At 50.0% G+C, this 141,581-nt stretch overlaps 3 protein-coding genes across 9 annotated transcripts; 1 reads left to right on the top strand and 2 right to left on the bottom strand.

The window, feature by feature from the left end:
* Positions 1-24,361: 24,361 nt before the first annotated feature.
* Positions 24,362-41,380, bottom strand: ZC3HC1 (zinc finger C3HC-type containing 1). The gene is made up of 10 exons (XM_073328925.1): positions 41,203-41,380; positions 39,054-39,165; positions 38,657-38,807; positions 37,186-37,269; positions 35,634-35,761; positions 33,892-34,049; positions 32,962-33,205; positions 29,227-29,433; positions 28,198-28,407; positions 24,362-26,922 (listed from the first exon to the last, which is right to left on the bottom strand). The coding sequence occupies exons 1-10, from the start codon at positions 41,337-41,339 to the stop codon at positions 26,854-26,856; spliced, it is 1,500 nt and encodes a 499-aa protein (XP_073185026.1). The 5' UTR covers positions 41,340-41,380; the 3' UTR covers positions 24,362-26,853.
* Positions 41,381-51,751: 10,371 nt separating this feature from the next.
* On the top strand, positions 51,752-86,794 carry KLHDC10 (kelch domain containing 10). 5 transcript variants are annotated; one of them, XR_012156866.1, is made up of 11 exons: positions 51,752-51,947; positions 65,236-65,325; positions 68,107-68,328; positions 68,903-69,057; positions 71,987-72,135; positions 72,823-72,907; positions 75,067-75,133; positions 75,815-75,862; positions 77,525-77,664; positions 80,794-81,137; positions 82,074-82,150. XR_012156866.1 is itself a non-coding variant. In XM_073328922.1 (10 exons), exons 1-10 carry the CDS (start codon positions 51,788-51,790, stop codon positions 82,236-82,238), a joined length of 1,281 nt encoding a protein of 426 aa, XP_073185023.1. In that variant the 5' UTR covers positions 51,752-51,787; the 3' UTR covers positions 82,239-86,794. The 5 variants fall into 5 exon arrangements, 4 of the variants coding, with proteins under 4 accessions (XP_073185023.1, XP_073185022.1, XP_073185024.1 ...); XM_073328922.1 differs by lacking the exon at positions 80,794-81,137 and having other exon boundaries at positions 82,074-86,794; XM_073328921.1 differs by having other exon boundaries at positions 80,794-82,166.
* A 4,087-nt stretch (positions 86,795-90,881) lies between these two features.
* On the bottom strand, positions 90,882-136,050 carry LOC140905487 (uncharacterized). 3 transcript variants are annotated; one of them, XM_073328917.1, is made up of 20 exons: positions 135,943-136,050; positions 132,976-133,131; positions 127,424-127,551; positions 121,116-121,224; positions 116,208-116,324; positions 114,510-114,571; positions 113,795-113,953; positions 112,991-113,176; positions 112,170-112,272; positions 111,248-111,389; positions 110,022-110,205; positions 109,643-109,742; positions 108,412-108,530; positions 101,463-101,500; positions 100,254-100,366; positions 99,594-99,742; positions 98,316-98,410; positions 93,106-93,184; positions 92,252-92,360; positions 90,882-91,600 (listed from the first exon to the last, which is right to left on the bottom strand). In XM_073328917.1, the coding sequence occupies exons 1-20, from the start codon at positions 135,992-135,994 to the stop codon at positions 91,527-91,529; spliced, it is 2,274 nt and encodes a 757-aa protein (XP_073185018.1). In that variant the 5' UTR covers positions 135,995-136,050; the 3' UTR covers positions 90,882-91,526. The 3 variants fall into 3 exon arrangements, with proteins under 3 accessions (XP_073185018.1, XP_073185021.1, XP_073185019.1); XM_073328920.1 differs by lacking the exon at positions 93,106-93,184 and having other exon boundaries at positions 91,512-91,600; XM_073328918.1 differs by lacking the exon at positions 90,882-91,600 and having other exon boundaries at positions 92,270-92,417.
* Positions 136,051-141,581: the final 5,531 nt, after the last annotated feature.

The following is a 141,581-nucleotide window of genomic DNA, read 5'->3' as shown; positions in this document are numbered from 1 at the left end:
GCACGAGAGCTTTTCAAAGAAAAGGTCACCAGAATTTTTTAACATAGGCCATAAACTGTGTTTTTTCCCTAGCCCCGTTCTCAGAAATGGCTGAACCATTGTGGCTGAAACTTTCCACAAAATTCAGCCTGAGGCAGACACCTGGGGTGGCAAATTTCAGTCCAGTGGGTTAAAGTTTGATGAAGTTATACATACATGAAAACAGAGTCTGATAATGAGACGTGTTAGGCATCTTAATGATAGGTGGTGCTACCAGACTGGCCTGTAATTAGGTCCCTGGTGGACCCGCTGAAGTCTCAACTCTTCTCCTTCCCTGCTGAGAAGCAGCTCTGCTTGGAGTGTGTATAAATATCAGGGTAATTATAAATTATTCCTGCAAGGGGGGAAAAGACTTTGGCAAAGAGGAAGGTCTTGGCCGTGGGATTCTAAAGGGATTCTGACCCTGGACTAACCTCCTCTGGAAACTTATTGCTCAGCTGAATTCCCCAACCCGGCAGCAGTTGTGGCCACCAGCTTGGCTGATGCTGGGGATAGAACCAGGGAGTTCCAGAGCTAAAAGCACCAGGCTTTGCAGAACCAGCACCCGAGCTTGAGCTAAAGAGACAGCCTCTGCAGCTGGGGCAGTACCAGACTCATATCCTTGATGGCTCAGGCTCAGAGGAGGACTCCTAACATACCCTGACCTGTGGGCTGCACTTCATTTCCAGCTCCTGTATGCTTCACTCTGGTGGAAATGCTGCGGTACCTTGGTTCTGCCGTACCGAAGGCTTCACAGAGTAGAACCTGGGACTGACTAGAGAAGCAGGCTGGGAACTAATGGAAGGAACTGAGCACTGGAGTGATGGGTTCTGAGGCCACGTATCACCCCACGCCCTTGTAAGGGGGAAGGGCTGAAGGGCTCCTGGTTTCGGAGTGGTTCTAGTCCATCAGTTGTCTAGTCTCTCAGTTGTCAGCAGAGAGTAAGGGATGTCCCTGATGGCGGTGCTCTAGAAATTGCACTGCGTTTGGTATGGATAGCCCCTTTGTTGCAATACCCCCTCCCGCAGACATTGTGGAGGGCAGATGAGAGCAGGAAAAGCCATGGGGAAAGGCAGCTGAGATCCAAGGGCAGTGCATAGACACTGTGCTGATGGGCCCTAGAGACAGACGATTCCCACCTCCAGGGAGTCATCTCTGTCCCCTGGGCAGGAAAAGAGTGGGAGGGGAGGGACCGCTTTTGAAAAAGCGTGTCCTCTCCCTGCCCTGCAGAGTGAATGGGAATGGTTGGGAGCAGCACACCTGACCCCCGCGTGCTCTGTGGTGCCCCTCGGAGAAGCCGTGTAGCTGACAGAGGAACAGGCAGCTTCCACTCCCCCTTGGGTCTCTGAACAAGGGCCAATCACCCTGCTCTTGGAGCACCAGGTCTGCTCCAGTTTGAAGCTGGCAATGGTGCTAGGGAGGGAAGAGGGGAAGGCCTCCAGCCCCCCACAAGTGAGGAGACATCGGCCAGCAGTGATGGGAAATGCAGACTCTACTCTTAATAGAGTGTAGCAGGGGCCTCTGGACCTGGGGCCTGTCTGAGACACAACGCCCATAGGAATCTCTGCTGGGAGAAGGCGTCCTCCAGCCATCAGCAAACCCAGCCACCTGCCCCTCCAGAGCCTGGCACTGTGTCCTGAGCCAGTGCAGTGCCCTCACATGGAGAAGCCTTGCTGCACCACGAACATCAGGACTCGCTACCTGGCAGGTCATCCCCGTGGCAAGATGCGCTGTCCCAGGCAGGGACACCCCCATCCCGAGAGAGGCAAGAATGGGATGAGTCATGGACACAGCTCCAGCATTTGCTCATCTTCTCCTTCCCCTTCCTGGGGGAGGGGTGGGGAGAAGGGGAAATGAGTCACCCCTGGGCAGCGATCTGCTGCAGAGCCTGGAAACTTTCCAGAGAAAGCTGCAACCCACAGACATGCCAACTGTCCCTTGGCTACCCATGGGGAAGCTCAGAGCTAGGGTCCAGAGCTAGGGTCCTGAGCTCTGGGGAAACATCTGGCCCTGGATGCAGGAGCTGAGTTATTTGGAATATTCTGCCCAGCTTTGAGATCCCAGGCAGCGGGCACGGGGAAGGGGCCAGGCACTGGCCGTACAGGGTGCTCCTCCAAGCACAGTTCAGCGAGGGGTGCTCACACATGAGGTCCCAAGGTGGGAAACTAGGCAAATCTCTAAGGAGCTTTGAGAGACCCAGTCTGTGGGAAAGGGACACCTTAGCCTCCATGCGGAGCACAATAAAAGAAGGCAGATCACATGGAGTGGGGTCTCGGCCTGGACAGATTGGGCGGATGGGCTAGATCAGTGTTTTGCTCTTCTCGAGGTCCCTTCTCAAAGGATCTCAAAGCACTCTGGCAATTTGGGAGATGTAAAACCATCCCCTTGTTTCGGGTAACCAGATAGCAAGTGTGAAAAATCAGGACAGGGGGTGGGGGGTAATAGGAGCCCATATAAACAAAAGCCCCAAATATCGGGACTGTCCCTATAAAATCGGGACATCTGGTCACCCTACCCCTATTTTACAGGTGGGGAAACTGAGGTGCAGAGCAGGGAAGCAACTTGCTCCAGGTCCCCCAACAGGCCGGTGGCAGAGTCTGAAACAGAACTCAGGAGCCCAGGCTCCCAGCCCCCTGCTCCAACTACTGGATACACATTCCTACCCCCGCGCCAGCGCGAAAACCCTGCTATGTTGGCGCCCAGTTCCCCACTGCTCTGCATACCAGACCCCCCCATGTCCCAAGCAGTAACTATTGGGTGGTGCTGGTGTCATTCTAGTTACACAGTGACTGTCTGCTGGGAGAGCCCCACCGAAAGAGTCCTTTGAGCAGCAATCTTACTAGTAGTAAGGTGTGACAGCAAAAGCTGCTCCACATAAGCTCACGTTTATCTCGTTTGGGCTCTTGGGCGTCTCACAAGCAAAGGGCTGGAGTGTGAGGAGCATTTAGCACCATGCAGAATCATGGCCTGGTTGGATTTTGACCTATTTATGTAGGTACTTACATTGCCTCAATCACGGCAGTTGCTGAACACCCTTGAAATGCAGCCACTTCTGGGGTGGAGTGCTGTAGCCTGTGCAGAGCACAACAGTTGGGGGAAGGAAGGAGAATTTTAGCCAAGAACAGTGGAGCAAATCTCTTATAAAGAGAAGCCCAGGGATCCTTAACATTCATACAGAGTGGACATGGCTGTGTTTTTAAAGCCTCACATAATAAATATGTTAAGCTGGATGGAAGCCAGTATATCTCCATAGCAATGAGGGAGACTTGCTAGGGATCAGACCTATGATTTAAGGGACTGTGGTGGCTTTAGATGCAACACCCAATCCCCTGAGCTACTCCTCCTTGGAGTGTGCTATAGGAGAATGGCTGGCCCTGTTCTGAGTGTCCGCTTTGGCCTGCACAAGCCTTTGCCTTCTTTGTGGCCTAGTGCTCACCACCAGACAGCTGAGGGTGCCCCAGAACTTGGCAAACATTCACCAAGTTTCAAAACTCCCCTGGGAGCTAGATCGGTATCATCACCCCTCCTTTACAGATGGGGAAACCGAGGCAGGGACGGTGAAGTTTCTTTCCCAAGGTTACACAGTGAGTCAGTGGAAGAGCTGGGAGTGGATCATAGGAGTCCTGACAGCCACTCACCTGCTCTAATCACTAGACCACACTTCCTCCCATACTGGCTGTTTGTTCATATTGCGTTCTCTCCTCTGGGAGCTCACTCTAACCCACCAATGGGTCCATGCCTCAAAGTTTGGATTGGGACCAGCTCTGGCTCCAAACTCCCCAAAGTCCAAGGCGGTTTGAGCCCGGGTTTGGTTGCAGCCAGTTTCCTGTCTAAGCTCCTGTAATTCCTGTATTTCTCCTTGTCCCCGCAGCAGGTAACTTTCACAGTCTCAGACCCAAATGAGTCACCAACCGGGCTGGAAACTCCACCCAGCTAGCACAGGCTGCAAAGCAGGCCAGGCAGGCATGTCACATCCTGCCACGTGGCTGGGCTGGGGACACCAAGAGGATGGAGAGATGAGGGAGGTTCGGTTGGCTCTGGTGATGGGGATGTCACCTGCCCCATATTCCCTGGTGGGCATAGGTGGGAGGGTTTTGAGTGGAAAAGCTGTCAGCGTCTTCATTCCTCAGCACTGGTCTTTTCCTCTTTCAAACCCCAACTCCTGGCCTGAAAGGGCAGCACAAGTCAGGGTCCCTCTGAGAAGATTATTCGTGCTGCATCTCCAACTAGTTGAGTCAAATCACTGCTATCTGCATTTCACTCAGCCTGGCATCGACAGAGCTGGGGCGTGGGGGGGAAGCCCAGGACTAGAATAGCAGGGGGGATGCAGGTTGGGATTAAGGGGCATCAGCAGAGCTGTGTGTGGGGAAAGCCCAGAACGGGAATAACTGGGGAGCAGGGAGGGGGGCTGTGGGAGAAGCTCAGTTTCTCTGTCTGTAATATGAGAATCATAATGCTGATGTACCTGCTGGGGGTTGTGGGATTCATCAAATGAGCCTCTGGCCATGAAGTGCTTTGGGATCCTTGGGCAGAAGGTGCGAGAGCAGGGCAAAGCTGATTTCGGGAAAACGCACAACCCTCTCCTCCCCCTACCCCCTGGCTTCTCCTTCCAGGCCTCTCAGGCTCAGCACTGCCCAGCTGGTGAAATCTGCCAGGGCCCCTGCCAGAGGGCAAAGATCCTCTCCTCTAACCGTGTTGCTATTCTGGGCCAGTGTGCACCAGGAACTGGAGTATTGTTAAGCCACTGATTGCGTGTGTGTGCGAGAGACCACCACCTGCACATGTGTGCGAGGGGAGTGGCTCCTAGAGGTCAGAGCACTAGCTCACTCTCCCTCTGGTAGCCGCACTCTGTGGTCTGGCAGTAGTGTCTAGTGGCCCACGCTTGTGGGTGAGTAGTAGGGGAACCCAGATCCTTCCACTGCTCCGGGTTCCAGCTTAGGGCCCTGGGGCTGGCAGTTCAGATGTATCTCCAGGGGCAATGGTTCCCCCGGCCTGCTCCCTGGGTCACTTCCTACCACACACACCTTTGCCTCTCCAGAGGCCCAGTGAGGGTCTGGCTGCTCTGCACCATCTCTCCCCAGCTCCCTCTTGGGGTCTGCTCCAGGTGGTGAGGGGGTCCCTGCAGGAGCTACCAGCACAGCTCTGGTCCCTGGCACGGCGCACCCTCACTGAGCTGTGCCATGCCCTTCCCAGCTCCCCCTCCATTGCGAGCACGGCCAGGCAGGGCCTCCCGAGCCCAGAGCTGCTCCATAACCCTCTGTTCCCCAGCATGAGGCTGGGACACCCCAACACATGCGGGTGTGTGTGAGAGAGAAAGACCCATATCTATATGCAGAGCCATCCCTTGGGTATGGCGAATCGGGGCAACCGCTCTGGGCCCCGCGCTTTGGGGGGCCCCCACGCTTCAATGTGCACGTGTCATGTGGGGGTGCTAGGCCGGCTATGGGGGGGTGAGGCTGGCCCGGGGGGGTTACTGGGGGGCCTGGCGCCAGCAGCAGGGAGGGGGCCCGCACTCACCGGCGGGAAGTGCGCGTTGTATTTCTTTTTCTTGCTCACCCACCGCCGTACTGGCTGCCAGTGTCCTAGTGCCGCCGAAACCCCCCAGTGCCAGGCTGACCCCATCCATTGCCCCTCTGCCCCAGATCCCTCCCTTCTCCGGGACCCCCCAGCACAGGGGGCCCCCTTGCCCCTAGCATAGCTGCCACCCTGTGACCCTCCATCATCCCTCACCCCTCAGCACTGGTGTCCCCTCCCCACACCAGATTTCAGCTGTATAAAAAATGTTAAGGGGGGGCCAATACAGGCTGTTTTTTCCTGGGCCCTTCACCCCCCTAGGAACGGCCCTGCCTACACGTGTGGGGGGAGTGAGAGAGAGAAACCACTGTGCCGTGTGTGTGTGAGACCACCACCGACAAATATGTGTGTCAGAGAGAGAGAGAGAGAGAGTACCACCGACATACGTGTGTGTCTGAGCGAGAGAGCGAGAGAGCGCACCACCGACATACGTGTGTGTGAGAGGGAGCAATCACCACCAACATACATGTGTGTCTGAGAGAGAGAGCGAGAGAGCGCACCACCGACATACGTGTGTGTGAGAGGGAGCAATCACCACCGACATACGTGTGTGTCTGAGAGAGAGAGCGAGAGAGCGCACCACCGACATACGTGTGTGTGAGAGGGAGCAATCACCACCGACATACGTGTGTGTCTGAGAGAGAGAGCGAGAGAGCGCACCACTGACATACATGTGTGCAGGAGAAAGAACACTGCTCACATATGCGTGTGTGAGACCACAACTGACATACATATGTGCATGTGAGAGAAAGAGCGAGCACCACCAATATACGTGTGTGCGCGCGAGGGTGAGAGATAACCGCCAACATAAGTGTGTGTGAGAGAAAGACTATTGCCTTCATACACGTGTGTGAGAGTGAGAGATCACTGCCGACCAGGGTGTAAGAGAGAGAGACTACTGCCGATGGGCATGTGAGAGTGAGAGACCATCGCCGAACAGTGTGTAAGAGACAGAAACCACCGCGAATGGGCGTGAGAGAGTGAGAGACCCCTGCCAAACAGGGTGTAAGAGAGAGAGACTACTGCCGACGGGCGAGTGAGAAGGAGAGCCCACCGCCGACGGCCGTGTGAGAGAGCGAGACCACTGCCGACAGGCGCGGGTGGGGGTGCGGTTGCTGTGTGGGAGTGGGTCTGGGTGGTGGTCACCTATGTATGTACGTGTGTGTGGGTGTGAGGCTGCTGCCTATGTACGCATACCAAGTGTCCACACCCTTCTAATGGAGAGCAGCGCATGGCAGTGCCGCCTGTAATTACCCTGATGCTAGGCCCCCGTATTAAGCTGTCACCAGGGGAGGGGTGAACGAGGCCTGGTGTCAGCTTGTGCTGACAAAATCAGCCCCAGCTCTCGCCCACACAGACGCCTGTCTGAGCTCCCACTCCCCGCCCTTTGCTGTCCCAGCCCTTCCCAGCCACACACGAAACAAAAGCCAGGCAACTGCTGATGCGCCCAGTTCCCTCTCCTGCCAGCCCTGAACCTGAGGGGCCCTCTGCAGGGCTGGATTATCCTATTAGCCAGGATGGGCAGGGATGGTTTCCCTAGGCTCTGTTTGCCAGAAGCTGGGAATGGGCGACAGGGGATGGATCACTTGAGGATTACCTGTTCTGTTCATTCCCTCTGGGGCACCTGGCATTGGCCACTGTCAGAAGACAGGACACTGGGCTGGATGGACTTTTGGTCTGACCCAGGATGGCCGTTCTTATGTTCTTATGACATGTTACCAACACATATTATCCGCACCATACATGTATGTATGTAAACACGTAATAATAATAGAATAGCAGTGCTTTTAAAATAATCCTGCTCACTTCTGCTAAGTATCCCATAATCCTTTGCACTCACTGAGGTAAGTTTTGGCTAGAGCAAAGCTGTCAGGATCAGAACAGATGAATGCTTTACCATAGCAACAGAAAGGGAGTTTATTCTCACAGGTCAGTGCTGGAATGTCCCGCAGGAAAAGGATCAGACTATGATTGTTCTACCCCCGTACAGACCTAGGAGGTGCCTTCACGCCCCTTGGGACCTGGAATGCATGTGTTCAGAACAAAGAGATAAGAGGGTACACCAAGATCTCAGAAAAACAAGGGAGAAAGCTGGTTGGCTGAATCTAGTTTCAGATGATATATACTGTAACTTTTACTTGTGAACAGGTAAAGTACAAAAAGTTGATTTTAGGGGTCTAACTTTGGGCGCCCACCTTCTGCATAAGGTGGATGTAACAACACGGCACGAGATGGCTTCTTGGAGACTGGTATGATGGGGCCAAATGAATGTTTACCCCACCCAGCCCGATCAGATAATTACTCCCAATCAGGTTCTTCCAGAGCCCTAATCAGCCTCTATGGCAGTGGTTCTCAAACTTTTGTACTGGTGACCCCTTTCACACAGCAAGCCTCTGTGTGCAGCCCACCTTATAAATTAAAAACACTTTTTTTTTTAAATTTAACGCTATTATAAATGCTGGAGGAGAAACGGGGCTTGGGGGTGGATGCCGAGAGCTCGCAACCCCCCATGTAATAACCTCATGACCCCTTGAGGGGTCATGACACCCATTTTGAGAACCCCTGTTCTAAGTGATCAGAGTGCAGACTCACCTACTCACTCATTGCACTCTGTCACACCATATTGTCATTGAACTGTAGCAATAAACCTGACTGATATTGGCTGTTTGGGCTGTTGCACATATGTCATAACGAACCAAAGTGCAGTCGAGCAATTGACTATACAGTTTAGTTCAAGTGGTGGAGGACTGTGCTATAGGTCTGAAGGTCCCAACCCTGCTGATGCCCCATGTGGGGTCACTATAGCTCTACATGATAAAATTTCTGTTTTTAAAATTTGTATGTTTTTTTAAACATTAGGACATTACATGTAAAAAAGTATGTTTAAAGGAACATTAAGGTTGCAAAGTCAAGCCCTCTGAAGTTAGGAAGTGCCAAAATTAAGGTTGCCTGTTCAACCTTAACTCTGCCCTTTTGCGTGTATCCCTTATGACCATCTTTAATTACACAATCACATTTTTTTCCACAGCTTCCCTGCCTCCTTCAAGATGAATTCAGACTTAAACCACAAAGTCCCAAAAGCCTGTCCCAGAGCATGGCTCTTACCTCCGAGCCTGGGTGAGCGCAAGGGTTCCTTGACAGCGCCCTTTATCAGCTCCTAGGAGGTGTCCTGTTCTGGGATTTGGCTTATAGTTTCCCAGAGTCAGCTGCCTCCAAGCACTGCTTCAGCTATCTTCTAAGGAATCAGCTGCATGGGGGATGCCAGAGACCCGAGTGCCCCCACCCTCAGCCAGAGGAGCCACGGCCCATCCACCCGCCCCAGCCAGCCCCCGCCCCCCGAGCGCTGGGCCGGCCCCAGCTGTTGGCCCCACACTGGCCCCAGCACTGCCCCGGCCATTGGCGGGCCCAAGCTCAAGGTGGCTGGCTGGAGCTGAGTCCCTGGTGCCCCTCTGGCTTCAGGTAGAGAGGGAGGGTGGGGCCTCAGGTTGCAACGTGGGTGGGGCGACGGCCTAGGTCAGTGGAGGTTTAGCCTGCCCTGGCCTATGATACCTGCCACCCATGACCAGCTGCCTGAGGTGTCCTCCCCGCACCAGGTGTTTCTGGTTGGCTTATTTAGCAAGCCAACTCCAGGCTTCCTTCCAGGCAGCTCCTTCACACCCTCTCTCCCCCTTGCCTTTGCTCCTCCCAGGCACCCAAAATGAGTGGACATTTTTGACCATTTGGGGAATAATCCCTGCGCCTCGGTTCCCTTTGTGTGAAACGGGGGTAACACCCCCTTGCCTCAACAGATGCATTCATTAGTGTCTGCAAAGAGCGCAGACAGTACGCTGTGAGCATCACAAAGAAGCCCATGGGGGAATTAATAATTCTTTATTCAGAGCAGGGTTTGGACAGTGAGCAGAAAATAATGGATTGGGCCACACGCTGAATGAGGAGGATATAAAGAAAGACTGAATGAAGGGTCATTCAGTCAGCACTGTCCATTCTGAGCACTGAAGGAGGCAGGGGTCCTGTGGAAAAAATACCCCATGATCATGTAATTAAAGGCTATAGCATAATGCATACACACAGGGAGGCCTGGGCACCCTTAATACAGGCGTATCCTAGCTTTTGAGTGCTTGATTTTGCAACCTTAACGTTCTTTTAATGTAATTTGTTTTGGGGCTGTAATTCCTATCTGCTGCCCAGTAAATGCCCAGGGGAGCTGCTGCGTAACAGCTTCCTGACCAGAGCTGTGCGGTGGCCACACGGGCCAGGGCTTGTACATTCGTCTCACCCCATAGACTTGACCAGCGCATCATGGGCCACAGACCAACCCTCCCTTCGAATAATCACATCATTGGCCATCACAGATAACCCCTTTCCTAAGGATCCCCAAGACCTTTCCAAGCTACCTCTTCACCCGTCTCCAAAATGCGGCCACCTCTAGGGTGGAACGCAGCAGCGGGGGAACCAGCGCACAGCAACACTGCACTGAAGTTTAGGACAGGATGTGGAGAACCCCTCACCCCTGGATGCAACTGAAACATATGGAGACTTTTAGGGAAGTAGAATATACTTAGCCTCATGGGAACTTGGCCAGGACACTGAGGTTAACCCTACAGGTCTTCTAGAAAGGAAACTCCTCTTTGGGCCAGCTGGCCCCCATCACACAGCGTCTGGGCAACTCATGTGCACTCCTGGATTGTATCCCACAGCCCCTCCCCCAGGAGGAACCATCCCCAGCTATAGGAACAGAGCAGCAGGGTAGGTGAAGTAACTTGGCAGAGATCACATAGGACGCCTGGCACAGAGCAGGGAATTGAACCCAGGCATCTGCCTACTAGACCGTCCCTCCATTCACCACTGCGGTCACCACAAAACCCCTCCTGCCTCCCACTAGCTGGGAACAACTCTCGGTAAATGAGCACCCTGGGCTGGGTTTGAACGGGCCATCTGGAGTTTAAAAAGCTCTATAGCCTGTTACGGTCTGTGACTCCAGCCGCCTGGGTCTAATCACACCTACAGCACCTCCCAGCTGGGGTGCACCAAGGCCTTTAGTAAGACGTCTTAGCACATATTTAGTGTTGGTCTCAAAGCAATTTACATGGTTCGGTACCAGCCCATTTCACAAGTGCGGAAACTGAGGCACAGAAAGGCAACGTGACTCATCCAAGCTTGCACAAGTAGGAACAGAACCCAGGTGTCCTGACCCCCCATCCTTTTATTCTGATCTGCCCAGACCATGTTTCCATGGGGAAGGACTAGCATTCCCATCCTTTATTTAAGGGTGGCCACTGGGATATCCCATTCCCTGTCCTTTAGACAGGCATCTGTAGCTGAAATAATCCATTCCCAGACTTCAGTTAAGGATGGTCTCTGGGCTGGTTCACTTTACGGTAGAAGGAAACAATAGCTTCATGATCTATGATACTATACTTCCCTACAAACCACCTGTTCGGCAACATCGAGGTCAGATTATATGTGTTCCGCTGCCCTCTACTGAACAGACCCAGAACTCAACAGGGCATCATAGGCCCTATACTGGGAGAACCAGAGGACATTCGCTTTCCAGTACAAACTATTTTACCTTTTGCCCTTGGACTTTCGCTGCCACCACCAAACGTCTAACACCAGTTACTGAGAAAGAGTTCGTTTGGAAGCCTCTTTTCCCCCAAAATCCTCCCCAAAACCTTGCACCCTCCTTCCTGGGGAAGGTTTGATAAAAATCCTCACCAATTTGCATAGGTGAACACAGACCCAAACCCTTGGATCTTAAGAACAATGAAAAAGCAATCAGATTCTTAAAAGAAGAATTTTAATAGAAGAAAAAGTAAAAGAATCACCTCTGTAAAATCAGGATGGTAAATACCTTACAGGGTAATTAGATTCAAAACATAGAGAATCCCTCTAGGCAAAACCTTAAGTTACAAAAAGACACAAAAGCAGGAATATCCATTCCATTCAGCACAGCTTATTTTCTCAGCCATTTAAAGAAATCAGAATCTAACACATCTCTAGCTAGATTACTTACTAAGTTCTAAGACTCCATTCCTGTTCTGTCCCCAGCAAAAGCATCACACAGACAGACCCAGAACCTTTGTTTCTCCCCACCTCCAGGTTTGAAAGTATCTTGTCTCCTCATTGGTCATTGTGGTCAGGTGCCAGTGAGGTTATCCTAGCTTCTTAACCCTTTACAGATGAAAGGGTTTTTCCTCTGGCCAGGAGGGATTTTAAAGGTGTTTACCCTTCCCTTTATATTTATGACAGCTGTGCACTGCTAGGTGGCTGTAGATTTTTATCAGGTTATAGCAGGGATTCTCAAACCTATTTGATCGGACCCCCTTTCTTTGCATCTGTCATTGTTTACGGCCCCCCCCGTCCCCCAAATTCATATACCACCACCCAGCTCTGAAGGCAGAGTGGAAAGCAGCAGCTGCTGGCTGGGCGCTCAGCTCTGCCAGCAGCTCTGCCATCTGCAGCAGCACAGAAGTAAGGGTGGCAATGAGAAAAGTGATATTTGTCAATATAGAATCCTAGAAGATCAGGGATGGAAGAGACCTCAGGAGGTATCTAGTCCAACCCCCTGCTCAAAGCAGGACCAACCCCAACTAAATCATCCCAGCCAGGGCTTTGTCAACCCGGGCCTTAAAAACCTCTAAGGAAGGAGATTCCACCACCCCCCTAGGTAACCCATTCCAGTGCTTCAACACCCTCCTAGTGAAATAGTGTTTCCTAATGTCCAGCCTAGATCTCCCCCACTGCAACTTGAGACCATTACTCCTTGTTCTGTCATCTGCCACCACTGAGAACAGCCGAGCTCCATCCTCTTTGGAACCCCACTTCAGGTAGTTGAAGGCTGCTATTAAATCCCCCCTCACTCTTCTCTTCTGCAGGCTAAATAAGCCCAGTTCCCTCAGCCTCTCCTCATAAGTCATGTGCCCCAGCCCCCTCATCATTTTTGTTGCCCTCCGCTGGACTCTCTCCAATTTGCCCACATCCTATCTGTAGTGGGGGGACCAAAACTGGACACAGTACTCTTTTCACAGCAGACTTAGCTTACTAATCACCCTTACTTCTACACTGCTGTTGCCACCCCTGGGGCTGACAGCCAAGCCTTGCAACCTCCAGGTGAGAGGTTGGGGTGCAGGGAGGAGAGCCTGAGCCTGGGCTATCTCCTGATGAGGGACTTGGGGAGGAAGGAGAGCCCGGGTGGCGGGGTGCATGTGTGCATGGCCCTTCCATGTGTGCATGGCCCTTCTGCATGAGCTCCAACCACCCAGGGCTGACGGCCTGAGCTCTACACACACAAAAAGAAGCACACAGCTCGCATCTCCTTTGACACCTTCCTGCGCCATAGTCTGAGAACCGCGGGTTAGAGCCCTGCCTCGCATCTGGCATAGGAGTCTGATGTTCTCACAAGTGTGGCCCTGGCATCAACACCCCGCCCAGACACAACCCACTTAGCCCAGCGTGAGTGAATGTACCTCTGTATTCATACCCTACATGCAGCTGCAAATAATCTTTGTGCAAAATATGCCTCGGGAGGTATCATTGGAAAACTAATAACTTGCTGGGCAATAATATCATGGTGTAATGTGTTTAGCAGCATTGTATGTAAAGCTATGAACATAAGCTGAAATCACGACTGAAGTGTGTTTACCAGATAAGTCTGGGGAGAGGGGTGAACCTGTTTCTCAAAGACAAATGACACGCTGATGCCTCTAGCCAGGTGTCATCAAAGGCCATCACCTATCAAGTGGCCATCACCTATCAAGTGGCAAAGGGATAGCTCAGTGGTTTGAGAATTTGCCTGCTAAACCCACGGTTGTGAGCTCAATCCTTGAGGGGGCCATTTAGAGGTCTGGGGCAAAAATAAGGGATGGTACTTAGTCCTGCTGTGAAGGCAGGGGACTGGACTCGATGACCTTTCAATGTCCCTTCCAACTCTGTGAGATAATAATAATCAGGAGATATACCTACTATAATAAAGCAATTGGAAAAACACGGAAAGGAAAAGGGTGTATGAAAGTGGTTGCTGGGGGAGAAGGAAAATCAAACCATCAGTTCTTAAGTTTTGGGGGAGGGATAGCTCAGTGGTTTGAGCATTGGCCTGCTAAACCCAGGATTGTGAGTTCAATCCTTGAGGGGGCCATTTATGGATCTGGGGCAAAAATTGGGGATTGGTCCTGTTTTGAGCAGGGGGTTGGACTAGATGACCTCCTGAGGTCCCTTCCAACCCTGATATTCTATGATTCTTTGGCAAGGAACGGGTGCAGAAACAAACAGGTCTGCATCTTAGCAAACAAGAGCAGGGAACCTTTATCACCACCAGACTTTTTGCCTCCATCCTCACAGCAGGAATGAACTTTATCTAGGAGTAACCCTCAGGAAAATGCATTTCAAAGGGGGAATGAACTATAAAAGGGAGGGGCAACCCCCCTGAAGGGATCTCTCCCTGTCCATCTTGCTCTCATTCAGGACAAAAGGAACAGCCTATACACTTTGGGAGCAGATCCTGGCCTAAAACGTAGTCAGCAATGTTCCTGGGAACCCGTGGTAGGGATTTCACCTTGAACCAAGTTTAGTTTGTTAAGCTTAGTACTAGGAAGCCTTTTATCTTTATTTTTCTTGTGACCATTTCTGACTTTCATGTCTTAATACGGGCGCTCCCTTAAAACCTCTCTCTCGGTAGTTGAATCAACGTGTTTTATTCTTTCATCAAAACTAATCCAATATGGTGAACTGTGTGGTTAGCTCCATTTAGGGTGGCAGACTGTTGTATCTTGATCTCCGTAGAGAGCAACGGACCTACTATATCTGGACTGTCCAGGAGAGGGCTGATCAGTGCAGAACACACTTTTGGGGGGAAATCCAGGACTAGGAGTGTGTTGGGGCCACCCTGCTGGTAGTAACCAAGGCTGGTGGAAGACAGAGTGTGTCTGGTGTTTGCTGACAGGCAGCTGGGGTCATAGTTGCTGGACCAGGGCTGTGGCTAGACACAGACACTCAGGGTGTGACCTGCATGCTGTTTGGCTGCTTGTGTGGAGCCCAGGTTGGTAGCTATAGCAGCAAAGCATTGTGGGACACCCCAGGTGGCAGGGCAGGGGTGACACAGCCCTTCACTGGTCTGGATTGCACCCCAGAATGTCATATCAAGGGCTTTAAAAGAAACCCAGGGGAAACCTGTGTGTGACTCACAAGCCAGGCAATTCAAGGGATCTCGGGGAGAGTCAAGGGCTGCAGCATTTTTTAATTAGCAGTGTTCAGCTAATGAATTAGCTGTTTGCTTCTCCCATTAGCAGTGGCGCTGGATTCTGAAAGTAACTGCAGCAGGTAGAAAGCTCCCTGCTGGACACAGAGAGAGTACACAGGCCGCGACATTAATGCAGGATTCTTCTTAAGCCCTCCTCTCTTCAGTGCATGAGGGCCCCCCCCCAAGCCTCCCAAGAGCACCTAGGAGAAAGAGAAAGTCACCTATACTCAAACCTCAGCCAGGATTGCAGGCCTCAGACTCAGATGAGTCACAATAATGCAAAGCTCCAGAGTCCTGCTGGGTTCCTTGCTGCATCTGGGTGCCCACTTCGCCCTAGGCTTGAGGAACACCTTCTGTATGTACCTGCCCAGAAGACCAGGGCCTTTTCTCTAGGACAAACACGCAGCAACTTGGACCCACATTTCTACCACCTCCAGGGTTCGGCAAGACAACTCCCCCTGCCTGAGGCTGAATGCACCTGCTCCAGGTGACACGGCTGCAGAACCTCAGCACTGGGCCTCAGAAGAACCAAAGGCCGACGTCACTGTTTCCCATGCCAGCTCCACGGCACGCTGAATTCAGCGCTCTGGGTTCAAAGGATGTGGAAAAATTGGAAAACATCCAGCGGAGGGCAACAAAAATGATTAGGGGACTGGAACACATGACTTATGAGGAGAGGCTGAGGGAACTGGGATTGTTTAATCTGCGGAAGAGAAGAATGAGGGGGGATTTGATAGCTGCTTTCAGCTACCTGAAAGGGGGTTCCAAAGAGGATGGATCTAGACTATTCTCAGTGGTAGCAGATGACAGAACAAGGAGTAATGGTCTCAGGTTGCAGTGGGGGAGGTTTAGGTTGGATATTAGGAAAAACTTTTTCACTAGGAGGGTGGTGAAACACTGGAATGCGTTACCTAGGGAGGTGGTGGAATCTCCTTCCTTAGAAGTTTTTAAGGTCAGGCTTGACAAAGCCCTGGCTGGGATGATTTAGTTGGGGATTGGTCCTGCTTTGAGCAGGGGGTTGGACTAGATGACCTCCTGAGGTCACTTCCAACCTTGATATTCTATGAGTCTATGAAAGGCCCTAATGGATCAAAACCTGGCTACCTCAGGGCGCAGCTCATCCTCCATGGGGCAGGACCAATGCAGATAGAGCCCTAGATACGGGGAACAGGGGTGCTCAGCAGCTGGTCACCTTGCCAAAGGTGGAAGCAAGGGAGGAATTCCTTGCCAGCAGAGATCGGACTCGGCTCAAACCTGCCGGTGTGCAAATCCCACCTTCTCATTCTAGCCTGTCCCCCAGAAAGCCCAGGAGAGAACAGCAGTGGATAAACCATAGTCCAGTTCTTGCTCTGGTGAATCGGCTCATGAACCGCAGCATCATCAGGAAGCCAGTCCCTAGGTGACGTTCCACCTTTCCACGAGAGCGCGGAGTCTCGCCCCTTCCGAAGGCACCAAGACACTTTGCGCCCGACTGCGCCCTCACTGGTGCTGTGCTCTCCCACGGGCGTGGCTGAGTCTTCTGCGGGCACATGCCCTGGCTCTTCACGCCACTGTGAGCTGAGCTGCTCTATGGTTCTTTCCCCCCGTGAATTGTGGGACAACTTGTTCGTCCTGCTGGGCATGCAGGGGGCATGGTGGGAAGGCGCTGGAGGACCTCAGCACTGGAGTGGTTTACCTTTGCCCTCATTGCAAAGTGGGCGGGTTACCCATCCGAGTGGAAGCCACGCCCACGCTCTCACCCAGCCCCACCTGGGCCAGCTAGCGCGGTTTGAAAGCACCACTAAACTCAGGCAAGAGGGTCTTAGGTAGGGGTGGGAGGGCATCCCCCCAGGTAAGCGCTAATTCTGCAGAGACGACAAACCATGGAAACTCTCTGGGACAGGGGCTATGTCACTTTGTTCTGAGTTTGGCAGCACCCAGCAGGATGGGCCCCTCTAATCCATGACTGGGGCGCCCAGGTGCTACCACAACAGAAACAGATAAAACCATGGGGAGAGAAGCTGCACGTTAGCAAGAACTCCCCCGGCTCAGCAGAGAGGGTTTGCACCGGTGATGGTTTCCAAGCACTCTCTCCTCAGGCTCACCAGGACCAGCAAACAGGGTTTGGAGCCCCGCTGCTGTGTCTGCCTGGGCCAGACCATTTTGGTCTGACCAAAAAAAAAAAAAGGCTTTTTAACCCAAACCAAATATTTTCAGTGACAATTTTCATTTTGATCAAAACTTTTTGTTTTTTTTAAAAAAACAGGGTCGGGCAGCCAAAGGTTTTGGAGTTTGGGGGATTTCCCCACCTTTTCCGGGGGGGGGGAAACAAGAAAATGAAAGGAGGGGAAAGAAACGTTGTGGAATCCCCATCACTGGAGGTTTTTAAGATTAGATTAGACAAACCCACATCAGGGGTGGTCTTGGTGGACTCGATCTGGCCTTAGCATGGGAGGATGGACCAGATGACCTCTAGAGGTCCCTTCCAGTGATAAAAAACTGGAAATTTGTCATTTTATTGAAGAAAAAAACCACAAGGAATTCAGGGGAAAAAGTCAAATGAGATGATCTTTTTGGTTTATTTTGAAATGCCAGCCCTTGTGTTAATTAACATGCTTAACCAACATGTTTGCGAAGGACACATCAATGTCCTAGTCTGGAGAGAGTCTCGGATCTGGGCATGGGTTAGTATCCCCTTGTTTCAAAGGTTCAGCAGGGCTAACTTAGCTCAATGCACATGACTGCAGGCATTCTCCTGAGTTCAGTGCAACCAGTACTGACAGGTCAGAGCGGCCGATCCCTACCTCTGACTGCAAAAAGAAAAAAAAAAGAGTAACCCCGTTAAAAAAGGGAAATCCAGTGGAGAATGATTAACAAGCGGCTGGTGGGACAGCATGATGTGGATGTGGCCAAGTCCAGCTCCTATCTGGGTGCCTCAGAAAGGTTGAGACACTTAAAGAGGGAACATTCTCCTGTGCTCAGGGTGGAGAGCAAGGCTGATCTAATGATTAGGGTGCTTGGGAGACATGGGCCCAAGGGTCTGCTCCACCACAGATGCCTGGTGTGACCGTGGACAAGCCACTGAGGCTGCCTTGTCTCAGGTTGCCATCTGTACAATAAGAATAACAGCACTGCCCTGACTCACAGGGGTGCTGCGAGAATAAATACACTAAAGAGGGAGAGGCCCTCAGAGACGATGGTGATAAAGGTCAGACCTAAGATAGACAAATGAGGTATGACCAGGGGGCAGTGAGATTACTATGGAGCTTTGATGTTCAGTGAACATAAGAACGGCCACACTGGGTCAGACCAATGGTCCATCTAGCCCAGCATCCTGTCTCCAACAGCAGCCAATCCCAGGTGCTTCAGCGGGAATGAACAGATCAGGGCAATTATTGAGTGATCCATCCCCTGTTGTCCACTCCCAGCTTCTGGCAGTCAGAGGTTCAGGGACGCCCAGAGCATGGGGTTGCATCCCTGAGCATCTTGGCTAATAACCATTGACGGACCTGTCCTCCAGGAACTTATCTCTTTCTTTTTTGAACCCTGTTATACTTTTGGCCTTCACACCACACCCTGCTAACTAATTCCAGGGTGTGTCTGTGCTGCAATAAAAGACTAGAGGCTGGCCCGGGTCAGCTGACATGGCTCGCAGGGCTGGGGCTGCAGGGCCGTAAAATGGCCGTGCAAATGCTTGGGCTGAAGCCCGAATGTCTACACTGCTATTTTTAACCCTGCAGCCCAAGCCCCGTGAGTCCACGTCAGCTGATCCGAGCTCCAAGACTCGGGTTTTTTTATTGCATTATAAACAGACCCTCAGTGCTTAAGGAGCTTGCCAGGGATCTGCTTTATTTTGTGGCTGCTTCCAACTGGCTGCACGTAACAAGAGCTTCACAGCACCCTGGCAAGAGCCTATGGGTGAAGCTCGGCTGTTAAAGGCCAGGCCCATCCGCGTGGTCGGAGCCTAGGAACAGAGCTGTGGGAGAGCTGCTGCCATGCAGCTGAGGCAGGGGATCAGCGCCAGGGGCCGCACGGCCAGAACTGGGGGCCAGAGCCAGGGGTCAGCACCTGCTGCCCTGCGACCAGAGCCAAGGGGTGGGTGCCCAAAGTCCCGTGGTTGGAGCTGGATGCCGTGCGGCTGTGGGTCGCCGCCGGGGGCCAGTGACTGCCACTGCACGGCCGGAGCTCGGGACCGGAGCCAGAGCCTGCTGCCCCGCAGCTGGAACCAGGGGCCGGAGGCTGAAGCCTCGCAGCTGGAGGCCAGGGCTATGTGGCCAGAGCCGGGGCAGGGGGTCAGTACCCGCACGGCCCGGCTCCTGACGTCCCGCTGCTGGGGCCTGCTGCCCAAACCCCCTCCCCACAAGCTGGGTCAAGAACTCACCTTGCTCCTGCAGTGCTGTGCCCCACCTCTCCCCAGAGGCGGTGCCGGGGGCACATCCAGGAGCAACAAGGATGGGGGGAGGGGCCGATGCTTCGCGCCCCCCCATCATCGCCCCGAAGGCTGTCGGTATGGCACGAAAACCCCGTTGGGTGGCAGCGTGCGGCCGCATTTGAGAAACGTTGCATGGGAGCGCGTGCCAGGAAAGGGAACAGTGGCAGAGGTAGCCGGGGGTGCCATTCGGATGCATGGGCCTGGCACGGACTCTTTGTTTACATGCCAGGAAAGTAGCTGAAAGGGCCTCGCCGGTGGCCTGGATGTCAGTGCAGGAACTTGGGGGAAGGCTGGGTGCTTTGTGTGGGGAAGAGCGGGGTGCACGGGGGTGGGGGAGAGCCATCTATCACTTTGCTACAAAACAAATCGGAGCTGGCCCAGTCCAGGCTGCGGCCAGCCCCATGCAGTCTGTCTCTGCTGCAGAGCTGGATTCAGTGGGTCTGAGCTGGGCTCTAGGGGGACTGGGGGCGCCAGCTCCTTTCATCCCAGGAGTGCCCTCTCTCAGCTGCCTATCACCCTGGGGGTGTCGCAGAGCGTTCAGAGGCATTAATTAAGTCTCTCTGCCCACCGTGGGAGGTAGGCAACACGCTGGGAGATTTGAAGGAACTTGCCCAAGATGATACAGTGAGTGAACGGCAGAACAAGGAACAGGAGTTGTGACTTCTCCTAGCTCTAACCACTAGACCCCACTCCATCCCCAGAGCCAGAAAAAGAACCCAGGAGTCCTGACTGCTATGCCCAGGCTCTAACCACCAGCCCCCATTCCCTCTCCTGGAGGAATTGGTAAAATAGTTTCTCCCTCCTGGGATTTATTCCCCATCCACACCCCCAGCCCTACCATGCTGCCTAGTGCTAAAGAGAAGCCAGGCAGACAGGAAGTGGGACCAGGATTTCAACTGTATGGCAGGCTGCTCTGGTCCTGCTTAGTACAGACTGTTCTCTCTGTCATGCAGGGGCATCCCCCTGTCCCGCTCGAGTGGCTAGACAACATATAGAGCGGAGGTGGTCCACAGATAGTCCCCTCTAAGGTGCCCGCTTGGGGTGGCCGCACACGAGAGAATGAAGGGCCACCCACCTAATTAGTGAAGCCATGCAGGCTTGGCTCCACTAATTAGGTGCCTGGACCCTGGAGAAGATGCACATGTGAGGTGAGGTGGTGGCCTCGGAGGGAATGGGGGTAGGTGGGAGGGAGCAGTGGGGTGAGAAGAGGGGTGGGGGAATTTGGGATGTGCAGGGCTGTGGCAGCCAGAGAAAGAGGCGACTTTCCCCAGCTCCAGGGCTGCCCTCCTTCCCAGCCCCAGCTCGGGGGCTGCCACGGCGGGGGAGAGAGGGAGAGACCCCCCCTCCTTCCAAACCCCAGCTCGGGGGCTGCCGCGGTGGGGGAGAGAGGGAGAGACACCCCCCCTTCCAAACCCCAGCACCGGGGCTGCTGCGGTGGGGGAGAGAGGGAGAGACACCCCCCCTTCCAAACCCCAGCACCGGGGCTGCTGCGGTGTGGGAGAGAGAGAGATAGACCCCCCTCCTTCCAAACCCCAGCTCGGAGGCTGCCGCGGTGGGGGAGAGAGGGAGAGACCCCCCCTCCTTCCAAACCCCAGCTCGGGGGCTGCCGTGGAGGGGGAGAGAGGGCACATCCATCGCATTAGAAAGGGGAGACTATTGATATTAAAATATGAGTTGTCTGCTTTTATTTGTAGAACAAAAAAGCGTTAATTATTATTAAGGGTTTTTTTATAGCCCTTTTACGCAAAGTACTTTACAACAGTTAGCCAATGGTACAAATAACATTGGGAAAGATCATTAAGCGGCCTGCCAAGACCCACAGCAATTTTCAAGTGGTCCGTGGGAAAAAAAAGCACTGATGTAGAGGTCTGTGAGCCCACTGATGGCCCGGGATCTTTCGCTGTTAGATCCAAAGGTCCTGGGTTCAACTGCCACACACGCTCCAAACCCCGCGGTGTTGCTGCCCAGGCTGGATCTGCCGCCACAATGAAGCACGAAGAAAACTTCCCTGTAGGTTTGCCCGTTGCTCACGCTCATCTGGCCCTCTCCCGGACAGGACATGCCATTACCCAGAGCCCAGTCCAGCGCGGGGGCTCAGCTGCCACCGAGGCAGGTGGCTCCCAGTTACACATATCCCTGCACAGCCTGGGAGGGGGGTTGCATGGGGATTTGGCTCCCCAGCCTGCCCTTTCTCGTCCCCACGCCGCTGAGCCAAGGGGCGGCCAGCCGTGCTCCAAAGAGAAGAGGAGCTGCGCCGTCATGTGGCTCCATCTCGAGATCACCAGCCGTCTTCCAAGGAGGGCAGGTGCTGGGCCACATTCCCCCGCCCAGCTCCGCTAGTTCACTTCACTTGTGCCCTGTGACCCTTTCCCTTTCCTTTCACCCCCTCCCCTGGTTCTTGTCATGCAGCCAGAAAGCAGAAGATCGGACGTCCGAAGTGCAGGCAATGCCACGTTGATTGGGGTTAGTTTTAAGCAAGCGTCTCCATAGCTCTGACCCCGCAGAGCCTTGTTTCCCGGGTCCCAGTCCCCAGCTTCTTAGCAGGCATAATTATACCTGAAGTGCCCGCCCTGGGTCCCACCCCTTACTGTTTACGGTTACGTTCCGTCTTGAGGGGTTGCGAGTCTGGGAGCCACCTCTTTTGGATCCCATGGGAGGGGTGAGGAAGCAGGCTGTGTTTTGATCAGGGACAGGCATTTCTTTGGCTTTTAGTGTTTCTTATACCTCCCCCACATCCCCCTGGCCCCTCCTAACTGGTTGCTTGACCTTGGCTTGAGAGAGGCGCCAGGCAGCCTTCCAGTGTACGCTTGTAGATTACACTTCCACCATCCCAGTGATACTTTTGTTCTGTTTCTTATTTTTTTCTCATTATATGAACAAACCCATCTGGCTGGGCAGAAGCAACACCCAGCGTCTTTGTTCACATGTTAGTAAGGATATAAGAGTATCAGAAATGAAACCCCAAATTCTATCTCAGGTTACCAAACAGACCGTCCCGGCCTGGGGCGCCCTCCCTCGCTCTACCAATGCACTCACTCCTAGTGGCCTCCCTTAGATGCTGAATGGGAGACCAGACGGACCTTCAGGGCCTCCGCAGCAGAGGACTCCCATAAAAGACAGACAGATCAGAAAGCGCTTTACAAAGGATGTCAGGCTCATCATCCCCATTTTACAGAAGGTGAAACTGAGGCACAGAGCAGCAAGGTGACTTGCCCAAGATCACCCAGCAGGGCAGTGACAGATCCGAGACTAGAACCCAGGTCTCCAGCTACTAGGCCACACTGCCTGCATGGATCACTCCTCTCCCTGGCCCAGGAGAGATCACCCATCCATGGAACCACATGCATAGGCTCTGGGTGATCACCCACCAATGGCCCAGCCCCCAGAGGAGCCTAGGCTAGGGCGTGTTACTCAAACCCTGCTCTAACTCTGATTCTTGTTGGGCAGGGCCTCGAAGGACAATGGGCTACCTGCAGCCCTGGCAGCATGGCAATGAAAACGAATGGGTGACAAGCAGCAGGGTCAATAAATCATTTGAATGGGTATTTTCCGGCTCATTGTCCCTCTGGCCTGTGCTGCGCCTTTCCACGGCTTTCAGCACAGACACAAATAAGGAGCTCGTGTTTATATAGGACCACGAGCGTGCTGGCACGTCACAGACAACTGGGTAAGCAGGGCTCAGGATTGGGACCCAGCAGAGACCTGGGCTCTGTTCCCCGCATAGGCAGACAGCTGCTGTATGACCCTGGGGAAGACACTTCCCCCTCCTACCCCCAGTGCCTGCCTCCACTCCCACCCCGTGTCTGTCCTCTGTTTAGCTGGGGAGCTCTTCGGAGCAGGGCTGCACAGCACAAGGGGGCTCTGAGCTTGGGCAGGGTCTCAAGGAGCTTCGGATCAGAAATCAACAGGACTACTCCAGGAGTAAGGCACGACTCAAGGCGAGCAAGGGTATCGGGCACAGGCTCAAACAGTCTGAATAGACAACGCAGGGAGACGGACGTCCCAGCATTTCGCTCCCCTCAAGCCACCCCGGCTACAGGAGAGCCAGGTGGATTCTCTTTCTCCTTGCACATCAGCAGCCCACGCGCTTGCTACATTCCAGTCTGGGAAGGCAACTTGATTCCTTGGGATGACGTGAGAAGGAAAGAGCCCAGCTTGGCTCTCAGCTTCAGGGGCAGGGCATGTTAGGAAAAGAATCTTTTGACTTATCAAGTGACTACTGGAGACAAACATGGACTCGGACTTGCTTCGGGGGCAGAGCCAGCCTTTAGAGGGGCTGGAGGCTCAGCGGACCGATCAGGGGCAGGTGCTCCAATCTAGCACCGGAGGCAGCGTGGAAGGACACAGATGGTGACAGCAATACCTGGCTACTTGTCTACTAGCTCTAGGCCCTGATCCTGCTGTTGGCTTTGCTAGTGAGCACCCCGGTGGGGCCTGGGCCATACCCATCGCACCATGGAAAGAAGCTGCGAGTGATTTAACACGGAGCTTGAAAGGTTCACCTCCCTCCCCGAGGGACACAGCAGAGGCGTGGCTGGGGAGTTCGCTATTAACAACCGTTAATTACACATTATGGTCCTGCTCCCATCTCCTCGGCTCAGAGGATCACGAATGGAAGGAAGCGTCCCCTATGGAGAAGTGTCGGGGGAACAGTTACATGCCAAGTATCGGAGCAAGAGCTTGTTGCTGACAGAGCCCACGGCCTATGAATTTGCTGGAGGTTTTTTGAATAAAACAGCTGGTTCGCTTGGTGTTTGTGGTTTTGGCAAAATCCCAAGCCGAGCTCCCTTCCCCCTGCTGATTTATCACTGGAAGGCAGAGCCCTTACAGATAAGACATCAGGCTTTGAAAGGTCAGACACACCCACTCACCATAGCGTGAACCTGCTCAGCTTTCGAAGCCAGGAGGGTGCTGGGCGAGCCCAGCCCCAGGAAAGGGAGCTGAATTTGGATCACCCAAGTGAAGCTCGAGCCTTAGACCCCAGCAAGGTGCGAGAGGAGATGCTGCCCAGTGCAAAGGTCTGACATTAACAAAGCCAGTCTCCGGCGAGACAGGAGGTTAAAGTTCAACTCCCCGTTTCCACTCAGTCCAAACTTCTGACCCCAAGTAAGTCACGCCTGATGGAATTTGTAAAGCGTTTTATTGTAACTTTACCCTCACAACAAGCTTTTATAAAAAAGTAGGTGACCTCAAATGCAGAGGGAAGAACAATATTAGTCTGAACCCGTCCCACGGAGTGGCTGGATCAGGTAGCTGGGAATCAGGACTCCCGGGTTCCAGGCCCGGCTCTGGGCAGGGGGTTGCTGGGGCCTGATTTTATTCACAGCTCGTGGGGGTTTGTTTTCGGTCCCTGGGCTAACCTTAACTTCTCTGGCTCAGTTTCCACAACTGTAAAATGGGGATAATATAACATGACCTACCTGAGAGGGGCATTATGGGTTTTAATCCACGTTGGTAAAGAGGCTAGAGGTGGACATAGGAATAGTCAACCTCAGCTTGTAGCTAACTGAGAAAAAATGTAGGCGACAGCGTCCCATTGGGGTGAGAGGAGAGGAATCCCGGATAGAAACGAAAGGGAGCACGGCACGGGTGGGGCGAGTTGCGGGGGATCCCCTAGAAGGGACACGCATGGTGGGACAGCGACAGTAAGTGGTGCCAGCGGGCACCAATCCTGCACGGATTGCGAGGCCTCTGCTGGGGTGGCAGCACCGAGGGAGATGTCACGTGGCCAGCGAGCCGGCTGTTTGATCATGAATCAGCCGGAGCCAGGTCTGTCCATGACCACGCCCCTTCTTGTGGAAGAGGTTTCCGGGGGAGGGCGGTGTTTACTCGGCTGGCTCTTAGGATTCGTGGTTGGCTGCATTCAGGGGCTCGAACACAGGTAGTTTCCATCGTGTATTTTGGGGGGCCTGGGGGCTCTCGTGCCACCATTTGACCGCATATCACCTTGGCACCGAGCCATATTCTGATTGATCCAGAGCTGGGTGGAGCAAAGAGCAGTGACAACAGATGCAGTGAGCACCTGGGGCAGGCAGGAGATACATCAAGGGCACATGGACCCTTGGCCAAAAGGGGCTTGTCAATGAACTAGTCTATAAAAGTCTTTCAAGACAGCTGGACATGTCCAGATTCCCTAGAAGCAGGAGTTCAGATCCCAGCAGGGGCAGCTTAGTTTGTCGTCTTCCAAGGCAGAGTTCCATGCGGGGCAGATGTGAAATGCAGAGGCCCCAGCTGTGCGGTGTGGCTATTAGAGAGCCTTATAACTTCCTTCTCAAGAAGGTTTGCTCAGTGTCCTTGAACAGCCTCTGCCAGCGCTGTGCATTGCACTGGCTAGCTGCCTTGCGCCACACCAGAGGTAGCTGCATTTTAGTAACACCAGGGGGTATAACAAGTGAAGCATCCTGGATCTATGGGATGAGTGGCACCATATGAATTCAGAATTATTACCACTTGCCAGAGGGAAAGGAGTGGGTGGAAGAAGAGACACTAACGGGGGTAGATTTAAGGAACCAGTTCTGGCTCCTCTTTCTCTGCATTGACCTGCTGGAGAGGGGTTAACCCAGCAGGGCTTGGGCAAGCTCCTGCACGTTTAGACACTTCTTCAAACTTCTTGGGTTGGCCAAACTGGGCTGGATGCTCATGGTGCGATTCCCGGGTCACCGTGAGCACGGCCTGGGCCTCCCAGTCCCAGCAGAAGTGTGGTCAAGGCATCACAGGTTCCATGGGGCCTTGCAGAAAATGACCTATGCAGCCATGATTGGATCCTCCCCCTCCTCTAAGCTCCCTCATGCCTGCCTGGAGCCCCCCGACCTGTGGACAAAGCCAGCCTGGCTCTTTCCGAGGTGCCAGAGCTTCTGGTGCGACACCCTGCGCCTGGTGGTGGAGCAGGAAAGGTACTGTGGGTCTGCTGGCAGGGAATCGGGGGAGGTGTTGTGCCCATGTGCGGGGAACAGGGACCCCAGCAGAACAGAACTGTGTAACACTGCCCAGGCCTAAGGCTGCGTGTCACTGGTCAGCCCCACCCCTGAAAGGAAGGAGTGCCAGACAGCTGAAGGGGAAAAGAAAAAAAAAAGTGAAAGATTTTATTACTACCTGTCATCACCTCCCCAAGCCAGCAGGGCCCTGGCGCATAGGCCCCTGTATGGTGTGCAGTGAGGGACAGGCCTCGGCCCCCCTGTTGCACTCACCAATGAAATGGACGTAGTTCCTTGGCAGAAAAGATCCTCCCCGCATGGAGCCTGCTCTGGTTGGAGGTGGGGGAAATGCAGACCCGGTGGGGGGCTATCCAAAGCCGGTGGCTCCAAGAGCTGCAGTGGCAGCTTGCAAGAAGGGTGTAGGCTTCGGCAAACGCGCCCGTATGCTCACCCGGGATTTCAAATCAAACTGCTGTCGGCTGCGGTTTACAGCCAGGGCTGAGCGTGGCCTTCACACTGTGCTTTGGCCACCCCCAAATTACCTGCATCCCCAAGGAAAGGGCTCCTGCTGCTCGCCGGGCCTGGAGGAGCATCTCCAGGAGCTGCCTGGCAAGCAACTGCCAAGCAGCTCTCTCTCTAACCCAACCCAATGTCCCATGCTGCCCGTCTGGCAGGCATTCCCTGGCCAGGGCCAAGCGTCTTCAGGAGGAGCACGCGGCTTCCCACTGCCGGAATATCCGGAACACCTTGCAGGATTTTACCGAGAGGCTCTGCAACAAGAAGGAAACAAGGGGACAATCAAAGGTCAAGTCACTCCAGCAGGGAGTCGCACCCCAATGGCCCAGTTGGGGGGGGGTTCCCTCTAAAGCCACAGGAGAGAGGACACACTGAGAAAGTGGTACCGGACAGAACCACCGGTCCTTTCATCCAAGGGTCACACTTGCTGTACAGACATGAGCCCTTATTAGATAACCCATTTTACTGAAGGGGAAACTGAGGCATGGCATGGGGCAGTGATAGAGTCGGTGCCAGGAATAGAACTGAGACCTCCTGATTCCCAGGCCTGGGCACTAACCTCCAGCCTATGCTTGTTCCACCAGCCTGATAAAGTATCTGTCCAACTCTAGGAGCTTTCAGCGGCTTGCCCAGATGACAGCTGGACAGACACCCAGCAATTCTGCCCATGACACAAATCGCTTGAATCTTCAAAGACAAATGCTAAAACCCCAACCCCCACGGCCCTGCCCCAAGCTAGAACAAAGGCCATTCTCCAGCACAAGCGGTTTGTCATTTTACTCCCCCCGACGCCTGCCTTTTGGGGTAGCTCGGGCCAGTTTTGGCTAAGATAGAGGTAGCGATGTCAAAAACCAGGCTTATAATGGGAAGCTAGATTCAACCTTCTCTACAGAGACTATCATCTCTCCATAGCTATGCCGACAGTCCCTCTCTGACATGGTGGATTTATATACGCATGTGTGCTGCATACGGGGTTGCTGTAAATATCTTCAGCACCTTCTACACTGTCCGGGCTCTGGTTTCACCTTCGCTTTCCTCCTGGATAGACAGACTCATCTGACTCCATCTGTGTAAGTTACTAGCAGCTTCAGGCTCCTGCTAATTCTTCCCTTAGAGAGCTGGAGCAGTTTGAGTCAGTGGGTTTGTGGAGCTGGAAAGTGGATGACGCTCCAGCTGCTTCTGAATGGACATGCAGACGCCAGCCAGCATGCGTCAGTCAGGGCTACTAGAATCAAAACCCTTTCTGGCGGATCAGAACCAAGCTGCCCCAAATTTTGTATGTAGGATCTCAGCCCAAAGTAGAACTTTAATGCCAAGTTTGGAGCAAACTGGAGTAGGCCTTTGGGAGATCGGGGATGGGGGGGGGTTCAAAAGTTGAGGTGGGTTTCAGTTTTGGGATCTCAATTCATAAAATCATAGAAGATTAGGGTTGGAAGAGACCTCAGGAGGTCATCTAGTACAATCCTCTGCTCAAAGCAGGACCAACCCCAACTAAATCATCCCAGCAAGGGCTTTGCTAGAGCTCTCACCACAAGCTCTGCGTCAGCTGCTCTGTTTGATTTCCTGGCCGCCAGGAGAACATTCAGCACCACCCGCCAGCCAGGCTCCGCCTTCACAGACGTCAGCTCCAATTGGTCGCTGATGTCCCCTGAGATAGCCTTCTCCTGGACTGGGTTGACCCAAGGGCACCAGTCGCGGTGCTGAGAGCTGGGATCAAAGAAGCTTCTAGTGGGAGTGTCCTGCAGGGAGAGGAGTGACGACTTGTTTTAAAGAGACGTTATTAACAATAATACAGTCAGACACTGATTTAAAATCACCCCCAACTCCAGCCTCCACAGCCATGCTGGGGAGCCCTCTCCAGGGCAGCAGAGAACAGCAGAGCACCATCACCTAGGACACGGGTGTCATTCAGCTCCAGGGATGTCTGGGGAAGGATAGTAGGTTCCACCCCACAGCCTGGGTGGAAAGTATTTGATAACTGCCAGGGAAAGAAGCACATTCAGTGGACCCTGCAGCAGCCCTCTCAAGTCTCCCATTCGTGCACCTGAGCACTGAGCTGGAGGGGTCGTCTTTAAGAGTATTTCCATGGCCCCTCTGTTGAGGTTTAAGGGAGCAAATTCACCGCAATGATGGTGCTTTGACAAGGTGACACCTGTCCCACCAGCAAGGATACCACTCCATGACCCTGATTCGTTACACAAAGGCCACCAAGTAGCCACCAGAGGGAAGCGACTTCCCATCACAACCAGGCCTATCTGGATTCAAATCCACAACCTAGAGGTATCTTTCTTCCAATCCCGCCTGGGCCTGCAAAAGGATCTGACTTTGCCAGATTTGAGAAGAGGCAGAAGGTCTACTTTCCCCAAGCTGGATAGAAAGATGGAAACTAACTGGAAGGGGTGGTGGTGATGTTCTCTCTGCTTCAGGGGATGTAGCCAGGACAGAGTAACACATGGAAGAGGAAGCCAGTTGCAAAGACATTGCCAGCAGCAGGGAAAACCTGACCTGGGTTCTTGAGAGAGTGGCAAATCCTCTCGGGCGCGTGGCCAGGCACTCACCGAACTACTGGAAGAGCAGAGGCGTGCCCGCTTGGCTCTCCTATGGGGGCTGGATGGCACCTCCACGCTGTCCCCCTGCCCCATGCTGCGGGTTACTGGGCGGCTCCTCGTTGACGGGCTTGATGCCTCTGGCTCGGCCCGGTCCACGGGGCTCGAGCTATCCCAGCTCCGCATACGGGCTGTCACGGGGGACGGGCTCTTCTCGTGCTACCAGTGGGAAGGAGGGAGGGGAAAGTTAGCTCCTGATGGACAGCAGAGTTCCCACGGCCGTCAGCACTTCCTCAGCTCCTGGAGGAAGGGACCTGCACTCGAAGCACAGGAGATCCTCGTGCCTAGTACTGCTCAGCCCAGCTCTAGAGCCTGGTTAGGTGCTGTAGGGAGCAGATCCGAGTGGCTGGCACATCACTTACCTCTCTTCCCCAGTCCGACTGATCCATACACAGCCAGCCTTACCCAAACGCAGCTTGACGCTTTCGGGGAGACCTTTGTTCGGAGAGCGCGTTTCCAGGGCTGGCCCCAGACAACCAGCCTGAAAAGACCCCTGTGTGCGGGACGAAAGACGGCACAGGCCACTGCCCACAACAAACACGGCTTGCTGCCCCTCGCCTTCCACCTGCAAGGCCCTGCTGAGGCTTCCTGACCTCTGACGCCAGCACCATTGCAGGAGAGGTGGACGTGCTGCACTGAGCCTAGCTGTCATACTTCCTCCTGCACAGGAGGTGGCGCTGTGCCCGGCGTAAGGGTTTTAGCACTTTCGGCAGAGTCCACGCCCAATTAGTTTGCAGCGACGTGAGTGACGGATCCTAGGGCGTGCAACTGTAAAAATGCATCAAAATGCAACCACCACCCAGCCAGGAAATGAGCGTTTACACGGGCGCTACAGAACGCCCAGGGATTTATTCCGCGCTCATCCCCAGGCATCTGAACGCGGCTAGCCTTCGGACTCCCTGAGCAAACGACAGCATTCGCATCCCCACTCCGCAAAAAAACCCGCTGGGGCTCTCGAACAAAGGGGATTCTCCCCACCCTCTAGGCTTTGCCCCAGCTAGCTCACCAATGGCCTGGATACAACTTTAGTGCTATTCCCAAAGCGGGCAGATGCAACTAGACACTCCCAGAACGAGCCTGCTAGCTGAATTTTCAGGGGTAGCTCTGGGATGACGGACAGAGCGCACGTTGGAGGCGTTTTCCCTGACTCATTGCGAGATTTTGACCGCCCCAGAGAGGTCTATAAATAAAAACAGTCAGAGACCAACATTTTCAAAAGCCGCATTGGAGGTGCCTGGATTTCAGAGACCCATGGGGGCGGATTCCCATTGGCGCTGAGCACCTACAGCTCTGAGTAGGTCACTGAGAGCTGAGGGTGCTCAACACTTTGGCAAACCTGGCCTAAGATGCAGGCAATCAATGGCCACTTTGGAAAGTTTGGGCCGTAGAGAAAATTCCAGCCTGTGGGGCCCACAGTCAGGCACCTCCCACCGGCACTTTAAAAAGAGACAGAAGTAACCCCTTCCTCCTCTTCCCCAGTGGTCTCTCCCAGGGACCTGGCTTCAATCTGCACGGGTGAGAGGGACCGGTGCTCACAGCACACGATGCTCCCTGATTTATAATGAAATCCTTCAGTCCTGCTGTTTTCGCAGCTTCATCTCCCGTCACTCTGCAGCAAAGCTGGGGCTGCTCTGTGAACTTGGTCTTGATAACGGCACCAAAGCTCTCTTTCATGCCATCACACAAGAGAGGGATGAAAGGATGCAGGTCCCACAGGCCTGCAGGGGGTCGCCCCAGAAAAGCGGCGAGACTGGAAACATGGCAGCGCGACAGAGCCCAGGCTGGGGGAGAGCTGCCTTGGAGCCTTGAGGAGACTAATCCGACCCTGAGCGCAAAAGCGCCAGGGTATCAATAACCAGCTTAAAGAGATGCCTGGAGCTTGGGCATCGGAACCAGATTCCACTGGAAAGAATGCTCATGTCTGCAGATCTGGCTCAAACAAGGCGCCATCTTCACTGGGGGGCAATGGCAAAAGGAGGCTGCCAGCAACTGTGTTGTAAATCAGAAATCCACCACAAGTACCCACCTGGGACCAGATCCTGACCCCAGTTAAAATGGTGCAAATCTGGAGTAGCCGCAGAGCACGGTGCTGTAATATAGTCAGACACTTCTCTACCTGCAGAGTCCAGGCCAAAATTTAGGGAGACCCCCCTGTGATTAAGCAGCATGGGCTAGGTTTAGTTTCTGGAGTTGGGAGCCAGAGAAAACTACTGGGTTTTGTCCACATTCAGTGGCCTCTTTAAAGAGTCCCCGGCACGTTCATCACAACTGAGCCCAGCCTCTTGTCTAGCACAAGGGCCAGGACAGTGGCCATTTGGGGGGATTTATCCTCTCAGCAGAATGCGTGATTCCCACAGCCTCCCCCCCATCAGCCATCCCCACCAGGTGGCACTTGGAGGCTGCTTTCCAGCACGATTACAGCAGTGCTAAGGGAAGTCCCTACCTGGCCTTAAACTACCTGATCATGTCGCTTTAACATTCCCAAGAGGGATGTTCTAATTTCAGATCTATGCAGGGAGCTCCACCCCAGCAAACCAACTCGCTGGTGGAGGGCTGCCTGAGCTCTTTGCAGGCAGGGACCTGGCTTCAGTTGGCCAAAGCAGAGGGGGGTCACTAGAGTGTGAGAAGCCCACTCGTCTTTTCTGCTGCAGAACCCAACCCACCTGGCTCAGCGGCCATGAGCAGGACCCAAACCAAGATCCCATGAGTGGCAACACATGGGGCTGTCACTAGACCAGGGGCGGGTGAACTTTTTGGCCTGAGGACCACATCGGGTTTCCAAAATTGTATGGAGGGTTGGTTGGGGAGGCTGTGTCCCCAAACAGCCAGGTGTGGCCTGACCCCTATCCAATGTCTCCTGCTTCTCACCCCGTCGGGACTCCAACCCCATCCACACTCCCTGTCCCCTAACCGCCCCCGGAGCCCCTGCCCCTAACTCCCCCCCACTGCCCCATCTAACCCCTCCTCCCATTCCTGACTGCCCCCCCATGACCTCTGCCCCATCCAACCACCCCTTCTCCCTGACTGCCTCCAGAACCCCTGCCCCCCCCACCGCCCCATCCAACCCCCCCATGACTGCCCCCCCAGGACCTCTGCCCCCATTCAATCCCCCTATTCCCTGCCCTCTGACCCCTATCCACAGCCCCTCCCCCAACCACCACCTCAAACTCCCCTGCCCTCTATCCAACCCCCCATGCTTCCTGCCCCCTTACTGCGCTGCCTGGAGCACCAGTGGCTGGCGGCTTTGTACCTACGCTGCCCGGCAAGAGCTCGCAGCCCCGCCGCCCAGAGCATTGAGCTGAGGCTACGGGGGAGGGGGAACAGCGGGGGAGGGGCCGGGGGAGCCTCCCAGGCCAGGAGCTCAGGGGCCGGGCAGGAGGGTCCCGCGGGCCGGATGTGGCCCGTGGGCTGTAGTTTGCCCAGCTCTGCACTAGACCATCATGCTGGCCCAGACATTTTTCTCCTTCCCTAGGACGTACATCTCACTCTATACAAACAGCACGTCTGAAGCTGGGATAGTAAATACACTGCCATGAAGGTCTTCGATACACATTGCAATCACAGGTCTTTTCACAGGGCCACAGGGCTTGAGCGCACACAGATTTGCTAGTTGTCTCAATCTCTCTCCAAACCTCCTTCCCAGAGAATCCTGGAGGGACCTCTCCGACCGAGAGAGGTGAAGCTTACCTGCTCTGAGCCCGGAGGAAACGTCGTATCCTGGCTCCTCGTGATCATCCTGCGGGGAGATGTGGGCACCAGTGGGGCTCGGTCCGTGCGCACCTCTGTGGGCGTGGTGGGAGTGCTGCCGAGTCCAAAGGAAGAGTCCAACTCGGGCATGGAAGACTCAATCTGATGGAAACCCCACAGCCCCACCTTCCTCATGCAGCGGGAACACGTGATCACCGGGAGGTGCATGGACCCTGACGAAGGGCTGTGGGTTGGAGGCAGGGTAGAGCGGGGTGAGGAGAGAAAGTCAGGAACAAATCTAGGCACTCCCTCAAAATGGATACCGATTTTTAGAACAAGCAGCTATATTTGATCGACTAAACATTTAGTCCAGTGGTCCCCAAACGTCTGAAAGCTGAGCTCCCACTTCCGGGAAACCATTGCACACCCCCGTCAGGCGTTGTTAAAGCCTGCACATTTTAAATCTATATACCAACTTGCACACACACCTCAGTTAGCTCTTCGCATGGTCCTTCCTTTCCTTTCTTCCATGCTTTGATGATCAGTGAAATAATCAGCAGTGTTGACATCTTTTTGAAATACCATCATTGGCATCTAAGTTAACGGGGCAGTTGACAGCTCAGAGCTATAGTTTCAGGCTCTCTGTCAACTCAGGCAGATGTCTATCTCTGCAGCAATTACCTCACTTCATTGTTTGGGGGGTTTTCTGTGCAACCATAGCAGCTAGAGGATGACACTCGTTAAACATTGGAAGCTCAGGCCCTGGAGAGGCAATATTGGAGAGGACAGTCCTTTGTGTTCCAGACCCCTCAGTTTCTGATAGGTTTCATAGCAAATTACAGCAACATGCTACCTACAGTTTGAAGCACGTGTATGACATTTACAAACAGCATTTTAGCTTTCACCATCAGATATTAGTCACCTACTGACCTGTAAGCCCAGCCACAGAGGGCCAGGATGCAGGCAGGGACGTGTACTTGAAAGATGTCAGAGCCCAATTTCATTGATGTTTTCTCCCCTTCGGTTTTGCATTCAAGTTCCTCCTCGATCAGATGCAGGAGAAGGCTGATTTTATCTTCTGTCAAGGACTGCAGAGGACACACAACTCAGTCACGGTCTGGGCGGGTCACAAGCCATGCTTGTGCTCCCTCAGACAGAGTTCCAATACACGGGACACACTTGGAGCAAAGACTGTCTCTATTTGTACAGTACCTAGCACAGTGGGGCTCTGATCTCAGTACTACTGTACTATAAATAAATGATTATAATGTTGCAATCAGGAAAATGGCTATGGAAAAAATGGCATCTTCTTACTCCTCAGATGAGTTTCCTGGGTGTTTCCAGAATCAGAGCGGCTGACATTAGCGACCATTGTAAGTTTCTACTCCTGTTAGCTCTTCAGAACCAACACAGAGAGGGGGATGGAGTCTATCCTGCCTCATGCACGATCAACAGAATCATCAACAAAGTTCTGAGCGCTGGACTAACCTCCACCCCCCAGAAGGCTGCACAGGTAAAATGGAAAATGGAATGTGGCCTGCAGAATCTTCGTTACTGGCGATGATGCAGGAGCCAGAATGAACCCAGCTTGACTCTCAGATCCCAAAGGGTAGGGACAGTGCGTGTGTGTGTGTGTAAACTGAGTACATTGATGGGGAATTGCTGAGACGCAATAAGGAAGGAGCCCCAGGGTCCCATTGTCAGGGAGGCCCTTTTCAGAACAGAGATTTAGAAAGGAGACAGGTGGGATACAGAAATGTGTTCATTGCCCACTGCCTATGTCCCTTATGGATTTTAAGCCTAAGCCAATATATATACTATCCATGGAGGTAGTGAAGTCAACCATTTCCACTGTTATTCCTTTCCACCCAACTGATGAACCCTTGGTTCCAGCAAATAAGTTCCACCCTGGTGTCATACTGAGAGACAACCAAACACCCGAATATAGCAATGGGCCTTAGCACATGGCTGATGGGCACTAGACCCAGTGCTCTGGGCAACCATTAGAAGATGAGCGTTTATAGGCTGCTACTTTCTGGTTGCTCTACCTTACAATCCCTGTGCAGCTAACGAGACAAGGCTGGTGGCTACTTCCTGCTCAGGACACCTCACTGATTCATGCAAGTTACTGTTATCGAGGTGAGGGTCTGCTGGTAGGCCTGGCCTCCTTCCCTCTGCAGCTCAGAGCATGCTGTACAAAAAGGAGTCCACGGCCTCCTTCCCATGAAGCGTTTCCACATGGAGCAGTGGGAACCTGAGGCAGATGACATCTTTATGCACATTTGCAACATTGTGACACAAAAACCCACTTTCGGGGGCTGCCTCCCCAAACTGTGCAATTAGTGGACACAATTTTTAAAACCATCTTGAAAAAACCTGAGGAAATTCCACACCAAAACCTTTGTTAGGAGAATGCTGCGGTTGCAAAATTAAGCACTCAAACATCAGCGAACACCTCGGGTTACCCATGCAGACTATTAAAACTGTAGGATGATGCATGTGCAAGGGGCAGAGCTAAGGTTACCCAGGCAACTCTCAACTTTAGCCTTTCTTGGCTTCTGAGGTCTCAACCTTAATGATATTTTTTATATGGATTTATATAATGCCAGCATGCCAGGCACTTTCATCTAACCCCCGCCCCACCTTTCTCCCAATGGTGAACGCAAACTCACCATATTTTTCAGATCCTCCGGTTTCAGAGAGGGCAGCTGAAGTTCTAGCTGACACAGGCTTTGAAAGCGATCCAGGAAGTCACTGATAAGGGCTATGGGCTCACCAACCAGTAAAATGGCAAAGCGATCTATTGGGAAGCAAGAAGCAGGAGGCTTCAGTTTCGATACAGATCCCTGCACGCTCGTCATTTCAGACAGAAGAGGAATCAGTGATGCCAAATTAAAAATAAGGGTCTTCCTGCCATTAGAAGGCCAAGCACAAAAAGGAGCACGGACCTACTATTTTGTTCTTTTTCAGGTCACCTTTAAGCCTGATCCATTGCTGAAACGTGGCCCAACTTCCTAGTGAAGCGAGGGCTTTAAAAAAAGATAAATTCTCTAACCCCTTTACAAATGCCCTGAGTCCCGCAATCCCCTCCACGTCCCAATTACAGTTTTTAACAGTCATCTCTCTCTGTAAAAAGGGACTGTAATAACCTTGAAGGTACTTAGAATCATAGAATATCAGGATTGGAAGGGACCTCAGGAGGTCATCTAGTCCAACCCCCTACGTTCAGATGTGAATTTAAACAGCTCTAATGATAGTGGTATAATCCCCGTATGAGTATTCTGGAATTTGAGCACCTTTTGCAGTTTAGTTTTTGCTGCTTTGGACGGGGTTTAAACTGAACTGCGAAGTGCCACTCTTGTTCCAGAATAAAAATAATAAATAGCAATCCCTAGCTCTTCTGAGGCACTCTTCATCAGTAGATCTCAAAGCACTTTAAAAAGGAGGTCAGTATCATGGTCTCCATTTTACAGGTGGGGAAACTGAGACAGAGGGCAGGGAAATTACTTGCTCAGGGTCACCCAGCAGGGTGGTGGCAAAGCCAGATCTCCTGAAGCCCAGTGCAGTGTTCTATCCACTAGGCAATCCTGCCTCCAGAATAAGAGTGCTCACACAAGGAGTTAGAGCTTATTTACATGGGGTAGTTGACCAGAATAGTCCCCCAGGTGGACATTCTTGTTCCAGAATAAGGCCTTTCCTACAGGGAGACACCCAGGAAAGTTTATCCGAATTAACAAAAGGTGTGAATTTAACCTGCTTTAACCTCATGTGGGCATGCTCATTTGGAATACGAAGCAGCCCACTTCTCATTGGAAGTGGATTAAGCTATGCCAGAAAAAGGCACCCTCCTGCTGGAATGAGAGCGTCCACCTGGAGAGCTACTGTGCTTTAAATTCACAGCCAGCCTTACTCTGCAACAATTTCCCCTTGTGTAGACAAGCTCTTAGAGACACCTCCCATCCCAAACCAGATCTGTGCCAGGCCAGGTCATGGCATCAAGGGACCTTGTGGGTGCTGGGGTGAGGCAGCCACTCAGCATACACAGTAACCCCCTAAAGTGAGGGACATGGTCCAGTGGCTAGTGAGAGTCAAGACTCCCGGATGATGCTATTGAAGGCAATGCTATGAGAAGGCCAGTACAAAAGGAGAGGGGAGTAACACTAGAAAGAAAGAAAGAGAGCACATTCTTGGACTGTTGGCCAGGTTAGACTTAGTGACACCTACCTGGGCAGGGGCTGTCGGGCCAGAAACAGAACTTCTCATGGGCCGTACACAAAGCTTTCTTCAGTTCCGCACACCTCTCCTTGTCTGAAAGGCAAACAGCACTAAAATTTACGTAGCTACGGAATAATCTTCCACAGGAAGCATGTTGAATGTTTCAATCTAGTTGGACAAAGCTCAGGAGAAGAGGGATGGCTGGATGACAGCTAACAGCTGTAGCTCTAATGTCTAGGGTGCTGTCATTTTGATTGATATTTGCATGGATGGCTGCATACAAATCTGGCCTGCAGAAACCCTGAAAAGTTACTTACTGCAGATGTTAACATCTCATCTTAAACCATCTCCTGTTCCCTTCCCCTTGTCCTATAGCAGGACCGCATCCCGTTGGGGGCAGACTGCCTCATACTCTCTGACCCACCAGCTCTTCTTCCCTGCAGATAACTCTACTGGGCCCCACACTCATTTCTCCCTGCCCTGTCTTACCTTCGGACTTGCTCTCTCTTCCCACACTGGTTCATTCTCTGAGGGAGCAGTCAGGAACCAGCAGCAGTGGGGAGCAGGGCAGGTTACGAGAGAAAGAAGGGGAAATTCTCAGCCAGGCAAAACCTATTCCACCTCCCTGCAGCCACAAACCCTCCCTCTCCCTTAGCACATTGCCCCCAGTGCTCATCATGAAACAGTAGGAGTTTGCCAGTGTCCAGGTGATGGGGACTTGGAAATCAAGAATTTGACCAAAAGAAGCAGAAAGCTCCAGTTTTAACTGCGGGTGTAGGTTAATATGGTCTCAAGGCAAAGGAATGTACAGGGAAGGAGAGCAAGTTAAAGGGCAGTGAATCCATCGTACTCCAAAGCTAAGGGAAAAACTTGAGATTGGTTGCTAGACTAGAAAAAAACAACATAAAGTGAACATAACAGGTAGAGAGAGTTTAACTGCTAACAACTCCCCATAAATTCTTTGTTACAAAGGAAATGCCAGACTGGCTCAGAGCAGTGGCCCATTATTATTTGTATTGCCATAGCATCTAAGAACCCAAGGCATGGACCAGGATATCTTTGTGTTAGGCGCTGTCCAAGCATAGAACAAAAAGATAGTCCCTGCAGTGGGCAGTACCAGCTGCTTCAGGACATGGTGCAAGAAACCCTGCAGTAGGCACTTATGGAATAACCTGCCCCCAGGGAAATCTCTTCCCAGCCCCTAGTAGTAGAGCTCAGTTGATGCCCTAAAGCAGGAGGTTTTATGATCTTTAAAACCCAAGGGTGTTTTTAAACTTGGGTGCATGAACTTAAACCTGCTAAATAAGTGGCTCCATTTTCAGAGCTACCGAATAGCCCCAGCTTCTATTGAAAATACCAAATGTATATGCCCAAGTATGAATTTAGGGGCCTGCTCTAGGTACTTTGATGTGAAATCTTTAATTTTATTTCCAGATTAGGAACTAAGCAATCATCTGTATGGAGAGACTGTTGTACGTACACTTGTTTAAGTCAAATGCCAGCTGCAAACTTGCACAAAGGAAGGCCTGGCAGCTGGAGCACTTCAGCATGTCACTCTCTATATTGGTCCATCCATATTTGGCACATATCAGAGGGGACAGGTCATGAGGTTTGCCTGCCCACTTCAAAGAGTGCTCATGTTAAGGACAACAATACAGAGATATCACAACTGTATTCAACTAAATATTTGGGCCAACCAAACAATTCACCTGGGTTTTTATTGAAGGACACCTTTTCCACTTTTTAAGAAATGGAGTGGCTGGGTGAAGAGAAATGCATGGAGGTTGACTGACATGAGAAATTCAGGGTTGGTTTTTGGGGGGAGTGTATGGATAGGTCAGCTTTTGACACAGAAAGCTCAGCACCAAAAAGGATATAGTAAACGTTTCTACTCTGCTGAAGAAGGCTTCTTTACTAGTTGTCTCCAAAGGAAGAGCATCTGTTTGTGAAGATCCATTAGTTGATTCTGACAAGGCAGATGTGTCCTTTCTAAAATAAAGCAACAGGTCAGCAAGCAAAGTCCCTTTGTCTTCTGCGTAAAGATTTAATTAATGTTCTAGAAAAATGCATATTACAGCAATGAGTCCAGAACACCTCTACCAATCTCACCCTTCAAGTTTAACCTCAAAACAAATTTCTTCCAAAAGTCCTACAAACCCTAGATTCTAAGAAGTGTTAACAAAACAAAGGTCAATTAAGTGGAACAAAGATGTACACTAAACATCAGCGCTCAATCTCCTGACACTGATCAGTAACAGCTGGTGACATGCATTTTCCATGAGGGTTCCCACACCTCTTTTCCAAATCTGGTGAAGTAATATGGAAAACTGATACTAAATCTGAGAACTTTGTGATGAAGCAGCATGAGTCTGTGGCTTAAATTGCAGCAAGGGAGGTTTAGGTTGGACACCAGGAAAATCTTTCTATCAGGATAGTTAAGCACAGGAACAAATTGCCTAGGGAGAGTGGGGAATCTCCATCATTGTCTAACCTGTTCTTAAAAATCTCCAAACACCTGTCAGGAATGGTCTAACTCAGTGGTTCTCAAACTTTTGTACTGGTGACCCCTTTCACATAGCAAGCCTCTGAGTGTGACCCCCCCCTTATAAATATATAAAAAAGTGTTTTTAATTTAACACCATTATAAAAGCGGGAGGAAAAGTGGGGTTTGGGGTCGTGGCTGACAGCTCGTGACCCCCCCATGTAATAACTTCATGACCCCATGAGGGGTCCAGACCCCCAGCCTGAGAACCCCTGGTCTAGCTACTACGTAGTCATGCGTTGAGTGCAAGGGCCTGGACTTGATGACCTCTGAAGGTCCCTTCCAGTCCTACAGTTCTATGATTCTATGACAGGGCACAAGACTGGGAGCAAGATCACATTGTTCTCTTCCCATCTCAAGGCTACATTAGCTTCTGGGGTGAACAGAAGACGGAGAGAAAAAGTGTGAATTTTGTATTTAATATTTTCTTTTGGTAGCATCCAGAGGCCTTGACTGAGCCTGGGCTGCTTTTGACACCATCAATAACGCCCTCCTTCTTAAAATCTTGTGCTCCCTTGGTTTCTGTAATTCTGTCCTCTCCTGGTTCTCCTCCTATTTCTCTAACTTTTCCTTTCGACACCTCCTTTAGTAGGTCTTCCTCCTCCTTCTCCATGTGAGAGACCCCCTTATCTTGTCCTCTTCTCCCTTTATATCTTCTTGCTAGATGGTTTCAACCACGATCTTTTCACTGATGAATTACAAATCTTTGTCTTCATTTGTGAGCCTCCATCCAATTCCACATCAGAGCCTGATGCATAGAATTCACCTCCTTAATATGTTGCTGCCAATTCTAAATTAACCGTTGGCCAAACCTGAACTTTTAATATCCTCTCGGAAACCTTCCCCACTCCACCCATTCTTGGTCACCTTTAAAAAAATACCACAACCCTCCATGTCACCCCAGCCAAAAACTTGGGGGCCCATCTTCAGCTCCTACACTTCCTCACCACTCATAACCAGGGCCGTGCTTAAGACTAGCCACGCAGGGAGTCAATTTTGATTCACAATAGGAAAAGAAATCCACTTGAGAGCCAGCCACTGTAAACACAGAGGCTAGTGCAAACTGGACCCAACCATGGGGCTGCGCTGACAACGTGCCAGCTACAATCGGGCCCATCGCAAGGCAAACACCGGCCTCCTCCGAGATGCCAGGGACGAACGGGCAGACGCCTGCCTTTGGCCAGGCAAATAAGAGGCCCAGACTACAATGCTCCTAAAGCCCCTGCCAGGTTCATCGCCCCCCCTCCACTCCCCGGACCGTGAGGGACGGGACCACCCGGGGGCCCTCGCTCCAGCCCGGCTCGAAGGGGACACCTCGCCTGTCTGGGCCCATGTGGCCCGAACGGTGCCCGCGCTGGCGGCCCGGCTGACCCGGTGTGGGGCTGCTGCCCCCCGCCACTGGGCCCAACGCAGGAGCCACGGGGGGTAACCGGGGAGATGAACCAGGGGCAGCTGTTATGTGTCCCCCCCAGATCCCCGCTCACCCCTCCGGGCCGGCCTCCTCCGGGGCGATCCCCCCGTCTATCAGCTCCCGGATCTTCTGGGGGGTGACGGCTGGGGACTTCGGTTTGCCCCCCGGCCCCTCCTCGCCCTCCGGGGCCGCAGCGCTGGGCGCCGCCATCTTGGTCCCGCACTGTGTAATCCTCCCCCGCGGAGGAGGGAAACAAGGAGCCGGGGAACTCCCGTTCCGGGCCCACACGGCGGGCGCTCCAGGGCCCTCTCATCTCCACCCCCACCCCCGGAGTAAGGGGAGTCGCCTCCCAGGGCAGCCACTGAGCCAGATCCTCCCGCCCCCCTTGCCTAGGGTGACCAGATGTCCCGATTTTATAGGGACTGTCCTGATATTTGGGGCTTTGTCTGATATAGGCACCTATTACCCCCCACCCCTGTCCCGATTTTTCACACTTGCTGTCTGGTCACCCTACCCTTGCCATAGGGGGAAGCCTCCAGATCCATCCCCACTACAGGGAGCCTCCCTGAAAAGGAGACAGGGCTTGGGAGGAGCATAAGGGGAGTAAAGAGGAGGGTGTGTCTACACTGCCGGCTCTATAGCGGGGAGCGAGGGCTACAGCGGGGAGCGAGGGTTACTGAGGGTGCGTCTACACTGCTGGCTCTATAGCGGGGAGCGAGGGCTACTGAGGGTGCGTCTACACTGCCGGCTCTATAGAGGGGAGCGAGGGCTATAGCGGGGAGCGAGGGTTACTGAGGGTGCGGCTACACTGCCGGCTCTATAGAGGGGAGCGAGGGCTACTGAGGGTGCGTCTACACTGCCGGCTCTATAGAGGGGAGCGAGGGCTATAGCGGGGAGCGAGGGTTACTGAGGGTGCGGCTACACTGCCGGCTCTATAGCGGGGAGCGAGGGTTACTGAGGGTGCGTCTATACTGCCGGCTCTATAGAGGGGAGCGAGGGTTACTGAGGGTGCGTCTACACTGCCGGCTCTATAGCAGGGAGCGAGGGTTACTGAGGGTGCGTCTACACTGCCGGCTCTATAGCGGGGAGCGAGGGCTACTGAGGGTGCGTCTACACTGCCGGTTCTAGAGAGGGGAGCGAGGGTTACCGGCAATGCAGAGGTACAGCTGCACTGCTGTAGCGTAGACACTATGGCGATGGAAAAGGAGTTTTTCCATTGCCGTAGTTCATCCCCCCTGAGAAGCAGTAGTTAAATCAATGGAAGAATTCTTCCATTAACCTAGTTGCGTCTACAGTTGTATTAGGTCAACCTAACTATGCCGCACTGAGATGTTTTACAGCCCTGAGCAATGTAGCTAAGTCAAATTAAGTTTTAGGTGTAGACCAGGCCTTAGAGTCACCTGTGCCTCTAGGGACAGGAGGCAACCTGTTTCTCCCACTGCTGTCTGTCCGGAGCGAGATGTCTGACTCCATAATAAATTGTCTCCATGACAGCAGCATCCTTTTTAATAGGTCATCCCATGTCCTCCATGCCTTCTCTTCCCTCCAGATGGGATCCAATCTAAGATGCACCTGGTGCTTTCACCCCAGGGTAACCTGATGACAGACCCACACCACTGTAGCCATCTCTGTCTAATTACTGATTCCACAGTCTGCTGACCTGCTCTGCACAACACTTCCACATTAATTACACAATCTCTCTAATGAATTCCCAACATTCTAGACCCACAAAGGCGTTCTGGTTCCTAAGTTCCATTGAGATCAGTCCGTAGCTCTTCTTCAGGTCTGGGTTGGTCCAATAAAAGATATTACCTCACCTACCTTGTCTCTCTCATTGAAATCGGTGGTACTAAGGAGCCTAAATACCTTTGTGGATTTGAGCTGAAGCCCCTAAAATCTCCTCCTGCTTCCTGGCCCTCTCTTTTTGTGGGAAGATCGCTCCCCTTACTTGTGATTAAGGCAGAAATCCCCGGATCCCCTCGATCCCAGTATTGCTGACCCCAAATCATGACTCAGGCCCCAAAAACTCATGAGTTTTAAAAATGATAATACATGTTGGATTTGTTTTATTTGCCTTCTGGTTTCCAAGCTTTTAGGCATCACATTTTCAAGCTTTTCCCTGCAATCACAAAGGCTAAAAACTTAAAATTTTAAAAAGAGTCTTGGATAGTTGCATGTCTCCAGGAGCTGGGTGTTTAAGACAAACAGCAACTATCATGAGACTCCCAATACAATCAGAGGAGTTTGTGACACTTTGGAACTTTGGGGCATTCAAAATCCAAACCTGGATTCTAATTTTGCACAACCCCAATTTCCTGAACCAAAACTAGATCAAAATGTCACTGACTTTGGGGAATTGGAATCCTGGACGCACAGCTAAATTATTTGTTTGTTTGTTTAGCCTTTTAAACCCATTTCTGCTGTCAGTGAAAGGAATTTGCAAATATCTGCTCATCAGTTTTAGCCTTCCTCCATTCAAATGGTCTAGATAGAGTATCCCTGGAATACAGTGTGACCAGAGTCAACTTTGTGTGGGAGCTGAGCTCCATGCAGACTGAGATGGATAGAACTAGGGAGATTTTAAATGTCATTCAGTGAAATACATGACAAAGATCCTTCCCCAACAGAAAGAAAGAATGTTGAAAACTCTCTTAAATAAATAAATAAATTCTTTCAGAGCTTGATCCATTCATTGTGATATTTTACTGCTGATGTAGCAGCACCGGTGTGTTGTTGTGCCTTATGGACTTGTTAGAAGATACTGTCCCTGACCTGAAGAGCAGACAATCTAAGGCCCAGATTTTACAATGACCTCAGAAAGGTTGGACTTCTGAGACGCACATGGAACCCCTTTGACTTCAGTGCGGCTTTGTGGAGGGGTATGGGTCTACCAGCATGGAGATCCTCACAGGGTCAGGGCCTATAAAGATAGATAATACAGCAATGTGGGCATCAAATAGAGGCAACTGAAGGATAGAGGTGTTGAGTTTCTATGTCAATGTCTGCTGCACAAACGCATTGCTAAATTAGATTAACTAGGCAGGCAAGGAAGGAGGAGAGATGTTGCCAGATGCTGATGCTTTCAAATCCCAGGAAGTTGAGAGCATTCAGTGCTTGGCAAGGGCTGTTCACTGCTAGCATCACAGCCATTACTGCCCCAGGGATTCAGTTTCTAGGAAAAGACCGGCAGTAGGAACAGAGTCTTGTATCTGCAGTAACTCGCTATCCTGGGATATCATTGAGGCCAGGAAACTAGTTGGATTCAGAAAAGCATTAGACATTTATATGAATAACATCACAGTTGTGTAAGAAAGGATAACAGTATATAAAGGATGTAAACACTGAATCTTCATGGCATAAGTCAACCACTAATGAAAAGATTAGGAAGAAGCTTCCCGTACGGGCATTTGATTGTGTTGCCGGCACCCAGTGCCGAGAGGCTGAACAACAGCTTGAGTTGGTTCGTTACCCGGTTTGCTACACCCAATAATCACAACGGGGTGGAGAAGCAGAAAAGTTTATTTGCAGCTGCAAAAAGGTACAGGGAGAATAAAATCTCAAATCCTGCACAACAGAGCAGGAAGTTACACAGGCTTTTATACATCCTTTTTTCCAGCATACTTATCCAATAGCAAGCTGCTCCAAGTATCCATATAGCCAGCCAATCCAGTTCCCAGCTAGTTCCCTGATTCTCTGTATCATTTGTTAAACTATACATAAAGCTGCTTTATTCAGCATTGTTCTTCCATATCTCCCCTGTTTGGCCTTGCTTAGTTTCAGGCAGTCTGACTCTGCAACATACTGTTGCAGATTCTCAGCATAACTGCTGTGTGTGCCTCCAGGCGGGGGGGGCCAAGGACACTTGGGCCTAGCACACAGAGCTGCTGCGAGTGCCTCCAGGCAGGAGGGGGGGGGGGGCCAAGGACACCGGGGCCTAGTGCGAGGGGGCTTCATCGACACTCGTGGTCTTCCATCCCCTCGAGTTACCTAGTGGCCATGCCCCAGTGTTCCCAACAACTCCCCCCTTTGAGAACACTCAACAGCCTTGGCTCTGAGTTTTCTCACTTGGGCTACTTATTTCTTTACAATATGACTTTGCATAAGCACTTTGTGATAGCCCTGAAGAGAATGACTTATTAACTTTTGCAAAAGGGCCCTGACACATGATACCGCACAGCATAATACCAGTAATACAAGCAGTACAGGAAAGAGAAATTTCAATAGCAGGCTAAATAAACCACCAAGCCAAGACGACAAACCCCAGCCTGAAAACAAGGTTTGCAACCAATTGTTTTCTGGGGCAGTATAGGCAACCTGTGCTCCGGCTCGGGCATGGGCCTCAGCCTGTACCACCTTTTTATAGATCTTATAACTGCTATCATTTACATATACACAACATCGGGGCCCGATGAGGGCACAAACCCCTCCTTGGGATGCCAAGAGATAGTCTAAAGCCAGCCTGTTTTGGAGGGAAAACGTCCTGAGCTGCTGTACCTCTTTATTTAAAGTTTTTACTGCTGACCCTAAATTACTAACCGAGTCCTCTAACTCTAAGGCCACTTTCTCAAGTACCATCTGCAGCCTTACAGTATAGCGGCCTATGCATGCCATGGCTGGCCCAGTAAACAGTGGTGCTATTCCCAGTACAGAGCACCCTACCAGCTTCTCGGTCGTGAGGGGATTTTTCATATTGCCCGCCAATGCCTTAGTCAGTCGCCGCAGGGTCTTTTCTCGTGACTCAACAGAGGTGTCTCGGGCATTTCTAATCTTTCCTTTGGGCAGTGTGGCAGTTATGGAAAGATGAGGAACTCCATGAGCTATATAACAGCTACCTGTCCAGTTGGCTGGCAGCACCTTGTAAGCCTTTCGGCCACATACAAAATAGTGACCCTGTAGGGCCCAATAAGGACTGTTTCTTAAGGGGATTCCTGGGATATTTAAGGCTGCTTTGGCTGCTTTTTTAAACAATTCATATGCCCCTAGGGGGGCATCCCATCCTCCTGACTGGGTACAAGTGGGGGCATTTCTAATTGTGCCGTTTAAATTACACTCGCCATAGGGACCACTACAAACCCACCATTGGCTTGCTACATTGGAGATATTAACTGGACGGCAAGTTACATTTCCAAACCCCTTTTTTGTGGTAAGATTATTTGTGTTTCCCTAAAAGGGGAGGAACCATTACACCCACACCGTTGGCCTCCCCTGTTGGTCTTTATCCAATACCCATCAGCCCACTGTGTAATAACACAGGAGCTCTTTCCCACAGGATGCCCATAGTGATTAGATTGGTTTCGGGTAAAACATAACACTCCCTTAGTGAGTACTGCAACTGAATACTCCTGGTCCTGATAGGTGGCTTGCTGTAAAGAGGTCTTGTTCCAGAACGGTGAGTCCGTTCTTTCCTGCTCTTTGGTGGTGGCTAATTCTGCTAGGGTCAAGGGCAGCATGTCAAGGGGCATTCCCGTTTTGGGGGACAGTGGAGTTGGAGCACATACCCAGCAATCAGTCTGGTTTGTTAAATTAGCAACATGGTGCGCAAGCAAAACAAAGGAGTTATGCTCCCGATATGCACAATTTGGAAATACCAATACAAAGAATAACAATGTTACCCAATTAATTATTACCAGAGTCTTTCCAACCCAGGGTCTCCAGTACCTGGGTGGGCCCATTTTAGCATTAAGGTGCCCGCTATTTGTGTCTTTTAAACAGTAGCTTTAGCCTGAGATCGTCACTAGATGAGGAGTTAGCAGGTTGGGTGGTCCACTGTTCTGCTGACGAGGGGGCAGGTACTGCCTTCAGACGAGAGTGATGGATCCAGTTCTTGTGTCCCTCGATCTTTGCCGCTGTATGGGAGATCAGCAGGACGGTATAGGGTCCTTTCCACTTTTCCTGGAGAGGCTCGTCTTTCCAGGTGCGAACAAGCACAGAGTCACCGGGCTGTAAGGAGTGAACGGGAGAGTCCAAGGGGAGAGGCTGGGAATCCTTGGTATACCTGTGAAGAGACAAGAGAACAGCAGACAGGGAACTCATATACTGTGACAAAAAAACATTACCCAACTCCCATTCCCCTGACAGAACCGGGGTGCCATTCATGGGCCATGCCCTTCCAAACATAATTTCAAAGGGACTGAGCCCTAATCTACCCTTTGGGAGAACGCGGATACGGAGTAGGACGAGGGGCAAAGCATCAGGCCATCGCAGTGAGGCTTCTTGGCACACTTTTGAGAGATGCCGTTTAAGGGTCTGATTGGTACGCTCCACTACCCCACTGGCTTGCGGTCTCCAGGGCGTATGGAGTTTCCAGGGGATCTGTAAGGCATGTGAGATGCTTTGAATGATTTTTGACGTGAAGTGTGTCCCGTTGTCAGATTCCATCCACCCCGGGAGTCCAAAGCGAGGAACGATCTCCTTAACAAACTTGAGGGCCACTGTCCTGGCAGTGCAATTACGGCAGGGGAAGGCTTCTGGCCATCCGCTGAACCGATCCACTATAACAAGGAGATATTTGAACCCTTGGGTCCGGGGAAACTCAGTAAAGTCTATTTGCCACACTTGTCCGGGGCCCGGAGTGGGTTCTCGGGCAGCTGGTGGCACAGGATGTCCCGGTCGAGGGTTATTCTTTTGGCAGACTAAGCAGTCCGCTTGTACCTGGGCAGCCAGGGGTCGGAGTCCAGAAGTGATAAAGTATTTTCCCATTAGCTGGATAAGTGCTTCCCTGCCAGCATGAGTGGTTTGATGTAGTTTCTGCAGCACTGGCCGGATTGGGCCCTTTGGTAAGAGGACCTTCCCTTCTGGGGAATGGAGCCATCCCTCCTTTTCCCGGAGACCGAGTTTGTCAGTTAGCTGTCTCTCCTCCCCAGAGTACTGAGGGGTTGGAAGCTCCCCTACTGATGGGATAAGGGCATGCATATGGGCGTTCTCAGTCTGAGGGGATGGCAGGGTGGCAGCATGCTTAGCCTCTCTATCTGCCCGGGCGTTACCTCTGGCCACATCTTGATCCTCCCTTTGATGGGCTTTACAGTGTACCACCGCCACTTCCGAGGGGAGTTGTACAGCTTCTAGGAGCCGGAGGATTTGGGGCCCGTACTTGACTGGGGAGCCCTGGGCTGTCAGCATTCCCCTTTGCTTCCATAGCCCAGCATGAGCATGCAGCACACCAAAAGCATACTTTGAATCAGTAAAAATGTTGACCCGCTTTCCTTTTGACAGTTCAAGTGCACGGGTCAGGGCTATTAGTTCGGCAAGCTGGGCAGAGGTCCCCGCAGGCAAACCTTCAGCTTCCACAGTGTCATGGAGGGTCACAACAGCATAACCCGCCCTCCTTTGCCCATCTATTACAGTACTGCTACCATCAGTGTACCACTCATAATCTGCATTTGGGAGAGGTACATCCTTTAAATCCGGACGGCTGGAGTACTGGACATCTATGATCTCTAAACAATCATGTTTCTGTTCCTCTGTTTCTGGCAAGAGAGTGGCTGGGTTAAGGGAGGGGCAAGGCTGTAGGGTGACTTCAGAGTTCTCTAACAGCTTAGCCTGGTACCGAGCAATCCGAGCCTGGGTGAGCCAAAGCCCTCCCTTTGCATCCAATAAGGCTCGGACCATATGGGGAGTATAGATTTGCATAACCCCTCCCAATGTTAGCTTCTCCGCTTCCTCAAGCACTAGGGCAGTAGCTGCGACCGCCCGTAAACATGCCGGCCAACCCTTTGCAACCTGATCCAATTGCTTAGAAAAATAAGCCACAGGACGCTTCCATGCTCCTAACAGCTGTGTAAGCACTCCTAGGGCCACCCCCCTTCGTTCATGTGCATACAACTGAAACGGCTTAGAGAGATCCGGCAGGCCCAGAGCTGGGGCTTCCATCAATTTTCTTTTTAGGATTTTAAATGCCCTGTCAGCCTCTGGGGTCCAATAGAAGGGGTCATGATCTGCTCCTTTTACACAGTCGTACAGGGGTTTAGCCCACAGTCCAAACTCTGGGATCCATATCCTGCAAAAGCCTGCCATACCCAGAAATGCCCTGAGCCGCTTACGGTTACTTGGGGTAGGAACTTGACAGATAGATTCCTTTCTTTTTTTCCGCTTGAACGCTGACGCTCCCCTTGCCTTAGCTGTAACCTGATCCCTCTCCACCTCAGACAACAGGGTTCTCAGGAGGATATTACAGTCGTCTCAATCGGCTTGTGACTACTGAGGCACCCCTTAAAGACTGAAATAAACCTGCTTGCGTTTGTTGAGAATTCCCCAGCCTGTGTTTTAAAAGCTGCTAGGTCTATTGGATTGAATGGCACATGGGTGTAAACTTGCATAGTGGTAGCCTGACGTCCGTCTGCCCCTGGGCAAGCCACAACCGTCTCGGTAAGCAAAGGATAGAGTCCCACTGAGGGGGCAATCTCTGTAACCCGAGGCATCCTACCCTTATACGGTGGGGGTGTGGGGGCCGAAGGGGACACCGGCTCTGCCATTACAGTGGGGGTGGGGGTCTGGGGACTAACATTAGCTGCTACCAAACCAGTTGGAGTCAGATTACAGCGCTGTAAAATATCTGGTCGAGTACATAAAGTCAGAAACAAATGCGCATATATATGTGTTCATTCCATTTCCTTGTTCTCTGACAGAACAGGAGTAACTGAAGGATCGTGTTGTAATTAATTGACCCTCCTGGTGGCCACCACTCCTGGTCCTCTAGTTGATATTGAGGCCAGTCAACTGTACAGAATCGTTTTAATTGGCTCTTAGTCATCGGATCCGCACCAAATACCTTCCAGTTTGCTAGAATGCACTCTAGGGGCGTACACCATGCCCTAACCTCTGAGCTCTGTCCCTGTCCCATACCTACAGGGTAACTCTGGGCGTCCCCAGGTTCCAACAGAGCATATAATCCGGATTTTAAAAGGATCCTACCTTATCCAAGGGACCGGTTCTTCACCGTGGCCCTGCAGCTGCTCCTCCCCCACGTCTAAGAGACCGGTTCTTCACCGCCATCCACAACAGCTTCTCCACTATATGAGTGCGTTGCACCGTTGTGCCCTCTGGGGTCGATCAAATCGCGTCTCCTCCGAGGCCCCCGATGAACTCACCGGTGCGCGCTGGGCGTCGGTTCTCGCCGCAATCCTTGACCTCCAGGAGGGGTCCGGGCAAGGCTAAACTGCAGCCTCGAGCCCACCCAGGGACGCCAAAAGCTGTTGCCGGCACCCAGTGCCGAGAGGCTGAACAACAGCTTGAGTTGGTTCATTACCCGGTGTGCTACACCCAATAATCACAACGGGGTGGAGAAGCAGAAAAGTTTATTTGCAGCTGCAAAAAGGTACAGGGAGAATAAAATCTCAAATCCTGCACAACAGAGCAGGAAGTTACACAGGCTTTTATACATCCTTTTTTCCAGCATACTTATCCAATAGCAAGCTGCTCCAAGTATCCATATAGCCAGCCAATCCAGTTCCCAGCTAGTTCCCTGATTCTCTGTATCATTTGTTAAACTATACATAAAGCTGCTTTATTCAGCATTGTTCTTCCATATCTCCCCTGTTTGGCCTTGCTTAGTTTCAGGCAGTCTGACTCTGCAACATACTGTTGCAGATTCTCAGCATAACTGCTGTGTGTGCCTCCAGGCGGGGGGGGGGCCAAGGACACTTGGGCCTAGCACACAGAGCTGCTGCGAGTGCCTCCAGGCAGGAGGGGGGGGGCCAAGGACACCGGGGCCTAGTGCGAGGGGGCTTCATCGACACTCGTGGTCTTCCATCCCCTCGAGTTACCTAGTGGCCATGCCCCAGTGTTCCCAACAATTGCTTAAAGGTCAATTATAGGGGTTTTACACTTCCCTCTAGAGCATCTGATACTGGCTGCTATGGGAGACAGGAGACCAGATACAGCTGTGTGACTAATGTATTGCAGGTATTTGCAATATTTTTCTCTTCCCTCTCCCATGGAATAATTATTAGTGAATAATTTTTTCCATCATTCGATCAGCTCTAATATGGCAACTACAATTAATAATTATTTTATTTTTTATTATTTGCATTGTCGTAGCCCCTAGGAGCCACAGTCATGGATGAGGGCCCCATTGTGCTAGGCACTGTACAAACTCAGAACACAAAGATTGATCAGGCTGCTGCTATGATCAGACCTATACTAGGCCTACACAGAGTGTGGCATTATATACGAATATATATTCAACAACTGCCACAAGGCAGGAGGGAACCCAGTGAATGCTGCTAACAGTGCTTGGTGTGGGACATGCCCCCCTGCCTCAGCACCCTGGCTCTCCTAGATAGATACCAGCCCTACAGCTGAAGACAAGGTTCTATGGTTGGTGAGCATTTAGGAGTCGGCTGCTGATTGCTCCTGCCTGATTCCGTAGTGGCGCCCAGAGGACAAGAAAGAGTCGAGGGGGGCGGTTCGAGGACCTCGGTTATCAATTGCTCAGGACTGTCTCTACCCCTCTCTTTGGTGACGTTCCTCTCTTTCCCGTCCACCTGCCAAGACGCCGGTCTCCTATTGGCTCCGGCTATTGAAGGCCGCTGCTGATTGGCCTTCCCGTGGGCGCAAGCGAGCGAAGCCCTTCCATCCTCCCCCCAGCGGAGGAGGGAGGGAGGGAGGGAGCGGGCGGGGGGCGGAGCCCGAGCGGTGCGGGGAGCGGAGTCGGTCGGGCCATGTCGGCGGCGGAGGGCGGCTGGGACGGGAATCGGCGGCGGGGGGGCGCTGGAGGCAGCGGCTCGGGCGGAGGGTGCAGCGGGGACGGGCCCGGGGCGGCGCCGGCCGGGGGGCTCCTCAACCGCTTCGTCCAGCTGCCGGCCAGGCCCCACCTGGCAGGTGAGTCCGCTCCGGCCTCCCCCACAGCGCCTGGGGCAGCTCCGTCCCCCCTCCGTGAGGCAGCTCCGCCCCCCGCGCCCGTGGGGCAGCTCCGCCCCCGAGCAGCCTCCAAGCGGGGGGGGGTGTGACCCCATCTGGGGGTCCCTGATAATGCGGGGGGGGGCGCCCCACCGCCATGGCACTGCCCCACCTGGGGGGGTGGGGGCTGTCTGTGCTGCCCCGAAAACGGGGACACGCTGGGGCGCGATCGGCTTGAAATGGGGTGGGGCTGTCCGTGCTGCACTCATGGGTCCCTCCATCTTTCAGCGGACACAGGCCTCCCATCCAATCCCTAGGGTGCTGCTGGGGTCCTGGTTTCACAGCCGGGTCCAGGGAAGTACTGAGAGGTCCAGTCACTTGCCCAGGGTCTCTCACAGAATCCTAAAAACAAACCCTAAGGACTGAGTCAAGCCCTTTAATTGCATGAGCTGTGAACAGACTGTGTTTGATCTCAAAGGTGCTTTGCTACTACAGCGATGGACCAAGGGAAAGTGCCTGGTTAGAAAACCAGACACTGAATCTGCGCAGCTGGAAGCAGAATCTATATGCTCTGACTTTAAGACTGCTCTGTCTTTGGCTACAAGATCATTCTTTCATTGTATTTGTCATTAATGTAACTGACACCAATTCAAATTATCTCTTTCTGATGCCAGCAACATACAGTAGTAACACTGACAGTACCAGTGTGAGCTGCAAATTTAGGTGTAAAGAATGTTGCATCTACCAAAGAATGAGTAAAGCAGCTACAAATTACCTTCATACATACTACTGTTTAAAAGGCCAGCACTTTTCATAAATATTTTATTAAACTTTAAAATCAGCTCTACTAAATTTGTCTTATAAGACAATCATATACGTTTGGTTCCCTTTAGGAAAAAGAAGAGATAGTATCCCTGTTTCTTTCAGTTGAAACCAATTTTGCCTAATAATGTGAAGTCACTAACTTCCATTGTTTTCAGTGGATGTCAGGAGCCTAAATACCTTTGTGGATCTGGGCATAGGTGGCTTCAAAAGAGTTAATCTGTTTGTAAAGGCATTCCTTGTCTTTTAAAAACAAGACTTATTATTTTCTACAGTACTATCTGTTCTTTGCAAATGTCAGAGATCAGGTTGAGCTGTCTTGGCAATGCACTCTTCCGATGGTCCTGTTGATTTCTGCTGAATTTAAGCTTTTATAGTTTTGGGGGAAAAAACTGAATGTGAACTGTTGGAGGGCTGTCTTCCTGAATCTGTAGAAAGACAAGCAATCATTATGGAGAAGCGTGAACTATCCCTGTTTATCTCAATGTAGTATTTGCTCTGAACGTGATTGGTAAAAAATGTCAAACTTATCTTGGCTGATCGCTCTTGCAGAAACATCCAGTGATTGTGGATATGGTTTGGGGGAAAGTTGTGATAACCTACTCAGTCTGATACCTACCAAATGTTTCCATTCACAGATCTCAAATGTTGGCTGGTATGTAACTATTTGCTTTGAGGTGTTTGTACATCCAGCCAATTTGCATCTTCTCTCTACCATGACATCATCTGCCCTGATTTAACTGCCCTAGATTTCCATAAAGTAAGGTGGGATCCTTTTTTGAGTAGAGGTCATTGACATGAATTTATGCCAAAGGCTCTTAGCACACTGTGGAAGGTGGCACATTTGCTAAGGCTTTGCAAATCTTTCTTCACCTTCAGTAAGCCCTGTATTCTGTATTATTTCATACAGTTGTGTGTTTTTTTTTCTTTTGTTTTTGTTTTGCTGGGGGAAGGAGCTAAATTGCAGAAAGTAGAACTAACATTACAAAAGTGAAAGTGCTCTGGGATATTTTCTATTCCTGGCTCAGCTGCTGATTCATTGTGACCTATGGAAAGTCTTAACCTTTATGCCAGTGTCTGCATCTATAAAATGGGAATACTTTTCTCTTTTGAGATCCTTTCAGGAAAAGACTTGGGGGAGGAAGATTAAAATTGTACTTATAAAAGTAACTTGTTCAACAAGGGAAAAACTCTTTGAAGTAATAAAGTAAAAATTCTTTAAAATCCATTGTAAAAGGATTATAAAAAGAGTCATACTGTATCTAGAATCTGATGCAAAAGTCATGCTGATAGACCTGTATTAAGAGAGCAGATATTTGTCCATACAGCAACTGCCAAAAGCTGTACTCGTAGCTTAACAGTTAAAGCTGACTTGAAAAATTAATCCTTTTTGCTTCTCTTACATATAAAGAAGGCCTGAGGTCTTAGAAGGTGGGGGGGGGGGGGGGTTTGGGGTGTGTGTATGTATGTGTGTGTGTTTGTTTTCTTGGAGGATTTCTTGGCTGCGGGTTGGGAATATGAGTTCTTGTATCTTAATTGAATGTTTGGCATGTGGAGAAAAATTGTCTGTGTTAAAGATTCAGGTATTTGCTAGGCATGGAAGATTGAGATATTAACAAAGAGTTTTAAATGGTCTGATGAAAATGTCTTCCCTTCCTCAGTCTTACTTGGCTTTCACTTTCTTGTGATGACACGTCACTAATTCAGTAGTCAACATAGTCTTCTGTGGCAGACAAAATCTGAATATCTAATGTGTCTTAAAAAAAGAAAGAATGTCAAGCCCTTCAGACTTTCTGTATATGTCATAAGGAAGGAGGAAAATAGAGACCACCTTGTTTGCAGGTCCGGTTTAACATTCACAATACAAATTCTTCCCTGTCCCTCTTTTTAGACCCTAACTTACTCCTGTTTATTACTGTATTTACTTGGTCATTCTTTTTGTAACTAAGCATTACAAATACTGCCTGACCTGCTTTATGACGGGATGCAAGCAGTATCCTGTATGATCTAAAGTTTCTTGTTTCTTTTTTGTTTCCCATATTTGGGATTTTGCCAGTGGAATGGGATTATATAAAATTTGTGGAAAGCAACTTAAAATATTCTGTGCAATGTTGCATTTTTTAAGTAACACAAACACAAGCTTTGGGTGAAAAGTTTTTCTCCTTCATGCACTGGTATTCTGAAAAAACACAATTCATACATAATGATAATTCTAATCTAAATATCCTATGAGATTCTTGTGTGTGAGGCTTATGGCCAAGCTGATCAGTCAGTCAACATTGTTTTCAGAGGTTTCCTTTACTCTTAATGCTGGGATATTGTGTCCACTATAGTCCTGTAACTATCTCACTAATCCTGGAAGGTACTCCGTGATCAACTGCACAACTTAAAAATTGCCAAGGTGTCCAGCTGTGATGGAAGGTTTGGAAGATAAGTTTGAGGAACAGAATGGAGAAATAAGCATGTTCACCAAGTCTTGAAGTGCTGCTTCTGTAGCCTGATCAGATTCAGTGGGGATAGACATCTTAGAAATAACATAAACAGAAGAGACAGTTACAATTTCTAAAAAGGTTGAGGTATTGAAGCAGGAAGGAGAGGAAGTTGAGTCTTAGGCCTTGTCTGCATGGGACTTTTGAACGTGTTTGCATTCTCTTGAATGGGTTTTAACTAAAACAGCTTCAAACTTGGTTTGTCTGGCCACTGTTGAAAAGCTGAAACTGCCTTAAAAGGTGAAGGTGGGACCTAAAAGTCGGTATCAATTTGCCCTTTAATTGGTGGTTTTGCGAGGGCTAAAACTTTGGTTTTGTCTTCTGTAGGGGTCATGCTCCACAGACCTTGCTGATGTCCTCCAGCAACAAAGAAGAAAGTTGGAACTTGACATTCCAAATTTTGAAAATGTGGGTGGGGAAAAGAGTATTGAGGGCATGTTTATGCAATGTAAAGAAGCAATAAAAAGCACAAACAATTTTTACTTTACAATTAATCTTCTAGAGGATACTACACCTGGAAGAGTAGGTTGAGCAGTGATGCAAGTTGTGAAGGGAGATGTTGGAATTGCCATCCTTGGAGCTATATGAGGCAAGATCCAGACAACTGTCTGTCATGCTCTAGGAATAATTAAATCCAGCTATGCTGGAGGGGGGTTGATCTAAATGATCTCTTAGAGGCTCATTCCAGCCCAGATGAATCTGATACTTGCTTGTAAAGTATAAAGGATTCATGGTTGTCCTTGGAAACCATGGGGATCCATATGCGAATTGTCTTAAAATATATTTGGACACTGGTCCCTCACAAGAAAGTCTTCAGGTGTTTCAGATAGAGCTTAACTCTCCAGTTAAATGTCAATATTCCTCATCTGTATCCAGTTGTTTGCTGGATACAACTTTAGGGAAATGGGAATGAAGTGGAATGTGAATACTGAAAACATTTGCATCATGTGACCCTTACCAGGGCTGAAAGTGAGGGTTTAATGCTCTTTATCAGTGCATGCTGTCTTTAATTGGAGTCCAGCAGCCTCTTTTTGAATTCTCGTGCTCTCAGTTTTGGCAGCCTTCCCATTCTAGGCTGGAAAAGTGTGAAACTTACTTTTTATTTCACTGACCACTCTAAATGCTTCGACTGGAATAAATCCTGGATGTTGATCCATTTCAGCTCAAATGCATGAGACTCTTGTATTCCGTCAAAGTGAGGAAACATTTGTAGCTTTGTTTAAAGCAACTAAAACTGATCACAAATTTTACTAGTTTATACAATACTGTGAGCCTGAATCTGGATTGCCTCTCTTACAGCTTTTGGGTGGCTGCCCTTCCATGCTTCTATTTAATCATGGAGTTGCTCTAAGAAACTCTCCATTTCCCGATAGTTCAGTCTTCAGTCATCATAGGATGACTATGAGCTGCCAATGTGATATGGCTGTGAAAAAAGCTAATGTCGTCTTGGGATGCATCAGGAGAGGTATTTCCAGTAGGGATAAGGAGGTTTTAGTACCGTTATATAAGGCACTGGTGAGACCTCACCTGGAATACTGTGTGCAGTTCTGGTCTCCCATGGTTAAGAAGGATGAATTCAAACTGGAACAGGTACAGAGAAGGGCTACTAGGATGATCCGAGGAATGGAAAACTTGTCTTATGAAAGGAGACTCAGGGAGCTTGGCTTGTTTAGCCTAACCAAGAGAAGGCTGAGGGGTGATAGGATTGCTCTTCTATAAATATATCAGAGGGATAAATACCAGAGAGGGAGAGGAATTATTTAAACTCAGTACCAATGTGGACACAAGAACAAATGGATATAAACTGGCCACTAGGAAATTTAGATTAGAAATTAGACGAAGGTTTCTAACCATCAAAGGAGTGAAGTTTTGGAATAGCCTTCCGAGGGAAGTAGTGGGGGCAAAAGATCTATCTTGCTTTAAGATTAAACTCGATAAGTTTATGGAGGAGATGGTATGATGGGATAACATGGTTTTGGTAATTAAATATTCATGGTAAATAGGCCCAATGGCCTGTGATGGGTTTTTAGATGGGGTAAGATCCAAGTTACCCGGGAAAGAATTTTCTGTAGTATCTGGCTGATGAATCTTGCCCATATGCTCAGGGTTTAGCTGATCGCCATATTTGGGGTCGGGAAGGAATTTTCCTCCAGGGCAGATTGGAAGGCCCTGGAGGTTTTTCGCCTTCCTCTGTAGCATGGGGCACGGGTCACTTGCTGGAGGATTCTCTGCTCCTTGAGGTCTTCAAACTACAATTTGAGGACTTCAATAGCACAGATATAGGTGTGAGGTCTTTTTTAGGAGTGGTGGGTGAAATTCTGTGGCCTGCATTGTGCAGGAGGTCAGACTAGATGATCATAATGGTCCCTTCTGGCCTAAATATCTATGAATCTATGAATCTTTGGCTATACCAAACTTTCACTTTTGGGGCAAGTTATCAAACAGTCCACCGTCTCCTAATAGTGGAGGAGTCAGCTAGACCTGGTCTAACTGAACATTATAATGCAGCACTTTCATTTTATGTTAGTTGGAACAAGAATGATGGCACCTTGGGTCCATTTTATGCTAGTGTCTTCATCACAAGCAGGCAACACGTACGGTAGAAATCAACCTCCAGCTGTTTGTGTGTTGGGACTGTAGATAGCAATCACTGGGATAAGATTGCATGAAGTGTTGCAGTATTGTTTTTCTTGCCTAAGTATTGCTCAATTTCAACAAGCCGTTTACAATGCTTGGTGGGACAGATTACAGTGGTTTAAACAACTCATCTGGAAAATGGTGTATTTCACCAGTAATAAACGGTTCAGGTGCCTTTCGTGAATTTAGTTAAGCTGCCATGGTCATAATCCTGGATTGTCTTTTAACGTGTCTGAAGAAGTTTTGTTATCTACCTATAACGAATCCATAAGCATTTGCAAGTCACATACTGCACCAAGGCACTGTTTTGTGCTACCTTTCGAAGAGTTGTGATATATAGAGCACCCACTTCTGCCTGCTCAAGCCTTGAAAAGTTAATTGAAAATAAGCATGCTGCATGTGTGCAACATGCCTTTCAAATGCTTACCTTGTTCAGATATAATGAGGCCATAGCTCATCCTTGAGAATTAAAGACCGTGACAGCTTGCGTTGGATGCTCTTTTAGGGCTTGTCTTTGCTGCAAAGTTAACTTTAGTGTTGCCTCAAACTAGAGTCTTGTCTACACACACACAAGCCCTTAACTCAGGCCTGGTGGTGCTTTTAACTTAATTTGGCTGGCCCAAGAGGGAGGATAGGCTAAAACCATTAGTGAGCACAACTTGTCAGCTGATAACATAACCACTCTGTAGTGTAGATGTAGGCTAGTGCTACCCAAGTGCTGCTCATCCTCCCAGTTCCTTCACACACTTTGCCCCATGTGCTCAGAAAAGACAGAGCGGTTATCTCATGATTTGCTGAGAGAGAATTAATTGAGCAGTTTTGATTATTGCAACACACACAGCCCTGGGATGTGTCCCCAGAAGTCTTAGTGTCGCAAACAAATGAGTGCAACACTGGTGGAGATGCAGCAATTTGAGTGCTGTAGCAACCAGTGTGGTTGCTCTGACTCAAGCTAGATAAACTCGAGAGGAGTAAGTGGAGTGTAGATAGCTTGAGTTAACAGCAGTGAAGACATGCCCTAAGAGGGAGTGTCTTGCATGTGTAGAGAATGAGAATTCTTGTGGCCAAACTTGATGCAACTTAACGGGGAAGAAGACGTTCTTCAAATGCGCAAATGGCAGCTAGAAGCCTAAGTGCTTCTGACTTTGAAAATCTCCCTCTATCTTTCTGGGACTGCAACTAGGGTGACCAGATAGCAAGTATGAAAAATTGCGACACTTTTTTTCCAGGCGGGGGTGGAATTGATACCTATATAAGACAAAGCCCCTAATATTGGGTTGTCTGGTCACCCTAACTGTAACAAGTAGACCTTACAGGCTGCTACTGACTCTTATCTTGCTCCTATTCTTTCCTTTTTACATACTGTAGTTTCTTTCAAAGGCGTAATGAACAAACTGTCAAGTGAATTGTCTGAAACCTACTGTCTATGCAATAGATCAAAGCAAACCATAAGCATTTTGTGTCCTGTACACACAGATCTGGATAAACTCAGTGGATTGTGGGGAGGGGATGTTGAAACTTGAGAACTAGAATTCCAATTTCAGGAGTTGCTTCTGTAACACAATCCTTTCTAGGCCAGTAACTGAGTCTCCAACTAGAGAAGGTGAGTGAGGTAAAATTCTAAAATGCCCATGGGAGGGGTTGGAAACTAAACTGATGTGATTTATTTGCAGGGGAAACGTCTTTGTTTAAGCCTGTGAAAATAAAACAGAACAAAAATAATCTAAACCCTCCGCTTTTGCTTCCATGGTCAGAGGAAAACTTCCCTCACTTTGATCACCCCTCTGGTAAGAGTGCTCCCACAAGCAGCACTCTTTACGGTGGCGTGGCATTTTTTTAACCAGGTGTGCTTAAAATGCAGTTAGCATTTCTAAGCCTAGAGCTGCAGGCAGCCATCTTGCTGAAAAGATTATCACCTGTGACTGGCATTCTGAGGGCCCTATGAAAGAGACACTAACCCAGTCTCCATCCTGCTTCAACAGTGAGTTCCGATTGCTTAAACGTTGTTAACCGTTGTTAAAGTGAGTTAAAAACTGATTTAGCCTCGCCTGCCTGCCTGCAGCTCTAGGCTCAGAAAGAACTGTATTGAAAAGCCTTGAAATGTGTTTTATTTGCCGTGACAAGGAGTTCTTACCGTGTGAACACCGATCCTGTTCGGCTGAGCAGAGAGAGTGCAGCTTTCCTTTAAAATTGGACACCTGTGGAAGTTCTACGTCAGCTTCCAGTAAAACCTGATGATTTAGAGCAATAATATGGCTGCCTTTGTGTGGCTCTTAGGGCTATTTTTCATTCCTATCCTGGGATTAAACTCCACCACACTGCATTCGAGTTTGCTTGTTGACTAATTTCTTATCCCCTGGACTCTTGATCAGGAGTATTTTTCATTCTCTGTTTACAGACACCTGATAGCTACAGGGCAGTAAGATGCAAGTAGGGCGTCCATCTGTGAAGCTTGGGTAATATCTTGCTGAGAAGCTCCTCCCTCTGGCTGCTGGGAAGACAGTGTGTGTTGAGGCTCCTATCAAGGTGCTGTTCCCTGGACTCTGCTCAGGGTCTCCATCTTCTGTATCTGTCTGCAGCTAGTAGCTGGCTGGGGATGGAGAAGTCACGTTTCTGGACTGGACAGAGCTTGCCAGAAAGAGCTTTATTCCTTCCCCCACATCCCAAGCCTCACATCCTAGATGTGGGGTTGGCAACATCATGCCTCTTTGGGGAGAAGGGGGTGTATCCTCTTCCCCTGTAAATAGCTCCAGCCACTTGCACCTCAGCTCTTCCCAACAAGGGGATGAAACAGATGTGATTCTGATCAGTTTCACTTCTGTCCACAGGGTTCCCAATAGCAACCGTGAAACTGACCAGGTTCTTGTCTGCTTCTTGGGACAGCTAAAGCACAGTAGCAAGCTGGAGTGTTGTCTCCACAGATTTAGGAAGACAGCACTGCATCAGTTCCCTCTGTGACGATAACTACCAGGGCACTAGGCTTAGTAATTCAGTTTAAGAACAACAAAACTTAAATTCTGCAGAAATTGATGGTTTAGGCCCCTTTCACTCACTAGGAAAAGTTTAATCTGAGTCGATTAATTATTGTTTTTCAGTTAAGCTCTGCTTTAACAACTCAGTCCTGTTAAAGGGACACTGACTGGATTTCCGGCACTTGATCTCAAAAACAAGATTAAAGTGGCCTCCCTTTTGAAAATGAAAATCCTAATGGAAGAGTTAAGGGATACTGCGCAAACACCATATAGTACCTCTTCATAAATCCTAACTAGGGGAGAGATTGTTAGCTTATGGGGCAGTTACTACTCTATTGTATATGTCTGGCCAGTGGCAGGATGCCAACGTTTCTTTTCCTGAGATTAAAAAAAGATAATAAAATGGAAAGCAAATTGCTTTGTCCACTAAACTTGTCGTCTTGCTGCTCTGCCTGAGGTCCCTCTTACTGTACATTTTTGCTGCCTGTATTCAGTGGTTGAGTTGCTTTTCGTTGTGCCTTGCAGTTCAATTATATATGAAAAAAATTATACAGAGTGGTTGAAATATGGGTGGGAAAAAATCCAGTTGACTTTAGAATGCAGTCACGTCATGGAAAAGTGACTTGATTAGTCCTAACTTAGAACCCTTTTGAGGTATGGCTATGTGGCAGTATTTCAATGTCACGCTGTTTGCCTGAATTCTTCTCCTCCTCTGAAAGTTCCTGATGCCTTGCTTGGTTTTATGTCAACCAAATTAGCTTTGGAGCCTTGAAACTGGGAAAGCAGAACTGACAGTCCGCTCTGCTGTTCAGAACTTTGTACTTTGAAGCTATTTTGTGTAAATCATTTTTTTTCCCCCTTTGGTGCATAAATTTCAATCACTTCCTTTTCTGATATTCATTGCAATGAACCATGCAATGAATATGCTTCATATTATACTTGCATAATGCAGGTGACAGGGTAAAAATTGGAAACTTTATATCCGATGTCTAGTACTGGAGTTTTCGTCTCTCTCGTACTTGGGTGCAAATTGATCTAAGGCTTAGCAGAAATGGTGTTTATCAGAGGGTATGAGTCAGTTTGTTCTGCATAGCATGGCTGTGCCCTGTCTTTTATACCCCATTGTATTGTAATATCATGCCATCTTTTCCCAGACATCTGAGAGTAGAAAGGGCTAGTACATTATGAAGGATTGGTTGCCTAAGGAGCCCAGGCAGGGAACATTCTTCTCTCCAAAGCCTTTGGCTTCACATATACTTGAAGCATACTTCTAAGCAAAGTAAAGAGGGGCTCTGGGTTCCCCAAGCATTACCTGTTTGCATAGAGTGGCAATCCTGTACTTTAGCTTCCAGACTACTGCTCTAACAAGATTTGCTAAAAGGAGTAAAGGAGATAGTGGTGAAGTGGCGCTAGTCTAAGATTCAGTTATTGTCAGCTGGTGGGGTGATAGTTATATTACTAGAGTACGCGGAGGAACCAGTCTGAATTGAGGTCCCCATGGCAGTGGACTCCGTCAACATAGTAAAAGGCAGCGCTCTGCCCTAAAGAGCTTTCTAACTCCTTCAAAAGACAAAGCAACCAGGTAGATGCTGTCCACAATGGAGAGGGTATGGGTGAGGGGTAATAAGAATGGGAATGCATTGGTACCCAGATGAGCAGTGTGTATGAGGGATAGGTGTCAGGGTGTTTTAAAGATGCAAATGAAAAGTTTAAGGAGTAGCTGTATAGTCTGAAATTGAACTGTTGGTTCTAAACTGGCAAGAACCTATTTGGATGGTAATGTTGGCTTCTGATGTCTTTTTCTGTTTATCTTGGCAAATAAACCTCTCTCTGTTTTTAATCTCTTTATGAGAGAGATCTTGGAATGACTCATACAGATATGTGGATCCAATCCTGCTGTTGCTTATTTATGCAGAATACCCATTAACTCCATTGGGTTCTGCGTATGCCTAACCAAGGATGGAATTTGGACTCCAATCTATTTGTATCTAAGCACTCCTTTGACAACTTCCTGATTGATCTGTAGTTAATCTGGAGCTTTATTATGGGTTAGTGAGTTTTATTTTACTAACTTTAAAGGTGAACTGGAAAAAATGTTTGCTTTTTTTTGTGTTTGCTTTGATATTCAAAAGTTTGAGATTTTTAAAAAATTTTCTTTTCTGCTTGTCTTTTACATACAAATACAGGTGGTTTATCGTCTTCTTTTCCCTGGAAGACTCTATGGACAAATGGAGAGATGGTAGAATTATGTTATCAAAAATACCAAGGAAGTAAAGGGGAAGTGATATTTATTCAAGCTCTAAAACCAATTTAATTCAATGCCTGACAAGCAGTTGAAAGACAAGGTTTTTTTGTTGAAAAGATTCCATGCCCTGGACCTTCCAGTTCTTTGTTCTCTAAAGAAACCTCCAGCAAAAAAATGAACAAGGAAGAGAAGATGCTTCTGACTTTAAACAAATGAATCAAAAAACTCCTGTTAGACTGTCTTCATTATAAGCAAACCAAAAAGGATCGATGTTTCAGTTTTTCCTTTGCAGATCACCTTTAAAGTATCAGATAATCTTAATTCAATAAAGTAATGTAGATTTGAGGCCAATAGCCTTTTGGTTACTGATTTAATACATGTATCAAGTGACTCTTGTTTGTGCACTAACATTTGGTATAGTTTCTTCATTGGCTAATAAAATTTTATTGAACAAGGATAGCAGTATTGTATAGGAGACCAGTCCTGGTAGGCAATTGTCTTTCATGGTAATAATGGCCAAAATGTAGCCTGTATGCAATTTTCAGCTTACCACTGTCGCATGCAAAAACCTCTTACTTTGTTCAACACACATGTTAGTGTATGTTACTCAGCTCTGCAAAGCATTTCAGTTACTGTAAATGCTTCCTTTGCAGTTCCAGAAGCATGAAACCTTGTCAGCAATGCAGAGTAAAATGTTAAGTGTGAGGGGGAATTGAAAAGGGAAGTTGGTCACATTTGTTCTGTTATACTCAAGCTTGGGTCTCAATACCTGGAAGAGATTTGACAGATGGTTAAAATGGGAGCTATGTCTGTATCAACAGAATTTGAATGAATTTGGCTTGATGTTTATTTGGCTTGACTGGTATCATCTGATAATAAGCGTGGATCAAACCCACTTTTTCTTTGAGTAATTCTCACCCCAGTGCTGAGATCACATCGCTAAACCTATTTGTTGACTAATCCAAATTTAACCAGTTGGCTTGGATTAGTGTCACACATTAATCCTGTTGGCCCTGTAACATAGGGTGTGTTAAAAATACATAACTGCATCAAACCATTCCAATGATTTGCTGTAGGGATACAAATGGAACTTTTAACAGACTGTCACATCTTGTTAATTTCCGTAATGCTGCCAAATTCATGAACACATTGGAAAGACACCTGGGGCTGGTGAACTTGAGATATGTTCCAATAACTGTAGATATTGAATGTGTCAGGATTATACTACTTTCCACTAATCTAGTCCATATCTGGTGATTTCTCCCTGTGGTGAAGAGATTGATTAATGCAGATAACTGAAAAACATGATTCAGAATACAGAGTAGCAGCCGTGTTAGTCTGTATTCACAAAAAGAAAAGGAGGACTTGTGGCACCTTAGAGACTAACCAATTTATTTGAGCATGAGCTTTCGTGCCGCAAGTATGCCTTTTCTTTTTGATTCAGAATAGTATCCTCGGGATCCCTCTCATCAGTGTAATGCACACGTGTGCCACAGATGGAGCTAATGACAAGAGTTGTCACCAGTTCATTGGGTTTTATCTCCTACTTGCTGCTCATTGGCTTTGTGAGTGATGAGTGCTATGAAAAGCAGTTTGAATCCTAGAAACAACATAAAACAGCTGATGAGTTTTAGCCACAAGGTGGCAGCACTCCACTACAGATTACTGAATTTGATCAGAACAAGTAAAAAGAACAGGAGGACTTGTGGCACCTTAGAGACTAACCCATTTATTTGAGCCTAAGCTTTCGTGAACTACACCTCACTTCATCGGATGCTCACGAAAGCTTAGGCTCAAATAAATGGGTTAGTCTCTAAGGTGCCACAAGTCCTCCTTTTCTTTTTGCGGATACAGACTAACACGGCTGCTACTCTGAAACCTGTCCGAACAAGTGTACGCTGCACAATAGTGGTACCTTCATCTGGCAGACCTGGAACCAGTTTAAGCACATCTGCTTCTTCTGGGTGGTAAAAGCTGTTAACCTTTCTGGACCGGTAGTTTACATCATGTTAGTGATGATGCTTTATATTTTTCATGATTCTTAACTTGCTGCTGTTATTGCTGAGTGTGTGTATCTGACTCATTGCTGGTAATTGTGGTAACAGGCTCTAAGAAGAAAATACGATTGGTCCTAATTAGACGCTTCCCTCGATCTCGTCCCATCCTAAAGGTCCGTAAGAGGTCTTTCAGAGCAGGTGGGTGGCGCTGATCACCGATCACTGTGTGGGTGATGGGAACCTCTTCTAAATTCTGCGCTTTCCAAATGCTGCTTAAGGAGTGCTTGTGGTTTGGGTGTGTATAAGCACGGGTGTTTAAAGGTGTGCTTGGTTCATATCAGTATGTTGCTTGCTGATCTGACTTTCTAAAATGGGGAGTTTTGTGAATTGCATCTTCGAAACGAGCACTTTTGTACTCTTGCCAAATCACTTTGTATGTGACCTCTATCCTGTGTAGAAAACTGATAATTGAAATGCACTAGATCCAGTCGTCATGAGACCTGCTACATGTGCCTTAGGACCTCGGCTTCATTCAGCAAATGGGCAGTTGTTCAATGTTTCTCTTTACTCTCCACATTCAGTATCAGGCCCCTGCTCTCATTTACTGTACACTATCCAAAACCTGCACTGAATACAAAATTAATCATTTCCTCTTGGGCATCTCTGTGGCAGTCTCCCCTTAGGATTTGTGTTTCATAAACACTGATGAAGTTATCTTCATGACACTCTTGTGAGATTACGTGGTGGCATTCCCATTTTGCATGTGGGAAACTGAGAGATTAAGGCCAAAATTGCCAAATCTCCTAGGAGCTGCTAGGAAGCCCAGAGATGGAGCATCCTCAATAAAGAATGTTTGGCGAATGTAGCTGCTAAACTCTGACTCTCTGAGCATATGTGAACTGGAGTTTTTTTCAGTTTAACTTGGTCAGATTTGGGCAAATTCTCACAGGCACGGAAAAAGGCACATCCTTGACCCAGGGTGACCTTCCTGCCAAATGTCATCTCCCTGTGCCAAAAGCATGGTGGGGCTCCAGCTTCTCAGTGATGGCTGGAAGAATTTTTTTTTTTTTTTTTAAAGGCCCAAACACTGTATTTTTCCCCTGCTCTCTTTCTTGGAAACAGCTGAACTGTTCTAGCTGAAATTTATATATAGAAAAGCCAGAGGCAAACACCTGGCATGGGAAATTTCAACTCGAAGGGCTAAAATTATCAGACCCTGGTTTTGGTTATTTATAAAGGAAAGTGTCAGGCAATCTGAGTTATAGGTGATACTATCTTCACTGCCTATCCTAGTGTCAGCAAGCTGGGACTTCGCTCTTATATGGGTGTAGCTCTTGTATGTTCAGCTCCAGAGCATCTGACTGCTGGAATAAATTGGCCCACTGAGTTAGAAATGCAGTTAAAAGGCCTTTCCTTGGGTAACAGCCCTTTACTCTGAACTCTTTCTACCTTTGCTTATCCAGAATGTTGTTGGAAGAGGGGCTCCTAGGGAGAGACTTCCTGCAGTTAGCTTTCCTTGCAACAGGCGGCTCTGGGGATGTTTTGAAAGCCGCAGAAAGTGATGGTTACCAGTGGGCATTTCAGCAAAATGGTGGAGTTAGAGAAACACAACCGGCTATTTTAGCCACGTCGTCTGTGGCTCCAGGTCATGAGGAGGAAGCACGCTGTGTGGTCATAGCTGCAAGGCTAGGCCTGATTCGCCGTGTGTATTGAACTAAAACAAGCTGAGCATTGTTTTTGGATCGCTTGTCCATGGGCAGTGAAGATTTCTAGTATCACTCTCCAGGAAGAAAGTGGCTGTCCCAAGTCTTAGCCTGTGGTCTTTAATCTGTCAGGAAGATGTAAAATTGCCTCTGCTACCGAGCTTATTTTGTTTAGCACTCTCCTTCCTCACCCCAACATTTTAGCCACTAATCTGAGGGGGATTCATGTGTTGGCCTGTGCTGGGGTTCCCTTCCGTGTGAGTGTGGAGTGGGGCACAAGGGCAAAGGGGGGCGTACAGGAGAGTGAATCTGAACCTGCGTTAATGACAGCTCTGTTGCATGGTGGCAAAGTTGTTGCTGCCTAGTAGTAGGAATGAGGCCTACGCAGAGCATGGAGATCCAAATTTTATTTGGCACCAGCATGATCTTCAGTATGTGGTGTCGCCTTGGATTTGCCCGCGCCCTGCCCTTTTTACCTTCTGCTCTAGGGAAGGAGCAGGCATGCGAAGGTCTTCCATTTGGGGAGGTACGTGTCCATTGCCTACCCTTTCCTGTAGCCTGTGTTCTCTCTTGGGTTCCCGACTGTGCTCCAGGCAGTATTATTAAGGTCTTTGTGTTGGTCTTCCAGGGGATTGTTACTGTGCTGTTCTGAAGCTTAATTTAGTTAACTGTTTAACTCCGTCCCATAGATGTGCAAGGTGCGAAAGACACACACAAGCGACAAGTCCCTGCCTGAAACACAGCCCCACAGGAGCGAATGATAAAGCGTAGTGTAGGAGTTAAGGAAGAAGTGAGGCTAAATCATGATGTGTTCACTGTTCCCTCCCAACATTTTACTATAAACCTTTGGGACAGTGTCTGGAATGAAATCCGAGAAAGGGAGCTCTGAGGAAGGGTTTGAAAGATCATGGAGGATGTCCTGTGTATAACAGAGCATCTGAATAGGCAAGGTCCGATTGGACGAGTAGAGTAGTCTAGGATGAGATGTAACATGCAGGCCCTTGAAGACAAGGTGTTGAGAGAAGACCTTTTCAGAGAGGTGGATCTTCTCATAATGGAAATATCAACTCCTTAGCACGTGCACGCACGCAAGCAAAAAATAATAATTGCCATTTAACTCTAGCTGTTACAGTTGGAAGCTGAAATTTCATCCACTGCAGCGTCCGCCTTTGATCCCCCAAAATATGCAAACCTAGCTCCTTCCTTCCTTGGCTCCCCAAACCTTGCTTTCTCCCTTCTGTATATGCTTAGTAAAAATAACTTCTTCCTGCTCCAGGCCACCGAGCCCCACCAGCAAGGAGCGGCCATCGTTGTGTAGCAGATAACGCCAACCTGTACGTGTTCGGAGGGTATAACCCGGACTACGATGAGTCTGGCGGGCCAGAGAATGAAGACTACCCTCTCTTCAGGGAACTTTGGCGATATAATTTTGCAACAGGCGCATGGCATCAAATGGGCACCGAAGGCTATATGCCTAGAGAACTAGCATCCATGTCACGTGAGTACAAGAATCCAGTTGCTGCATGTGAAATCTATTCTAGTGGAATGCCCTAGTGCTGTGCAGATCCAACTGTGTAAAGACAGTGTGGTGTAACTAGAGCACAAGAGAGAAGTGAGAGAGCTGTGCTCTGTTTTGACTCTCCCATGGACATGCTGTGTGTCTGTGGGCAGGTCACTGTTACTGTTGTCCTCTTTCACCTCACCCACCTGCTTCCTAATGAGCGTTTTTAAAATACCTGCCATAAATCTAAAACGAGTAGTGATTCTGAGTGCCCACTTGAGACAACTTGACAGGGCCTGACTTTCAGAGGACAAGTGCCCAGCGCTTGCTGAAAATCAGCCCTCTCTTAAGGCATCCAAAAATTGACCTCCCAAATCACTAGCTGCCCTTGAAAATGTAGGCCCCGTCACCATAGCAAGCAGGCACTTAGCTTGGGCCTCCTTACCTTTCTCCTGTGCAGAACTCCAAGAAACATTAGCTCTTCGTCCTCTCAACAGAGACAATAATAGCGCAGTCCCTTTCCATTCTCCCAGAGCGGCGTATGACCCAAACCTGTGCTCCTTTTTTCTAGTTGTGTTGCATGGGAACAACCTGTTGGTATTTGGCGGCACCGGGATCCCATTTGGGGAGAGCAATGGGAACGACGTCCACGTCTGCAACGTGAAGTACAAGCGATGGGCCCTACTCAGCTGCCGAGGGAAGAAACCCAATCGAATATATGGACAGGTACCAAGTGAAACCTAGGGTGCAAAGGCAACCCTTATTAAATAGCCTTCTAATGCCCCAAGTGGATGGGGTGCAACTCTGCCCCACTTCGCTTAGAAGATACGCATGTGCGAAGCTGCCTGTTCATTGGACGTTCAGTGGTTCTTTGTCTAGTGCCTTCCCCCTCCCCTCTGCTTGTGGCCAGGCCTGTTGTCCTTCGAAGGGTGTGTCTACACTTAAAGCCCTACAGCAGCACAGTTGCAGCGCTTCAGGGTAGACGCTCTCTACAGCGACAGGAGGGGTTCTCCCGTTGCAATAGTAATTCTCCTCCCCAAGAGGAGACGGTGTGAGGTGGACAGAAGAATTCTTTTGTCGACCCTGCTGTCTACACCAGGGGTTAGGATGGCATAGTTACGTCTCTCAGGTGTAAAAAATCCACACCCCCCACCCCCCCGGGAGACAAAGCTAGGCCAGTGTAAGTTCCCAGCGCTGACCAGCCCTTGGACTTTGTCAAAGATCAAAAGTATAAGGTCAGAGGCTTGTCGGTGGTAGAGCAATAGGAATTGACGCTTGGAAGTTTTAAAGGAAGTTTTGAATGGAAGTGGATTGGCCAATGCAGTGTTAGTGCATCAAAGTCGACCAATGGAAGGGAGCTTCTGTGGCTGTTTTTTGTCTGTTTCTGTGGTGTGGGAACTTCAGAAGATTTTATGCTCACAAACCACAATGTCAGATAGAAAAGTCTCTCTCTCATGCATCTAATATTCTTATTTGTAAACCACTCTTTTGGTACCACTCGTGATAAATCTTGGATTAAATAGCCTGGTATGGATGAGCACAACCGATCCCCATATGCGCACACATAGCAGATATCATCTCCACTTGCATCTAGGTACTGTCCCCAAGTGCGGGATGTATAAAGCATATTCACCATCCCCAGTTCGGCACTCACTGAGCTGCAAGATACTGCCTGTGTGCCAGAGAAGCGTCCACATCTCTGCTATGGCCTGGGATCATTTCTGCCACCTCCTTCTGACCACACCTTTGCCCAACGCTGTAAATGGATGGACATTTAAAATACTCTCTTGAATTGTAAAGGCTGCCTCATCTGCTATCTTGCATGTGTTGTTTTCAATGCCCAGGGTTTTCATCCTTGTCACTGATACATGCTAACTATATGTATGTGATAAAAAGCTAACCATTCTGGTCGTTGGTCAGCCCTGTATGGACTCACAAGGTTAACTGTGGTTGGACTTGAACATTCAAACAGCCCCTAGTGCACTGATCCGTCTTTTTTTTTTTTAGTGCATTCAGAATTCAGCAGTTCTCAATGCCTTGCTTGCTATTCAGACTGTCACTTTCCCTCTTTAAATCCTTCCACTTACTTCATTTTGCCTCTCCTATCAAATTTAAGCTTCTCGATGTGACACTGGGAATGTTCTGTAATATTTTTTCTGAAGCTGGTGTGTGCCTCAGTTTCCCCAATGCGCTGCAGGGTTGCCTGGGGGTGGAAAGGGTGGTTTGCTCTCTGCAGAGGCTCAGAGACACAGGTTGGAATGGCTTCTAGCTGTCTAGAGCTTAGGTCCCATATCAGTGGAGTATCTGAGAAGACTGGCAAATCAATCGTCAGGACTTCGATACCTAGCAATCAACGACCTTAGATGGCCCACCTCTCTGCAGGAAGCCAGGCAGTGTTTGCCCTGGTGGAGATCAAAGGACTGGGAGGGCGCTAGGGGGTGGTTAAGGGTTGGGTGCTGAGGGCTTCTGGGGACACGCACCTGAGCTGGGACAAAGAGGTCAGATGGACTGTGCTGTACTCGCTTTTCTCTGTGCTCCCCGTGTTCCCATGGACTAGTAAACTCGTCGGTGTTACGGTGCCAGCTTGGTGTCACTGCAGATGCCGATGGAGGAGGTTCTTTGCTCCCTACGACTGTGCAGGTCTCCCTTAGGGGTCTGCCTCAGTTGGACTCGCTAAACGGAGCTCCCACGGTGCAGCAGGGCTGCTGATGGCCCTGCTGTCCAGGCTGAGGAGGCGGTGAAGCTCTGGAGCAAGCGTGGGACCCCTAGAGGTCTAGCACACTGAAGGGGTTCTGCCTAGAGACTGTTCCAAAGCTGGGGCCGTAGCGCCAATCTTGTGGATCTGTGACACTCTTCTTCCCCTTCAGGGCACTGCTCCATGTTACTTGGCTACTCTCCTTTCTTACCACTCTGCCAGGAATCCTGTCTCATGCTCCCCATCGCTCATCTTTGCCTTCTCCCAGGCGGCTCCATAGGCTCAGAACTCCTTTAGCCCCATGCTCCAGGTGCCCCTCTCCTTTCAAGTCCCCTTCAAACTCCCTCCTGCTATAAAGCCTGCATACGATAACCTCACCCTACAGTGCGCTTCAAGATAGAACCAGTGCAGTAGGGGGTTGCCTATTTAAAATGTAAGAAGCCCCTCTGGGTAGGACTCAGTATGTTGGTGATTAACTGCTGCTGAGGGACCAGTCTGGAGGGCCTCAGCGTTACGCTAAAATGAAAAGCCTTGTTCTAAACCAACTTCTCGCCTTCCCTTTGTTGGGTCTGTTCATGCAAATGTCGTCATTGACTGACCAGTACTGAGCAAACGACATGCTGGTTTATGGGCTTTGATATGGCTCTTTCTCCATGAAGGTGCACTCATTTCCCTGTGTGGAAGCCACCCCCACCTGCTTTTCTCCTGTCCCCATTTTCTGGGAAGTAGCTACCTGGCCACCTCTACACTGACTCCATTAGGCCCTGTTGAGCAGCTCCTGGCTGCCTCTTCCCCTCCTCTGCTGCATTACTTCTGGAAATGTGGTTTTGTAAGTGATAAAGGGCCAGTTTTCTAGCGTATACATGGGTCATGAAGAACGGGAAATCTCCCCTTCCTTCACTCACTGAACTAACACGTCACTTCTAATAGGCCTGCCTTCTTTCTTTCCTTATCTTCCAGGCTATGGCTATCATTAATGGATCCCTATATGTTTTTGGAGGAACAACTGGTTACATTTATAGCACAGATCTACATAAATTAGACCTTAACACTAGGGAATGGATACAACTGAAACCAAACAACATGCACTGTGACATGCCAGAGGAGAGGTGAGACGCTGACGGTTTTATATGCCCTGCGAGCTTTCGTTTGTTCCAAGATGCGTATTTTGAAAGGAAATTTATGGTAGACTTGATACGAAAAACTACTCTGCTCTAATGGCAGATGCATTATCTCAAGAGGGCTTTGACTAGGGAACACACTGTAACTTGTCTGAAGTGGGAGAAACGGAAAGAGCTAATGGGCACGTTTATTAGCAATAGTGGTGTGTGTCTGAAGACTTGCACTTCTGGTATACGGATCCCAGGAAGGAAGTGGCAAACGCCTCAGTCTTGACCCTAAAACTAGACTGTGCAACACAAGAACAGTTGCAGTGCTCTGGGCTGGCTGGTGGGTGAAGTGTGGGGGAGGGAAGGAAGCTGTATGTGACCCATCTCTCAGCTGATCCTGTAATGTGATGTCCGAGATCAGAAGAAGATGGAGCTAGGTTTATGCAGGACAGTTGCAACGATACCGTACTTCTCTCAGGACTTGGGTTTGCTGTCTGGGTTGCTTGTGAAAGATCCCAAAGCACCCAAGTAAAACTCCTGCCACTGCAGACTGCTTTAGGACAGCAGGTAGGCTGTATCAGCCTGAGCCACTCAAGCTAGTCGTGTTTAGAATAGCTTTTAGTGCCGGACTGCAAGGGAGTTATCAACTTCTTGTGATGCTAAATGGACCTGGCTTTGCACCCTCAGGTACAGACATGAAATTGCACATGATGGGCAGAGGATTTATATCTTGGGAGGTGGAACTTCCTGGACCGCTTATTCCTTGGATAAGGTAAAGAGATCAAAATAAATAAATGGAAAGACCTAGGCATTTGGCAGTGGAGGGTTTGAGACAGAGCAGGGCACAATCAGCACTCTCTCTCTTCATCCCCAGCATGTCATCCTAGTTTGACACTAGGGAAGGTGATAAGAACTGGGATAACCAGAAGAAGGGAGAAGAGCCTGTTATAAGTGTACTCCTAGGGAAATTCGGTGCAGCTATGCATGCGCAGAATTCATGTCCCGTGCAGATTTCTTTGCTTCCCTCCGGATATATGACTTTTTGATGAGGAAGCAAAGGGAGGCCACCAGAGCAGTCATGCGCCCCTCCCCAGCAGCATAAGCGCATTGTTTCAGGCAGCCAGCAGAGACGTAAATCACTGCGGGGGAAGCCCCAAGAACAGGCCCAGCACTTGCGCTGTGTCAGGGTCAGGTGCACCCTCACTGCCAAGTCCATGTCCTGGGGGGCGGAGGGACTGCAGGGTGATCTCCCACCTCTGTGCAGCCGGTCGCCTGTGCTCCCCACTGCCATGTTGGAGCCTCCCCATTTATTTATTGACCAATAAAATTTGCAGAATTTTTCTTTTTTTGGTGGCGAATTCCCTCGGGAATATAAATGGCGGCGTGATTAAAATGTTGACTTGTGAAGGAATGAGTGTACTACCAATTTGTTGTGTTGAATCCCAAATTAAGAAGTCATTTGGTAGATTCTCAACAACCACAGCAATTTCCCAAAGTAACTTGTAGTTCTGTTGAGAAGGATCAACTTAATGTGGTTAAAGGGAAATGATGTTCTGCTCGAGCATCTTTCCAGACGTACCATCTGTGCCAAAATAAGGAGGCATTGATTCATTAAAAGGAACGGAATGATACTGGGATTCAGGTGTGTGTCTGACTCTCTCCTATACTCCACCACCCCCGACTTGTGCTCCGTTTCTAATGGTAAATACTTTGTCTTCACTTCCTCGTTTTGTGGAGCAAATAGGTTTAGATGCCAAGACACTTGATGGATAGGGAGAGGACTCTAAATGATGCTACATTTTCAAAAACTTTTTCTTTGTCACAGTTCAAATGATTTGTCCTCATCTCCCTGTTCTTTGTGCTTCGTATCTTTCTTCCTAGATAAGTATATCTTGATGCAACTAACTACTGCTGGGAGGGGGGGAGAGGGGGAAATGATGTTAAACTCTGCGCTTCTTGCCTTCAACTGTGGGATTTCCTCCCCTGCCCCCCTCCAGACTAGATTTAACTATTACAGACAGTCACAACACACAAGTTTGACAGATACTTTTCTGCCTGGGTTTTATTGTGGGCACTGTTTTGTGATATCTTTTTGTGTCAAAACCAGGGTGAAAATGATTTAGAGTGGCTGGCAAAGGTAAACCATTCTTGGCACTGCTTTCAGAGTAACAGCCGTGTTAGTCTGTATTCGCAAAAAGAAAAGGAGTACTTGTGGCACCTTAGAGACTAACCAATTTATTTGAGCATAAGCTTTCGTGAGCTACAGCTCACTTCATCGGATGCCTACTGTGGAAAATACAGAAGATGTTTTTATACACACAAACCATGAAAAAATGGGTGTTTATCGCTACAAAAGGTTTTCTCCCCCAACCCCACTCTCCTGCTGGTAATCGCTTATGTAAAGTGATCACTCTCCTTACAATGTGTATGGTAATCAAGGTGGGCCATTTCCAGCATTTCTGACCTGGAAATGGCCCACCTTGATTACCATACACATTGTAAGGAGAGTGATCACTTTACATAAGCGATTACCAGCAGGAGAGTGGGGTGGGGGGAGAAAACCTTTTGAAGCGATAAACACACATTTTTTCATGGTCTATGTGTATAAAAACATCCTCACTGCATTTTCCACTTTTATGCATCCGATGAAGTGAGCTGTAGCTCACGAAAGCTTATGCTCAAATAAATTGGTTAGTCTCTAAAGTGCCACAAGTACTCCTTTTCTCTTGGCACTGCGTATGGCAGCTGAAGATAGTTTCCTGATGCTTTAATGTGTTGCATATCCTCAGTTGTTTCTGTCCGTGTTCAGTGGGACTGAAGGATGCTCAGCACCAGACCAGGATTGGGTCTTGTGCCAGTAGCTGCCTCTCCCTATTAATTTTATCCTGACAGCACCATATGAGCTAATGTGTCACCTTTGTCCTCCTTAAGATCCATGCATACAACCTTGAAACAAACACATGGGAAGAAATTGCAACGAGACCTCATGAGAAAATAGGTAAGTCTGGGATTGCAGACCTCTTACTCTTTTATGTAAAATGGATGGCAGGGAAGATTGCCTCCTAGTAGCAGATGGCACTCAGAAATTCAAAGCCTTTTGTAACGCGGCTGTGTACAAACGGGTCTGCTGTACCTAACTCCACTCACTTTGTTACTCCAGCAGTTGGAACAAAGTGGTCTGAAGTCTTTTTAGCAGTTTTAACCTTGTCGCAAACTGGTAGAGTTGTAATGGTCAACCCCTCCCCGGAGACAGAGCCAGACTGGCTTGTCATTTTCCCGCTCCTCCCAGAAAAGTCACCCCCCCCACTTCCAGAGTCTCCTGCCCCTTTAGCAATAGGGATCATCCTAGCTTACAGAGCTCTGACTCCTGTCCTCTTATAGCGATCCAGAGATCAGAGCTCAAGGTGGGGGGCTGTGAGATGTTCTCCCCTGCCCCGGAAAGTGGATTAGAGTCACATTAACCACGTTGGCCCTTGTGGCCTATTGCTGAAACCTGAAAAGTGGAGAATTTGGAGATCATGAACGTGGCAGCCATGTGGTGAAGATCTTAAAAAATCAGATTTTTTTTTTTTCTCCCCCAAATAAAGGAACTGGCTTATAGCTGTATGACCCAGCACTGAGCTGTTCAGTGGCATTTAGATTTCTCAGTTTGATATTCATGACCATGCTCTTTTTGCAGGTTTCCCGGCAGCCAGAAGATGCCACAGTTGTGTACAAATAAAAAATGGTAAGAATAGCAATTGATCTGTTTCAATGCCTCATGTACACTTAAAGAGAACTTGTCCCAGCAGTGGTAAGAAATGGGATGGCCTGGTCTCTGTAATATGGGAAATGCTGTCTCAGATCCTACAGGAGACCCAAAGAAAAGCAACATTCGGGGGGGGGTGTAATAAAGGGTCCAATCCAGCAAAATACTTGCCATCTTCTGTGGGACTGAGGACACAGCACCTCGTGGGACCAGCACCAGAGACTCTACAGTTTATCAAAAACCTTAACTTTCAGTGTCAGTGAAGTGCCACCAGCAGGAGGCGATAATACACATAGATGTTCACAAGAGAATTTAGTTCCTCCTTGTGCTCAGTGGAGCCAGCTGGATGGAGCTTAAGGAGTGTCTCTTACTACTCCCAGTCACTTTAATTTCTGGAATATAACATACTTTATTTATTACAAATATGATTCTGAAGAGTCCAGAGCTGTAATTATATGCAGCATATAAACTACCATTTTAGGTGGTGATTTGTCTTTGAGTGTATTACAGCCTCAACATATACAGCACTTTACAACATAGCTGATAACATGATCCACACTTACCAATGAGAGCCCTTCCTCCGATCTGCCATTAACCTGGCTGCCCCAAGAAAAGAGGCAGAGTCAGAACTTTGAAATGGAGTTCTTAGAGGGTTTATCAGGCACAGGGGCCTTTTCGTGATGGCCTATAAAGCTGTGTGCAGATTAGATTAAAAGACAGTATCAGAGTTGAGCCTGGAACCGCTCATGCAGTAACAAATGAGAGGCCATTATATAAGCTTGCAAAGAAAATGCATTGAGCTTTCTTGGCCTGTGGTGGTGGAGGTTTCTGCTCTCTTCTCTCCACCCCCTCCAGGTGATCTCACTAGAAATCTTACTTTGCTCCATTGCAGAGTTTGCAATGTAGCCTTGGAGAGGGGGGAGGGCAAGCATATGAGATTCATACTCGCTCCATGATGAGCGTTGGCCTAAAGCCATGAACCGCCTTGTGAATTGCCTCTGACAAAGCTGAGATCCTCTCTGTAGCCCCAGCAGTCCATGTGACGCTTCTGCCCTTCTAGTTCAGCAGCAGCAGCCATGCAAGCTGGTTAAGTAATTGCTCACGTGCAACTTCTGAAGAAATTAAAGTCAAAATAGTGACTCTCGACGTCCAAGTCTTTCAACTGAGGCTTACATGTTAAAAGAAATGGGAGCCTAATCAAACCACACCACAATTAACCTAGTCTCAGGTTGATTTTAAGACTTCTTTTTTTTTTAAAGCAGCAACCCTTGAGCATGGGCGCTGCACTCGCTTCTCAGGCAGGGGCGATTCTATCTTGTACCTCACCGCGTAAGCAACTGCTGTAATTGCCATCTGGCTGTTGTGGGCGCAAATGGGCTGGGAGGTGATATGTGCATAAGTGAATGGCAGGGGAGGTGTCCACACAATCTGTTAGCTCTGGTCCCTACCGTGATAGTTCTGAGAAGGTCTTCAGAGCTCACATTGATTGTAAAGTGGACATTCTTTCTGGAGCTGTTCTAGAGGACCAGTTGCTGGTTTCAGTTAGTGTGTGTGCTGTAACTCTTAAATGAATTGGCCGTGGCTGATCATCATGCGAGATTGGTCTCTAAGCATTGTGTGGTTGTTGTCCCTTTTCTATAGATGTGTTTGTCTGTGGGGGATATAACGGAGAAGTGATATTGGGAGACATCTGGAAGCTAAATCTTCAAACTTTCCAGTGGGTGAAACTCCCAGCTGTCATGCCTGAACCAGTTTATTTTCACTGTGCTGCTGTCACACCAGTAAGTGGCTGTAGTCTGTCTTTCCCCTATGTGCCTTGTTAGATACAGCTTAATTCATTCACTTACCTGTTCAGACACGTGTGTGGGTCTGGAATATAGATACCAAGGCCAGAACGGACCATTGTGATCATCTAGTCTGACTTCCTGTATAACGCAGGCCAGAGAACGTTCCCAATAAAACTCCTAGAGCAGAGCTTTTAGAAAAATATCCCGTCTTGATTTAAAAATAGCCAGTGATAGAGAATCCACCACGATGCCTGGTAAATTGTTCCAGTGGTTAGTTATCCTCACTGTTAAAAATGTACACCTTTATTTCCACTCTGAATTGGTCTAGCTTCATCTTTCAGCCATTGGCTCATGTTAGGCCTTTCTCCGCTCGATTGAAGTGCCCGCTATCCAATATGCATTTCCCACGTAGGTACTTCTAGACTGCAGTCAAGTCAGTCCGCAGCCAGGCTCTAGCCTTGACAGGAGTCTAGCTTTACAATAAGAAAAGGAGTACTTGTGGCACCTTAGAGACTAACCAATTTATTTGAGCATGAGCTTTCGTGAGCTACAGCTCACTTCATTGGATGCATACCGTGGAAACTGCAGCAGACTTTATATATACACAGAGAATATGAAACAATACCCCCTCCCACCCCACTGTCCTGCTGGTAATAGCTTATCTAAAGAGATCATCAGGTGGGCCATTTCCAGCACAAATCCAGGTTTTCTCACCCTCCACCCCCCCACACAAATTCACTCTCCTGCTGGTGATAGCCCATCCAAAGTGACAACTCTTTACACAATGTGCATGATAATCAACTTGGGCTATTTCCTGCACAAATCCAGGTTTTCTCACATCCCCCCCCACCCCCATACACACACAAACTCACTCTCCTGCTGGTAATAGCTCATCCAAACTGACCACTCTCCAAGTTTAAATCCAAGTTAAACCAGAACATCTGGGGGGGGGTAGGAAAAAACAAGAGGCAACAGGCTACCTTGCATAATGACTTAGCCACTCCCAGTCTCTATTTAAGCCTAAATTAATAGTATCCAATTTGCAAATGAATTCCAATTCAGCAGTTTCTCGCTGGAGTCTGGATTTGAAGTTTTTTTGTTTTAAGATAGCGACCTTCATGTCTGTGATTGCGTGACCAGAGAGATTGAAGTGTTCTCCGACTGGTTTATGAATGTTATAATTCTTGACATCTGATTTGTGTCCATTTATTCTTTTACGTAGAGACTGTCCAGTTTGACCAATGTACATGGCAGAGGGGCATTGCTGGCACATGAAGGCATATATCACATTGGTGGATGTGCAGGTGAACGAGCCTCTGATAGTGTGGCTGATGTTATTAGGCCCTGTGATGATGTCCCCTGAATAGATATGTGGACACAGTTGGCAATGGGCTTTGTTGCAAGGATAAGTTCCTGGGTTAGTGGTTCTGTTGTGTGGTATGTGGTTGTTGGTGAGTATTTGCTTCAGGTTGGGGGGCTGTCTGTAGGCAAGGACTGGCCTGTCTCCCAAGATTTGTGAGAGTGTTGGGTCATCCTTTAGGATAGGTTGTAGATCCTTAATAATGCGTTGGAGGGGTTTTAGTTGGGGGCTGAAGGTGACGGCTAGTGGCGTTCTGTTGTTGGTGAGTATCACATACCACACAACAGAACCACTAACCCAGGAACTTATCCTTGCAACAAAGCTCATGCTCAAATAAATTGGTTAGTCTCTAAGGTGCCACAAGTACTCCTTTTCTTTTTGCGAATACAGACTAACACGGCTGTTACTCTGAAACCTAGCTTTACAATATATGGCATGGAGCCACTGGCATCAGTAAAGAGGAACATATTCAGTGGGCTTAAACAAAATCCAGCATACAGGGGAGACTAAGGCCAGAGATGAGTTCCTGCCTTTAGAACAGGAATTCCCTGTCATTCTGACGGTGTACCCAGCGGGGTGCTCTCTGGCTGCCACGGCACACTGCATGCTGTGCTTCCAGAAAGCAGCGATGCTGTTCTAGTCTTCAAACTGTGTTAGCCCAAAGTAATGATTCTTCTCTGAACATCAGTTGCCCAGTCTATAAAAACCAACCTACTGCTGTGGCCTTTGGTCCCCTGAGGGACTGCAGGGAGTTGAAGGTAAGCAGGTGTATAAGTGCCTTGAGAAGACTTTCGCTGTGTTAAGTGAGCGAGCATCGGAAAGCAACCTCCAAACCTGCTGGACAATCCAGGAATTAGAAATCATGGATCAGCTGTAGGATCCGTTTTTAACTAGCTATTGCATAAGGATGATTTGGTATCCTTTAAATGACTCACTGTGACACAGTCTTAAAGGGACACTCTCAGGACTTCTGGTGATATTAATATGTTATCGTATTTGTAAGATTCTCTTACAGGCGTTACCTTTCTAGCTTGTCTCTCTCACCAATAGAGGTTGGTCCAATCAAAGATATTACCTCACCCACCTTGTCTCTCTAAGCTTACCTTTGTCCTATGCTCTGTAGGCCTGGTCATTATCCCTTAGACATAAATCTGCATGACTTTAGTGGGACATTTGGGAATAATGGTTGCAGGAATAGGTTCCCCTAGTCATAGTCTGACAAGCTCTTTCTTCTAATGGCCCTCAAAATTACATCGCCTTTTGAGATCAGCAACATTGGTGTCCATACCATCCCTAGAACGTAAGTTGTGCTCCCTCTGCTGGCTCATCAGTAGCACAGCACAGACCTTTTCTTGAAATCAGAATGACTCCTTGGTTCTAAAGATCAAATAGAAATGTAGGGCTGGAGCAGCTCGCAAGAAGTCAGCTAGTCCATCCTCTCACACTGAGGCAGGACCAACTATGCCTAGACCATCCCTGACAAGTTTTTGTCCAACCTGTTCTTAAAAACCTCCAACGATGGGAATCCCACAACCTCCAGTGCTTAACTACCCTGATAGTCGACATGTTTTTCCTAAATCTCCCTTGCGGCAGAGTAAGCCCATTGCTGCTTGTCCAAATTCTTGGTTCTCTCCAGATGTGGATGGCAGGGTTCTTCTGAGAAGCACATGAGCTTCAGAAGCGTAGCCCCACACGCAGTGAGTAGTGAGCTTAGCTCTGTGCGTGAACATGAGTAACTTCCCTCTTGTCCTGTTTCCACCCAGGCTGGCTGCATGTACGTCCATGGAGGGGTGGTCAACATCCACGAAAACAAACGGACTGGCTCCTTATTTAAGATGTGGCTAGTAGTCCCCAGCCTTCTGGAACTGTCATGGGAGAAGCTGTTGGGATTTTTCCCTCATCTAGCAACTCTCTCCAGATCGCAGCTTTTGCACCTTGGCCTCACACAGGGACTCATTGAGCGACTGAAATGAGAACTCCTCGCTGTTCTCACTCTGCCCTAGAAACACTAAAGAGACCCCCCCGCCCTTTATGGATGCCGCTGCTAAGGAGATGGGAGGACCCTGCTCTCAGCGCCTTACTCAGCAAATACGTCGGATGCCTTTCGGTGAATGTTTATTTGGTGTTTATGGAAATCAGCTTTTTATTTATGGATCTCTCTAAATACTTCAGGAACGAAGATGCTGTTCAGATCTCGTTCATAACATACAGCCACCAACCTGCTGTTAGCACATGCCTGTGGCCTAATAAATGCAGGGAAGGGGCTTAGAAATTATGGCAGCTCCTGCTTTCACATGGTGTTTAACTTATTGTTTCTAAAGATGCATTTAACGGAGTAGGAGACGCTAACTGCACCAATTCAACCACATGCGGAATGAACAGTCCAATTCCCCTTTGCTCACAGCAGCATCCATCCTCTGAATGCCCGAATTGGCTCTGCCTCTGTATAGCATTCGCTGCCTGAAGATTTGCATGTGTGTTGTGGGCATGTGATCATCGTCTTTGAGTTCTGGGAGATGGCTGGCACGGGGGAGCAGCAAACGAAGATCGCCAGCGCAGTTTAAAATCTCGGTGCAGGGTGGTGTGGTTTTAAGCAACAGTGTAATTGTTCCTCACCTTTTTCATATTGAAACGTCTGCCTGGAAGGGTGGTTAAAAATCGCCGCTTATGGACTACTGTGTAGTTTTCTCTAAACAGGTGGTGGGAAGGGGCAGTGTGTTATGCTGCACCTTCCCCTTTCTGCCCATGTTGCACTCTGAAAAAGCGAACTGAGGAAACTTACTATAGCGATTTTAAAGCTGTCTTTAACCTTAAGTATGTCATGCCCTCTGTATTCAGGGTCTAGTCCATCTGTGCCAACTCAACATTAGTTACCTAAGCATAACTTGGTAGCCTGTTTGTTTGTTCTCTCAGGCATTGGAATTTTTTCTGAATTGCCTGTCCAATGCTTTGTTTTATTCCTTTTGTGTGTGGCTTTTTTTTTTAACTTCTGTGGACAGTTGCTTCTGGGGAGCTGCAAAATTAACTGCTCATTTTTTCACAGTGTTGTCTCTTGCCTTGCTGTGAATACTGTTCGCCTTTCTACAAAAGCGGGAAAGGAAGAAATGTCGATTTCCTGGGTGTCTTTCTCTTCGTGCTCCATGTCACTGTGAAACCAGCTCGAGAGAATGTACAGAACTGGTCATCAAATGTGGAGCAGCTGAACTAGGCTGAGACATTGGGTTTGAACAAAACAATTGTATTTTGAAGACCATTTTTGTTAAGTGCCTTTTTTAGTAGTTTTTCCAAATGACTCTCCCCCTCCAATGTCTAAAGCCAATTTTAGAGGTTTGCTTTTCTTTTAAGAGGTTGCAGTAGTGTTCAATAAATCCCAATAGCAAACCCCACAAGATGGATCTGAAGGCTGATGAGTCTCTGCGGCTACTTTGTGCTCCCAGCTCCACTGCTCAGTAACTACCTAATATATGTTGTGTTGTAAGGTTCCCTAAGTTTCTTTTGCAGATTCCCCTGCCCTATCATTTTGGGTCAGTATTTCACCGTAATTTAGCTTCTTCCTTTCATGGCCTCAGCGAAATAAGGGATGTGGCAGCTTTTCAAATGTAAACATCTTTCAGTGCCTTGTAATTCAAACCCTGTTTGTTTGCTCTGTGCTTTTAACGCTGATAACCATGCTGTCTCAGGCCCCCTTCAGTGCAGTTTAGCAGGATGCTCTCGGCTGCAAGGAGAAGCTAGATGTCTTCTGAGCCTGCAGGATGGCTGATGATATTCATGCAGAGACCTGCTTAAGACCTCCTATGTGGTTTCTCCTTATACCCAGGTGGGATGGTGCTCGCGTCACTTGATGGCCAGCATGTTGGCCTCTCAGTCTCCCAGATTTGTTCTAGTCTTGTCAGTCTTCGGAGGACGATCCCCATGGGCAGAAAGTGTGGGTTTGTGTGTGGAGGGCACGGATCAACATTTCATTTCACTTTCTGTCCTCTCTCCGGGTACTAGTCTGAGCGACAGAGCTGACGCTTCCATCCACTGGCATAGCTGTATGCTGCTGTCTGAACTAAGAGCTCCCAATGGAGCTGGATGTCAGGGACCAATAGCCAGATAAGCCCATCAGTATCTAGCTATGCAGGTTCTGTGTGCAGGTGGCTGTTCGTAGTAATAGTGCCTAAGATGTCGAGCTGGTGAGCGCTCAGTTCCCGGGCTTCCAGTCCCTTTTCAGTGACCAAGGCTGCGGTGTGTGAGAGCTCACCAAGATGTCTGAAGCTCTTCTCCTAACCCCACTTCCAGAACGCTCTCTGGAGGCCCAACTTGATGCTTCCATTCAGCTTCCATCCACCTGAGACTTTCCCTTTGGCCTAATTCTGGCGGCTCCCATCTTCTCTTGCAAAGATCTCACATCTACACCAAGCCTTAGGGTCTCCCGTTTTTGGCCAAGAGCATCATGTTCGAATGGCAACACAGCACAAGTTCTGGCTCTTTCTTCCCGAGTCCCCGGCGCTTCTTAGGCTGAGCGCTCTTCCACTCCTCCAGCAATTCCAAAGGCAGCATTAAGAGGAATGTAGTGGATTTATATACACGCACGCTCCTGCTCTAGATGTTCTTGTCAGCTCGCATGGCCTCATGGGCTCTGCTTTACACTGGCCTTCCTAAGCCTGTCTGTGATGTGATTTGCCTTGCTGATGCCGTTCCTGACTTAAAGCAGCACTGAAGACAACCCAAGTCCACCCCTGCCTCTGGCAGTCTTTGTAATCTACTTTCACTACTGCAGATTCTTACTTTTACTGCAGATCTCTCAGCGCAATATGGTCAATGCGACTAGACTGCGTGTGGTATGTAGCGTTTTGGTGAAGCTAGAATATAGGTCCCTACAGCACCTTGAAACTTGGCAGCATGTTCACTTACCTCTTCTACACCAGCACCTGGGGCTACAGCTGCACATCCCTCTCTCCCAGTGACTTCCGTGGGAGTTGGATCATGCTAAGAACATCAAGGACCAAGCCCTGAGTAATGAGCCCATTTCATCCTCTCCATTGTAGACCAATAGTCTGATCTGTTAATACTTTGATGGCCTCCCTGCATCTCCTTCTGATTCCTCAAAATAAAGTGGAGCAACAATGATTCTCCACTTGATAACAGTAGTCTCAGCTGAGTTGCTGAAATCGGAGACTTGTATTCTCTATTAGCACTGTACTTTCCAGTGAGCTTGAAATGTGACTAGAAATACTCAGTATTGCTGGGGGGGTTTCCAACCATAAAAATAGTACTTGTATGTGAGGAGAAAGGGTTAAGATGAGCCCTTTAACCTGCTTAATAAATTCTGCAGTTTGAGCAAAGGGGATTCTTGGGCAGAAAAATACGGCAGTATCTGATTTTCATATTACAAAAAATCCTTTTGGACACTGCACTTCTGTCCCATATGAATGTCTTTAGGCTAGTTATTTTGATCTTTGGAGGAAAAATATATTCTTTATTTTTTGTGGGTTAAAAAAAAAAGACTTGAAGTACTGCAAACCGAGCTGCATCCTGCAGAGAAACCGTGTTCCTGCATAGTAAAATAAGTGTGGTTGAAACATTATTTTACATCAAACAGCTTCAGCTACATTTTCCCCTCCCTCCTGTTGCTGCTAACTTCCTTTGCTTGGTCCTCCTGATTGTCAGGAGAGAACCTCCTTTCCCTACAACGGTCAATAAAACAGGATCTCTTCCCAACTTCCACGCCTCATTTGCAGCCCTGATGGGTGAGATGTTTGGAGCAGTTTTGTGTAGTGGCTTAAGCGTTTAAAAGCGAACAGCAAGCAACGCTTTACCAACCAACCAAGCCTCTGAAGCGTGTCTGCACAGGCTTAAATAGAAGTCTGGTATTTTATAATCACAGGTCAGTAGTTCTTCCCTGGACAGTGAAAATGCCAGGCTTCGGTTCCCCTGTGCTAACTGACAGCTTCACTGTGCTGCCTGAAACAGGTGTCCCTGTTCTGGGACACGCACAGACTCGAACTCTTTCCCCCCCCCCCCCCCCCCCCGTTTTGCTTTTTCAATTGTGCCTCATTAAAGACGTGCAGTTCTCCTCTGAGCTCATGCTTGTTTGCAGCTTTTCTGGTGCAGCTGGAGGATTTGAGTAATAAAAGCCATCATTGTCTCTAAGCAATATGAACTTTGTCACATTAGAAAACAGCCTGGTACCAAACCCTGTGAACAGCCGGAGCAGGGCCTGTTGTGGGGGAGTTCTCCGAGGCCTGATAAAGGGGTAGTGGCACTCTACAAAGGGAGGATACGTTCCTGCCACATCTCCGTAAAGAACAGCTTCCAAGCACTGCTCTTGCTTTTCCTTCCCAGGGAGGTGGGCCAGTTTCAGGAGCTAAGTAGGGCTGGTAGGCCAGCTGGGGCAGATGGACTAGCGAATTCAGTCTCCGGTAACCTTCACTTGGTTGGTGCTGTTCCTACATGTTAGGAGTGAATAACCAACTAACTCCTGGGCTTTGCCATTGTTTAGAGAAACAGGGTTGTAAGTGTTGCAGCCTGTTACTCTCTTCTCTCTCTCCCTCCCCCCCTGTGATGCAGAGTTCCCCCAGCTAATGGCTTGAGTGGGAGTGGGGGCTCAGCACCTCTGAAGCAAGCCCCTGTTGTGTAAAACAGGTCCCGTGTTGAAGTCCTTACTTGGCTTTTCCTCTGACAAAAAGGAATGAGTGATGACTGCAGTGTTTGACTAAAATAACCCTTCTAAGTCCTAATCACACGACCCTATGCCAAAGACTTTCCCAGAGCACTGCTGTGACCCTGTGTTCCAGCTACTCTGAATGGAGGTCTCCTGGGGAACTAACGAGAGATGCTGACATGACCTGACAGCGTCTTTTTAGATTCCAAGTGTGCGGTTTCAAATCCTGTAAGTGGTTCCCTTGGTGCCAGGCTGACTAGCAGTTATTGCCCTGCTCCAAGCAGGCTCTGCCTCTACTTGCTTCTCTGAGCAGAAACAGTCTAGTAACAGAGCACTGGACCAACATGTATTCAGCTGTGAGGGGATTGCCACACAAAACCAAACACTCTTCGTTGCTGTGTCAGTTAGTCCACGCCTAGAACAATGGAGGATGCAGGAATCATGCTGCTCCTCCCATGTTTACAGTGTGTGCTGGCCATAGATCTGTTGCTATAAAATGTCTTGAGTTTTCATCCCATGACACTAACTCAATTGCATGCTTCCCTTGCTCTGGCTTTTCTCCATTTATTGCCACTTTAACCTGGTGCCTGAGCCTCATGGGTGATGATGGAACTGTTGCTGTGATTTTTTTATTTTTTTATCCTCCCCCTTTGATCAAAAGCCATCGGCGGCCAGTTCTAGACACTAGTAGACCCAAGGGCAATGTTCTCATGCTATTCGGTATGGATGCAGAGTCCCATGTGAAGTTACCTTAGCTGTAGGGGATGAACTGGGGACAAGTCAGCTGTGTAAGTGTAGTTTCTTTCTTTGGTGTTGAGGAATGAACTTGTGCCCTCTTTCCAGCTGGGGAGCGTTTGGCCAGCCTCTGTGTTTGCCTGACATTCAGTCGGTGCCCCCTAGTCCTGTTCGTGTGTTTAGTGTGGGAGTCTGATATGCATGCAGCAATGGGTGGTCATCCCTTCTGTCGCCATGCCAACATCCTGAGGTGTGAAGCTGTGCTGAGTTTGTGGGAGGGCGAAGGGCTGACCAAGAGATGTACTTGCCTGTATTTATGGACCTTGTCAGTGTTTTTGCAGTTTTTTTTTTAAATCCAATAAAAAAAACCTCTGTCCAAATCACATGCTGTGTCCCTTCACCTCTCCTTTTTCTCTTCTGTTGGCCAGGGTAGAGACAGAGCCAACACAAACGGCAAAGTGTGCAGCATTCAACTCAATCATTTCACAGCAGTGGACATGTCGTTGCGGTGTTGAGGGAGAAGGGGTAGATTCTAAACCCATTTCTTACTGAGGGACTTTGTGCTTTATAGCACTTTATTATCTCAGGATCTAAGCAGACAGCTCTTAGGAGTAGAGCTAAAGTGTGTTACTCAAAGGTAGCTCTGAAAGCTGCTTCCTATACCCCAAAGTTTGGCTTCCCATGGTGGTTGAAAGCTTGGCATGAGACTCCACTGCCTGTCCATAGTGGCCCCAGCCCTCCTGGTATCATCCTTTTATTAAGTATGCTACTAGCATCCAGCGTGGATTTAGCACTGAAGCTAGTGTTGCAAGATTATAAATAATTCTGCATTGTTGAAAGTTGCTTCTACTTTGAACCTCAGCAATCAGTCCTGATGCATTCTTGTTCCCTCCCATTGTCTTCCATGCTAGTATCTGCAGCTGCTAATATCCTTTAAAAAAAAAATCTTTCAGGGCAATTGCATTAATAGCTTTTCTACTTTCACTGTCCCTTGCAACCAACCCTCTGAATGCTCCTGTGAAGTAGGTATTGTCCCTATATGTGTCAAAGCAGAATTGGGAGCGGAGTTTTTGTCTTTAAATCTTAGGCCTGAGCCTATGCCTCACCCTTGCTGAGATCTAGAAGCTACTAGGGCCAAACTCTTGTTCCCAGAGAGTAGTTATTAGTGGTATGCAGTCATGATGGAAAGGCATAATGAATGGGGTCCTACAGGGATCAGTTCTGGGTCTGGTTCTGTTCAATATCTTTATCAATGATTAGAAAATGGCATAGAGAGTACATGTATAAAGTCTGTAGACAATATCAAGCGGGAAGTGGTTGCAAGTGATTTGGAGGATCGGCTTAAAATTCAAAGTGATCTGGGCAAACTGGAGAAACAGTCTGAAGTAAATAGGATGAAATTCAATAAGGACAAATGCAAAGTACTCTATTTAGGAAAGAACAACCAATTGCACACATACAAAATGGGAAATGACTGCTTAGGAAGGAGTACTGCAGGAAGGGATGTGATCATAGTGGATCACAAGCTAAATGAGATAGTGTAACACTTGCAAAAAAAAAAAAGCAAACATTAAGATATATTAGCAGGAGAGTTGTAAGATGAGAAGTATTTTTTCCACTCTACTCTGCTGATTAGGCCTCAACTGGAGTATCGTGTCCATTTCTAGGTGCCACATTTCAGGAAAGATGTGGACAAATTGGAGGAAGTTCAGGGAAGAGCAACAAAAATGATTAAAGGTCTAGAAAACATGACCTATGAGGGAAGATTGAAAAATTTGGTTTGTTTAGTCAGCAGAAGAGAAGACAGAGAAGACATAAGGTTGTTACAAGGAGGAGGAAGAAAAATTATTCTTAACCTCTGAGGATAGGACAAGCAGCAGTGGGCTTAAATTCCAGCAAGTGAGGTTTAGGTTGGACATTAGGAAAAACTTCCTGTCAGAGTGGTTAAGTACTGGGATAAATTGCCTACAGTGGTTGTGGAATTTCCATCACTGGAGATTTTTAAGAGCAGGTTAGACAAACACCTGTCAGGGCAGGCTGAGAGAATAGTCCTACCATGAGTGCAGGGGACTGGACTAGATGACCTCTCGAGGTCCCTTCCAGTCTTATAATAGCGATGGTGTCACTGAAGCATTTGCTTGAGTAGCCAATGCAGTTATCACCATTAAACTAGCTGACCCTAGATTTCCAGGCATGTACTGGTGCATTAGTCCACAAGCCATGCCAGCATTTCTGTGCATGCACTTACTCCATGCTTGGAGCCTGGGCTGGGCCACTGCACCAGTCCAACTTGGAATGAAATTGCTGCAAGTCCAGTTCCACTCATGCAGGGAGCCCTCCAGAGCATGCCCCCAATACTGCTACCCAAGCTGCAGTACCACCAATGATCACCTGTCAAGCAGAATGCCTGCAAGCCTGACAGCTGCAGGGGTGCCTTGGGTCTTTAACCCCCCTGCCCAGAGCAGTAATGGAAAAGACACCATTTGACATGAACTTTATGGATCTATCACTGCAGAAGTAGGGAATCTGCTTTATTGCAACCAAACTTAGTTCTGGAGGTTGTACTAGGAAACTGCTGGCTGCCACTGAATGATCCCCTAGTGCTCTCTCTATAGGGTCTTTAACAAAAGTCCTTGGCCTGGGAAGAAAGGAGGCCTTAGGATGGAGATGCAATTTCTTAGATTCCTGTTTTCTAAGAGAACAGGAGACTTGCTAACAGCTTTGGAAGAGGGAAGGCAAAGCCTCTGTTGGTTTGTGGGTAGGAGATATTTGCCCCAAGCGTTACCTTGCTCATTCTCAGTCAAGCCCAGAACTCACGTTAAGTGAAATGCTAAATCCACACCCTTGGTTGTTTTTTTAAGGCAACAGTTGAGAGGAGGTGGAGTGGTTCTTCTGTGCTGGTCTGTACTTCCAATTCTCTCCTTAAAGGGGCCCCACAACATGGAGGCAGTAGCCTGTGGGCAGTAGGGGAAGGAAGAGAGCTAGAGGCACAAGCCTCCTGTAGTAATTAAATCACTCTTTATAGAGCATCAAAAGTCTCCACCTTACTGTCAAACCATCATCCCCTTCTTGTGGCTGATCCGTAGGAAGTGAGCCTGCTCCTGTTACTAACCCTTCCACTACTAGTAAGGGTTAGTAAGTGTGTGTTGCACAGGTAAAGCCCTGTACAAACCGTGCTGATGATCGGGTGGGGGAGAGAGAGAGAGAGAGAGAGAAGGGCAATCTGAATTTTTCAGGTACTCCAGGGGAACCCAGTTGGGAAATAAATCCTTTTAAGGCACAGTTTGGGATGTAAAGTCAGGTACCCCAGAGAAGGAAGCTTTGGGTACTTGTGCTTAGCTCAGCCCCCAGGTGCCCAGGCATGGATTGTTCTGGGGCCTTACCCTCTGGAGTACTTTTTTGTCCTCATTCAGTGAGTGGTTGCAGGACTTATTTACTGCACTGACTAATTTCCTTACTGACATTGCTAGAGCATTCTCACACCACTGTCCATGCTTCCAACATTAGCTCCGCCTTAGCCCAGGGAGCTGGTATTAGGCACCTGTGAAAGCTAGCGAAATAAGACCCAGACACATGAAGGCCAAAATTGTCAAGGGTCCATTAACTACAGGCACCCCCCTGGAGACACCTAGAGCCAGACATTGCAGCACATTTAGTGCAGTATGGCCAAAGCCCAGCTCCACTTGCCCTGAACGCTCAGGGTACGTGGCAGTCTAGCCCCAGCTGCTCCTGTTCAGTGTCAGTCTAGCATCCTCTAGGAACATGGGGGCAGAGGTAGGGATAGAGTCTCCCCATCAAGGTCTTCAGGCACAGTGGAAGTCAGGGTTTGTCTGATTTAAAGCAACCCAGGCTTTAAGTTGCGGCACACATGGTTTTGAAATACAAAGGGAGCAACTCCTATCAACCATGCTCTTAAAACCTAAGAAGAGATACCAAAGGCTGAGCCCTGTGCCCGCGGCTGGCTTATTGACACCCCTAGCGCACAGATCTAGGGCTAATGCAAGACCGCTCTGCCCTACCAGTAGCGCTGCAGTGGGACACAGGCTATAACCACTGCTCTAGAGCGGGGAGGGAGATTTAAGAAATGGCTTCTCACCGAGAAGCCCAGACTAGGGAGCAGCAGCAAAGTTTAACAAGAACTCACCTGACAGAAGCATCTCTTTAGACCATTCTGCCTTCTGGTCTGTACTAACAGAGGCAGAAGATAGACTCCGAGCAGAGGACAGAGGCCTTGAGTGATGGCGGGATGTTTACTCCAAGGAAAGGGTCTCTTAACAGTTGGCTTCTCCCACCTCACATGGGTTGTGCTACATGGAGACTGATCATCAGGCCTAAAAACCTATATTGTCCCTAAGTTAGTGGTGTGAAGAAACCAGATAGGTCAGTCAACTACAATCCCCCATATCCCTGCATGTGGCTGCCTGCAGAGACCCTTGTTTGCCCCTTTAGATACAGGACCAGATCCAGCTTGTACAAAAACTGCTTTAATCAGAACAGTTGGGGGGGGGAAAAAACAGGATTCATTTCAAGTTACAGCAAAACCCACCTGTGTTATTTCTACAGGCCAGTGTTAGAGGCTGCCATGTGCATGACAAGCAGGTAGCATTCTGAAAAGAGTCCTCTCCTGTCCTCCCAGGATAGGTCTGTTTCAAGACAGCACCTTGGAGAGGGCACCACTTTCCCAGCAGCAAGAGAACAGCACATCCTTCAGAGTCTAAAGAGGACTCTTCTGTTCCTCAAAAGCCTTTGCCAACAACAGATTTCCCTCTAGCCACAATCCCAGACTGAGCTGTACTTTGGTACACAAGGAAGCACTCTGGCATTAAGGCTTCTTCTTCGGTTAAGAAGGCGTGACCAGACTACCACCACCACCCCCACCCTTTTCCAGTGGTTAGCAATTCCCCAATTCCATCCCATCTTTTAAAACAGCTGGTGAAGGAAAAACAAACTCTGGTGGCAGGTTCTTTAGCTTCATGCAACTAATGGTTTTAGAGTAAAACCAGACCAGCCGAGTCCCTGAGAAACACTCAACATTTGTTAACAGAAGCTGCCCTGGGGGGTGGGAGGGGGAAGTCTTCTCCCAAGAGAAGAACACAAGGTCCATGGAGTCAGGCCTCAGCAGCCAGCAGGGGAAGGAGCAAAGAAATACACAGCTAGGAGGATGAAGTAGACCATCACCAGCACTGTACCTGGGGGAGTGAGAACCACCATGGTTAGGAACTAGAGGACTGGAATCACACACTCAGTGAACAAGATGTAGGAAGGTGGATTTTGTACTAGATGGAACAGCTGCCAGTCTGCTCCGGACAGAATCTGGAAGTTCACACTGGGACAAGTGCTCCAGGATGTGAAACTACACTGTATCTCCAAGTTAAGGGACAGTTTAAGCCAACATTTGAGTGCCAGGTAACAGCACGTTATGACAAAAACCTTCTTTGGAGCTGCTTCCTGTGGGAATTGAGTCATCTACCAGTTAGAAGAATCCACTCCTGGGGCAGCAGATTTAAGTTCCAGTTACTGAGCCAGTTAACTGTGGAAACCCAACACCACATCATGAATGATCAGATGGTCTGAAGCTCCTACTGGGGAGATTAGTACAAAGGAAAGGGCCTCTCTGCTCCAAGAGTGGGATTGCAGTTAAGACTTTTTAACCTTAGAGCAATCAGATCTGGAGTCAGAGACAGACATTGGACACAGGGATGCCCCTTTTACACGGTCAATCCCGGTTCCTGAATGAGATTGCTCAGGAAGCGTGGGAATGTTTGTAAGCGGCTATGGGAGGAGTTGGATAGGATTAAAATTCTCATGGGAGAAGAAGACTGGCCCACATGGACGGTTACCTTGGAAGTAGTCACACTTGCCATCCATGAAGATGTAGTTCATGAGGACCACGCTGAACATGCTGGAATAGACATGGAGGTCACTGAAGACAAGTATGAAACCTGTCGGCTGTGGAAAGGTAGAGAGCAGTTTTCAAACCCTTGGTAAGTCAGCCATGGTTATGCCCTGCATGGACAGTCAAAGTAAATTCAGAAAGTTTGTTCTGCCCATTTAGACAGTCCCAATTCCTTACCCAGAGACTCTTGAAAGACTGTTTTCCACCCACTGCAATATACTCTACCTGCAGCAGTGTGGACAAACAAGCTATGCACATAGTGCAAAAAACAGTCACAAGAAGCTTAGTATTTTCAAGTCCATGATCAGGATAAAAATGTATTAACCTGCCACGTTCCCAGTCCCTGTGGGACAGCGGGAGGACTGGTTTTAGTCACTCTGGTTCACACACATTAGCAATAATCTCACCTGTCCCATCTGCTCCCCCTTAAAAATCTAATGAGCATGTTTGAGACAGTGAGGGAATTGTTAATTTGACTGTGCAGTCAGCCCACTGCTTGGGAACCTGGGGAATAGAGACTGGCTCTCCAAAAATCAGAGATGCTGGTGCAGGGAATCCTGCCTTGCAACTGCCTCCACCATTCCTACTCTAAGGATAGCGTAGCTCAGTGGCACCATTTCTCCAGTACCTTTCGCCAACACCAGCATGATGTTCCTATTTGAGTGACATTCTTAGGCGTGCAACCGTCAAACCCCTGCAACCATGGGCGCTTCCTCTTTCCCCAAAGCCCCAGTGTCCACAAGCCAAGTGGAGAAAACCATAGTAACCATGAAGTCTGGCTCCAGCTCCATTACTTACGTAGAAGATTGTGAAGAGCACCAGGATGGGAATCTGAAGCATGCAGACCTGGACAGCAATACAGCTCCCAATCTCAATACTAGGGAGGAGGAGCAGACACACCATAAATTAACCTGTATTCGAGGCTTCTAACACAGCATCTAGAGCTCCAGCGGGGAATACGGAGCCCCACTTCATTATACTGCACTCTTTTCCTGCACGCAGTAGCACCGGTCACACGTTTGAGGGGACCCGGCTTTCAGGAAGGGGCAGCGCTGTGTACCGCTCAGCTGTGCAGGAGGGCCATGTTCGATTTCATTAGGAAAAAGGATTTTTTGGGATCAGTTTCCAACATGGGCTGCAGGCCAGGTCAATCCTGCCCTGCGGACTCTGGTATGCTCAGCACCACCAGGCAGAGGAAAAGACAGGCTAGTGAAGAAGAAACAGAGCTCAAGAACAGGTTTGCAGAGTTGGAAAATGAAGAAGGGGCTCAGCTGGTAGTTGCTGAAGGTGGAAGGGCACGGAAGAAGAGAAGAGCAGCTAGTCCTATAAGAAAAGGGGAAGAGTCAATGGAGACTACACCAAATATGAGCCCCAGGAGGATACAGGATGGGTTGAAGAGGATTACAAGGGAGAATAGGAATGGAAAGAACTTGCAGCCAGAGGGAACAGGGGATAGACTGGAGAATAGCACCATCACCAGGAAAAGGCAGGTCTATGTGATCGGGAACTCTTTACGGAGAAGAATAGACAGGCCTGTAACCAGAGCTGATCCAGAGAATAGAAGGGTGTGCTGTCTTCCAGGTGCTAAGATATGGGATGTAGACCTGGAGGTTGAAAAGGATCCTAAAGGGAGCAGGAAAGAATCCCCTAATTATCCTTCACGTGGGAACAAATGATACGGCTAGATTCTCGCTGGAAAGTATTAAGGGAGACTATGCTAGGCTGGGGAAGACGCTTAAGGAAATCGAGGCTCAGGTGATCTTTAGTGGGATTCTGCCTGTTCCTAGAGAAGGGCAACAAAGGTGCGACAAGATTATGACTATCAACAGATGACTTAGGCAGTGGTGCTACAGGGTTTTGGGATGTATGGCCACTGGGAGGCATTCATGGACAGAGGACAGTTCTCTTGGGATGGACTTCATCTGAGTAGGGAAGGAAATAGACATCTAGGATGGAGGCTGACACAACAGATTAAGAGAGCTTTAAACTAGGAATTAGGGGGAGATGGTTGGGAGATGTCCAGGTAATCTCCACGCCGGATTTTAGCATTGAGAGGGAAGAAAACAAAGTAAGAAAGGATACAGCTGTGGGTAGGAGAATGGCTATAAGGAGGAAGGGCAGCGTGGATACCAGTCTAATAGGTTATACTGGCTGTAGAATGACCATGCCTAATAGGGTACAGAGTGTGAGCGAGGCCAAAACAGCAAAAATTAAGATGTTTGTACACCAATGCGAGGAGCCTAGGTAACAAAATGGAGGAACTAGAGCTCCTGGTGCAGGAAGTGAAGTCAGATATTATAGGGGTAACAGAAACATGGTGGAATAGTAGTCATTACTGGACCACAGGTATTGAAGGGTATGTGCTGTTTAGGAAAGACCGAAATAAAGGTAAAGGTGGTGGAGTAGCATTGTAGATCAATGAGGAGGTAGAATGTAAAGAAATAAGAAGCAATGAAATGGATATGACTGAGTCCGTCTGGGCAAAAATTACATTGGGGAAGAAAACTATTAGAGCCTCCCCTGGGATAGTGCTTGGGGTGTGCAACAGACCGCCAGGATCTAATTTGGGTATGGATAGAGCCCTTTTTAATGTTTTTAATGAAGTAAATACTAATGGAACCTGTGTGATCATGGAGACTTTAACTTCCCAGATATAGACTGGAGGACGAGTGCTAGTAATAATAATAGGGCTCAGATGTTCCTAGATGAGATAGCTGATGGATTCCTTCAGCAAGTAGTTGCTGAACCGACTAGAGGGGATGCCATTTTAGATTTGGTTTTGGGGAGTAGTGAGGACCTCATAGAAGAAATGGTTGTAGGGGATAATCTTGGCTCAAGTGATCATGAGCTAATTCAGTTCAAACTGAACGGAAGGATTAACAAAAATAAATCTGCAACTAGGGTTTTTTATTTCAAAAGGGCTGACTTTCAAAAATTAAGGAAATTAGTTAGGGAAGTGGATTGGACTGAAGAATTTATGGATCTAACGGTAGAGGAGGCCTGGGATTACTTTAAACCAAAGCTGCAGAAGCTATCGGAAGCCTGCATCCCAAGAAAGGGGAAAAAATTTGTCGGCAGGAGTTGTAGAGCCAGCTGGATGAGCAAGCATCTCAGAGAGGTGATTAAGAAAAAGCAGAAAGCATACAGGGAGTGGAAGAAGGGAGGGATCAGCAAGGAAAGCTACCTTATTGAGGTCAGAACATGTAGGGATAAAGTGAGAGATGCTAAAAGTCAAGTAGAGTTGGACCTTGCAAAGGGAATTAAAACCAATAGTAAAAGGTCCTATAGCCATATAAATAAGAAGAAAACAAAGAAAGAAGAAGTGGGACCGCTAAACACTGAGGATGGAGTGGAGGTCAAGGATAATCTAGGCATGGCCCAATATCTAAACAAATACTTTGCCTCAGTCTTTAATAAGGCTAAAGAGGATCTTAGGGATAATGGTAGCATGACAAATGGGAATGAGGATATGGAGGTAGATATTACCATATCTGAGGTAGAAATGAAACTCAAACAGCTCAATGGGACTAAACCAGGGGGCCCAGATAATCTTCATCCAAGAATATTAAAGTAATTGGCACCCAAAATTGCAAGCCATTAGCAAGAATTTTTAATGAATCTAAACTCAGGGGTTGTACCATCTGATAGGAACTATGTTAGCAATTCTCCAATTTTTAAGAAAGGGAAAAAAAGTGATCCGGGTAACTATAGGCCTGTTGGTTTGACATCTGTAGTGTGCAAGGTCTTGGAAAAAATTTTGAAGGAGAAAGTAGTTAAGGGCATTGAAGTCAATGGTAAATGGGACAAAATACAACATGGTTTTACAAAAGGTAGATCGTGCCAAACCAATCCGATCTCCTTCTTTGAGAAAGTAACAGATTTTTTTAGACAAAGGAAACACAGCGGATCTAATTTACCTAGCTTTCAGTAAGGTGTTTGATACCATGCCACATGGGGAATTATTAGTTTAATTGGAAAAGATGGGGATCAATATGAAAATTGAAAGGTGGATAAGGAATTGGTTAAAGGAGAGACTACAATGCTCCTACTGAAAGGTGAACTGTCAGGCTGGAGGGAGGTTACCAGTGGAGTTCCTCAAGGATCAGTTTTGGGACCAATCTTATTTAATCTTTTTATTACTGATCTCGGCACAAAAAGTGGGAGAGTGCTAATAAAGTTTGCAGATGATACAAAGCTGGGAGGTATTGCCAATTTAGAGAAGGACAGGGATACCCTACAGGAGGATCTGGATGACCGTGTAAACTGGAGTAATAGTAATAGGATGAAATTTAATAGTGAGAAGTGTAATGATATGCATTTAGGCATTAACAACAAGAATTTTAGTTATAAGCTGGGGATGCATCAATTAGAAGTAACGGAGGAGGAGGAGGACCTTGGAGTATTGGTTGATCATAGGAGGACTATGAGCCGCCAATGTGATATGGCTGTGAAAAAAGCTAATGCGGTCTTGGGATGCATCAGGAGAAGTATTGCCGGTAGGGATAAGGAGGTGTTAGTACCGTTATACAAGGCACTGGTGAGACCTCACACCTGGAATACTGTGTGCAGTTCTGGTCTCCCATGGTTAAGAAGGATGAATTCAAACTGGAACAGGTGCAGAGAAGGGCTACTAGGATGATCCGAGAAATGGAAAACCTGTCTTATGAAAGGAGACTCAAGGAGCTTGACTTGCTTAGCCTAACTAAAAGAAGGTAGAGATAGGATTGCTCTCTATAAATACATCAGAGGGATAAATACCGGAGAAGGAGAGGAATTATTTAAGCTCAGTACCAATGTGGACACAAGAACAAATGGATATAAACTGGCCACCAGGAAGTTTAGACTTGAAATTAGATGAAGGTTTCTAACCATCAGAGGAGTGAAGTTTTGGAATAGCCTTCCAAGGGAAGCAGTGGGGGAAAAAGATCTATCTAGCTTTAAGATTAAACTTGGTAAGTTTATGGAGGAGATGGTATGATGGGATAACATGGTTTTGGTAATTAAATAGTCATGGTAAATAGGCCTAATGGCGTGTGATGGGATGTTAGATGGGGTGGGATCAGAGTTACCCGGGAAAGAATTTTCTGTAGTATCCGGCAGGTGAATCTTGCCCATATGCTCAGGGTTTAGCTGATCGCCATATCTGGGGTCAGGAAGGAATTTTCCTCTAGGGCAGATTGGAAGAGGCCCTGGAGGTTTTTTGCCTCTCTCTGTAGCATGGGGCACGGGTCACTTGCTGGAGGATTCTCTGCTCCTTGAAGTCTTTAAACCACGATTTGAGGACTTCAATAGCTCAGACATAGGTGAGAGGCTTTTCACAGGAGTGGGTGGGTGAAATTCTGTGGCCTGCGTTGTGCAGGAGGTCAGACTAGATGATCATAATGGTCTCTTCTGAGCTTAGTATCTATGAACCTTCCCACCAAGGGACCGGTATGAGATGCAGTGCACCGACACACACCCCTGGGGTCTGGAACATACCTCAGCCTGGCCCTTCTCAGTGCATCTCCAAAAGCAGGGAGGGGGAGATCGGAGATACTTCACCCTGGAGTTTGTAATGGGCCGTTTTAGACATTTAAGGCTCTAGGAAGACTGGACTCTCTCTGCTTAAATAATCTGAGACAAGGAGCAGATGACTCTTCCCCCTAGATACCATCCTTGGAAGCCAAGTCCTTTATTACAGTGAGAAGTGGAGAGCTACCAACACCTCCACATGGAAATCCACTGCTGGCTTGAACACTGGAGAGTGGCTTGGTGCGTCAGATTAATTGGTCCCCATGGTCAACTCCAGCCAGGGGCAGCTCCTCTTGGAGCATCCCCCTCGGTGAACTAGAGCATTAGGCACATGTCCCAGCCTCTCAGAGCATTAAAGGGAGTTTCCTACTAGGGAACATGGTGACGAGATTAGCATCTATCCATTTGCTCTATTTGAAGCCACGGGCTAGGACTAGCCTCTGGCAACTCATGCCAGCTCTTGCAGAAGCCCTGCGGGATTCCAGGGACTCACTCACCTCAAGCTTAGGTTGTTCTGCAGGGCAAACTGGATTCCATTGACTATCTCAGGGAGCTCGGGCACCATAGCCAGCACGGTCACCCCAATAAAATACTGCCAAAGAGAGCAAGAGAGAGAGCCATCACAGAGCTTGCGAACTGCTCTGCTTCCTCCACAGCCACGCCAGGGCTGAAGAGAATTAGATAATCCATTGATGGACCCATCTTCCATGGCTACTAGCCAAGATGGGCAGGGATGCAAGCCCAGGCTCTGGGTGTCCTAAGCCAGTGGTTCTCCACCTTTCCAGACGACTGTTGCCCCACCACCCATGGCAGAACCTAGAGCCCCACCGCCCGGGGCTGAAGCATGTAACTTAGCATGGGGGCCCTCTGTGGTGTGGGGCCCCAGGCAACTGCCCTGCTTGCCACCCCCTAAGGCTGGCCCTGCCCCTGCAACCCCCTCCCCCAAACCTGTCCCTTGACTCGCCTCGGGGTTGCGACCTCCCAGATTGAGAAACACTGATCTAGAGGAGTTGCTGTACCACCAGGTTGAGAGCCACTGTCCTAAGCCCCTGACTGCCAGAAGATGGATCACGGTTCTGTTCATTCCCTCTGGGGCACCTGGCACTGGCCACTGTCGGAAGACAGGACACTGGGCTACAGGGACCATTGGTCTGACCCAGTCTGGCCATTCTTATGATGAACTAGCCTCCCTAGTCTGACACAGAGCATTAGGTGCACTAGCTGCATTCAAACCCAGTCACGTGGCTAAACGGGGTCAACTCTCCCGTGACTGAGTGAGGCTTCCCCTTCAGAAGTTTGGGTGTCAGCAACCCAGGATTGCCTGCCTGTCAGGCAAGGGGCCAATGCAGGTGAGCAGAGACTGAACCTCATGGGGGCCTCAGGAAAGGGAGCTTGAAAACAACACAGTCCCGCTCTCAGCGGAGAGAGAACTTGCTGGTTAAGGACTGTGTTAGGCCAGGCTCTTCCTGCTAGTCACTAAGCGGCCCCAACTCCACACCTACCACATCAACAAGGTTACATGGCCCATCAGCTGAGCACCAGACAAGTCCTTTACCTGGGGCCATCGGGCTGGATTCCAAAGTAACATCATTCATAGTGACATCGGCATCCGGCCCTACAGCCTGCTCTGTGTGGGGGTGGCTCTGGGTTCTAGGCTTATCTCATGCATTCCAATCCAGGCTTTACGGGGCTACTCATCCACTCCACTGTGGTTCCCGGCAGGGTGGCTGCAGCACCACCGGTCCGTGGATCTGGGCAGGCCGAAGGCTCCTTACCTGAGACACGGTGGAGTTGGTGAGGATGGGGCTGATGTGCTCCGTGGCTAGGTCTGCGCAGGCGGACATGCACAGGGTGGAGAGCAGGAGAATGATCAGGGCCCTGCAGCGGGACCAGTGGACCACGGCGCTGTGATGGTGACCGGGCACTGAGGAAAGCAAGGAGGCATGTGAGCAGAGACAGATCCCCTAGGCACAGACTTGGGCTCAGCGATTGGGACAGGCCCCCCCCATCTACCCATCCCCACTCAACTGGTGCAGCCGATCGACACTATTAGCTGTCCAATTATTCCCCTGGGTTAGTCCTTCCAGGGAAGGGGGAGACATTACCGCCCAAGCTTTGGGTCGACACAGTGTTGCTCCCCAGTGGTCTCCAGTCTGCCACCCAGGTCTGGGGGTTAGAGCCCCTGCATCTACCCACTGTGCTACTCAGGCACTTCCATGGCACTGCAGGGCAGGTTCCAGATACCAGGTCCCATCCCCGCCTTGTGCACAGAGCCAGCGGCAAGGCCAGGAATAGGACCCAGGAGTCCTGGCTCCCAGTCCCCTGCTCTGGACAGCAGAGAGCACAGAATCCATCTACCGTTCTCCCGTCTTTTCTGAAGTGGGCCAGAGGAAAGGTCAGCCCAGCGCTCTGGGCCGGCCGCGGTGGGGACTTACTGTGGCAGTCGCTGATGTGAATGTCGTAGATGTGGGAGTGAGTCTTCAGGGTGAAGAAGAGGCCGATGAGGTAGGCGGCAGGAAGCACGAGGGACACCGTGTACACCAGGGGCCTGCAACACACCAGAGCTGCAGGGAGCTGGAAGGAGAACCCCCCCCCATTCCCCCTCTCCCACCAACTCCTGGGAATTCACCTCTGGCTCTTCCGGGGGGGGGGCAGGGAGGAGGGGTTTGCTGCCTTTGGTCAGACTGGTTTCGGTCACTCTACAATGACTGGGGGCGGGGGTGAGACGGGTGCTACTGTCTGTCCCCCCTCCCCGGGCTCAAGGTGCTCAATCCTCAGGGCTCTGGCAGCATCCAAAGCCAGCTGGCTGCTAGATCCCCCTCCCCGCTTCTCTCCGCTAACCCTCTGGGTGCCCGGTCTTGCTTTCGCAGGCATCCGAGGGGATGCAGCAGCTTGGGGGGGGGGGGGGAGGGGCCGGGGGGAGAGATATAGCTCATCTCACACAAGTGGCCCCAGGGGAGCTAAGCCCACCCTCCCTGGCCAGGAGCCCTGCTCTCTGAAGCAACTTGCTGGAGAAAGCCAGGGTCAGAGTGGCAAGTGCGCTACACAAAGGAGCTGGCAGAGCAAGCAGTGGCCAGTGAGGAGGGAGACCTAGGAAGGATTAACCCTTCCTCACCCACATGGGATTTGAGTGCCCTAGAACAGAGCACCCCCCCTCCCCCGTGAGTACTAGCCGATGGGAATCAGATGTGGCCATTACATTAACATCTCCATGCTACACTGGGTCATCCTGCTCTAGCATCAAAGGAGCTGCAGAGATAAACGGGCCCTGTTGTGTCCATGGCTGATGGGACTTTGGGGGGGGGGGGGTCAGCTAAGAAGAGAGCAGCACGTGTTCCCCAGACACTGGAGACAGTCATCCCAACCCACCCACCCCCCGGAGACAGGTATTAGGCCCATTTTACAGGTGATGAGACTGAGGCCACATGGCTAAGCCAGTGGCAGAGCCCAGATCAGCCCCTGCTCCCATAGAGCAAGCTGGCTTGGCCCTCCAGGCAAGGCACCGAGAAAAGCATGAAAGCAAGGCAGCTTGGAAGGTGCTTGGGCAGCCCATTAGGGATCATCACAGCTCTCATGTGCTTCTTTAGTGGGGCCAGGGCTGACCCATTACGTCCAAGCAACAGGACAGACCGTGAGGCACTTACTGGACATGTTTGTAGTACAAGGTGCCATTGTTCTCCATCTGAAAAACAAGAACCACAGGATAGTTTGGTTGGTTCTCCTCTCACGTGCTCAGCGTAGGATGGTTTATGAATGGTGAGATGATACACTGAAGCCATGATCTCCACACTCACCCCCGTCTCCCTCCCCACAGATGCTAGCGAACAGCAGTTTGTTCGTCAGACTGGAGCAGAGCCCCACGCAGTGACCAGGAGAAATGAAGGTAACTTACCTGTAACTGGAATTCAACTGACTCTGCATATTCCCCACTAACGGGAAAGACTCCGGTACTGCTGAAACTAACTTGGAGACGGGAACAGAGTCCTAGCTGAACAAAGACTGAAGCAGTGCCTCGCCAAACCCTGCATCCATTAGCAGCCAAATCCAGAGCCTAGTGCTGGCTGGAAGCATGCACCGAAATCCAGACTGCAGATCTCAGCAACTAGTGCTTGTCTCAGCTGAGTGAAGGAAGCAGCCTCAGTGCGAGTGGAATCTGTGCAATTGAAGCAGGGACAGGAACTTTTGCTGGTGTGTAATACTCAGCAGTCCCCTGGGAAGAAAGTGTACGCCCTATGTTGTTCTTAGCATATGAAAAACAAAAACAATCTTGAGGTTTTATGAAGACTTAGTTCTGTCCGAATAACAGGCGAGAGCCCTTTTAGCATCCAATGTATGGAGGACAGATTCTCCTTACAATGGGGCTTGGTTGTGGGCAGTGGAAGTGAAATAAAACGGACTGATTTAATCGGAGGGGGAAGAAATCTGATGTCACCTTTGCTAAGAACAGGATCAGGTCTAAGGATTGCTTTGTCCTTGTGAAAGGTGGATCAGCTATGCGTGCGTGCAGTTCACTCATTCTCCTGGTGCCTTGAGATAGTTAAAAATGATGAAAAACCACTCAGCCAATGGTTTGATCAGAGATTTTATCAATGTGGTCAAAACCAAACTGAAGTCTCAAGAGGGCAGGGTCTCTAACAGAACAATACACATTTGATATAAATCTCAAACTTTTTAACCAAAACATGAACAAACAGCTGTCTACAGTCAACTAAGTAGGATACATGGAGTTAGCTGCCAAATGGACCTTTAAATTATGAGATATGCAACCCCGATTTTTTTTCTTTTCAAAAGACATTCAGCATTCCAGAACACAAGAAATGAAGACAGATCTAGGAGAATCAGACTTCCTCTGCACCCAGGCCTGAAACCTGGACCACTGTAGATGGCAGCAATTTCTGGTGGACCATTTTTTAGAGTTAACTAGTATGTCCTGCACAGATGAACACCAGTGCAGATTGCAGGGCCAGGTGAAAAATCCTGCTCCCCTCTTGGGACAGGAGACCGAGGGAGGTGCAGCACGACTGCCAGATAGCTGAAGGAGATTGGTAAACTACTGCCAAGGAGGCCAAGCCAGTGCAAGGAGGATCATCCTGGCCGTGTCCTGACTTATCTTCTGCATCAAGGGAAGCAGAGGAAAGGCATACATCAGACACCTCTTCCAGTGCAGCAGGAGAGCATCTGACAGAGAGATGTCCCTGCCTGGTCTGGAACAAATGACGACACTGTTGAACCTTGCTGTGAACAGGTCCACAAACACCTGGAAGATAAGGTCTCTGAGGCAATCTGCATTTGTTCTCCCCAGCCAGATGTAGGGCTGAAGGACAAATGTTGAGGCAGAAACACCTCTGCGCACAAGGGGGTGGAATGAGCACCCCCTGCTTGCTGAGATAGTACACTGCCAATGTAACACCCATTACTGCCTGCACAGCCTTCCCTTGTAGATGAAGAACACTGAGCCAGATGAACCGCTCTTAGTTCCGGTACGCCGATATGCAACGTTCTTTCAAGACGACCAGGACCCCCAAATTGTTAAGTGTCCCCCCACCCCCCGACTCCAGCTGCATCAATAGTCAACGTCTGGGGTGGACCCAGAGAACGGAACTGCACACCCTTGAGTGTGTTTGTCCTGTTTTTTCACTATGAGGGTGGTGAAACACTGGAATGCGTTACCTAGGGAGGTGGTAGAATCTCCTTCCTTAGAGGTTTTTAAGGTCAGGCTTGACAAAGCCCTGGCTGGGATGATTTAACTGGGAATTGGTCCTGCTTCGAGCAGGGGGTTGGATTAGATGACCTTCTGGGGTCCCTTCCAACCCGGATATTCTATGGTCGGCCACCAGTCTAGCAAGACCACGACATTCCAAGGCATGGTGATCCACTGAAGACTGTTCTGACTTGAACTGAGGTCGGGGACATCAAGTGCTGAATAGGTCTCATTCTCAGGTAGTCAAATGGAGTCCTGTGGGTAGTGGCTACCCTAAACCCCCATGAGACCCAGGAAGAACTTTATGCTCCGTGTAGGGCAACTTTGAATCTTTGATAGACATTTTTCAGAATGAAACAGTCGGTCCTCAGAAAAGCTCTCCCTTCTACGGAGTCGAGTACGGCACCCATAAAAGAAATCCTGTGTGTAAGACAGAGGATAGTCTTTGGGAGGTTGAGGAAAAATCTTAGGTCTAAAGAACAAGAACTGCTTGTGGTGATTATGTGGCTCAATGGGCGCACAGCAGCCAAATCGATAGTCAACTGTCCAGGTAAAAGTAAACAAAAAATACCCTGATTCCTCAGATGTGCTATCACCACAGACAGGCATTTTGCCAATTCCCCTAGGTGCTGTGGAAAGGCCAAATGAGAGCACCCTGTACTGGAAATGGTGCCCAGACACCACAAAATGGAACACACTTCCAATAGCTTTGTCAAATCATGATTGGAAATATGCATCCTTTAGACAGAGTCACAAGCCAATCCGGGACCAGCAGTGAAGGGATTATGGAGTCCAGTCAGCATACGGAACCAAAAGCTTCCAGATGCTCTTAAAATTGGGAATCGGCCCAAATCACCAAATCTCTTCCTTTTGCACCAGAAAGATAAGCCGGAGTAAAACCTTGACCCCTCTCTAGTAAGTGAGAGCCTCCTTGACAACTCCTACTAGAAGCAACATCTCCACACTTGCGAGAAGGATTGCCTAGTGAAAGAGTTCCCTGGAGAGGGATGGGGAGGGGGAGTTGGGAGGAGGCAGTCTTTCCAGTTGTATGGCATAGCCCTTTTCCATGATCTCCAAGACCTGTTGATCTGATATAACCTGCTTCCATGTGTTGATGAAGTGGGCTAGCCTGCCTCCAAAGGAAAGGGTAGAAGAGTGCTGGTTGGTTGGTTCTTGACTCTCAAAGGTCTCACCAAAACAGAGGGTGGACTTGTCTGGGATGAGGATGCAGGCAGTTTAGATTTGGAACCTTGTTTGAAAGGCCTCTTTCCAGAATGGCTCTGTGAGGCTGCACCTTGTTGACGTGTGACTGGATGACCGAAGGTTGGGGTAATGCTGCCGCCTCCGATACTGGCAAGAGGACTGGAGGGCCTCCTTTGAGTAGATGGCATCGACCCCAAAGATTGAGTTGTTGATCTTATCTCTTTTAGTTTTACCAATGGTCTTTTCACGGAAGAGACTCTCCACTCCAAGACGACGCTCTCCCAGCTGACTTCGAGCATCCATAGCTAGGATGGAGGATCAAAGCAACGCACGTTCCTGATGGTCACACCTGATGCCAACGCTCTGACATCAGAGTCCAAAGCACTGAAGGAAGCCCTGAGGGAGTGTCTAGCTACTTTCTGACCCTTCAATAAGATGGCATCTACTGGCTGTGTCTGGTCATCAGGCAAGACCTGGAGAAAAAGCAACACTCCCCCGCTCTGCCCCCCATTGATGGGATGGGTAATGGGCCAGGACTGCCAGATAATTTGCCACCCTAACACGGAGGGAAAAGGAGGAGGGCATCTTTCTCCCCTTCCCCCACTGGAGTGGAGTGTAACTGTCCAGACCCCCTGTTGCTGGCAGCAGCCAGCATCAATGAATTCGGCACAAAGCAGGTATGGAAGGAAGATTCCCTTCAGAAGGAATCTGGTATAGTTCATTAGAGATGGGTTGTCAGTGGGCCCCGCAGAGGTGGCTGGCCCTCACAACTCATCCAGGACAGGAAGAGATATCCTACTCTTCGCAGTGGCACTGAGGACGTAAGATACTGAGAAGTCTCTTCCTCCAGTACTGCAGGGAGATTTGAATGGACACCATGGGATTCCCTAACTCATAGAAATGCACAGTATCCCCAGAAGGAGAAAAGCCTGATGCCACCCCTGCATTGGTCAAGTGATAGGTACAGCTTCACCATCAGGTCCTAAAAGCTCCTGTCCAAAGAGAGCAGCTCTTTCTTCATCCTCCTCAGACAGAGAGTCCCTGGTCTCTCTGTAGTGTCAATGGAACTGGGGGAGCAGGATCGGAGGATCCCTGGGCTTAAAGATTTCTTTGCAGATGAAGTGTTCCCTCTCCATCCATGCGGAGGATAAATTGGAGAGGACCTGAGGTGGTCCCTCACTAAGGCCCCAGGACTGCCAGGTCTCCCCTACTACTGGGTGTCAGGAACATGCCAATAGGGGGCAGACCAAAAGGGTGGTCAGAATCTCACTGCAGGTCAGTTCTTCCTCTATACTCCTCCTGGAGAGGGTCCAGACCTGGACCCGAGAAAGTATACCAAGGATAGTAACCGATGCAGAGGGAGGAATGGGGATTCTGCTCTTTGCTGAGGCCCTGTAGGAAGCCTAAGAGGAGGGATGAGAAAGGTCCTGGGAAGAGCCAGCGGGATCTGGTCTCTTCTTCCTAGGAAGTGATGAAGAGGACAATCCTGGAACCAAGGAAACATGCCTCCTTTTAGGAGCTGTGCGCCTTGCACCAGGATCCAAGGCATGCACCCGAGCAGAGAGAGACAGAAGTGGCCGGAACTGGAAACGACCGCAAATCCCAAAGTTTGGCCACCATTGGATCCGATGACCCGTGTGAGCTCCTCTCTTTAGTTACTGAAGCTGGAAGTGGAACAAGTTCCTGCTTCGGAACTGTTGTGGCCTTAAAGAAAGAAAAAAAAATCCGATGGATCTGCTAGCATTTCTGGTTCCCACGAATCAGAACTCGTGCTGGCGGTCTTACGTCTACGCTGCTTTTTCCTCGGTCTCAGCTGATGCTGCAGCGACGGTGCTGAAGGCCCTAATTCAGAGGCACTGCTTACATGTGTCTTCCAGGCAACTGCAGGACCAGGGGCTCTTCCAGCCGCAGGGGCTGCGTCGGGGTTGGACTGCCGTGAGGCATGAGGTACAGCACCAGCCAGGGCAGCTGAACTGGTCCTCAACCTGTCTTCCGGAACCGGACCAGTGGGAACCAACCACCCAGCCCTCAGTTAAGCCACACGATGCCTTGGGGCTTGACTGAGGGCTGCCGGAACTGAGTCCGGCCCAGACAGGGGCTGTGGCTTCTTGGAACCCTTCAGCTGACTGGAAGCAGAGGCGGCCACCAGGATAGAGGCTGAACGTTTAGACCTTGGAGCCGGAGTCTGAACGGATGCAGAGGGGCTAGTGTTGAGGGCTTCCTGAAGCAGGGAGTTGCAGATGAATCTCCATCCTGGCAGGCACCCCCTATATTGTCCTCAGTACATCGGGGATGCTGAGGGGAGAGGCGGGCATGAGAGCTCTAGCTGCCACGGCTGGACGAGGGTTCTGCTGCAAGACGCGCAGTACCTGTAAGTGGGAACGTGCCTTGCCACTTGAACACCGCCTCCTGCTCAGAGCTGTGCCCAGTGGGTATCCAGTCACCCCTGCTCAGACATGAACCCCTGGAAGGCCCATAGCACTAGTGCAGCTAAGGGACAGCAAACTGGAGTCTGCTCCTCGTGCAGCAGAGTTTAGTTCTCTTCCGGTCAGTTTTACCTGTACAACCCTGCTGAAGACAATGGGGCTGCACAGGAATCTGAGGAACTCTTGTGATCCTCAGACCCTCTTTCTGGAGACTGGGCACAAGATGGCAATAGCATGCGAGCAGAGAGTCAAGCTGGGTTGAGTTTGCAGTTACCAAAAGGACTGTTCTCCCCTAAGTTAGCAGGGTAGGCTGGAGAGACTGATCTGGAACCTCACAGTGACTTTAGAGTCTTACAGAAGACTTTTAGCTCCCCATATGCCTAGTGGAAGAGGAAGCAAGGAGTCTGGGTGCGTGCAGTGGAGAGAAAAGTGATCAGATTAATAAGAGACCTCCCCATTCCATGTGATCTCAGTCTATTCTCTCCTCAGCAGCCTCACCCCAGGCCCGGTGCAGGATGCAAGCGAGGAATTAGGAACGCCAACTCCCAGAAGCTAAGAATTGGACCAACCTGCTCTGTAACTCTGGCTGGCACACCAGAGTGTTTGAGTCCTGAAGGCGCACACAGAAAACCCTCCGCACGCAGCTCAGTCCTCAGTGGTTAGTTACCACCAAGCACAGGAAAGTCTGTCGGGGTGACCACCAATGCACCCCAAGGAGTTGGCCTGTAAAGATGCAGATCTCAGGGATGCCTCCACCCCAGAGGTGGCTGCATTTCAGTGTACAGGACCAGTAGTTTTGTACAGCATTTGTGCTGTCCAGAAAAGCAAGGCCCTTCTCTTCTTCTTGAGCAGCTGCCTGCTGATCATGAGTGCAAGTTTTGCTAGTTACTTGAATTCAGAACATCCTGTACACCAGGCATCACAGAATGTCCCAGTCTAGCAAGGGACACCTTACCCCTGACTGGGTCTTTCCTGTTCCCAACCCAATCTGGAAGCCCCTGTAATGCAGGAACACCCATTTTGCAGCAGCCACCAATCTCACCTGGAGGATTCACAGATCAACAAGGGCCAGACTTCTCTGCTAGATACACCCTGCCCCCATCAAGGGGGCAGACGCTGCTAGGCAGCCATGGGCACTGCAAGCTTGAAGAGGCCAGTGATCAGGCAGCAAATCCCCTGCATGGCTGGGCAGAGGTATCTGCAGGTCAACAGGCCCTGTACAAGAGCTAATACACTGACTTAGGTGCCCAGGTTTCCACCTACCAAGTCAAAGTGGCAATTCTGGCAGAGGTAGTGTCCCGCTGGACTCTGGGTAATGTTCTGGCATTCACCACAGACCAGCCTCCCATAGACTTTGGAGAACAGCGTTGGAGCAAACACGCCTGTCAGGGGAAAGAAAAGGGGATTGGAATGGATCCGGGAGAGGGGGTGGGGTCACATGACACCTTCGGCTAACGCTGGCAACAAGGCCCAGGGCAAGAGGAAAAGGGTCCAAGAGAGACATCACGCTTCCACTGGGAAGCTGATCAAGACTTTGGCCACAGAGACTGAACGAGCTGCAGAGCAGAATCCCACTCTGCTGTGGGCCAAATAAGTGCTGATTCTCCTCTCCAGCAGCTGGCTAAGAGGAATTCCCATCTATCTCCCTTCATCTGGGCCATACCTAGGAGATGGGCCATTAGGGAATAAAAGTCCCTTTAATAGGCTGTTCCCAACCCACCAGGGAGCCCAAGAACACACATCCTCTGTCCAAGGAACAGTACACACTTTCCCCACACTGCCCTGCCAGTGTGCTCTGACCAATACCTACGGCCCCACTCTCTGCACAGGAGTAGAGTTTGTGTCTATTCAATCCCTGGCTTTTTGATAAAAAGCAACACATTCTGACTGCATGGCCACTCTGATGTGGACACCTGCCCGCTCCCAGGACTTAGGCAGAGCCAAACCCATTTTAGGTCAGCCAGCCTGATGGAAGTAACAGCCCTAGGAGTCCAGGTGTCCAGTACCCAGGGGAGGTAAGAGGGGCAATACATTCTGCTCAGGGCACCCCACCTCTAGCTCTAGGAGCTGCGTTATGCACAGAAGGTTGTCCCACCCAGCTCCCTGGAACTGTGCGAACCTCCCTGCAATGATGGGCCGCAGCATTTTGTGAGCAGTGTGTAACTCCAGACACTGTCCCAGATTTGCCATAGGCGCTGCCAATTGAAGGGATAGAGCGGAGATGGATCTCCGCAAAAAACCCGCCTGAAACAAGGTCATAACCCCCAGGGGATGTGCACAGGGTACATTTATCCCCCAAGGCTGAAGCCCTGCAGCAGAGCTAGGCTTCACTGGAGAGGCCTCGAGATCGGAAGATGGGGACAGGCCGTAACAGCCAAGCCCTGCACAACAGCATGGTCAGTGGATGCGGCCAATACATTCAGGTTAGGAGACGGTGCATTGCGGTCTCATTCCTGGACCCAGGGCTTCAGCACTTGGTCAATTTCTTGCTTACCTCCCACGGAGAGGAAGAGCAGGGCAGAGCTGACGCCTGCCGATCTGCTGTTAAACCTCTGCTCCTGGTGGCGGATGCCTCCAATCACCATGCACAAGCCCTTGAAAGGAACAGAGGACATTCTGTTATCATCCCGAGCCATTGGGCCACCTCACCTGGAGTGCATTTCATTGCAGCCCAGCTAGCAAGGTAACCCTTCCCCCCACTCAGTTGTGTGTCCCACAATCACTTGCACGAGAAGCGGCTTCGAAGAGGAAAGAGGTCAGCCGGGGCGAGTCTGAACGGAGAGCTTGAGAAGAAAGCTGCCCGCTCCCAGGGCCCGGATCGACAGCGGAGCCTGGAGCACAGCTCCAGACCACGAGCCTCAGGCCAGACTCACCGGCACAAGGAGGACACAGCCCAGCAGGGTCCCTGTCAGGGCCGACTTCACAATCTCCTCGTAACACTTGTTCCCTTCCCGGGAGCCCTTGATCAGCGCCGTGATGTAGAAGGTCAGCTCTATGATGGAGCCAAAGGAGGCGTTCACCACAGCCCCCACCGCGAAGTTACTCTGAGCTGAAATACTAAGTCACACGAAGGCAGGGGGGTTAGCTAGCAGAGGGAGGCTCGAGACAGACCCTGGGTGGAAACAGTCGGATGGATCATTCAACATGAACAGCAGAATTCTGGCTACTGGTGCAACCTTCTATGTTGGAGCCACATGGCTCCCAACCCTCACAAAGGGTCTTTTTTTAGGGCAAGATTGCTTGTTTTAGGGAGGGTGCCGTCCTCCTCTGTCCACCAAATCTGTCCACCAGCAGGGCTGCAGTTACGCCCCTTTGTGCTGCACTCAAGCTAAACGGAGCAGCACTGAAGTGGAAACCCGAGGATCAGCCAAGAGCTGCTGGAAGTGGGGTCCCTTCTGCAGGCAGCGCTTGGAGTCAATGCCTCAGTCCAGTGCTAGGGGGCTGGACAGCTTAGCATCATCTCGGCAGGCCTTCCCATCGGGGGTACTGCCCGTGGCCTCCCTTTCTAGGGCGGCCTGCAGGGTTAGTGTAGAAGCAGGGGCAGATTAGGGTGTTAGGGGCCCCTCCCCTCCTGCAGTCCCCCTGCTCTGCCCAGTGCTCCAGCCGGGGCTTGCCCCGCTCCGCTTAGCTGGAGTGCTAGGCAGTGGGGTGGAGCGTGACAAGCCCCCACACCCCAACTGGAGAGGGTCTGGGCAGAGGGTGCCCATTTTTCCAGAGCCCCCAGGCCTGGGCCCCATTGGCCCAGTGGCCAATCTGCCATTGCATTGGGGGGCTGCATATTCCACCCCAGAGACAGCAGGGGCGGTGCCTGGATACAGAGCGATGAGCCAGCTACGCACAGGGACACTCCACCAGGAGTCCAAGAATCCCACTGGAAGTTCATGCCTTCAGCTGGATTGCACAGCGCCTATTGCAGGACTGATCTGCCCAAGCAGCAGCCAGGACTCCTCCCAGCAAGGAGGGGTGAGATGGGAGGGGACGAGAGTCCCGTTGTGCCCTGTTACGCCGCTCACTGGCGAGACGTCATGATGCAGCTTCGGAACGGGACTGGAAATTAACACAAGGGATTGCCCCCTGCCTGGAGAAGGCACGGCCTCACCTGGCAATGGCCATGCCGATGTAGTACGAGAGGGGCATGATGGAGAGCAGCGAGAGGGTGAACTTCACAGCAGAGCTGGTGAAATAGTTGTGGCTGTCGACGTAGCCCAGAACCAGCGTCACGATCACGAGCGGCAGCAGGTCTGCGTTGCGGCCAGTCAAGGGGCACTTCCAGGCAATGTTGTGGCTCCCGTCACGAGTACCAGAGCGCCTCGCCTGGGGATGTGCGTAGCCTCCACGCCCCAGGAGGGAGGTTTTGCAGAGGTTAAATAACCTGAACAGGGGAGTCCATGTATATGGAAAAGGAGTACTTGTGGCACCTTAGAGACTAACCAATTTATTTGAGCATGAGCTTTCGTGAGCTACAGCTCACTTCATCAGATGTTTACCGTGGAAACTGCAGCAGACTTTATATACACACAGAAATCATGAAACAATACCTCCTCCCACCCCACTGTCCTGCTGGTAATAGCTTATCTAAAGTGATCAACAGGTGGGCTGAACCCAGATCTCCCAACTCCCAGGCTTGGTCCTCAGCCACAAAGCCAACACTCACTTTTCCCCTACTACCTGGCCATGCCTCATGGTCAGAGAGCCCAAGAGTCTGCTGAGCACATGGTACGCCGCTCGCACCTCTGCCAGCCTCCATCCGAGGCAGGGTCCTTCTCCCCCTACCCTGTACTAGCCATGCCAGCTGCTCTGAGCCAGCTGAAGGATTGCCTTGAGCGGATCAGGGATCTGCAGAGAACACCAGGCAGCCGAGAGGCTGCACCCACACCTCTGTAGGAGGTTCCTGTATGTTCAGTGTCTCCATATCCCTTCTCCGCCCCAGGGGAGCCCTGGGCTGCCTGACACGCACTACCCAGAAACACCGGCGTTTCCCCAGTGCTGGCCCCGGAGCCAGGCGTCCGTCTGAAGGATACTGACGGCGAAGACGTTGATCCCGTCCACGGCGTATTTGTAGTAATAGGCATTAACGGCCCGGTAGCAGCACAGAACCACTTCGGCTTCCAGCGGCACCTCTGTCTGCGGGGTCAGAGAGCCCAGGCGTTAGGTGGCTTCTAATTCGCAGCAAACCTCACTGTTCTCGGCAGCGCTGGGAGAGACGTCTCCAGCTGAGGTTGCCTAAAACTTCCCATTTCCTGGTGTCCCCCAAGGAGGGGAGGATTGTTTGGACAAGGGGAAATGGCCAAGGATTCCCTGGGCTCAGGAGGCTCTCCCCTGCCCTCCTTTGTGGGATGGAGGCACCTTTAACGAGGGTCTTATCAGAGCCGCTCTACTGTGCCAGCCAGAGCTCTGGAGCAGGCTGGTCTGGAGCCCTGTGCTAGTCATGTCGACCGGCTTAGCCCTGCGCTCACCTGCACTGGTGTCAGGAAAGGGATATTGGGGGTGGCTTGAACCCAGCCATCCTCCAGGTCGCCCTGCTGGCTGCTTCCCCCCCTGGCCAGCCTAGCTCTGCATGAGAAGCAGCCAACCCACCCAGCCCTTCTGCAGCTGCTCGGCCTGCTCCTATGTCCAGGAGATTGGGAAGCATGGCACTGAGCCAAGATGAACTCTCCTCCCATGCAGATGGTGCTGGGATGAGGAGAGCAGTCTCTCCAAAGTCTTCCCAGTCCAAACACCATCCCCCCCATACAGGGATGGGAGAGGTTAGCAAGTAACGGGCCACTCTCTAGATGCCAGGCACCCCCCTGCCCTCCCAAGGGGCGAGCTGGAAACACGTTCCAGTCACTGCGGAACCAACCTTCCTCATCCTCTGGACGTGCACGTGCTCCGGGGGCAGGAGCAGGACTTTGGTGACGGTCCGAGCGTTCATCTTGGCAACGGGGATGATGAACACAAAGAGCCAGGCGATGAAACAGACCAGGCCATGGGCAAGTGCGAGGACTGGGTAGCCCAGCAAGAGCCAGATATACGTGTTCACACGCCGCTGGTGGGAAGAGCGAAGCAAGGGCTGCGTGAGTGGCCACGGGCAATGCACTTCCAATCAGGAGCCATCGGGGCTCCCCAGCTGTTACTCGGATCTGCTGGGACATCAGCGCAGACCATTACGCCCATGCTTTGGTTATAGGGACCGTACAACTGGAGGAGACCTACTCGGATCCTGTTTCTCCATCTCTTGGCCCAGGGAGTATCGGGGGCAGGGATTCAGAAGCCAGAGAAGTTTCCCTGCTGGTTCTTTCCCATTCCGAGAGGGTATTCAGAGTGCCACAGGACTGCACTGATACAGACCCAGCAGCGTGAGCCAAGCCACAGCTGATCCAGAGTAGGAAGGGCCATGTCTAACTCCCATCCAGGGGTGGGGTGGGGGGCATTTAGACGAGGAAGGGGAACCCAGCTCCTTCTGGCCTCTCTGCTGCGGGAGTCAGATGCAGGCACCTACTGGGCTGATAGCTGGGGAGAGGCCTTACAACTTGAAGTCACAGCTGAGCTGGTGCGTGCCAGTTTGTAGCAGCCATCCCCTGAGCTGTCCATGCCAACAGCACAGGGAGCAGCTCGGGATGGAGCATCTCCGACTCCTCCCTCCGCCCCGGGCAAAGGGCCTTACCCAGTGCGTGGCATCAGCACGGCTGCCAGACTCCTGTGGAGTGCCGGGCGCCAGGTCATGGCGGATGAGGAGGGGGGTGCTCTCTTTCGCCTCGTTCGCCTCCGAGATGACTTCACATTTGTTGAACTTGATGCTGCACTTTCGAGAGTACGTTCTGGTCTAGGAGACGGGAGAGCAGGTCTTCAGAGAGGGGCAGAGATTTGGGGGTGGGGGAGAGTACTGGAGGGGACATCAAAGGAAACCAAGAGGCAGAGAGGATTCAGCCATGAGTAAAGCAGCTTTCCTCTCCCGCAGAGGCTGGTACTGGAGGCCGAGGCTCAGGGCCTGCTCCAGCTCCCTTTGCCAATTTTACATTTGTTCTCTGCAGGTCATGTGATTGCTGCTCCATGCTGGGTCAGGGCCCTGCGTTAGAGGCAGAGAACTGCACCTTCTGCCACGGAGCACGCGATCATTGCTACCACGGTAACAGAGGCCCCGAGCTGCATTGGGTACCTATGCAGGGAATCGTTCCCAACATGGCTCCTTTTCTGGCCAGGATGTAGAAGGCAAGCAAGCCAGCTTCCCCCTGGAGAGGGAGGGAGGGGGCGGGGAAGAGTCTATGCTCGTGCAGTTTTGTCAGCCAGTTGGCTAGGGATCCCCAGTTCAGAACTGGGCACGAATCCTGGCACAGCGAGGAAGCAGGTCGTTCATTTTCCACCCCACCGCTCCCCTCTACCTTCTGAATCACTTTGCCAAATGGCCAGAGAAAATACCCAGCGAGTTCCCAGCACAGCTTCCCTGTGGGGAGAAAGGAGATGGCAGTCAGCTGGGACAAGGCTCCCTGGGATATTTCCCCTTGGCCGGCAAGGCGCTCCCTCTGAGCCAGAGGAGGATTACCAAGGCTGTCCTGGGGGATGGGCCTTGCCTAGGTGGCAGGGAAGGTGACCTGCCCTCACCACCATGAGGAGTGCTGGGTGGAAGGAAGCTCACGGCTCCTATGAAGCGCTCTTGCAGTTTAGCCTAGCTGTTTCTGGGGAGAGGCGAGGCAAGACCGACAGGGTCCAGGAGACAGGACTCTTGCACCAGAAGCAAACTGCCTGCAGTAGCCGCAGAGCTAGAATGGAGGCAGAGCATCCTTCAGTTCTCTGGTCATTGGTAAGGAGACGCTGACTCCTTCCCCCAACAGTTCACCCTGGGGCTTCTGACCCAGGGCCACCAACAGCCTTTTGGTCGGAGGTCCTACTACCTACCAGGAAGGGAAGAGGAGACCATGTATCCAACGGAAACAAAGGATTACCCACTAAGGCCATCCCATCCTGTCTACCACCCTCCCTTGTTGCACTAGGCTGCCTAATTCTTTCTGGGGCCCTGGAGAACAGGAAGTGAAGTCCCAGTGGATGGTGGCCCTTGGCCTTTTCATCCACATAACGCCCGATTAAATCTAGCCACCCTGGAAGAGAGGAAATACCATTTTACAGAGGGGGAAGATGAGCAGGGTTTAGTGATTTGACTTCATGCCCCAAGGGGAGTGTGATCACAGCTCTGGGAGTAGAGCCCAGGAGTCCTTGCATTCAAGCGGTGGCATACAACTTCTCACACTTCCATGAACGGTTTATAGGGGTCTGCAGGCAGGTTTGGGAAGCCGGCTTTTGGGGACAGTGGTCTCACTGCAGCAGGGTAGTGAGATTTGTCCCCTGGATGTTTTATGTAAGAGTTTCACAGCAAGTTCTTTTGCTGCCTACTTATCCATTTGAGGGGGATGACTCTTGGAAGTTGTGCACGCTGCCTGAAGAATCAGAGGCAGCTGCATACCTTAACTTAGGAAATCTTTCACCAATACAAGGTTCAGGCCAGCTGGCAGGCCATTAGATCAACTAGCCTGACCTGCTGCAGATTTTATCCAATAATTCTTGCATCAAACCCAGGAACTTGTGGTTGAATTAGAGTGTCTCTTTTAGCAAGACACTCAGTAATGAGTTAAAGGCTCAGTGATGGAGAATTTACCACATCCCCAATAAATCTGTCCCCATGGTTAATTACTAAAGGGCTGCAAGTTCTCAATCACCTGGAATCTAAGTTATTGGATGTCTTATATTGCCTCCCTACACTTTATATTGCTCCTGTTTTCCTCCCACAGATGTGGTCTAATGTTCTAAGGGGTGGGAAGAATTCAATTTTTGTTGTGTTTCTACAGCAGCTAGGACAACAGGGTCCATGACCAGGGCTCCTAAGCACTACGGCAAGACGTTATTAATGTAACACGAGGTTTATTGTAACCCACTGTTCCATGAGAACCGAGTTGGGTCTAAGAAATAAAACAGCTAGCACAGATCACTGGCAGGGATCGCATTGTGTGTATCCAGTGCACAATGGGCCCTGGCTACTAGGCCTATGACAATACACATCGCAGTTCAAGAGTCTCTGCAGAACGCACCGTATGGAGCTCCCAGTACTGTGAGGAACATCAGGGCAGAAACCAGGAGATAGAGGAGGGACAGCCACCATCCAAACAGCAGCAGGTAGAGGATGTTCCCACAGGTGACTGTGGAACCTGGTAAAGAGAAGATATAAGGATTGAGGGAGCGACCTGTGGAGAAACTAAGATATAAGCTCTGAGGAGCCCATCTGAGGGCGGCCCAGTTGGTCTGGGAGTCAAGTCTCATACCCAGAATTTTGTCCTGGTGAAAGGAGCTGAATTAGTAGCCCTAGAGACTGAAGTCCTGCTTATCCGCTAAATGTGTACAGCTGGGCTTGGGAATCCAATCGCTCACTGCCCACAAGCAAATGAGGAACACTGCCTGGTGGATGAGGTGACTAAGCCCCTACTCTGCAGAATTTAAGCACTCCCTTTTAGATGTTTCAGCCCTTATATCTGCAAAGCTAAAAGCCTGCAACTGTGATGGGATGCAGTGCAGTTTTCCTGATTCTGCGGACAGACTTCTCTGGTACCTCTGCTGCTGCTCAGCTTTGCCCAAAGAGCAGAAGGACACTAACTGGACTGCTGCTATTCCAGAACCCTTAAAGGAGCAGTGGAAGGGTTGTGTTGATTTCACTCTGCTACCGAGAAGAGGTGGGAGACAGACAGTGGCTGGAGCTGTTCATGAGTAACGAGGACTTCCCCCCCACCCCAAGGCTGAGAGGGGAAGTTAGAGTAGCTGGGATGAGAGGAAGAGCTCTCTTCCAGCATAAGAGCTACTATACTGGATCAGACCAATGGTGCATCTAGCCCAGTATCCCGTCTTCTGATAGTGCTTCAGAGGGAATGAACAGAACAGGCAATCGAGCGATCCGTCCTCTGTCATCCACTCCCAGCTTCTGGCAAACAGAGGCTAAGGACACTCAGAGCATGGGGTTCCAACCCTGACCATCTTGGCTAATAGCCATTGCTGGACCTATCCTCCAGGAACTTATCAAATTTTTTGAACCCTGTTACAGTTTTGGCCTTCACAACATCTCCTGACAATGAGTTCCACAGGTTGAAAGCAGGCAGGCTTTGTACTGCAGGCTCCTGATAGCCACAGGCAATGAGGGGGAAAAGCCCCCGATTAGGATGCACCAATAGCACCCCTCTTTCTCTGTAGCTGGGGGCCTTTTGTGGGGAAGAAAGAGGGGTTTCTCCTGGGCGGTGACTTCTATTTCTGCAGATCTCTGCTGCCCTCTTACCATTTTTGTATTCTCCTCTGGCTAAGGAGCTGAGCCCCAGGCTAGTAAGCACCCAGGGAGTTCTTCTGAGCCCCAAGGTACAGCATGGGTAGCAACACCAACTCCCCCAAAATCCCTGGCACTGTATTCAACCCTGGCCCAGAGGAAACTCTGCTAGGACAGGAGAGGTGGCCATCTGCCCATTCCGTTCTTGGCTTCTCTGCGGAGACTGCCAAGTAGCACCAGTTTGGGGGACTCTTATTCACCAGGAGGGGGACTGAGACCAGGGTCATTCCCAGCTCACTGTTTGACTTCAGAAACGGGAACCACATGAGTGACGAAGCTGGTTAGACGGAAGTTAAAAAGAAGAGACAGTCACCAGCAGGAAATGCCTGAAAGCTACATGGATGCCTTTTAAAAACACCATGAGAAAGGATCAAATGAAATGTATACTCCAATTTAAAAAAAAAAAAAAAAAAAAAGTAAGAGGACCAAGAAATGCCACCAGGGCTCAGAGTAAAAGAAGCAGTTAGAGGCAAAAAGACATCCTTTAAAAAATTGGAAGTCAAACCCTACTGTGGAAAATAGAAAGGGCCACAAATTCTAGCAAGTCAAGTATAATTAGGCAGGTTAAAAAAAACCAAACAAATTGAAGAGCAACTCACAAAAGACTCAAACTAACAGCAAAAAAAAAAAAAAAAAAAAAAAGTTACCCCAGAAGCAGGAAGCCTGCCAGACAATCACGGGGCCACCGGACAATGGAACTGTTAAAGGAGCACTCAAGGAAGACCAGGTTATTGTGGAGAAGCTAAATTAATTCTCTGCATCAGTCTTCACTGCAGAGGACAGGAGGGAGACTCCCACGCCTTAGCCATGATTTTTAGGTGAAAAAAATATTGATCACTTCAATCTGGGACAGTTCCTCAGAGTGGTCTTGGAACAAATTGATAAAATTAAACAATAATAAGTCACCAGGACCAGACGGGATTCACCCAAGAGTTCAGAAGGAACTCCAATATGAAATTGCAGAACTAACAACTGTGGTATGAAACCTATCACTTAAATCGGCCTCCATATCAGAAGACTGAGGACAGCTAATGTAATGCCAATTTTTAAAAAGGCTCCAGAGGCGATCCAGGCAGTTACAGGTCAGTGAGTCTCACTTCAGTACCAGGCAAACTGGCTGAAACTATTGTAAAGAACAGAATTAATCAGACACATCGATGAACACAATTTATTGTGGAAGAGTCAACACGGCTTTTGTAAAGGGAAATTGTGCCTCACCAATCTATTAGAATTCTTGGGCGGGGTGGGGGGCGGGGTTCCAAACATGTGCACAAGTGTGATCCAGTGGATATAGTGTACTTGGACTTTCTGAAAGCCTTTCACGAGGTCCCTCACCAGAAGCTCTTAAGCAAAGTAAGCTGTCATGGGATAAGAGGGAAGGTCCTCTCATGGATCAATAACTGGTTAAAAAGAGGTTTCAGAGTAACAGCCGTGTTAGTCTGTATTCGCAAAAAGAAAAGGAGTACTTGTGGCACCTTAGAGACTAACCAATTTATTTGAGCATGAGCTTTCATGAATTAAAAAGACAGGAAACAAAGGGTAAGAATAAATGGTCAGTTTTCAGAATGGAGAGGTGTAAATAGTAGGGTCCCCCAGGGATCTACTGGGACCAGTGTCGTTCGACATCCATAAGTGGTCTAGAAAAAGGGATAAACAGTGAGGTGGCAAAGTTTGCAGATGATACAAAGTTACTCAGGATAGTAATGTTCAAAGCAGACTGCAAAGAGTTACAAAGGGATCTCACGAACCCGGGCAACTGGGCAACAACATGGCAGATGAAATTCACTGTTGATAAAGGCAAAAGTAATGCACACTGGAAAACAATCCCAACTATACATATGAAAAGGGGTCTAAATTAGCTGTTACTACTCAAGAAAGATTTTAGAGTCCTTGTGGATAGTTCTCCGAAAACACTCGCTCAATGTGCAGTGGCAGTCAAAAAAAGCTAACCATGTTAGAAACCACTAGGAAAGGGATAGATAATAAGACAGAAAATATCAGAATGCCTCTGTATAAATCCATGCTTTTGCCCACACCTTGAAGATTGTGTGCAGTTCCCCATCTCAAAAAAAGCTGTATTAGAAATGGAAAAGGTACAGAAAAGGGCAACAAAAAATGACTGGGGTGTGGAACAGCTTCCATATGAGGAGAGATTAAAGAGCCTGGGACTGTTCCCTTAGTCATCTTTCTTTCAAGCTGAAGATGACGGAGGTCTATAAAATCATGAATGAGGTGGAGAACGCGAATGAGGACATGTTGTTATTTACCCCTTTAACACAAGAACTAGGGGTCACCCAATGAAATTAATAGGCAGCATCTTTAAAAACCAAACACAAGGAAGTACTTCTCCACACAATGCACAGTTAACCTGTGGAACTTGTTGCCAGAGGCCGTTGTGAAGGCCAAAAGTATAACTGGGTTTAAAAAAAAAGAGCGAGATAAGTTCCTGGAGAATAGATCCATCAATGGCTTTTAGCAAGATGGTTAGGGATACAACCCCTTGCTCTGGGTGTCCCTAAGCCTCTCTCTGCCAGATTCTGGGACTGGATGACAGGGGATAGATCAATTCTGTTCATTCCCTCTGAAGCATCTGGCACTGGCCACTGTCGGAAGACAGGATACTGGGCTCGATGCACCACTGGTCTGACCCAGTGTGGCCGTTCTTATGTTCTTAACCACCAGGAGGGACTTAGGTCACGGACGTGAGCCAATGATCAATCAATCAATCGATCGATCGCTCACATACACCCCACTGTTAACTGAAGTGAAAAAGCTCTTACTCTGTTACTCCAAGCGGTGGGATACATATGACCCAGGATCTGACCTGCACTGCTCAGCTCAGAGACAGACCAGACAGCTCAAGCCCTAGCTCCCAGCCTTTAAAGGGACGCTCCAAGCCGAATGGGCAGCATGCCCTCTATTTCCAAGATGTGGACAAACATTCCCCTAAAGTTACACTGCCCATTCAGGGAAGCAGTCACGTAAGCAATGGGAATGCAGCACATTAATCAGCTAACTAATGCATTGTATGAGCCAGAGAAGAACGTGGGGGGAAGAAATCCCACCGTGTTGAGTACAAACATTCTGCTGCTGTCCACAGGTCCTTGGAGGTGCCATTTCTACTTGCTACAAGAGTCACAGACATGCACCATTTCCTTTGGGGGCCCAGGACACCACCCTCCTTCAACAGAGAGGGAGAGTTGGTCACAGTTACAGGGCAGTGGCTGCCGCAGTCACCCTGCTGCTGGTCTTGTGGGCAGGCCTGGTGTATGTTACATTATGAATGCCAACGCATGGCCACCATTGCCTTCTGCTGAGGGCAATAGAGTGCTTCCCTTTGGCGGGAGGTGGTCTTAAGGAGGGTATGCACAGAGGCCTGGATTTGGAAGCGGTGGCCCTCACTCGGTGGCACTTTAAACACGAGGGCTGGGTCAGTCCATAGGAGTTTGTGACAATCACCTTCCAGACGTGCTGACAAGTTAGAGGGTTGATGGATTCCAGGTGCCCCTCACTGGCCTTGCAGATAAATATGATCAAAACAGAACTCTCAGGACTGCTAGCTGCCCAGGGGAGAGGGGGATTTAGAGATGCCCTTACCAGAAAGGGGGAGTTTGGGCAGGGCATCATTTCCTACCTGTGGGGCTTTTCACAACGTTCAGATCTGAGTAGAGCTCTTTCACGATTTCCGACCGGTCTTCCCAGGGCCTGGCTGTCACGTGGCTCTTCCATTTCTTAAAGCCAAACTGGGAAGCAGAGAGAAACAAGTCAGACCCCAAGCGACTGCACCTGGCCGGTGCTGCTGTTCCAGAGAGCATGTTCCACTCCTTCCAGCTAGTCAGAAGTGCTGCGGGCTATGGGCAGATATACGGAGGGGGACGGAGGGCAGGAGGCAGTGGCTGCCCCACATTAGGATTGCGGTTCCTAATTCACAGGACGTTGAGAGAGACCGGAGACAGTAGTTCGATCGCACAGGAGCATGTGGGGAGGGGTGGGGGGAGAAGGCAGAGCTGGTGCTCCTCAGACTAATCAGGGAGCCAGCATGCCAGGCTAACTCCAGAGACCAGGAGACAGAGCTGGTGAGGGACTTCTTGTAGAAATAAGACCCCAGCCAGGGCAACCAAACATCAGGATACAGTTGTCTGGGACTAGCCGACTGAGACTAGCCACCAACATAGTAGTGACAACTCCCCTCTGCCCACACCCCTGATTGCACCCCAGAAACCTCAGTCAACTTCTTCACTGCCCAGCCCGGATGAGAAAAGCAGTGGAAGATCCTGTGTGTGGTTAACACACAACATCATCAACAGTGAATACCAGAGCCAGTTAATCCTCGCTAACGAGGACAGACAGGGTAGGTAAGACAAACCAGCAGCACCGTGTCTCATGAGCCTGGGTCAGCTGACTCAGACTTGTGGGGCTGTGGGACAGCAAACAGTGCAGATGTTCCAGGCGAGGGTCTCAGAGCCCAAGTCAATTGAGCCAGGCTCAGACTCGGTGCCGGGGTTTTCTTTGCAGTGTAGATGTACCAAAAGGCATTTTGCCTTCCTGTGACATGAGGGAGGGGTGGTAAAAATCCATCCTCAAATCCCAGAATTCCCTGGAGAAGGGCATGGCAGGTGTGAAGGACTTTCCCCCACAGAATGTTCGATCAGTTCCAATTTGGACTCCATGGCCCGAGTTACCTGTACTGTGTTTCGGTAAGCGAAGGCAGCGAGAATTGGAGGGAATTTCGAAGTTCCCCACAGCACAGCGGAAGGATGGCCTAGCGGCTAGAGAACAAGCCTAGGACTTGAGACCTGGGTTTAATTCCCTGCTTCGCCACAGACTCCCTGTGTGACCTTGGGCATGACCTTTACTCTGTACCCGAGTTCTCATGTGAGTGGGGGGGACAAGAGCCCTGCCCTACCTCCTGGGGCACTGTGAGGATAAGCTATGCAGTGAGGTGCTCAGGCACTAAGGTAATGGGGTGAGAAAAGAACCTCACACAGGTAACATTGGTGCTCTCCCCCAGCCTCTGGTATTAGACACAGGTTACATGCATTTCCCACTCCTAAACTTCATGCACCCCAACCCCCTTCCAGCTGTAGATGTGGAAGTAACTAGACACAAGACTGTGGAAGTAATCTGGACACAAGACCATGACCCCCTCAGCTAAAAGGGGGACGAAGGCAAGTTAGATCACCTGGGATCTTCAGTAGTTTTTGCTCCCCGGTAACCAACGGACTACAAGGGACATTCAGTTGCCTCCAGGTCCTTAGCTTTGGGTCAGACTTTATAAACCCAATGGAAACTGGGCACTGCGTTGCATTGCTCACGGCCATCTAATAACGTGCTTGTAGCCAACATATGCTGATGGGGGAGTAATGGATGGTGTAAGGCTGGGTCTACATGATCATCGTACATAGGTATAACTCCATCATTCAGGAGTGTGAAAAATCCACACCCTGGAGCGACACAGTTATACCGGCCTACCACTTGGTGTAGACAGCGTTGTGGCGATGGGAGAGCGTCTCCCATTGACAAAGCTACCAGCTCTCGGGGGGGGGGGGGGGAAGAAGGGGTGGAGGACCTATGTCAACGGGAGAGGTTCTCCCATTGGTGTAGTAACATCTTCACGGATATAAAATGCTGCCTTGTAGCAACTGCAGTCCTGCCCTAAGCACGCCCCATTGATTGCTTTATGAACAAAGCTTCTGTACGAAGCGAGACAACTGTGTGTGGGGACGGGGTCTCAGAAGCCAGCTCATTTCTGTAGCACTTTGGCACCACCAGCGTCACAGGACTGAGGAGAGCACCTTGTCACCTGTCTGAAGTTCAGACTGCCCAGAACAAGCCCTCAGAGTGCCCTTGTGCTGATCTGTTCTCATCCCGTCTGGAGCTGGTGGCTGGTTGCTGTGGAGCATGCCGCAGAGTGGTTTTGATGAAAAGCCGGTTTGTCATTCCCAGCTAGCTACTGCCCCAGATGAACCAGACCCATTCCGTGCGGAGGCAGCATCAGCAGCCCCAGACCCATGCAGGGCTCAGCAGTTAGGGCTACTTTGCTGAGGTCCTCCAGATTACGTTCAACTGAAATTAATCCAGATTAACGAGCGAAAGGGAGTGAGAAAATTACGATTTTACAGGACAAACAATGGTTGGTTTTCAGATGCATGACTCGCCAGTTTTGCAATTTCACGTAAGTCAGAAGGTGCTATTATGAGATCAGGGCTTCCCCAATGGAAGGGCAATCAATTTGCACAAAGTTAAAGGCTCTGATCAGAGCTACGTCATTCATCAATGATGTGGGGGATGGAAGGGGAAAGGACAGTTCCCACTTTTGCCACACCTAGGGCATCTACCTTTCTGTTCTATTCTACATTGGTTCGTACAACCCCACACAGCATCCACGCAGCTACCATCAGGGCACCGAACATGACTAGTGTGTCCCGTGTGGTTCATTCATAGAATATCAGGGTTGGAAGGGACCTCAGGAGGTCATCTAGTCCAACCCCCTGCTCAAAGCAGGACCAAGCCCCAATTAAATCATCCCAGCCAGGGCTTTGTCAAGCCTGACCTTAAAAACTTCTAAGGAAGGAGATTCTACCACCTCCCTAGGTAACGCATTCCAGTGTTTCACCACCCTCCTAGTGAAAAAGTTTTTCCTAATATCCAACCTAAACTTCCCCCAGAGGGAAAACTGTGTGATCAGTGCAGGGCCGGGAGGAGTTGAGCCATTCCCAGATTCAGATACAGGGTGTTTTTTGTATTTTATTGGTCAATGGGGCAGCTTTTTCTCTGCACCCAGGAAGGTAAAGCACCATTGCTGTTGAGCCTGGGAAGAAGAGAGTGGCCCCCAAACCCACCACTGTGACGGAGATCGCCTTTGCATGCATCTCAAGCCCCCAAAGTTCCTCCCAGAGTCCACACTCTCCAGGATGCTCAGACAGAGTGGTGACTGTCATACAAGTCCCTGCATCAGAGGTCCTTGCTTTTGCTCACCTTGATTCTTGCTCACCTAGTGGCCTTCTTTGTTCTTAGTCTATAAAGAAAGAGGACTACATGGTGGAGGTCAGAGCAGGACAATAAACTCTTCCTTTGGCCGGTTGGCCTCTGCCTCACCCCTTTGGCTTCCCACAGGGTATGAGGGTTTCCCCTTCACCGCCAGGCACCAGCCTCGTTAGATGAGAGTGCTCCCTTGGAAGCAAGCCCTTTGTGGGGTTAGGTGCATCTGCTCCCCAAGGTCTTCTCTCAGGTAGCAGGCTCCTCCTGTCCATTAGCCTGGGGCAGCTAAAACCTTGATCTAGACAAGTGTATTTAGTTACTGACTATCTGGAGAAGCTAGTGTTGTGTACAGCACCTGGGCTGACTGACTTGTCCGACCCATGGCTGAAGAGGAGAACATGCCACGTACAAGGTGACTTGTGCCGCATGTGGCTTTTGAGAGGCTCTATGTGCCAGCCACAATCTAGGAATATAGGCCCATGTTAGATGTGGGTGAACTATGGTTTTAAATTGGAGGTGGGATATTGGCATAAGCAACAGGCCCAAAGCATGTCACCAAAATGGATGAGGTCATGAGACAGAAGAGGTGTGACACACTTGTAGTGACCCTTAGAAAAACCAGTTCTCTTATTTAAGTTCTGTTACCTTAGGCCGAACCTAAGACATGGTTAATTGGGTACCTGGTTCAGTCAATTGGCTAAATGAGAAATGCCTTCATCTTGCTTTAACGAAGGCCCATTACTTGGCAAGGACATCACTTGTTAACAGGTACAGGAAAGTAAACTCTTTAAAAGGGTCAGGCAGATATTAGCAATGAACCAAGTGGGAGTCAACGGTGTCTAAGCACCCCTGGGTTTAGCCCATTTGTAAGTATCTTGGGCAAATGCTTCTGTTGCTGTTTGGATGTAGCGAATTGCTTATTAGTTAGGCATGTTTGTTAAATCGAAAGGTACAATTGCTCTAAAGAAAATATGGTTAAATCAGTGTTGCCGTGATACCCTGCGTAAATAATAATTACAACACATGATCTATGGAAGAGGCACAGCTGATGCGAGTCAGAAAAGGTATTTAGCAAAGCAGCAGGCCTAACATGCAGGTCACTGCCACTAACAGTATAAGAAACATTTAGAAGAGAGACTTAAGCAGGAGGCCAGTTTTCAGCCTCAGATTGGCCAGACGGGGCCTCTAGGAGTTACGCTCAGATTGGCAGCCTGGGTGTAAGAGGAGCGGAATTTTAGAACCATCAGAACACCCCGATCAGGCAGTGCTGTTAACCCCGTTTTACAGATGTGTATGAGAAGTTTAAAATTAGAGAATTAAAGTTAACTTGAGTTTGGTTAAGGAAATGTGCGTGTTGTAAAGAAAGGCCCTGACTAGCAAGTAGCAGGAAGGCTTTGGAAATAGTTATAAAGCCAGAAGGAATGAGGTAGGGTGGATGTCTGGTTCAAACAACAACTAATAAGATAAGGGGACGTTTCTACAAAGGCGGCCTCTGAGCAACAGGTTTAACTGCAAATGATTTTAAATCAAACCAAGAAGATAGTCTTAAAATGAACCAACTTGGCCCTCCCCCAACCCACACACCAGTGTTAAAGCCGATGTGAATCCAGGTGCAACGGGAAAACTGGTGTACAGCAAGAAGGAGGGGAGGAAAGACCTTGGGAGGAGAGGAGGTTGTAAATCTTATCTGGATTAAGACTGGAAACCAGGGTGAACGTCTCAGGTTGGTCTTTAGCTGAAGTCAGTCATTGGCAATGACATCACTTGTTTGTAAGGATATACAAAAAGTAAACTCAAAGGGTTCATTGCTAATACCTGCCTGACCACGCTGGAGCCGACCAGTATGGGGCGGAACACCCCTGGGTTTAGCCCATTTGTAAATATCATGATCAAGTGCTTATAAATATGTTTTGTTACTATCTGGATGTAGTAAGCTGCTTAATAATTAGGCTTTTAATAATAGTTTGAGTGACATTGGGCAAGTCACCCTATGTGCAGCGGCAGTCAAAAAAGCAAACAGAATGCTGGGAATCAAGAAAGGGATAGATAAGACGACAGAAATCATGTTGCCTCTATATAAACCCATGGTACGCCCACATCTTGAATATTGCATGCAGATGTGGTCGCCCTTTCTCAAAAGATAGATATTGGAATTGGAAAAGGTTCAGAAAAGGGCAACAAACATTATTAGGGGTATAGAATGGCTTCCGTATGAGGAGAGATTAATAAGACTGGGACTTTTCAGCTTGGAAAAGAGGCGACTAAGGGGGGATATGATCGAGGTCTATAAAATCATGAGTGGTGTAGAGAAAGTAAATAAGGAAGTGTTATTTACTCCTTCTCATAATACAAGAACAAGGGGCCATCAAAAGGAAATTAATAGGTAGCAGGTTTAAAACAACCATTTGACCTTTGGATTTAATAAAGGCATTTATGGTTAAATTGTGTTTGGTGATTTCCCATATTAATTTCAAATAATAATTCCAGCAGACGGGAAATTAAGGCACAAAGGTTAAGTGACTTGCCCAATGTCACAAGAAGTCTGTAACAGAGCAGGGAATGGATACCAGGTCTCAAGGCCTAGGTTAGTACTCTAACCACTGAGCCACCCTTCGTCTCAGACACTGGAGTAAGACAACCGACCCCATCACCCCAGTGCTAGACCCCCGTTGCAGGAGTGGGTTTTTACAGACTAGGCTCCTCACAGAAACAGCTGACACAGTGCCCCGGACTGTGCAGTGCCCACACTTCTGTAGGGAATCCGAACAACTGCCCTGAGCGAAGGAAAGAGCCTAGTAGCCACAGCGGAGAACAGAGAAGCACTTTCTGAAGCACCCTAGCTTGAGAGCATATGTGCCAGCAGAGAGGTTGCAGCCCTCATGGAGATTCTGGGCTTTCAGCCACTGATGCATGACCCCAAAGAGAGAAGGGTGCGGGTGAGGAGGAGAACACAGAACAAACCTTATAGTTGTTGGAGAGTTTGTTGGCTTCCACCTCGTTTTCCGCAGTGATGGTGGTTTTCACCAGGCAGCCGTCACAAATTTGCACCTCGTCGGAGAGGTGCTGGCAGCAGGCAGGTGTTGAGATCACTGCGCAAGAGACCAGCGAGGAGAAACCCAAGATTTAGACACACATCACCCCCAGCCAGAGCCCCACAGCCAGCTATAGGGCTGCCCTGTAAGGATCCTGCATGTCTGGCCTGTAGGGCTGCTCAGAGAATCATAGAATATCAGGGATGGAAGGGACCTCAGGAGGTCATCTAGTCCAACCCCCTGCTCAAAGCAGGACCGATCCCCAATTAAATCATCTCAGCCAGGGCTTTGTCAAGCCTGACCTTAAAAACTTCTAAGGAAGGAGATTCCACCACCTCCCTAGGTTACGCATTCCAGTGTTTCACCACCCTCCTAGTGAAAAAGTTTTTCCTAATATCCAACCTAATTCTCCTCCACTGCAACTTGAGATCATTACTCCTCGTTCTGTCATCTGCTACCATTGAGAATAGTCTAGAGCCATCCTCTTTGGAACCCCCTTTCAGGTAGTTGAAAGCAGCTATCAAATCCCCCCTCAGTCTTCTCTTCTGTAGACTAAACATCCCCAGTTCCCTCAGCCTCTCCTCATAAGTCATGTGTTCCAGTCCCCGAATCATTTTTGTTGCCCTCCGCTGGACGTTTTCCAATTTTTCCACATTCTTCTTGTAGTGTGGGGCTCAAAACTGGACACAGTCTCCAGATGAGGCCTCACCAGTGTCGAATAGAGAGGAACGATCACGTCCCTCAATCTGCTGGCAATGCCCCTACTTATACAGCCCAAAATGCCATTGGCCTTCTTGGCAACAAGGGCACACTGATTCATATCCAGCTTCTCGTCCACTGTAACCCCTCGGTCCTTTTCTGCAGAACTGCTGCCTAGCCATTCGGTCCCTAGTCTGTAGCGGTGCATGGGATTCTTCCGTCCTAAGTGCAGAGTCCTGCACTTATCCTTGTTGAACCTCAGATTTCTTTTGGCCCAATCCTCCAATTTGTCTAGGTCCCTCTGTATCCTATCCCTACCCTCCAGCGTATCTACCACTCCTCCCAGTTTAGTGTCATCTGCGAACTTCCTGAGGGTGCAATCCACACCATCCTCAGATCATTTATGAAGATATTGAACAAAACCGGCCCCAGGACCGACCCTTGGGGCACTCCACTTGATACCGGCTGCCAACTAGACATGGAGTCATTGATCACTACCCGTTGAGCCTGACAATCTAGCCAGCTTTCTATCCACCTTATAGTCCATTCATCCAGCCCATACTTCTTTAACTTGCTGGCAAGAATACTGTGGGAGACCATGTCAAAAGCTTTGCTAAAGTCAAGGAACAACACGTCCACTGCTTTCCCTTCATCCACAGAGCCCGTTATCTCGTCACAGAAGGCAATTAGATTAGTCAGGTATGACTTGCCCTTGGTGAATCCATGCTGACTGTTCCTGATCACTTTCCTCTCCTCAAAGTCCTTCAGAATTGATTCCTTGAGGACCTGCTCCATGATTTTTCCAGGGACTGAGGTGAGGCTGACTGGCCTGTAGTTCCCAGGATCCTCCTTCTTCCCTTTTTTAAAGATGGGCACTACATTAGCCTTTTTCCAGTTGTCTGGGACTTCCCCCGATCACCATGAGTTTTCAAAGATAATGGCCAATGGCTCTGCAATCACATCCGCCAACTCCTTTAGCACTCTTGGATGCAATGAATCCGGCCCCATTGACTTGTGCACGTCCAGCACCACTTCTTTCTCCACAGAGGGCTGGTCACCTCCTCCCCATGCTGTGCTGCCCAGTGCAGCAGTCTGGGAGCTGACCTTGTTCGTGAAGACAGAGGCAAAAAAAGCACTGAGTACATTAGCTTTTTCCACATCCTCTCTTACTAGGTTGCCTCCCTCATTCAGTAAGGGGCCCACACTTTTCTTGGCTTTCTTCTTGGCTAACATACCTGAAGAAACCCTTCTTGTTACTCTTAACATCTCTTGCTAGCTGCAACTCCAGGTGTGATCTGGCCTTCCTGATTTCACTCCTGCATGCCCGAGCAATATTTTTATACTCGTCTCTGGTCATTTGTCCAAACTTCCACTTCTTGTAAGCCTCTTTTTTGTATCTAAGATCAGCAAGGATTTCACTGTGAAGCCAAGCTGGTCGCCTGCCATATTTACTATTCTTTCTACACATCGGGATGGTTTGTCCCTGTAACCTCAATAAGAATTCTTTAAAATACAGCCAGCTCTCCTGGACTCCTTTCCCCCTCATGTTATTCTCCCAGGGGATCTTGCCCATCAGTTCCCTGAGGGAGTCAAAGTCTGCTTTTCTGAAGTCCAGGGTCCGTATTCTGCTGCTTTCCTTTCTTCCTTGTGTCAGTATCCTGAACTCAACCATCTCATGGTCACTGCCTCCCAGGTTCCCATCCACTTTTGCTTCCCCTACTAATTCTTCCTGGTTTGTGAGCAGCAGGTCAAGAAGAGCTCTGCCCCTAGTTGGTTCCTCCAGCACTTGCACCAGGAAATTGTCCCCCACATTTTCCAAAAACTTCTTGGATTGTCTGTGCACCGCTGTATTGCTCTCCCAGCAGGTATCCGGGTGATTGAAGTCTCCCATGAGAACCAGGGCATGCGATCTAGTAACTTCTGCGAGTTGCTGGAAGAAAGCCTCGTCCACCTCATCCCCCGGTCCGGTGGTCTATAGCAGACTCCCACCATGGCATCACCCTTGTTGCTCACGCTTCTAAACTTAATCCAGAGACTCAGGTTTTTCTGCAGTTTCATACTTGTGCTCTGAGCAGTATACTGCTCTCTTACATACAGTGCAACTCCCCCACCTTTTCTGCCCTGCCTGTCCTTCCTGAACAGCTTATATCCATCCATGGCAGTACTCCAGTCATGTGAGTTATCCCACCAAGTCTCTGTTATTCCAATCACATCATAATTCCTTGACTTTGCCAGGACTTCCAGTTCTCCCTGCTTGTTTCCCAGGCTTCGTGCATTTGTGTATAGGCACTTGAGGTAACCTACAGATCGCCCCTCTTTCTCAGTATGAGGCAGGAGCCCTTCCCTCTCACGCGCTCCTGCTTCCTCCCGGTATCCCACTTACCTCAGGGCTTTGGTCTCCTTCCCCTGGTGAACCTAGTTTAAAGCCCTCCTTATTAGGTTAGCCAGCCTGCTTGCGAAGATGCTCTTCCCTCTCTTCGTTAGGCGGAGCCCATCTCTGCCTAGCACTCCTCCTTCTTGGAACACCATCCCACAGTCAAAGAATCCAAAGCCTTCTCTCCGACACCACCTGCGTAGCCATTCGTTGACTTCCACGATTCGACGGTCTCTACCCCGGCCTTTTCCTTCCACGGGGAGGATGGACGAGAGCTAGTACAATATTATTTATTTGTATTACCATAGCCCCTTTGGAGCCATGGCCAGGATCCCATTCTACTAGATGCTGAACAAACACAAAACACTGAGACAAAATACATTTGCAAGTCTCAGCAAGAAGAATGTCCCAGCATCAGTTCGCTGCTATTTGTAAGGTCAAATTATTAGTTATTCACCCCGGGCAGACAGCTGATGGATATTTGGGTGAGTGGTTCTAATCCACACGTCGCAATCAGGGAGTAGAAGCAGTGCCATATGACCAGCCAGACCCCATGAATGGGAGACACTCAAGCCACCCACCACTGTTCCTCCAAACCAGTGGTTCCCTAAGCTAGGGCCTGCTGCACATCACAAAATCCGGAGCGCTTGCTGGGGGTGCGTGGAGAGCTGGCTGCTCACACGGTGCTGGCTCCAGGAGCGAAATTGGAGAAGACATGCTAAAAGATCCATTCCTCATAGACTTTAAGGCCAGCAAGGAGCAATCATGATCATCTAGTCTCACCTGCTGAGTACAGGCCACAGAAAATCACCCACCCTCTCCTGTGGTAGGCCCATAACCTTGGGATTTAATGTGCCAGTTCCTTTAATATTCTTGGATGGAGATTTTCCAGGCGCGCCCCCTCCCCTCCCCCAATTTGGTCCCATAAAGCACTTTCCCTGCATTACTTTTCTTGTGAATTTCTAGATTTTTCCACTGCAACTAACAGGAGAGGAGGTCCCCGAGCCCCATCTCTCATTGGACAGGCGGTTCCCTGCTATGGGGACGTTTGAGGACCCCCATGGCAAACAGTTCAACACAGCCACATTCCCAAAAGTCACAAGTGCTTTGGAAAACACGCAATAGAAATGATTCATAACCAGTCCTTCCAGCCAGTCTCAGGAGCACATGAGAAGGGACAAGACAGCCCCGTCGTTCTCTGTGGATTTTGCGAGGATGTTGCTGTGACCAGAGAGAAGGAAAAGGACTAAACCATGCAGACATGAGAAATAACAAAGAGCTGATTACGCATTTGTCAAATTCAGTACGCCACACAGGGGAAGTTACCATGAGAGAACTGCGGGGGTTGCACCCAAGGTGTATGATTATTAGCTAATTGCATACCCTAAACACTGCCCCCCCTCCGCCCACGGTCAGCATTCCCACTGTATGGGCACAGGAATGGTGGGAGAGAGGTAAAGCAGCAATGGCCCAGCGTTCTTGGCACAGACTGTGCCTCGAATAGCGGCTTTTGACGTAGAACTGTTTAACCCTTTCATTGCTGCTCCCCCTGTTGCTGTTCACGGAAGTCAAGGGAACGCCACCGTATTCTACCTACAGCATTCGCAAGCAGTCCCTTGGCAAGAGCATTATTCCTCCTATCTAGCTAGATGCAGGTCATGAGAGCACTCCTTGTCTGAAGTCTGCTCTGGCCCAGCATCACTTCCTTGCTCTCTTCATAATCACTTTTTAAGCATTGGGTATTTTTGCAACCAGAGATCAGTCTCCTCCCCTGGGTAGGTGCTAGGTTAGCCTGCCAGTAGAGGAATACGTTACAAGAAGTTTTATTTCAAGATCTTTGATGCTAGAAAACCTGAAGTGCTTGCTATTACAAATAAGCTATACTCGCCATGCTAATATAATACCATTTACCACAATAGGATTTCAGGGGATCCACCCATACAACAAGCATTTATTAGTTAGAGCCCAGGACTCCTGGGTTCTGTTCCCAGCTCTCCCATCCACTTAAAGTCACTCTATGTCCCAGATCTGCTCCTCTAAGAGAAGGCAGATTGCCTCTCCTCACACCATGAGAGGCAGGCATCACTTGTATTTGCCAAGCATTTAGATCCTTCAACCAAAGGTGCTAGGTGAGTGCCACAGGGTTCTGGTGTGACACCCCAGAGCTGGAGAAGGTGGTCAGAGACCGACCCCTTTGCACTTGGAGCCCCCCTTGCATTCCCCGGGCTGTCTGCACAGTTTCTGCTGCAGTGCATTTCTTAGCTACGGAGCATCAGCCACCTCATCCTCTCCTCTCAAGAGGGACTGAATGAGAAAGGCGCCCTCTATAACCCTTTCCCATTGCCCCAGGGCCAACTCTGTGCAGTAAGCCCAGCACCATTCCAGGCAACCCTTTCAGCTCTGCTTACCCGGCAGTATCCTGGGCGTCATTATGCTATGCTGATGGGATCCCGAATGCATGTCCCCAAGGTCTCCATGGGTGTTGTTAATGGCAGCACAGTGCCGGTCACACAGCGACCCTCGCCGATGGGGGTCGACCCGATGCTCAAATTCCTTGTGGAAATCTGAAACGCATACGGTAAAGGGAGAGTGAGCAAAGTAGCCAGTCGCCATCGGGGTGCAGTGCTTCTAACCGGGAGCCGTTATGGATCCCAGACTGTCATTATTAGGAACAGGCAGGATGGGGGAGAGAAATGCTGAAGGTGAGAAAGCACGGATGGAGGGGAAGAAAGGCCAAATCAGAAGAGACAATAGAGAAACTCCTCCACGGCAACAAACACTGGAGGACTTTTTCCAGTGAGCGTCACTTGCTGTATTCTGTCGAGCTCATAGACTATCAGGGTTGGAAGGGACCTCAGGAGGTTATCCTGTCCAAGCCCCCTGCTCAAAGCAGGGCCCATCCCCCATTTTTGCCCCAGATCCCAAATGGCCCCCTCAAGGATTGAACTCACAACCCTGGGTTTAGCAGGCCAGTGCCCAAACCACTGAGCTATCCCTCCCCCCCTTCTCGCTTAGGTCATCCTTGGGGAAGGCACCCCATTTTTACAGCTCTGTGGACTTACACAGCAGCCAGTAGATGCATCAAGGAGGAAAACTCAAGTGGGAGGCAGTATTTTTGTTACATAGAATGTTTGCTTCCTGCTGGGTTAGAGGCAATGGTGGGTTGGCGGTCTCTAGATGGGGTAATCTGAAGGTTACCTTTGGGCAAGGAAAGGGGGCCCAGGTTCCACCCCTCCCTGCAGACGTTATAAAGCCCCCTTGTTTTCCTTCTGACGTTGGCAGGTTTGGCCTAGATAGATCCGTTTCAGGGTGGGGCTGGAAAAACTCTACTCTTGCTACCACCAGAGCAGAGGACAGATCAAGCAACCCAAAAATTCCAGCCAAGTTACACGCTCACCCAACAGAGGTCCACTGTGAATCAGATGACAGCTAGGATAACAAAACACAGCTCACAGGGCTGGTTTGGAAGTGGCTTCACATGATCGTCACCAAACTAACCAATTATACTGTCACGGTTACACCAGTTTGACTGACTGACAAGGTCCCTGGGGCTTCAGAGACAGAGCCTGGAGCTGGTTTAACCCATTGGTCACCTCCAACAGCGTACGGCTTTCAAATCATTTCAGTTTCCCCTTTATGTTTAGGGGATCAATCCTCCTCCCCCTTCCCCCACCCTATTTGTTGACAAAAGATGCTAGGTAAGGTCAGTTTCTAGGGGTGTCAAAGGGCAGATGATCAAGCTAGTTTCCAGCATGTACCCCATCTACCTACCTCTAGGTACAAAAAATGGGACTTCAAAGTTGGTATTGTCTAAACCTGCCATGGGTCCCCAGAACACCCCTACACACAGAAATATTGTCCGACTGCCCTTTGCAGTGCCTAGCACTATATTGTACAATGCTGATCCACCCTGCTAAGACAGGCTGAAGGCAGAGGCGCCAGGAGAATAAAATCTGGCTACACATCTGGTCTTGAGTCACAGCTATTCATGCTTTATAACCAGTTCTTTCAAGCACTAATACAATAGGGCAGCTTAGACAGACAAAGAAGGGGCACTTTCAAGATAAAGCCATACATTTAAAGGTTACTTGTGCATGGTTTAGATAATGGAACTGAAAGAATTTGAGGAGTCTAGTTTATTTTTCACCAGTGTTGCCAACTCTCACCACATTATTGCCGGTCTCACCATTTTTATATTTTTTTCCTTAAAGACCCAGCTTCTGGAATCATGCTATTGCACGAAAATATCAGCTTTCATGTAAGTTTCTAGACGCGCTATCTCAGAGTAAAAGCTTGTAAATTTAGAGCTTGTGCACCCTAGAGACTGGGGGGGGGGGAAAGAACCAGAAGGTAATTGAATAACTACAAAATAGTTTTAAAATCTCACGATTCTTAAGCCAATGCCATGATTGTTGGCAGTCTGGGGTTGACAATGCTTCTGCGCTCATCCTCAAGTCTCCTACCTGGAGGAGATTTAAATTGGCCTTACAGACTCCGTTCTGCTTAGACTAGATTCATAGCAAGCAGCACACCCAAGTTGGTTGTTGTTTCCCCAAGCGTGGCACGCCGCAGACTGCCCATAGACTGAGCTTCCCGGCCTAGGCCTGGCCCTTGCATCTAGCACACGGGGTGGGTGCTACCAGAAGCAAACATGTTTCACTCAGAACACACAGCAAGATACACTCGCTTGGTTAGCCCACGTTTTATATCCAGGAAGGGTTATGCACCCCATGCACAAACACAGCCTGGGTTCAGGGTCTCCCACACCAGCAGGATGCTGCATTAGCACCCGCAGGGGCATCCGCACCTCATAGAGGTTTTCCACTGGGTTTCAGAGGTTGTTATTCGGTGCCAAGGTTTATAAAGCCTCAGATGCTCAGTAAATTGGGGACCCGAGTTAATCCAAGATCCCTAACCTTTCTGTGGGGCAGGGCTCTATTTATACATCAACAGAAAGGAGCCAGAGAATTATTTGGCGAGCTCGAGCCAGCAGGTGTCCGCCTTGCTCTGCCCAGGAGAGGGTCTGGGCGGCATCGCGGGAGCCAAGACTTAGTCCGGCTTGGGCCGGGGCTGCAGCAGCCCCCCGGTTTTCGTGCACGCCGGCGAGGGCTGGGGCCGGGAACGGGAGGCTGCTCCCCGGCCTCTCGGCACGAGCCGAGGGAGCAGGCGCGGCCCGTGGCCGGCTAGCGGGACTCTTCCCCCTCCAGGGCAGCCTGACGCGCGGCACCAGACGGCGGCTCGCCCCGCCGCGCCCCCAGCCGCAGCCACGGCCCCTCTCGGGGCCCAGCGAGCTCCCGGTGCAGCGGGGACGGGAGCTCCCCCGCGGCTTGCAAACCAACCCCCGGCCCCCTTGCAGGCGCCCCCCGGCCGCTCACCGAAGGTGTCGTGCGTGTGGCGGCGGCGGCCGGGGTCCGACTCGTGGGACATGGCAGCTCCCCCGGGGATCAGCACGTGCGGCGGCAGCAGCCGGGCCTGCAGCCGGGGGATTTAAAGGACGGCGCGGAGCATGCGCCTGGCACCGTCCCCCCCCCCGCCTCCTCCTCCGTCTCCGGGGCGAGGAGGGGAACGTGTGCGCCCAGCACGGCCCGCCGGGGTGTCCTAGGGGTGCCCGGACCCTGCCCCCCCGCGCCGGGTGCGCGGAGCTGCCAGGGGTGCGCGGATCTGCCAGGGGTGCCCGGACCCTGCCCCCCGCGCCGGGTGCGCGGAGCTGCCAGGGGTGCCCGGACCCTGCCCCCCGCGCCGGGGTGCGCGGAGCTGCCAGGGGTGCCCGGACCCTGCCCCCCGCGCCGGGGTGCGCGGAGCTGCCAGGGGTGCCCGGACCCTGCCCCCCGCGCCGGGGTGCGCGGAGCTGCCAGGGGTGCCCGGACCCTGCCCCCCGCGCCGGGTGCGCGGAGCTGCCAGGGGTGCCCGGACCCTGCCCCCCGCGCCGGGGTGCGCGGAGCTGCCAGGGGTGCCCGGACCCTGCCCCCCGCGCCGGGGTGCGCGGAGCTGCCAGGGGTGCCCGGACCCTGCCCCCCGCGCCGGGGTGCGCGGAGCTGCCAGGGGTGCCCGGACCCTGCCCCCCGCGCCGGGGTGCGCGGAGCTGCCAGGGGTGCCCGGACCCTGCCCCCCGCGCCGGGGTGCGCGGAGCTGCCAGGGGTGCCCGGACCCTGCCCCCCGCGCCGGGTGCGCGGAGCTGCCAGGGGTGCCCGGACCCTGCCCCCCGCGCCGGGGTGCGCGGAGCTGCCAGGGGTGCCCGGACCCTGCCCCCCGCGCCGGGTGCGCGGAGCTGCCAGGGGTGCCCGGACCCTGCCCCCCGCGCCGGGGTGCGCGGAGCTGCCAGGGGTGCGCGGATCTGCCAGGGGTGCCCGGACCCTGCCCCCCGCGCCGGGGTGCGCGGATCTGCCAGGGGTGCCCGGACCCTGCCCCCCGCGCCGGGGTGCGCGGATCTGCCAGGGGTGCCCGGACCCTGCCCCCCGCGCCGGGGTGCGCGGATCTGCCAGGGGTGCCCGGACCCTGCCCCCCGCGCCGGGTGCGCGGAGCTGCCAGGGGTGCCCGGACCCTGCCCCCCGCGCCGGGTGCGCGGAGCTGCCAGGGGTGCCCGGACCCTGCCCCCCGCGCCGGGGTGCGCGGAGCTGCCAGGGGTGCCCGGACCCTGCCCCCCGCGCCGGGGTGCGCGGAGCTGCCAGGGGTGCCCGGACCCTGCCCCCCGCGCCGGGGTGCGCGGAGCTGCCAGGGGTGCCCGGACCCTGCCCCCCGCGCCGGGGTGCGCGGAGCTGCCAGGGGTGCCCGGACCCTGCCCCCCGCGCCGGGGTGCGCGGAGCTGCCAGGGGTGCCCGGACCCTGCCCCCCGCGCCGGGGTGCGCGGAGCTGCCAGGGGTGCCCGGACCCTGCCCCCCGCGCCGGGGTGCGCGGAGCTGCCAGGGGTGCCCGGACCCTGCCCCCCGCGCCGGGGTGCGCGGAGCTGCCAGGGGTGCCCGGACCCTGCCCCCCGCGCCGGGGTGCGCGGAGCTGCCAGGGGTGCCCGGACCCTGCCCCCCGCGCCGGGGTGCAGTCACGGGGGCCCAGTTGTGCGTGCATCTTGCACCTCCCACCGGAGCGCGTCCCTTGAAGAGCCCAGGGCTGTTGCCAGTCCCGGGGCCTCGGAAAATCATGTGTCAGACCCCCCCCCCCCTCCTCAGATCATGAGATTGGCTTAAAAATCGAGGGATTTTTTTTAAATGAAACCCGGGTTCTCTTTATTTGCCTTCCAGTTTCTGAGCCTGTAGGGTGCTCTCGGGGCACACATCTGGCTGACAGCAGGAGCCTCTCCTGCGGGGAGGGGGCCGCAAGGAGGGGCGCCCCTATCCTCCCCAGGCAGCTGGGGCTCCCCCTGGCAGCAGCCCCGCCGCCAGCGCTGACAGCGGTTTCTAAGTGAGGTTGAGAAGCCCGACTCACGCTCATGACTCAAGGTTTAATTTTACTTGGAAATGGGGTGACCCCTTTTCAACATGCAAGGCGGGACACACGGAGGAGCCCCAGGCATGGGTGGCACCTCCTATAGGCTGGGGAATGCTGTGCCTCTCCAAACAGCCCCGCCTGGCCTGCCCAGGCGCTGCCCGGAGGACCCTCCTGCTTGCCCACTTCCCCCTGGCCCCAGGCAGGCGGCTACTCTTCTGGGAAGGGGGCTGGGGCTAGGGTGGCTGACCTATGGCCGGGACTTGGGGTGGCTGGGGCCGCACAGCGCTGGGGGCCCTGGGGCCAAGCTGATGGCACTGGGGCTGCCTGCCCTGTGCTCGGGGTGGAGGGGGGGTGTTGGTGGGGCTGCGGCGCTCTGGGGCAGGGGGCCGCACTGTCTGCCCCGGGCTCTGGGGCTGGAGGTGCTCAGGCAGCCCGGGAGGGGCAGGGCCTTGGGCAGAAGGGGCAGGCTGGACCGGGGGCTTGCCTCCCCGAGCCCGTGGCTCACCCACTGCCCATGGGCCCCACCCCTCCCTGTGGCCATGCCCCCTACTCCTCATGGACTGCCTGAGGCCCTGCCCCCTGGCTAGGCCAGAAAGCCAGAGCTGCCAAAGACGCTGAGGGGGGGAAGCCCCGGACCCTCCACCTGCCCTGGGCCCAAGGGCAGCCGCCGGCCCGTGTCTCTGCCCCCCAGGGCAGGTGGGGGGTCCCCACAGCGGCCTCGGCTCCATGGGCGCCTCTTACTCCTGTCCAGCTCCAGTTTCTGGCCTGGCAGGAAGAGAAAGAGCAGGGGCTAATGCCCACCTCGCACCCCCACCACCCCCGGGAAGCATGTATTTGAGTAAAATTTGAAATATTCATTACCTTGGTGGGTAATATGTTCAGTCCTTTGGGGCTGGTAGAACTTTTTGTATGACGAACAAGATTTTCAGTAATCCTCATTGTATTTGTCTTGGTTGTCTGGGTGGAAGCCCGAGGCTGGGTTGCTTGAAGGGAACTGTGTTTTGGCATCTGGGTAACAAGTAAGGTTTTGTAGAGGCTGTTTTGTTGCTGGCTTGGTGAATCTAAGGATAAGAATAACCACGAGTTTTGGGGATTGTCTGCCCTATTCTTCGCAGTTTGCCCTAATTGAGCAATCTCAGTGTGGCCCCCCTGAGACCCCAGTCACAATGAGACAGTCAGAAGAGTTTACAATCTGAACAGACAAGATAAAGGGTAACAGAAAGGGACAGAACATGACAGCAGAGCAATCAATGCGATGGAGGCAAAGTTGTCTTGTCTATTTAGTGGAAGTTCTTATCTCAATTGGTTTTAGTAAGGGGCATCAGGACTTTAATGAACATGTGGCCATCAAGAACAGGACTGGTTCTCTGGTTTGCACATTAGGCCACCTGGAATGTCACAGTGACCGCAAGGAGAGGACTCAGATGCTCCTGTTCCAAACACACAAGTGCCTATCACTTGAGCTAGACTCCATTAGTTGTTAGCAGTAGCGGGCCTAAGACACTGCACAGTTATTTTGTGGCTCTCTGCAACACCAGGTAGGCGCTCACCTGCACTGCTAGGAAGGCCTCTGCATTGAAGGATCCTCTCTGCTGGCAGCCCTCTCTGTGATCAGAGTTCTGCTCAAACTGATGGGGCCAAATTTGCTGGTATAATGCCACTAAAGTCAATGGATAAACTTGGCCTGTGGACTCATTGAGAGCCACAGGCGGCTCTGCAGCCCCAGCTGAATCTCTCTGAGCTAGTAAGACTTTAGAGCAGCCAAATTCACAAGCTTCTTTGTTAAGAAAGCAGAACTGATTCCAAAAGGTGGCTCATACAATCTGCTAAGAGGCTTGTGCCTAATGGCAGGCACTCTTGGTGACCGTGTTACACATATCACTAACAATGCTCTAAGAAGCCTAGAATAATACATACCCTTGGCTAACAAAAATGGCTCTCTATACAAACCGCATTTTAACTAGTGCCTACCTTATTTTTATTCTTAAACAGGACAAGATGGAGCATGGAATCAGATGTTGAGAGAGGGAAGACTAGGGTAGCTATTCCATCCTACTGGCAACGTTCTGATTGCCACTAAGCCAGCCATCAAATGATGTATGCTACTCGTGCCCACAGTTAGTACATGTGAGTTCATTCAAATTCGATGACAGGTGCTCCCCATAGCTTCTACTGCCACCACTATAGGGGACATTGTGTGTTTTGTTTATGAGACAGTTCCAGGTGTACCCAGGAAATACACATGGACGCAGCAGATGTATTTAAGATTGTCGCACATCAAGTCAATAAATGAAAAGTCAGTCCTGCAAAACCCTACACTTCCACTTGCTTGGGAGGAACAAGTTATTAGTTTTTCCAGCATGATGATTAGGGAAGTTGATAGACATGGCCTAAAACTCCAGATCTACACCAGCACTTTCGTCGGCAAAACTTACGTCTCTCAGAGGTGTGAAAAAAAGCCGCTATGCGCACTCCCACCAAAACAGCTTCTCCCGCCAACATAGCTCCCGTCGCTCATCGAGGTGGTTTTATGATGTCAATAAGAGAGCTCCCCAGTCAGCACAGAGCGGCTACACGAGCGATCTTACAGCGGCAGAGCCACTCCATACAGCTGTGCTGCTGTAAGCTTGCTAGTGCAGACATGGCCTAAATTTTCATGAGACTATTGCAAGACTAAGGTAAGGAAATCAGTTACTTCACGTGGGGGAGAAAGACTGATCCTCAGCATATGACATTAAAGAGGGAAGAGTCAAGTCCCATTCAAGGACTTTAAAGTTCCATAAAGACTGCTCTCCAGTTGTAATCCTAAAATGAGACTATGTCTGAAAACCACTGCTAAAGAGATGGTCAGGTGAGCGGTAGAAAGCTGTTTGGAAAAAGTTAGTGGTTGAAATGCAATATGAACACAGGTGTTGGAGTACTTTCAAGTCGTTCTCATTGTAGTACAAGAAACTGGCTGGTGGAAAATACAGCCAGCCCGGCATCCTTAAAAGGAAGCATATATTTAGAGTAGAAACAGATGGATTATTAGCAACCGCTCAACTCTCATCTTGCGAAGGACTGAGTCACACCTGTGTACAAAACACTGGGCATTTGTTTATGAGGGACTCATTTGCAACTGCATGTGACAGGGCTCTGCTAGGACCCTCACCTGTTACTTTGTAATGTAAGGGGAAGTTTAAAAGCACTGTAATAGAGGCTCAAATTAAACGTATACCCCACATAAAAAAATAGGACCACAAAATGCCACGTTGGCTAAACAACAGAGTAAAAGAGGCGGTTAGAGGCAAAAAGGCATCCTTTACAAACTGGAAGTCAAATCCTGCTGAGGAAAATAGAAAGGAGCATAAACTTTGGCCAGTCAAGTGTAAAAGTATAATTAGGCAGGCAGAAAAGAATTTGAAAAAGCAATTAGGGCCCTGTCTACACTATCAAGTTCTGTCAATGCAAGCTACGCCGACGATCAAAGAGCGGTGACATCACTTGTGCACGTTCACACCACGTTCCTTCTATCAGCGGAGCATATCCACAGCTGGTGCTCTGTCCCACTGTGCTGCTCGCCACCTTCTGCAGCTAGAAGTTGTGAGAAGGTGGA

Source organism: Lepidochelys kempii, chromosome 1, assembly GCF_965140265.1.
Source record: "Lepidochelys kempii isolate rLepKem1 chromosome 1, rLepKem1.hap2, whole genome shotgun sequence".
NCBI lineage: Eukaryota > Metazoa > Chordata > Testudines > Cheloniidae > Lepidochelys > Lepidochelys kempii.
Note: the sequence above shows the minus strand (reverse complement) of the source record. Positions and strands in the feature narration are given on the sequence as shown.

Coding starts and splice junctions, on each gene's coding strand:
- ZC3HC1 (XM_073328925.1), bottom strand. CDS start 41,339: ATGGCGGCGCCCAGCGCTGCGGCCCCGGAGGGCGAGGAGGGGCCGGGG. Junction 35,762..37,185: donor GCCCGACAGCCCCTGCCCAG/GTAGGTGTCACT, acceptor GCTTCCCAATAG/ATCGCTTTGCCATTTTACTG. Junction 33,206..33,891: donor CTCTGTGGCTGGGCTTACAG/GTCAGTAGGTGA, acceptor TCCAACCCACAG/CCCTTCGTCAGGGTCCATGC.
- KLHDC10 (XM_073328921.1), top strand. CDS start 51,788: ATGTCGGCGGCGGAGGGCGGCTGGGACGGGAATCGGCGGCGGGGGGGC. Junction 75,134..75,814: donor GAGACCTCATGAGAAAATAG/GTAAGTCTGGGA, acceptor CTCTTTTTGCAG/GTTTCCCGGCAGCCAGAAGA. Junction 77,665..80,793: donor ACTGTGCTGCTGTCACACCA/GTAAGTGGCTGT, acceptor GTTTCCACCCAG/GCTGGCTGCATGTACGTCCA.
- LOC140905487 (XM_073328917.1), bottom strand. CDS start 135,994: ATGTCCCACGAGTCGGACCCCGGCCGCCGCCGCCACACGCACGACACC. Junction 127,552..132,975: donor GACGCCCAGGATACTGCCGG/GTAAGCAGAGCT, acceptor TCTCTTGCGCAG/TGATCTCAACACCTGCCTGC. Junction 111,390..112,169: donor GATCAACGTCTTCGCCGTCA/GTATCCTTCAGA, acceptor GCCGCAACGCAG/ACCTGCTGCCGCTCGTGATC.